Below are 144,179 nucleotides of genomic sequence, written 5' to 3'. Positions count from 1 at the left end.
CAAATACATGTGAGTTAAACAACAAACTTCTAAATACACTATGTGTCAAAATAGCATCATAAGGGAAATTAACAGTTGAAGTGAATGAAAATGAAAACATATCAAAATTTGTGGGATTCAGCTAATGCTATGCTTAGAGGAAATTTTGTAGCACTAAACACCTGAATTAGGAAAAAAAGAAGGGAGTCTTAAAAAAATGTCTAGAATATCTACACTAAAAACTGAGGAAAAGAAAGCAAATGAAACCAAAATAAACAGAAGAAGGGAAATAATAAAGATCAGACCAGAAAAAAATAAACTAGAAAACAGAAAATCAATAAAGAAATTAATGCTGTTTCTTTGAAAAGATTAATAAAATTGATAATCCTCTAACCAGAAATCAAGAAAAAAAGATATTGATATTACCAATATCAAGAATGAGAGAGGTGACATTACTACACATTCCATGAGATTAAAATGCTAAGAAATGCAACAATTTAGAAGAAAAGAACAATTTCTTGAAAGAGATAAACTATCAAAGCCCAATCAAGAAATGAACTAAAGACTTCTCTACCTATTACTTAAGTTAATTTGCAATTTCAAACCTTCTCACAAAGAAAAGTCCAGTCCTAGATAGCTTCACTAATGAATGCCACTAAACATTTAAGTAAATACTAATACAAATTCTACATGAACTCTTACAGAAAAATTTAAAGAGGGAACACTTCCCAGCTCAGTCTATGAAGGCAGCATCACCCTGATTACAAAACCAAATGAAGACATTATAAGAAAAGAAAATTACAGACCAATATCTGATCACAGATGTAAAAGGCCTTAAGGTATTAGCAAAGCAAATGCAAAAATATAAGCATGAATAATATATCATGACTAAGTATTATTTTTTTCAGAAATTCAAGATGGTTTGACTTGAATATGATTTAAATTCAAATTGGTTTAACATTCAAAATCAATCAATGCAATTAATCAAATTAGCAGATTAAAAAAGAAACACCAAATGACCATATCAATAGAAGCAGAAAAAGCATTTGACAAAATCCAACATCCACTCATGATGGAACTCTCAGCAAACTAGGAAAAGAAGGAAATTTCCTCTGCCTGATAAAGGACATATACATTAAAAGCTACAACTAACATCATATATTACAGTGAAACACTGCCTGCTTTCTCCCTAAGATCAGGAATGAGACAGAATGTCTGCTCCAATGATCCTGGAGGTCCTAAGCAGTGCAATGAAATATGAAAATAAATAGATAAATAAAAAAATAAATAAGACATGCAGATATTTATTTGCAGATGACATGATTGTCTACCCAGAAAATCCTAGGAAATCTTCAAAAGAGGCAACTAATAAGTGAGTTTAGAAGGATTCTCAGGATGGAAGGTCAAAAAACAAAAATTAATTGTATTGCTATATACCAGCAACAAACAATTGGAAATTAAAATTAAATCAATCCACAAAATATCCTATATAATGCCACCAAAAAATATAAAACAGAGATATATTTTGACTAAATATGTACAAGACCTATACACTGAAAAGTAGAAAACACTGATGAGAGAAATTAAAGAAGATCTAAATAAATATAGGGAGAGATATTCCGTGTTCTTGGCTCAGAAGACTTATTATTGCTAAGGTGTCACTTCTTCCCAAATTAATCTGCATGTTTAATGCAATCCTAACAAAAACCCCTACAGGCATTTGGGTAAAAATTATCAAACTGATTCTAAGATATATGTGGAAATACAAAGGACTTAGAGTACCCAAAAGAATTCTGATAAAGAAAACACAGCTGTAGAACTTAAATAAAATAAAACCACAGTGAAATACCACTACATATTATAATAGACAAAATTAAAAATAATAAAAACCAAAACCCAAAAATGATCATACTAAGTGTTAGCACGGTGTGGAGCAAGTGGGACTCTCAGAGACTGCTGAAAACAGTTTCACTTTGGAAAACAGCCTGGCAGTGCCTTAAAAAGTTAAACATACACCTATAGTATGACCTATCCATTCCACTCCAACATATTTACCCAAGAAATGAAAACACATGTCCATATAAAACCTTGTACACTAATACTCAGAGCAGCTTTATACAGCTCACCCTCAAAGAAAAAAAAAACCTCTCAAATGTCTATTATCAAATGGTAAACAAACTGTGGTATAGCCATACAATGGATTACTACCCAGCAATAAAAAAATAAACTATTGATACACAAAACATAGATGAATCTTAAAATAATTATGCTGAGTGATATAAATGAGACAATAAGTGAGTACATACTCTTTGATTATCTTTCTATAAAATTCCATAAAATGTTACCTAATTTATAGTGACAGAAAGAGGATCACTAATTGGGAAGACAGGAGAGGAAGAGAGATGGATCAATTACAAAGGGGCACAAAGAAACTCTTGGGGGCAATGAATATGTTCATTATTCTGATATGACAAGGTCTTTAAAGATATGACAGGTATGTTAAAATGCATCAAATTGTATACTTTAAATATGTACAGCTTATTATGCATCAATATGTCTTAATGAAGCTGCAAAAATAAGTATGAAAGTATTCATTTCTGCACATATAAACTCATATTCATCTTCTAGAGATTTTGTCAGTCTTCTGAGTACAAAATGGTACCTCACTTTGAAAAAGTCTTTTATAACAACTGCAGATACGTGTTTTTTATCCATTTAAGAGTTTTTATTATCTCTCATATAAATTAACTATTCTATGGTCACTGAAAAGCATTTAAAAGTTACCTCCTTGAGATAATTTTTTAAATCCTAGGTACATGAAGATTCATAATTTTTTTTCATCTTTAATGAACTTGTGACAGTCTCTTATCCTACAAGTTTAGTCAATTTTCGCAGACCCCATAACTGTGCTTACCGTGTTCTGTGTGTGTGTATGTGTGTGTGTGTGTGTGTGTGCCATTTCCTCAAGAGGTCATACTTAAGATGATTACATAGTGGCCTCTCAGACTCTTAGAAGACCCATGCAGAGAAAAATAATTTTGTCTTACAAAATAATTGAGAATGTCCAAGGGGATTTGGTCCAAGAGGCTCACATATCAAGTTTAATTTCAGTAAATAACTGCCTTGATGATCTATAACCAAGTTTGTGTTTAATACATATCATGATTAAAAGGAAAAATTCTCTCTCCTGTGAAATCTTTTTCCCAGACCTGTTCAATGATTAATTGGAGCAACAGAATCTTGATATTATGTTTTCTGGATAACAATGCAAATAAATAGGGAAATATGCACTAAGTAAGAGAAGCCTAATGGACAAACAGATACAGCTGATAAACAGTGAAAAGTTAGCTGCTGCATACTTTTTTAAAAAAAAGAATAGTGTTAAGTTTAACACTTCTCAGTAAAATGTCAGAAAAGACTAACAGAAGTGAAGGAAAAATTGCTGGAGGTTAGCGTAGTAGAAAATTTGCTTAGACATTTTCACCATTACTGTTATGAGCTGAAGATAGTCTCCCAGGTGTGAATCCCATTTCTCTTTACGTAGAGGCCACCACTTACTGGCCACCAACTAATGTGTCTTTCTCAAGGCGCTCCCTATGCCCATATGCAGTTTGTTAAAGAACCTATATCAAAGAAGAACAGTTAATAATTCTTAAATGAACATCATTGTCATAAAACTACACTTCAACTTTTTGAGATCAGCTGGTTTTTCTAGCAAGTTACATCTATCATAATTATTATTAATGAGAATAATGGCTACCTTTTATTGACTATATACTATATACTAGGCACTATGCTAGCCACTCAATCCTCCCTCATTTCTCACAGTGGCTAGTATTGTCTGCATTTTATAGGTGAAGAAAGTGAGGGTTTCCCTGCTCAGAGCATCACATTTCCATTGCTTGGGGCTTAGAGCACTGCTTGCAGTGCCATGTTTCTGCTAAGAAACTGGTCTGGATATCTCTTAATCTCAATGCATTATTGTTTTCTTTTTCCTGGGAGATAGTGGTGACAGAAGGTTGCCTCTGTAAATAAGGAAATAAGTAGGTGCCATTAGGCCACCAAAACAAGCACACTTCACTAAAAGGAGCACTTGACAGTTTCTTGTCAACAGAAAATGTTAATAACCTTATGACTTTTTGACTACACTTATACCATTTTATGTCTTATAAACTTTCCAGAATGAACTTGCCCTGAATTGGTTATCAATTAATACTTATTAAAAAGACCAAAAAAAAAAAAAAAAGACCATAGTCTCTGCTCTCTAGCAGAGTATGGTGTGAGGATGGGTTTTTTTCATTGTTGATTCACTAACAGAAGTTAATGCAAGCAGCCAAGCAGAAAGCACATCAAGGCATACCTATAAGAGCAGACAAGTAGTAAGAACAAAACTGACTGTGTGGGTTTGTGTGTTAGTAAGAAAGTCCCACTTACTCACATTGGAGAAGCAGAGACCTAGCCGTCATCATTCTGAGTTCCTTACTCCTAATTTTGCCCAATCTTGACAATAAACATTTATTACCCCCTTAGTACTTTCTAGTTCCATGTGCTTTCTTTTAAATGGTATTTACCAATATCAAAGAAGTTCATAACCTCTCTGCTTACACCCTTCTAACTCCAATAAAAATCTAAGCCAGGGCAAAATTTATCAACTCTGTTCATCACCAAGAGATGGTGTGGGCTACCATTTGTATAGAGCTGTTTTGGACTTATGAACAAAAGGAGTCATGAACAACTTCTTGGAACTGTATCCTTTAGCAAGATTTTTGTTCAAGTAACTGAAAAATCCACCTTTAAAAAATATTCAGATAGCCCAAGAGATAGTCATTCCTTCCAATTGCTTTCTCTGGTTAATTAAATGCTTCAGTAGGTTAGGGTTCCTTTCTTCCTTCATTCTGTCCTTCTTTTCCTTTTTTTCTGGAGTGCCCATCAGACTGATGCCAAAAGGGAACACCCTTCTGTCTTCAATGGGATCGCTGTACAAGACAGTCACTTCTGGCTGCCACGGTGATCAGAGTGTGGTTAGAAAGTGGTGTGGCAATGTTTAAGTTTGACCAGAGACATTAACAAGTTATTGGTACCAAGATTAGAATGAAAAAGAAATTAGTCTGATTGCAAGAAGAGAAATTAAGAAAAAAATATAATGGAAAAAATCTAACCGTAATATTTTTTACCTATAGAAAAATATTTTTAAAAAGTGGCAGAACCATCTTTCCTTGAAAGCTAATCATCACACGGATCTAAAGCCATGTCTCTGGCATAATTCCCAAACCAAGGGCAGCTTCAAACCAATCTTTTTTTTTTTTTTTTTTAACAGAATATTTTCCAAGTGAGATCCTTCTAAATCTACAGGTATAGCTTTCTGGCTTCAGTCCTCTCCAGAAACGGAGAATCCACCTTTTAAAGACAGGTCACCATACTCTGGAGTTACTTGTGATTATTCCAGCTGTTTGGCTCTTAAAAATGTGACTAACAAACAACCTCACCTTACAGCAGACATAATGGAAAAGCTGTGGAGATGCTTTGTTGTACCTGCCACATTGTTAAAGAGGCATGTGAAAGAAACTGGGGGATATGAAAGAAATACTGGGTGAGAAACAGGCAAAAAAGAAAACCTGAAGCCACCTATCACTTGCTCCACTCGCCACCAAAGCTGCCGGTGCTGAGAGCATTATTGTTTAAGCTCTCTGAAGGGTACGTAGGAGCAGAAAGCACAACATCCCCAAGTTGTTACTTTGTCACAACTTTACAGAATACATAAGCACTTCAGTAAATACACAGATTTTTTTGCAAACTGTAAATCATCTGTGAGCCACCACTGTTTGACTAATTACAGCAAGAAGCTGTGCTCATTAGCTGTTCTCATCTGGCTCACTGCACGACCTAAATAGTCCGTAAATGAGCCAGCAATTATTGCTGTATTACCACTACCAGCTATGCTCACATCAAAATATCTCTACCAAATGTTATGCCTGTTGGTATTATCAGGTTAGAAATTTCATAAACATATTGAAGCAGTTAATTGGGAGATTATTAAAAAAAAACGTGAAAATAGAATAATCAGTGAAAGGGTTTTCATCAAATGCCAGATAGGCGGCTCCACCTATAGACAAGAACCTTGGAATGCAAGCATCTGGCAGGATACCATCGCCTGCTTCTAAACAACACTGGAACACGAAGACAGCAACAGAAATGTACTCATATTAAAAGGAAGGAAAGTGAACCATGCATATCCTTATGCCACCTAAAAACGGTCTCTTGACTTGGTCAAAATATAACCAGAGCATATGTTCACAGGCTGAGGGCCTGAAAGAACTTCAGCCAAACAGAAAAGCAAACTTGCAATGTCAGCAAGATTTCATGTTTTCCAGCTCCATCATATGGCACATATAGAAGGACTAGGATTTTTTTTTAAGTTTGGGTCAATTTATTTTTAAACAAATCTTTTACGTACATGGTAATGGTAAAAAGGAGCAATAAAATTACAACTTCAAAGAACAATTTTCTGACACCCTCAAACATTTTAAAAGAATCTACTTAGAATATCAAATGATTAATTGTATTCTTATTTATTCATTAAAAAGTGTTCTTTGAGCTTCATTCTAGTTATTGTGGATATTTTAAAGTAATACATTATTAAAACATGCCATGATTCATATGTTATACTCACCCAATCTCAATTGACCCAATTTAATGAGATCCTATTGTGATCATTTTCATTACAAAAAGGGGGGCCCTTGATAGTGTGGGCACTTTATTTTTCTTGTTTTTGATGGTCATTACATCAGATTCATCATTGACTCATGATCATGAAAAATATAGAAGGAATAAAGAAAATGCTAAAAGCTAATTGGTGTTCTGATTATATTGGCTTCTTCCTACCTACCATCAAAGGGGAGATAAATACTGTTATAAATAAATACTTCATTTGATTCTTGATTCTTGTAGTAGTTGCATGCATACAAGGTAGAAGCTATCTCTAAGGGACTGAATATTGTTATTTATCTGGACAAGGTTGGTGTCACAATGTGGCCTATCTCATACAGACTATATGGTAGACTTTTGACAGGATGCATAACAGAATTGATCATTAATGACGTGCTCCAAATAGATGTTTTCATGATGAAGAAACTGACTACAACAATGACAATGATATCGAGAGGTAGCTCTTCCTATCTGCCAACTAACTGACCTCAATGGGCAAGAAAATATGCATCATATTTGTTCAACTCTTTCCAGCTGCTAAGCTTTACAAAGAATTCTTCAAATCTGGTCAATGATTACCTGTCTTTTTCATGAATTCCATAAAGTTTTCTAGATAGACAAATCATTCCTCATGCTACAGGTGTTAGGCTATAAAACACAACACTGCTCCCCCCTCCCCTGCTGGAACCTTGATCAATTTCAAATTAGTTGCAAGAGTAGTTTTCCCCTTTTTGTTCTTTTTTAAGGTCCTTTTTAGAAAGGATCTGTCTATGGCCTCTGAGACTTGCCTTCCCACTCAAAGTGTCTGCAGACCAATAATATCAGTATCATCTGTGAGCTTGTTAGAAATGCAGTATCTTGGGGCCCAAACCTAACCTACAGAATCAACCTACTGTTAATCAGAATTAACATATCTGAGAAACACTGGTCTAGGGAAAGGCCTGTTATGAGTCATGGGCCTCTCCCCTGCAAGAAAGGAGAGTCAAACCAGTGCCTAGCTATGCAGAATCAAAGACTGAGCAAAATAAACACATGGTTCTCACTGTTTTTTTCACTATCAACATTAACAAAAAAGGTTTATCCAAAGGCTACTCCTTCATATTTAAAAGGTATACTGGATCCTGGGGAAAGCTGGATCCTTCAGCTGTTTGTAATGTGATAATCATATGAAGAGATATTTCAGAGTGCTTCCTTTGTGCCCAGTGCTACACACAGTAGAATGGATGACTCACAAAAAGCACATTCACCAAACACCCATCATCAAGAGCCTTAGTCGCCCATGGCTGTGGTTACACTATCGTTCATATCATACATTCATATCATTCCTATAATCCGTTCAACGTTTCAATCACTTCTACATCTGTGGTATTACTTTAACATCACATATGTGAGTAGGTATCATTATCTTTTTTTTTTTTTAACAAACATATTGAGGAACTGAAACAAAGTTATTTAGTGACTTGGCCAAAGTCACCAGTTGGATAATGGTAAAGGTGAGCACTCCTTAAAAAACTATGCTTTGTGTACCTATGATACTCATAAAATGTATTCACTCAACTGTTAGAGAACATCTCTAAAGCGAATGTTGGCTTATATCCCGATGCCAGTGTATTAATGGGAACTACTGCATTGAACATCTCTGTGCATGTCACTCAGCAGTGGAAATATACAAAGAGGGATTCTCAGATTTTACTAGGCAATAGGGTATAATGAAGAAGCACTGGACGATGAGCCAGAATACCTCTGAAATAAACCCTATAGGGAGGTGCTCCGCCAGTCCTCTAGGAAATGAAAACAATCCCAGAGTGAACAGATCAGATCCAAAGCATTTCCTCCACCTTCTCAACAGCAGAATCTCTGCCATGGAGGACATAACTGGGTGTCTGCTTATTATCCTAAGGGTTTAATTTGGCCTGGTGTTTAGCTTAAATGGGAGTGCCTGTAGAGAGGGAGCCAGGAACAAAAGGCTCAAGGACAGTTTAGATTTGGGTGGTAGGATGGAGTTTTGTATTCCGACCCCCTTTATTCCTTCCTTAAGTGGTAAGAGGATCATTCGGAGTTTGAAGGGTTTCATAAATTGTAACCGTTTTCTCCTGTCCGGAATTCTGAACCACTTCAGAGACAGATGGGGAGTAGGATAGAGAGAACTATTAGCATTACGACGAAACCTCAGAGTAAGAAAGGTGGTGCAAAACGCCGTCAGGCCTTACTTGTGGGAGTCTACCTCTGTCAGACTGAGAGCACAAGGGAAACATACCTAAAGCAAGCCTCTCACAGAGCTTCCGGAGGGTACCTTGCTCAGAAGAAAACGGCAGGAGGAAGGGGCAGAGCTGGGACTGCGCGTTCCTCTGTCAAATCACCAAGCTGTATTCAGAGCACCACCGCCAGCAGGAAGTGAAGTGAGACAAGAGTGTTGCACTAATACGCATCCCTCCACGTTGAGGGAAATATAAGGAAGTAAGGACAAATGTTTCCGCATCCAATTTTGCTCAGCTTTTCAGTCTCTAAACCCATTGGGCTAACTGTTACGCTAGTGATAAACCAGAAATGGAGCTATTTTCCAAGAAAGAAGATTTGTAGCATACCATCACCACAAGACCAACTCTCAATTTCAAGAGACCACACTCCAAGAGCCACCATTGCTCCATTTTGGGTTTTCTTAGGTCAGCATAGTTTTGCCTCCAAAATGCTCTGAAATGGATCAGAACCATGCAGTGCATTAAAATTTCTAAGACCACTCTATTATCCATAGCCTAACGCTCACTCACTATCCTAATTCCAATTTTTTTCCCAGCCACATTAACATAGCTATCAGAGGTTCTACAGTGAGATCAAAGATACTCCAGTAATAAAATGACAGCAATAAGAGTCCTCAAATTTTAACATAAACTCTCTTTCATTATTAATTTCTCAAGAAATGAAGAAATTGAACACTCATGTACCTCACTTTCAAAGTATTCACAAATTAAATCCAATAAAATTGAAGCACAAATGAAAATTATCTTGCCACTGAAAGTTATATTACAAATATTTCAAGTTAAATTGAGGTCAGCCTTCTTATTTTGTTCAGTTTCAGCTGGAGAGATTCTCTATGAGAAGCCTTGGTTGAGGCACACCAGTTTCAATCCTATAATGAATGAAGTACAGTTCCTTCAGAGCTGTGAATCTGACTCTGTTTCAAAATCTCTGATGAGCCTCATTTTTCAAGATTCCAAAAGGTTACTAAGACGTAAAAGACTATAACAGCGCTGGCCCCATCTTCAATGAAATTTGGAATATGAAATAATCCTTGTTTCCTAAGCAGTTCTTCCAGACAAAATTATGTCCACAGACAAAGGTCTTGAGCATTTCCAAAGGCCATGGCAGAGACTCAGTGTATCTGAGGGAAGGCAGATAGATAATGAAAATCTTGGTTTCTACATAACTAGGACGCTAGCCATCTATGGCAAATTTAATTGTCCACAACTTTAAAAATTCAACATAATGGGAGAACTCTCCCACAGAGAGGTTCCTTTGAGCATGACGCATTTACCATATCTGGAGGACACGGTGGGGCTTGAGGGTGACACTTATGCATTCACCTCTCATAGAAAGTTGCATGAGATTATCCTGCCCTCTTACAAAATTTGCAATAATGGTAGCCTTAGACCTCAGGTCTAATCTGAGATGCCTTTCTTCCTGAATCAGCACATTCGGTTCCTTTACTTCCTTTCTGCCTTTGGACTCTGTGTTTCTAACGCACCAGTAATGAACTGAGGGCAAGCTCCACCTTACAACACCCACAACGTCTCGCATACAGACTTTTCCATTCCGTGCCACACTGGCTTCTTCCACACTTCTTCTAACAGGAATTGCTTAGGTCAGTGGTTTTTAACAGGGAATGATTTTGTCCCCAGGGAACATGCAACAACGCTAAATATCTGGAGACATTTTTGATTTTCACAACTAGGGAGGTGGGGAGGAAAGGGTATGCTAATGGCATCTAGGGCACAGAGGCCAGGGATGCTGCTAAACCACTTACAATGCACAAGACAGTCACCACAACAAATATTCCTCCCAGAATGTTAATAGTGATGAGATTGAGAAACTTTGCATCAGGTTAGGAAATCTGTTTCAAAGAGAAATTTTGCCCCTCATCCTCATATCAGTTTCAGTTGGAGAAACACTTCAAAAGATTCTTGAAATGCCGATGCTATTATGGTTTTAAAAGCTTGGACCCCTAATACTCTAGGGCCAACCAATATCCATGTCACAGCCTCCTCATGATGCTATCTTTCCTAAACTTTTGAATGTTCCCTTCTTTCTTCTTCATCTACAGTAGTCAGATATGCCTCTTATGTCTGATCTTACAATTCCCTTTGAGCAACGGTTGTATTTCCAATAGTTTAAAATACTTTGATCCTTTCCTTCCTGAATCCACGAAGACTAGAACTGTTTGCGGGAACTGAGAGTCAAATTTCTTTCCTTTTATTTTTTTTTTTTCCTTGCTTTGTGGCCCCTACATATTTTTATTCTAATATGTTACTCAAATTTTTTTATTGAGGCATCCTCCATAATGAGAAACATGAAATCAGTAGGTTCTGAGTTTTTCAAAATTATCCACTGGTCACACCTCCACCCTTACTTTGTATTTCCAACAATAGTGCACATTTTTGTGGATTTACCCATTAAATTCTGTCTAGATTATTGTAGCATTTAGTATGCTGGCTTACTCTTTTTTTTTTTTTTTTTGCAGTATGCGGGCCTCTCACCGTTGTGGCCTCTCCCGTTGCGGAGCACAGGCTCCGGACACGCAGGCTCAGAGGCCATGGCTCATGGCCCAGCCGCTCCGCGGCATGTGGGATCTTCCTGGACCAGGGCACGAACCTGTGTCCCCTGCATCAGGAAGCGGACTCTCAACCACTGCCTTATATAAATGCCTCTCCCCATAACTCATTATAATTCCACTATTCCTGTTCAGACAGTAAGGGTGAAACACACTTTGGAAACCACTGCAGCTTCTCCTTTATGATCCCTAGACGTCGTGTTTCACGACAAGACTTTTAATTGCCTTTAGGTTTACAATAATTTCAATGAACGATTTGTTTGCTTCCTCCCAAGAAGACAGCTTTTTATTCTTTCTAAAAAAACTCAAATTCTTCTTGTGGTTTATTTTTTATTAATTTCTACCACACTTGTATGGGCCAATCCACAATTTGGCCTCTGAATTCTAATGCCACGGTCAGCCATTCTATCTTTAACAATTCAAAAACAACTTGAGACTTTGTAGTGAGGTGTAGGTCTGGAAACTTTGGACAAGCCATGTGAATTTAAAGTCATCCCTTCTAGTTTCCTCCCTTTGCTCTAAATCCATCATTTAAAAGAATGGGACCCTGAGTAGCCTCTCTATGCTGCCAAGAAGCCTGGTATAAAGAAGTCAAAGCTAGAAGTCCACACACCAGCGCACTCTAGAATAAGTAACTTAGTTGCCGTTGACAGTCCTAGCCCCCAGATTTTGCAGAAAAACACAGTAACATAGCTAAGGATTATTCCACCTCCAAATGTCTAAAAGGTATGTTTACAAACTCTCTGTTTGCTATATATAATCACATTTTTTGCCTCAGTTTTACTTGCTTATACCACAGCTTCCGTGGCCTATAAGCCAAATTAAAAACACAAAATTTAGGATTGTGTTAAAGCCTCTTGATCAGGGTTCTGCCAGAAGTTTTCATCTCAGGGCACTATTTTGCTCCCTAAATTCCAGTCTTTGGCAACCTCTCAATGTTTTCAGCCAATGCACCAGGTCCTAACATTTCACTGAATTGATCCTATCTCCCAGGATCACAGGCCTTCCTTTACAACACGGAGGCTGAGACAAGATGCCCTAAGGGAAGGGCAGGAGACAGGGACTGAGGAGCATGCCCAGTCTGCTCCCTGACACATCGATTAGAATTCATTCTTTTCTCACTAGAGAGGAATGAGTGGAGGGACAGAAAAAGGCCAATATTGTTATACTAGCCTTTCCACAAGAAAACATCATGAATAAGGAATAAGTTTTCCTTCAAACGGCAGAGTTGTTGAGGCTGCATTAGCATGATAACATATTAAAGTAATATTATGAGACATGGCCAGTATTAACAACAAAAAAGGTGTGTTTATTTTATAGCAACTCCACTATTAAGAATCTTAAAAAGCCTAAGTCTATTTCTATGAGGACAGGAGGATATACTTTAAGGATCTATGACACTCTTCCACAGATGTATTGGGTCTTCTCAGGATCTCAGGAGCTAGGATACTAAGAAGGAGGTTAGAGGAGCATAAAAGAACAAGGAAAATATGGGAAGAGGATGAAGACCTAGATAGAAAAGGGATTTCTGGACTCCTAAAACTGACTTATGATCTGAAAAGGAAGCATATGAGAAAGGTAAAGATATGTTATCACCAACTTCTAGAATCTGGGTGCTCATAGATATTTTTTTCTTTTTTAAATTATTTTTTGGGCTGCGTTGGGTCTTCATTGCTGCGCGCGAGCTCTCTCCAGCTGTAGCGAGCAGGGGCTATTCCTCGAAGCGGTGCACGGGCTTCCCACTGCGGTGGCTTCTCTTGTTGTGGAGCACAGGCTCTAGGTGTGCAGGCTTCAGTAGTTGTGGCACGCGGGCTCAGTAGTTGTCATTCACAGGCTCTAGGGTGCAGGCTCAGTAGTTGTGGCACACAGGCTTAGTTGCTCCGCACCATGTGGGATCTTCCCAGACCAGGACTCAAACCTGTGTCCCCTGCATTCGCAGGCGGACTCCCAACCACTGCACCACCAGGGAAGCCCCACTAATTGGTCACTCTTGTGACTTTTGCCTCCTCCTGGAGCTGATCACTCATAAGTCTCTATGTTAGAACTCTATCTGCACCATGAGCTGTAGAACCACACTCACAACTGTCTACAGCAGTGATTGGGTCCTGACATCCATTTAGAAGATCACAACCAGCACGAACTGTAGTAGACCAGATTAGAGTAGAAAGTATCATAGTGTATTGCATATAGTAAGGATAAGGACTGCTTTGCAACACTTTAGTTTCTGTCTGATATTTATATCTGTATGCCCTGTGTCAACATGCAAAATGTAATTTCCTGCTGTGGCCTGTGGTTCAGTATGTCTGAAAAGCACCAGCTTACAAGGCATCTTCCTCTGAATGTCTCTCTGGCTCATCAAATCAAGGAAAAATATTTTATTTTCTTAATTCTACAAAATCCTCCTACTCCTAAAATACAGTAATATAATCATTCACCCACTTCTGGAGAAATGGTGAAGTCATCCTCATTTTCTTACCACATAAATACCTCCTCTCCTGCAAAGCCTTCTATGACTATCAGATGTTCCTTTCTCAGCATCTAAGTTATTAAGTATCTGCTAACGAATTTATGTACACATTCCCTTGCTGTGCCCCTCAGCTACAGCATAAACTCCTGGAACAGCACAGAGTGTTCCTCTTTCACGTACGTTTTTCCAATGCTCTGCAAGTATTATATTAAATTCTAAATAAATATACACTGAATGAATATCTGGAGGACAGAAAACCAACCCATAATCAACTATTACATAAAATGATCCCAGAAAACATTTTTTCCCAGTAAATCCCTATTTATTCAAAACAACTGAAAGTCAGAATACTCAGATAAATTGATTATACTTGACTCTATAATTATATTGAATATAAGTTCTTCTTTCTATGATGGTTAACTAATTAATTCAACTAACCTGTATTGACATTGTTGATCACCTGCTGCATGCAAAGCACTAGGCTAAATGTTACATAGCAAAGAGAGCTAAACGACATCCTCCTCTGAAGGACCTATTGTCCTATTTTTTAAGTAAGATTTCAGTTAAAATTTGTGTCAGTTGTGTATATTCTAGATAATGGGTGTTTGGTGTGCATTTTTGCCTCAAGGAGTACAGGTTTCCCCCGATATCTGAAAGTAGAGTTTTCCTATGAAATCTCTTATAAGCCAAAATGACATACAGTGACGAAGCAATTTCCTTAAGACACATCTTGCTAACGGATGCACGAAATAAATCAAGGTGAAGACAGATGCTCACAGACACAGTTCAAAGGTACGGCAGCCTGATGCTGAGATGCTGCACGTAGTTCCTGGGGAAGGAGCTTGGTGGTGTCACTCTTGCTGCTCTGGGTGTGCACTACCTCTACAAGGGCTCACTGAACACTAATTTCACTTTTCATCTTTTTCATAAAATCAAAATCCTCTTCAGATTTCTTTCCATTAGTGAAAATAGGTACTAAAGTAGGTCTTTCCTAAAAGCAAAGAGGCATAAAGCAAACTTTCAAAAAGTGAGGGATTGGGCTTCCCTGGTGGCGCAGTGGTTGAGAGTCCGCCTGCCGATGCAGGGGACACGGGTTCGTGCCCCAGTCCAGGAAGATGCCGCAGAGCGGCTGGGCCCGTGAGCCATGGCCGCTGAGCCTGTGCATCCGGAGCCTGTGCTCTGCAACGGGAGAGTCCCGTTGAGTCCCGTGAGAGTCCCGCGTACCGCAAAAAAAAAAAAAAAAGTGAGGGATACCTGTAAATGGAATCAGCAGGAAACCCTAAACTCCCCAAATGAGGAATTTTCTTTTTCCATACAGCCCTGATTTACCCTAGTCAGTTTTTCTGAAGAATCAATGCATAGAAAGCTGAACAACCAAATTCAGTGTACTTATTTATAACACTGGAATACTCAATATCCATAGTGCCATGTAAAACATCCCTATAACTTCCAGTCACTGTCTTAATCTCCCAGTTTCCAAAGCCTGCAATACCACGAATGCTGCCAGGTGGACCTTGTGGGAAACACACCTACACCTCCCAGTTCCTCCCTTTCTTTGTCTACCTCATCCCACATCTATGGTTAACATCTATTAACAATAAAATTGCTATGGTCATTTAATTTTTCTGTCAAAAAACTCATCTGAAAGTCTGAGTGGAGTCTGTAGAAGAAATGATGAGACCCAGAGAGAAATAAGCAGTCATCTAAGAAGTGAGGAGTGGTGAGTCCCTGCTCTCTGTCTCAATGTCTGAGGAAATGTCGGTCTTAGTTGTTCTGCATAACACTTCAATAAAGTTTCGATAAGAGAGTATTTAATAAAGACACACACCTCCAGAAGCTGTTAATTAATTCTTTGGGGCCTTTAGGGTGTGCGTCAGCAAGTCAACATGGCTCCTACACAGTATGACACTTGAGAAACAGGAAGAATCATGAAGCTTCCAACAGTGACTAACAAATTTAGAGTCATTTAGAACTCTAACAACGGAACTGACATCTGACCCTAGAATGCTCTGATAATTTCTTTCCTTTTGAATTCAAATAAAGTACTTTAAATGTGACTGATTCCATAGCATTCATACTTAGGGAAAATCTTATATCTACACCTCCAGAGAAAAAAGGGTAGACTAATGTTAGTCATCAACTTTGCATAAGAACCCATTTTTCTGGTAATACCACTACCATGTAATTAGGTCTAACATGCCACATACACACACACACACACACGCACTGAGGAAAGCCTATAACCAAGGGTTTTCCCCCTCCTTTTCCCTGATTGAGAGAAAGGTAGGTTTGTTTAAAAAGGATAAATTCTGGAGAAACACATGGTTATATGGAGCCTTGGAAGTCACCCAGTGTTCAGATTCCAATCCTGCAGCTGATAGTATGGTGGGATATGTTTTGTAGGTACCATTACCGTAGAACCCTTCTCCTTAGCCAACTGAGTCAGGGGCTTTCATTGTCCATTATGGCAGGAATGAAAAGTAAAAGGTCAGATTTTTGAGTTTCTAATTTTTATAAAGTTCAGAGCAGAGACAATCCTTTATATTTCTAATGGTCAGAAGTTTTGAAGAACTTTGAGAAGTGGTTATTTGAAAATCAAAAGTCTAAGAGACCTTAAAGGAGAAGGCTTCAAATTTTGGCCAGAAACAAGGCTTGGAAAGAAAATATATGAAAACACAGACTCTCTTATAAGACAGAGAAAAATTAGAGAGGCCAGGCTGGTGAGGAGATAGAAAAATGGAGTGAGTGTTACCTACAACGATGTGGGAGAACTTAGAAGAGTAGGGCTGTGATGAGGGTCCACACAAGAGGTATCACGTGGAAATGAGCAGGTTCAGTAGCAGGAGACTTCCTAGCCTCCGTCTAAAGAGAGCCCTCTGCTGCCCCTGCAGGGAATGTGAGTTCAAGCAGGTCAGAACTTACACATCACTATTTGTTGGGCTTGGGCTTCTCACAGAATGATTGCATCAAGGTAGTCAGACTTTCTACAAGAAAGTTGAGGATTCCAAAAGACCAAGATGGGGACTGCCAATCCTCTAAAAATCTAGGCCTGGAACTAGCATAGCATCACTACTAATATATAGTCTATTGATCAAGTAGTCACAGCACATCTCAGATTCAAGAAAAGAGGAAATTGATTTTACCTCTTGATGAGAGAAGTACCAAAAATTTCAATCAACTTTACCACACCTCCCTAAGGAGGTGATGATTGAGCTGAGAGATGAATATTAGAAGGGAAACTTGGAAATTTTCTAAGGCATATGTTCCTGAAAAACAGAATATCACAAACCTGTAAAAACTCTTGGATGGGAAGGTGTCATTTTCAAGGAACAGGAAGGTCAGTCTGGCTGGAGCATAGTTAGTGAATGAGAGGAAAATAGTTATTTATGAACTAGGTAAAAAAGAAAAATTAATTTAAATTTTATTTTTTAAAAGTATTATTTGTACATAGTTTTAAAAAAAACTAAGTTGTAATTTGCCCTAACATTCTGAATTCCCAATACTTTATTTTTTTTTCTTTTTGTGGTTCGCGGGCCTCTCACTGTTGTGGCCTCTCCCGTTGCGGAGCACAGGCTCCGGACGCGCAGGCTCAGAGGCCATGGCTCATGGGCCCAGCTGCTCCGCGGCATGTGGGATTTTCCCGGACCGGGGCACGAACCCGTGTCCCCCGCATCGGCAGGCAGACTCTCAACCACTGCGCCACCAGGGAAGCCCCCCCAATTCTTTTAACTCTTTTAACTGGGTATCTTGTTTTCAAAATAATAAGTTTATATTGAAAATACTTGAAGTATCTACTTTGACATTTTCTGACTTCCTATTATGAAAAATAAAGATTTCACTGTCTTAAACTATACACTTACATATATCCCCCACCCTCCCCAAATAATTACATAACAATGACTCAGTTAAATTAGTATTTAGTGTTTTCACTATTATGTAAATACTATTTGGAACTGATTTACATGATATATTATCTTTATGTCTGCTTTCTTTAAAACTTGTTTTTACTCGCGTTATTAATTGCCTTGTTTCATTTGTTTATTTTTCAAAGTATTTATCCTAATTTAGGTCTAAAATTTTTGACAGAAGTGTAAAATTCTTCTCATTAAAACAGAAAGCATTACGTTTTCTTTCCTCCCTTTAAAAAATTTTTTTTCTTTGCGATATTACCACTGAAACTCTCAGTCCTTCTATTCCATTGAGACTGGTTGTAATTTGGATATGCTTCAGAGCAGTCAGCGTGGAACTTCCCTTCACAATTTATTTGAAACTTCCCTTTAGCACACTCTCTTATTGAATTGTTTCTTCCTTCCTTAGTTCACTGCCACATTTTCATAGCCTTAATTTGCTTTCTGAGAGACGATGCACAGAAGATAAAAATGGTTTTCAACTCTTCCTCTTAATTAATTTATTCAGGATCAAAATTCAAGAATGGATTTCTTTTCTCTCAGAATTTGGAAAGTATTATTTTTCTTTGAGTTTTCAATATTGTTTTAGAGAATGTCAATATCATTAGAGAAGGCCAGTTTGTACATGACTTTATCATTCTCTGGAAACTTTTACATCTTTTTTTACCCCTAGTATTTTGAAATGTGTGGTATTTTATGATATGATCCTTTCCCAAACATTCTGTTGGACTCTGGGTGGACTCCTTCTATCTGGAAATTCAATACTTTGGGGAAATTTTCTTGTATTATTCCTCTGATAATTTCCTCCTATAAATTTTTCCTGTACTCTCTTTCTGGAATTTCTGTTAATCTGGAATTCAAGTCTTTTTGTTCTGTGAGATTTTCTTATATTATTTTTGTTTGTTTTAAAGTAATTTCATCCTCTTTTTCCTGTATTTTCTCTCTGGAATTTCGATTAATTGGACTTGGTTCTCAAATGTCTTGACGTTTTTTCTCCCCTATTTCCTATCTCTTTGTCTTTTTGTTTTACTGACTGGCCTATTTCTACAATTTTATCTTCAGTCTTTCAATTAGATTATCTTTTGCTATCTATGGTACATAGACTAATGCCCCCACCCCAAAGATATCCACAGCCTAATCCCTGAACCTGTGAATATGTTATGTTACACAGCAAGGAATTAAATTTGCAGATGGAATTAAGGTGGTTAATTAGCTGACTTTAAGATTGGCAGATTATCCCAGATAATCTGGATGAGCCCAGTGTAACTACAAGGGGTCATTAAATGTGAAAGAGGGAGGCAGAGGAGTTAGAGTGATGCAATGTAATGAAGACTCAACCAGCTGGACTTGAAGATGTAAGGAAACCACAAGCAATGAATGCAGTCAGCATCTAGAAGCTGGAAAAGGCGAGAAGACAAATTCTCCCCCAGAGCCTCCAGAAATGAATTCTGCCTTGATGATACCTTGATTTTAGTCCAGTGAGACCCACTTTAGACTTTAGACTTTCAGAACTGTAAGATAATACATTTGTGCTATTTTCAGCCACTAAATTTTTGGTAATTTATTACAGTAGCAATAGAAAACTAATACACTATGATATTTTCAATTTCTAAGACTTTTGCCTCATTCCTGAATATTACCTTTTATAGCATCCTATTCTCTTTGAGGATATTAAATACGAAGTGTGATGTTTTCTTCTGCTATGTCTATTTTCTCTGAAAATCCTTTCTTTCATTCTTTTTTCTTCTTGTCTTTTATATTAGAGTCTTTCCTCAAAAGTCCTTGACTGTGAATTTATATTTAAGAGTGAAGCACTAAAATGATGACTGAAAACAATTCTTGCCTAAACAGGCTTACTGACCACTGGGCATTACCATAGATGAACATCCAGGAATCTGGCCATCTCACTGGAGGACTCCAAAATGCCAATACATGTGGTGTTTTTTCCTTTGGTCTGTTCCCCAGAGAGGTTTGACTCATCTTCTGTTTGAAGTACATCATGCCAGTGGCCAATATTCTGGCAGTCAAGTGGAGAAAGGGGATTGTGAATCTTTTTGTTTAAGATGCAAACTGTATGATATTTAGGAAATCAATTAATAACATGTCTGTTGCCTTAAAGCTCTGCCAAAGTTTTAAACCACCTGAGAGACTAAAGTCTAAATATCGTCTTTCTCACTGATTGGTTAGAAGAATATGGTTTAGATGTGAGGGCAGAATGAGCTTGCTCAAATTCTCTGACCCTATCTAGACCTTGGTCAGCATTCCTGAGGGAAGTTTCAGGGCTGCAGAGTAGGCTCACTTATCCATAATCACTGCCTCACACTGAGAGAGAAGAAAACAGACTGATGAATTCGCCCTTCCAGTCACAAAACAGGGATCAACAATCAGGTAATTCTCTCCTCCTCCATGGGAAAACGGAAGACAGAAACAGGGCAAGATGCCAAGAATGTGAGTCTAGGAAAGTCCCTCCACATACAACCTAAAAAGTAGGAATATACATTCTTCAGTACGGATTTTCACTTCACCTAACTCATGCCTCAGCCGTACGTTGGATCCGTAGTCTCTTTGGTTCAACCTTTCCATCAAAGGTGCCTTCTGCTGGGATGAGGAAATCTAAGGACCAACATATTCATAATATACATTTTAAAGCAATCTTCCCATTTTCATTCCTACCCTGCCCAAGACTACTGAACATTTTATTTGCTTATAATCCTGAATTTGGAGGCTCAAAACTATTAGGTGTTTTAAAAATTCTCCCCTTATTCCCCCTTGCATGTGACTATATTTCTACTTTCTCACTCTCCTAAATGATTTAACACCAATCCATCTGTGTCCCATCATTCAGAATTTTATTGACATCTCTGTCTGCTGTCATATCCTCTCTCTTTGGTGTGTCCTTGAGGTTTTATGCCTTTTAAAATGTGTTTACTGACATGCTGGGCAATTTCTTTTCAAGAAAAAGGGTATCTTCAATCTATCATGTATAACTGTAATTCCTTTTGTTCTCTTCTACATTTTCCAATCTTTATACAATGAATATTCTTTTTGTAATCACAATAAAAGCACAATAAATATTTTTAAGGAACTCAGAAAACTGTAGTATAGTGAAATTTTCATCTCCACTCATCTAAATGATTTATTTATTTACAATCTTCTTTTTCTAAAACTAATTTTAGGCATCTCTCATCTATATAAATGACCCAATTATTCCATTTGCTAATATTTTTAATTGTATTTTATTAAAAGGCAAACACTGTTTGCATAGGAGTTAATTATTAGCACTTCTTACAAACACATGTTGTACAACTAGTTTTCAAATTTAGAAAATGTAACAACTGAGCAAAATACATAGTGAAAAGACCAAGTTCAATACAAATGTATACACACCATTGCTAGCACTTTATAGATGAGAAAACGGAAGATCAACAAGCTTAGGTAACTCACCCAAGGTCTGTTATTCTAAAATCCATATACTTTTCATTAATGCCACTTATTTCTGTGGACCAGTGTCTTACTTTTTTCCCATAGATTATCTGGATATTCAACCAGAATTAACTATAGAAAAGTGTTACAACCATTTCATGTCTTAGTTTTCTATCAATAAAATGGGAAACTAAAACACCTGAGTCCTTTCTTTTTTACTTGGCTCTCAAGAGTTGATATGAGAATGGAGGCACTATTAAGAAAACATTAAAAAAAATCAAACGGTGTTCTAGAATAACAAGTTAGCATGATTTAACATAAGAATTGTTCCCAAACTAGGATTGCACTGTGATTTGGGTCCAGTCTAGCACTGGGAAGCCAACAGACCTACTTTACTGATAAAAGAGCCCCATCCCGCATTTTACTGATGTGCTTTAGGATTCAGCAGCTTCACTGTTCTCTCAGCCTCTGTTATTATTAATGCTTAATTTTAATGGATGAAAGGAGGATTTTGGTGTGGGTGGCTTGCTTCTTCTTTTTGTTGTTGTTAAACGTAGCAACAAACAATCAAATCAAAGGAAGAAAAATACAAAGAAAATGGGTCGTGAATAAACAAAAAGGTCAGGACTCTAGTATTTAGTGCAATTTCTGGGGAACTATTAATTACACCGTGATTGGCAGATTTAACAGTACCTTCTGCTCTCTTGTGCCAGCAACTATGCAATTATTCCAGGTGTTGTAGTGGAATGACTCTATCAAATTTTATAGGATTAATCAGCATGTAAATGTTGGCAGGCTTCAGCCTCAGATCCGGACTTCAGGTGCAGCACTTAGAACAGATAGAAACACTTCTTCATTTATTTTTAAAAAGAGATTTATATATTGGCCATATCTTTGCCCTGAGATAGAGTTCATTTCATGACATTTACCCAGAATAATCTCTCTTTAAAGCGTACAAAAATATCACCTGTGTATTAAGAGGTAACAATGACCCTAGAATTTATGATGTGCATGAATATCACAATTCCATATTTCCTCTTTGAAATATGGGAAAATGCTTTAAACATTACTTCTGTTGGTTATAACTTTATAATATGTCATAAATAGTAGGTTAAAAAGACAAATACAGGCTCTATTACCTTCACCTGTCATATATTTCTTTAGTGGTGTCAAGGAGAGGCTCAAGAGGGATTTGGGACACTGGGTGAAGGTCATTGTCTGATTATATAATGATTTGGCATAAACTCTTTTGCTCATAAACTTCCAGTAGCTCCAAAGTTCCTACAGCAGTGGCTTACAAATATTTGTTCTTGCCAAAAACAATTTAAGCACTATGTCAGTAACAGGGGCTCACTACAGTGGGACTACTCAGTGCAGCTTAGTGATGAGACACTGAGAGGGCAATAAAGCTTTAAGAAGCTCTCCTGGAAGTTTCGCTACCTCCTCGCACCCCTGGCCCCAGTTTAGAAGTACTGGCCCTGAGTATAAAGGTCAAACTTCTCAGTTTGCTATACAAGCTTCTTAGATTCTAGCTTAGTCTATCTACTCAATCTTAACCTAAATCCCCTTCTTTAACATGAATTCCAATCAGACAGGTTTCTCAATTATTTATTCCTGCCCCTAGTACTTTTCTGTTTGTTTCCTTGCAAACCTTTCCCAATTTTCAAGGGCTGGCTCAATCCCACCTTCTCTAAGATACGTTCCCTAGATTCTCCCAAATAACCGTGTTTCCTTTTACAGTCCTGTTTGAACCCCTCGTTTGATCAGCAAGATGAGCAGATCTAGGGCTCACTTAAAATGGACATTGTATGTTCTGTAAATACAGGGTTTTTAGTCTTCCCTGACCAACTGATTTAGTAGCACCAGCACCTATACATGAAATGCCTTTCCACTGGACTTCACTATCTTGGAAGAAGTTGTTGCTACACATGACATTTTGGTCTAACCGTCTATTAAATTTATCCATGAGATTCAGTGCTGAAATGACTAGCTTAGCCTAAGTCTGGGGCCACTGTTCTTTTTCAACTGAAGATATTCATTATATTTTATTAAAAGTTCAATAAATTTCAGCAAATTTATCAAATAATCCCAGGCTCTCATATACCCAATATCAGTCATTAAGATAAATAATTCATTCAGAAAATCAATTCTAAAAACATTTATTTTGAATATGTGCTATAATATATGAAATAGGCAAGGGAATCATAAGAGTTTCTACCTTAAAGGACAAACTAGTAGGTGAAGTTAGAAGTAAGCTTAGATATCCCTGAATTCCTTTATTCGGTGGGAATAAGGAATCCAATAAGGTTTTCTGAGAAAAAGATAAATATAATCTGAGCTGAATTTCAGGCTAGGGTTTTTGTTTTATTGTTAGTGTGCTACTAGTATATCTCTCAAATAGTACGATGTCATAAATGTCTTCCCACATAAATTAAATTTTTAACTAAACTTATCTATGTGACGGGAACAAGAAGTTGAAATACTACTGCCAATAGATAAGGGGAGAATGAGCCCAGAAAGTAGAAATACTAAAAGAGACATAAAAATTCATCAAAATATGGTTTCACATTTTTAGCTAAAAATCCAAATCTGCTTTAGAAAAGAAACAATAGCAACATAGAGAATACGTTCTCTGGAATCTGAGAAATTGGAATCAGAAAGACACAGTAACACAGAAAGTGATGAAAAGAACATGAGCTAGGCCTTGGCAATGCAGTGGGAAGAAAGCGATGGATAACAGAGGAACTCTGGAGCAGGACACAGCAGGCCTTGGCAATTGCTTGGGCTTTGAGGAATGACAGAGAGAACAGAGGCGGGCTGACTGGGAAGGCACAGCTGTCATGAACCAAGATAGGAAAAGCGAATTGTGTTTTTCACCTGCCTAAACAGTAAATACACTAACACAAATTGGTTATTGGATGATTTTTAACTATAATTTAAGAGGTGATCTTAGGTTTGTTGAAATGTGTTTGGAATTATAATCATTTTGTTCTAGGACAAAAATCATATGGACGTGAATTATTATTACTTAAATGCTTCTTGTGGATCTGGCTCATTTACATTTTGTCTGGAGGAAATGTCTATCCCTTTTTTAGGAACAACTCACTGCGCCAGAACTCAGCTTTTTGGCAGTCAGTTATCAGGATGCGAGTCCAAAAAAGGCCTTTGGACCACCATAATACACGCCAAGCACAAAAAGCACTAGAAGGACAAAAATTGCCAGAAGAGCCAATACAATATTGAAGGAAAAGAACCAAGTCAGAGGACTGACACTACTCAACTTAAAGACTTACCATAAATCTACAGTAATCATGACAGTGTGTATTGGTGAAAGAACAGACAAATAGGTCAGTAGCACAGAATAGAGAGCCCAGAAATATACCCACATCAATATAGTCAACTAATCTTTGACAAAGGAGTGAAGGCAATACAATGGAGCAAAGACAGTCTTTTCAACAAATGGTGCTGGGACAAATGAACATCCACATGCCAATAAATTAATCTAGAAACAAATGTTACACCCTTCACAAGAAATAACTGTAAAAGAAATATAGACCTAAATTTAAAACACAGGGACTTCCCTGGTGGCCCAATGGTAAAGAATCCACCTTCTAATGCAGGGGACAGGGGTTCAACCCCTGGTGGGGGAACAAGATCCCACATGCCAGGGGGCAACTAAGTCCATACGCCACAACTGCTGAGTCCGTGCACCTCAACTAGAGAGCCCGTGTGCCTCCGACTACAAAGCCCACGTGCTCTGGAGCCCACGCACCACAACTAGAGAGAGAAAACCTGCACACCACAACTAGAGAGAAGCCTGCACGCCACAATGAAAGAACCCACATGCCGCAACTAAGATCCGACACAGCCAAAAAAAAAAAAATATATATATATATATTTATTTTTAAAGCACAAAATTTAAAAACTCTTTGAAGATAACATAGGAGAAAACCTAGATAACCTTGGGTAGGGCATTAACTTTTTAGATACAATGCCAAAGCCAGAATCCATGAAAAAAAAATCACTAAAATTAAAAATTTCTTTTCTGCAAAAGATACTGTCAAGAGAATGAAAAGACATGCCACCAACTGGGAGAAAGTATTTACAAAAGACACATCTGATAAAGGACTGTTATCCAGAATATCAAAGAAATCTCAAAAATAAGAAAAAACATGATTAAAAAATGGGCCAAAAATCTTAACAGACACCTCAACAAAGAAGATATACAGATGGCAAATAAGCATATGAAAAGGTGTTCTACATCACATGTCATCAGGGAAATGCAAATTAAAAGGAGATACCACTATACACATATAAGAATGGCCAAAATCCAGAACACTGAGAACATCAAATGCTGGCAATGACATGGAGCAACAGGAACTCTCATTCATTGCTGGTGGAAACACGAAGTGGTACAGTCACTTTGGGAGACAGTTTTGCTCCTTCTTACAAAGCTAAACACAATCTCACCATGTGATCCAGCAATTGTGCTCCTTGGTATTTACCCAAAGGAGCTGAAACCTTACTTATTTCCACACACAAACCTGCACACATATGTTTATAGCAGCTGTATTCATAATTGCAAAACTTGGAAGCAACGAAGATGTCCTGTAGTAAGTGAATGGATGAATAAATGGTGGTACATCCAGACAATGGAATATTATCCTACACTAAAGAAAAAAAGGGCTATAAAGCCATGAAAAGACATAGAGGGAACTTAATTGCATATTACTAAGTGAAAAAAGCCAATTTGAAAAGGCTACATGTTGTATGATTCCAACTACATGACCTTCTGGAAAAGGCAAAACAATGGATACAGTAAAAAGATCAGTAACTGTCAGGGGTTGTGGGGAGGAAGGGATAAACAGGCAGAGCACAGCAGATTTTTAGGGCAATGAAAATACTCTGTGTGATACTACAATGGTGGACACATGTCACTATACATTTGTCCAGACCCACAGAATGTACAACACCAAGAGTGAAACCCAATGTAAACTATGCACTTTGGGTAATTATGATGTGTCAAGGTAGGTTCATCAGTTATAACAAATGTACCACTTTAGTGAGGTAAGTTGGTAATGGTGAAGGCTATGCATATGTGAGCACAGGAAACATATGGGAAATTTCTGTGCCTTAAGATAAATTTTGCTGTGAACCTAAAACTACTCTAAAAAAAGAAGTCTATTTTTTAAAAAAAGCATTAGAAGCTCTGCATGTTCTGCATTAATTTCCTTTAGCAGGTACCATGAGAGTTCATAAGAACAATGAACAGTGCTTATATCTACCAAGGAAGATGAGATTACACTGTTAAGAAAAGACCTCAGTAGCTAAAGACAAAAATGTATTTCTCACCCGATATGTCCATTACGGGTTGACAGGGTGACTCTGCTTCTCTAGTCACTCAAAACCCAGTAGAGAAGCGTCTCATCTGGACACAGGCTTCCTAGATCACCACAGTATGGAAAAAGAGAGGGTGAACTGTATACAAGCTTTTAAAATGTCCACCAAGAAGTGACACATCACTTTTGCTCACATTTCTGCGGTCAAGGCAAGTCTGATGACCACACTTAGTTCAATGGATTAGGGAAGTATAATCCTACCATGTGTCTAGAAAAGAGAAGATCAGGAAATATTCAAGTTGATAACGTTCAGCTGGTATGATATTATGCTATAGATGAATTATTCAACGGGATGCACTATACACACATAAAGTTGTAATATTATTGTACTATGATCCTATCATCTATGAACACTTTCAGTAACTGGCATTTACTTGTTCTGTACTTAGATAATAACTTCCCTGTTATACATTTCTACTTCATGTAATGATAAGCACTCCGTGTGCTGACCCCCCACCTCCCAAGCCTGAGCTAGATGCTCAAGGAGCCATTATAGTGCCCTGTGCTTACTTCTATATAGCACTGCTCACATTGCTGTGTAATTGGCAGCTCAAGGCAAGGACTGAGCCCAGGGCTTATTTAGCCAATTGCTGACCAATTCCCAAAGTCCTCACAGTCCGACCACACTTTAAAGGCTGTTTGGTAGCCTACTGGCTCCAAGGACTATACCCCAGCCTTTGTGGCCCTCGGATTGTGTACTCTACTCTTGGAGAGTGAAATAACTGGTTATTTGGGCTAATTTTTTAATAATCCCTATCACTGAGACTGACTACATGTGAATACATGACGCCATACTTGTTGATACATTTTAGGTCTTAAAATGAGTCTTAGCTGCTGTAATATAAAGAGTAAAGCAGTTAAATGATTCTAGTTGAAAAAGCTAAACTGTTCATACTCATAGTAGACCTCTTACTGTGTTGTATGAGTTTTAGATATCTTGGTAAAGGTGACAACATAGTATTTCAATGCTTGTGTTGTATTTTTGAAGGGTATTTTTTCAGGTTTGTGTTTTAAATGTACCTATACACCAATTTAAAATTCCCTTAGAATAATTACACTGTCATACATCTCCTATCGGCTACATTTTAAAGAACTGGTTCTATACTTTTAAGAAGAGAGATGATAGTTTTAACATTAAACAAAACCTCTTGCCTCATTTAAGCAGCACTTACATTGCTATATTAGACTGATCTAAGCATGGCAGCAAATCCAGAATTTGGTGGTGCTTAAAAAGACACATCAGAATCCCAGAAAACAGAAAAATTTCCAAAGCCCTCTTCATTTCAATAGAACTTAAATTATTCAATTTTTCTTCTTGGGGATTTTCTATCTTTGGACTGCAAAGCCCTAGTTAATTCTTGGAGAGTAATTTCTAGTTAATTGGTTAGCTAACTATAGCCCACAGGTAAAGTCCCTTATAACAAGCACTTGAAAAAACAAAGGTTGTACATAGCAGAGAGTCAGTGAGTAGTGTCTTGTTAATCTCTCACCAGAAATAATATTCCCTAATGTGTACTTTTTCTGATCTTTCCAGTCTAATAGCCACTATAAAATAGCTGATTGTCTCCCTTTTGCATCTCAGGAAAGGAAGATGAGAAGTGATCCGGGCTAGCAACTTAAATTGCCATCAAGCAAACAGCCATGAACCAATCTGACCCTTCCTTACCTTTTCCTCCAGTTCTGCGTTCCCTTCTACCTTTTCCCAAACCAGTTAAATCTCCCAAAAGGGAGACTTGTTTATTTATTTAGAAAAGTGGAAGATCTGCCTCTTCCTCCTTGCCTTTCCAAGGTGGGGAAAACATCATCAACTTTCCAGCAGAAACCTGGAAGCTAGGTTTCTAGCCATGGTCCAATTTATTTTCCTTCCTTCACTAGATGTAAGTAAGAGTCCCTTTTAGATTCCCAAAATACCACTTGAAAAAGAGTTTTCATTAACCTAACCATGACCACAGGGGAACATGCTCCTCTAGATCATCCTGCATAAAGTTGCCATCACATTCATCAGAAGGATAGCCTTCAAATGTCTTGCAGACTTTTCCCCTATGTCAATCCAGTTTCATAAATAATTGTATCCTCACAGACCTCAAAAAAACTCTTGAACTTTTCTAAACTGGGACAAAGATAGAGTATATCCATATAAAAACAACAAAGGGGATCCGGCTACCAATAGAGGTCATGCCCCTCTGAGTGAGCAGCCATCCAGCTAAGACTTAATAACCACTTGATTCAAGGCAACCTGCATTATTTCTGCTTCCTGGTGCTAGCTGACTAAGGGATGAGACCAGGTTTCATTCTGCTTTCATTGTTTGTTCAGCTGAACCTCCCACCCAGAATGCACCTCCCCTCTTTGTTCTGTGTAGCCAAAGCTACCCAGTCAGTGGAAAAATCCAACCTGAAGTCTTTTCTAATCGGCTACTCAAGGGTAGGGATCATGCCTTCTATTTCTTCTTATCCCCCCAGTGGTACTTAACATACAACGGTGTACACAGAAGGTGATTTAGAATTGCTTTTAAAAGATGCAAAAGGGCAGGAGGGCGCAGAGAGAGGTAGAGGGGAGAGAAACTCAAACATTACTATTTTAAACTTTGGAAAACAATATATATATATTAAATATAATAGTTTTTAATTATAAATTTTGGGACTATCTTCCCCTAAAATTGAACTCCCACCAACATTCAGCCAGTCCCTTTACTTTCCAGCAACATTGCCCGTGTATAATAGTATCTGTAAACATTAACTTATATCTCAAGAACAAATTTTGATAATTTTAGAAGAAATTAGAATGACAACTCTACCAGAAAAGCCTAAACCAAATTTGAGACTCAATTATATATTTCTTATACTCACTGCTACATCCTCCTTATCTCCTCGGTCTTCACACATCTTCTAAGATTTTAGAATTTTGGCAATATCAGTGCATATAATAAATCTTACCAACCATAACCTGTACCTCAGGAGATAATTTTAGAACTCTTCCTTGCAAAGCTTTTTAAACAAAAAATAGCATTCTTTCTGTGGAATCCCAGGATGTTAATAAATGTTGCATATAAAAAGGGTACCATGATCATGTAAGTTTGGGAAAATTTGGTTAAATAAAATTACTTTATTAATAAAAGTACTTTATTGCTGAACTTCTTAGAACTTTTAGTATGTTAAAGTGAAGTGAGAAGCACAAAGAGGAGAACATAAAATACAGTATTTGCCAACATCTCACAGCACTATTCAAGGAGCATCTTTGAGGGTCAGGAAAAGGCACCCGTAGGGACTAGAGTGTCTCTCTGCCCAGTGTCTTTTCTAGAAGAGCCAAGGCAGTCGAATTCAAACTTTGTTCCACACCAAAACAGTTACTGCAAAAATTGTAATTGCCTGGAGGAATTTTCCAGTCTCCCCGGATAACGTGACCGCTTTAACCTTAGAAAGCTATTGCGAATTAACGATCAACTCTAATTACTTGAATAACATGAAGGTTCAGACACTGAAAAAAATTTCTGGTGAACAGAGCATTCAATTCTCTCTTTCTTACCATCTCCCTCGTCTGCCTATTCTTTAATTATCTTCAAATTACAGATGGAGGGAAGAATAAGCCATGCAAATGTGCCTTGTGTAGTCCTGACAAAGATAAATATAGACAAAGAATGTAGAGGCTTGTTCGTTTGAAGTTCAAAGCAGAGGTTCATGGACCCAAAGGTGTCAGATTTTGTGTGAGAATTGAAATTTTTGCATCTTTTAAGTTCTACCATATTCAGATTTTAACTCCTATTTTCCCAAAGCAAATTAGACTTTTTAATACATACATGGAAAGTCATAAGATGAACCTTTTATATTCCTCCCAACAAGACTACAGTATCTCATAACTTTCAATATTTTCAAGAATTAAAAAAAAGAATAAAAGAAACTCATTCTCCTTGGATTTAATCTCAGAGAGATGTGAAATATACTTAATGTGAGTATTGGTAAGGATTTTTCATCACCAGATCAGTAAAAATATTTATAACAATAACCTTAGAGAAATACTCTTTAAACTTTCAAGCCACAATATCCTGGGATGATGCCTCAAAAGTCTGTTGGAAACAAAAGTTTGAATTTGTAGTGGCATGTGGATACCTGTTTTTCTCAGCAAAACAATTCAGCCATTGTAATTATTTTGAACAGAATTGGGCTTCATACTGCAGGATAATGAGCTGGAAAATGTATTTGTTTTAAATAAAGGCATTTTCACACTATAAGAACACACAAACATCTACAAAACCCAAATGCGCCCAACCAGCGTGCCTGGTAAAAGAGCCAATTTGATGTTATTTCCAACTGTGTAGAAATAATTTGCTACAAATTCAGGCTACAATGCAAACAGGTGCTTCTTGAAAGAAACCCCATGAGTCTGGAATTGCCAAGGGCTGGGACAGCTGGGAAACATGAAGATGCTCTCTTTTAAATGGAACCCAAGCCTCTGGGGCCTATTTAGGTCCTGACTCTAAGCATTACCTTTCGGTTGGTCATCCATGATCACAAGATCAGCTGGCTCCTCAAATTATCCTTCAGATTTCACCAGAGCTGTGGATTTGTACTAGCAACAATCACATGTCACACTGAGAAAGTGTGGGAAGGTAACTCCCAAACAAGCCCCAGGAGGGCAGATAAGGGATGTCAGATGCAATAACCCTCACTTTAAACTCCAACAACTTCCCCATTTGAATCAAATAAAGAGACAAAGATAAGATCAAGGAAGAGAAGGGTGGAATGCACAGCTAGAAAAATATAGAGGAAACAATTGTAAAGAGAAGGGAAGGGGGTTAAGTGGGAATCAACTGTGAATCAGTGAGTTGAATTATGCAGCAGGAACAAATGATAAAAAGAATGGAGTTCAAAGAAAGGAATTAGAAATTACCTTAGGTTTCAAAGGGAAATTTTCAGGAGTGCAAAACCTCTCTAAGTGTACAACATTTAGACTGGTATATTATGTACGAATGGGTGTTTAATAAATCCTGCTCAGTACTGATTCTTGCTTAGATCTTAATGCACTTTCAGTACTTATCCATAGCTCTGCCTAGAGTTTCCTGCTGGATCTTACTGAAGTGTCAATGAGTTTGAGGATTCCAGACCTTCTTTCTTAGAGATTTGGTTTTAAGGTTCTCCTCCAACAATCCCAAAGTGTGGGGGAGTATTCTCCTGCACCACCAAGCAATTCTCAGGCACCATCTGGATGTCCTACAATTTAACTTAATTCTGACACTATCTACTTGGAGATCGCATCAGATTCCACAGATTAAGGGCTCAGTCCTACAAGACTGCCCCCCCACCACCACTTCAGATGCCAATCATGAGCCCAGGATGTCACCTGTGTTTCTGACCAACTGCCCATACATGGATCAGGAGTTCCACATGACCCCTTCCTTGGATTTGATTAATTTGCTAGAAAAGCTCACAGAACATAGAGAAACATTTTCCTCACTAGATTACCAGTTCATCATAAAAGGATATAACTCAAAAATAGCCAGATGGGAGAGGTGCACAAAGCCAAGTCTGTGCGAAAGAACGTGGGGCCTCCATACCCTCTCCAGGTGTGTCCCTCTCCCCACACCTCCACATGCTCACCACTGGGATGCCCTCAGAACCCTGTCGCTCCCCTCCCCAGAGGTTGGGAAGTGGTGGTGGGGACTGAAAGTTCCAACCCTCTAATCACCCGGTTGGTTGCCCTGGCAACCAGACTCAATCCTTAGAAGAGCTAGAGGCAATCCAAAAGCCACCTCAATAACATAACAACAGACTCTTTTATCTCTCTCACCACTTAGGAAATTCCAAGGAGCTCTGTACTAGGAATGCCATCAAAGACCAAATACAGGGCTTCCCTGGTGGCACAGTGGTTGAGTGTCCGCCTGCCACCTGCTGCCTGCTGATGCAGGGGACACGGGTTCGTGCCCCGGTTCGGGAAGATCCCACATGCCGCGGAGCGGCTGGGCCCCGTGAGCCACGGCCACTGAGCCTGAGTGTCTGGAGCCTGTGCTCCACAACGGGAGAGGCCACAACAGTGAGAGGCCGTGTACCGCAAAAAAAAAAAAAGAACAAATACATATTTCTTATTATAAATCACAATATCACAGGCTTCCTTCTTCTAGTCCTCTAAAACAACCCTTTGCCACCAAAAATGGGTACCTCAACAGAGGAATCTATTCTGAAGCTCAAAAGGAATTCATCAGTACAAACAGAACTTCTCCAGAATGTACCAATGTGTCCTGACTAGATTCTCAGCAAGGAGTTTCCAGGTAATAAACGAAGAAACCCAAGAATGCACTTGAAAATATCCCAGACTTCCACAAAAATCCACTTCCCAAAATCCATTTACCACTGAAAGGCAAAACTGTTTTTAAGGCAGCTGTTAGCAGATGCTGAGAGTCATATTTTCAGCTTGGCGTTCACATGACTAATTTTTATACCACGCAAGGGCTGAAACAAATGTAATGAAGTAAACTTTAAGTGCCATATACAGGGAGACCTTTCCCCTTTATCTTACATTGTGCCAAACATATAAAAATGACTTGGATGTACAAAAATGGCTTTTAATAAATTTAGTTTAATTTAAAATTCTGATAGCTGAACTCACACATATGCAGCAAACATATTCCTTCTAGAATTTATGTTGTCATTCTCTCTGGGGCTTCTTTTTTTTTTTAGATTTGTTTTCTTGTAAAGCAAGTTGAGAGATGAGAATTTTTAAGTCTTTATTGAATTTTGTTACAATATTGCTTATGCCTTACGTTTTGGTTTTTTGGCCATGAGGCATGTGGGATCTTTGACCCACGAGGCATCCTGAGCCCCTGACCAGGGATAGAACCTGCACCCCCTTGCACTGGAAGGCGAAGTCTTAACCACAGGACTGCCAGGGAAGTCCCTCTCTAGGGTTTCTTGATCGTCTTGGAGAACAAAGCCATGTTTCTATGATGCACACAGCACAGAGGTATTTGGAAATGTAAAATATTGTATTTGAATTTTATTGCCACTTAAATAAAAAGAGTTCTCAGGATAGGATCTTCCTCATACTTAACTTGTCCTTGAGAAAAGTGCACTACCTTTTGCAGGCCACAGAAAACAAGCTGTCAACTAGACAACCTAGTTATTTATAATCCCAACTCTTTCTAAGGAGGGTGGGTCCCATTACACGCAGGCCCTGTTGTGTTACTGAGCCCCCTGTTGAGTGTGGGTGTGAAAATTTGGGGCTGGCAGATTGATTAGAGTTCTGTAGAGTAGAATGGAGAGGAACTTAAGGTTCCTGGTGGAAAATCAAGGAGACAGGAGTCAGGGTTCTGAATACTACAGGAAGTCTCAATGCAGAAAGAGGGGAACTAGAGAAAAATACTGAAAAGTAACTATTAGTTTTTTGCAATGTGTTGAGGAGTTTGAACTCTGAACTCATTTCCTAAGTCATGTGATTTCATTTTGAATAAAAAAAAAAGATGCTTTCATTATTTTGTATATTCTGTTAAAGAAAAACATTATATATGTTCTTTAATACTTAAGATGTTTATTTTTAAAAGATTTTTTTAATCAAAATAGGGATCATAAACTTTCCCAAATCAGAAATGTCTTGTTCCTTCCAAGGATGAAAGGCCTGGTACCTTGTAATAAGAATCATCATTTCCTTGTATTTACCTCTCACAGAAAAAGGCATACAGTGAACTCTACTGCCTCGATCAACAGCTAGAATTTATCCTTGGCAAGCATAACATCTTTAAAAAATGATTTCTGCTCACAACATTAGAGTGGATTACATTTTAAATAAGAAAATTTTCAAATATAGCATTCTGTCTTTACAGCATGGTTCTGACTTGTTTGCATAAACAAACGGATATTCTTGTTTTTATGTATTTCTAGAAAATAGGAATCTAGAGGAAAGGTAGACTCATCCTGTAAGCCCCCCAAAAGGGTAAAATAATGCAATTTATCTGCTTAGCCTTCTAACCTGCTTTGTTAAAACCTCAGTTTCTCATTGCATCAAATTGGAATAATGCCTACCTCCACAACATTCACAGGAATATTATGAAGACAGAAGATAAGGAGAACTTTCGAGGTTCTATGCATTCATTGAAGGAATAACTTGCTAATTGCTTTTTCTTTTTTAACTACAGAGGTAAGATTACGAAAGTCTTAGTACAAATTTTACTGTAAATTTGTATAAATTTTATGAAAAATGAAAATCCCATTTTACCTCCCCCTTACCCACCAAATTCTGCTCCCTTCTTCAAAAGTAATTATTTTCAATTATTAGAGACTATTTTCTCTATTCTTTTGTTGTTAATTTCTGATTTTATTGCATTATGATCTGAGCACATGGTCTAAACTATTTCTGGTTTTTGGAAACTATTTCTGGTTCTGAAATTGGAGGGGAGGGGAGCTCTATTTGTGTGTGTGTGTGTGTGTGTGCAGTACGCGGGCCTCTCACTGTTGTGGCCTCTCCCGTTGCGGAGCACAGGCTCCGGACGCGCAGGCTCAGAGGCCATGGCTCACGGGCCCAGCCGCTCCGCGGCATGTGGGATCTTCCCGGATCGGGGCACGAACGCGTGTCCCCTGCATCGGCAGGCGGACTCTCAACCACTGCGCCACCAGGGAAGCCCGGGGAGCTCTATTAATGTTTACTTTTTCTTTTCACATATTTTTCATGAAGGTTTGAAAAGGATGTGGATTTCCCATATGTGGGTTATAAAGATAGCGGCAGCTATAAAGGTACCTTAGATCAAGCTTGTTGCTTGTTACTGAAATTTTACTTATTTTGACTTTTTTTTTTTCCAGCTGATCTTTCAAATTCTGAAAGAAGTATACTGTTTCCAACTTTGATTTCAGGTAAGTTACTGTCTCTCTGTACTCTTTTAGCAGCTTTTTCTTCACGGCTATTGTATCTTCTCTGTGAGCTGTTCATATAAAATATCCCTTTTGTTTATCAAATATTTTTGGATTTAAATCTACTTTTTGATGTCTTGCTATACATGCTTTAGTTTTGTTAGATTGTTTCGCATATGCTTTTCTTTTCAACCTTTCTGTACCATTTTGTTTAGTGTTGCCTCTAAACCTTATCTAAATATTGTTGTTTACCCAATCTGAAAATCTCCATCCTTTAATAGAGAAATTATACCCATCAACAAACACCTTATTAATAAATATAATTAAATAATATTAAAATTATTACCCATTTAAACATCATAACCAATATCATAACTAATGACATATTTGTCCTTATTCCTACTACCTAGTTTATGTTTTCTATGACAGCTTTCTTGTTCTCTCTTTTGCCCCCCTTTGCCCTGTTGAACTTTTTGAGCTACGGATGTTCTTTTTTATTCCTTTTCTTCTATTTGGAAGTTATAGAGCCTATTTATATTATTCAGTGATTACTTACACTTTTGTCACACATATTTATACTTAAATTTTTCAAACACATTTAAAATTAGTTAGTATCTACATTCTCTTGCTGTACAAGGGGAACCTGCAACATGATGAGCCTCGAGAACATATTAAATGAAATAATCCTGTCACCGAAAGCAAAATACTGCATAATTTCACCTATATGAAGTATCTAAAGTAGTTTAAATCATAGAAATAGAAAGTAAAAAAGTGATTGCTGACAGCTGGAGGAAGTGGGGAGGAAGGACTTGTATTTAATGGGTGTAGAGTTTCAGGTTTGCAGGATAAAAAGTTCTCTTGATCCTTTGCATTTCAATGTGAATATACTTAACAGTACTGAACTGTACACACAGAAAAATGGTTAAGATGGTAAATTTAATCTTATGTGCTTTTTACCACAATAAAAAAAGTATTTTCACTCACTAGTTTGAAGATACTGCTCAGTTTTCTTCTTATATTCCAGGTGGTTGATTAGAAAAAAGCCTGATGTAAACCTGTTTCTCGTTCATTAGTAATGAACAATCTATTCCTTTCTGGAAGCTATTAGAATTTTTACCTTATCCTTGGTATTCTAATCTTAATGTGCTCTGTCTAGGTAGGTGTCTTTTTTCATGTACCATGTTCAACATTTGCTGGCTCTTTCAGTATGAGGAATAAGATCGTTCTTCCACTCTGGGAGATTCTTTTCTATTAATGATTTGAGTATTCCATTCCCTCTTTCTGGAACTTCTTTGGACCCTCAACTGATTCCTTCATGTCTCTTAACTCTTCTCTTTTAGATATCATGTCTTTATAATTTTGGTCTCTATCATGGGCAATATTCTTATCTTTACTTTTCAGACCATTAAGTTGTTCTTTACATATGCCCATTTTATGGTTATGCCTATCTACTGGATTTTATTTTGCAATTATACTTTTAATTTCTACACATTATTTTTTATTTTTAAATTGTTCTCTTTCCATAACAACCTATTCTTGATTTATGAATGCCTCTTTTCTATAAAGTTATTTATTTAGTTTTGGCTGTGTTGGGTCTTTCTCTAGTTGCGGCGAGCAGGAGCTACTCTTTATTGCAGTGCGTGGGCTTCTCGTTGCAGTGGCTTCTTTTGTTGCGGAACACGGGCTCTAGGCATGCAGGCTTCAGTAGTTGTGGCACATGGGCTTAGTAGTTGTGGCTCACGGGTTTAGTTGCTCTGCGGCATGTGGGATCTTCCCGGACCAGGGCTTGAACCTGTGTCCCCTCCATTGGCAGGCGGATTCTTAACCACCGTACCACCAGGGAAACCCTACGAATGCCTTTTGAATATCTCTAAGGATACTAAGAACACTTTCTAAAAATATTTTTCCATTTTATTTATTTATTTTTGGCCGCTCTGCCTGGCATGTGGGATCTTAGTTTCCCAACCAGGGATTGAACCCATGCCCCCTGCACTGGAAGGGCAGTGTCTCAACCACTGGACCACCAGGGAACTCCCTAAATTATTTTTTATGTTCTTCAACTTATTTCTTTTACATCTTATGTCATTGGATTTTATTACCCACTAATCCTTTATTATTGTTGTCATTATTGTCCTCCAGATCACCCACTCTCATCTGAAAAGTCAAACATCTGGTTCATTGTCACTCTATCCAACAGTCTTGTTTCCATGTCTACAACAGTTTCCATACCTACAAGGATGAACTTCTCAAAGCCTTACACTCCACCTTACCTTAGCCATTAACACTAATAGTCATGCCTTAGATATTGCTAACAATTTCCACCCCTCCATGATCTTGATTTAACATATTCTGTTCTCAAACTACCATGTTGGGGTACTCTCTCTACCTCCCCAACTTAAACAATACCTTCATTCAATATGGATCTCCATTCCATTAATCCTACCATATTTTTGCTTTCCGTCACTCCCGTGTAAGTTTTCCTGCCTCCTAAATCACCTTAAATTTCATAATCAATCATTACATTAACTCCCTTGCATATGCTTTCAATTCCTTTGCTTCACTGTTACTTAATTATAGTCATTTAACCAAATGTTAAAATGTAAAAATCCAATTTTCTGCCTACTTCAAACCTACACCTAGGCAACTGAACATGGCTGAATGATCTCACTATAAATCTAAATGAGTCCTTAATGGTGCCCAGCAATCACACTATAGTTCCCTAGTCCATTTGTTCTCCTACTCACAGATAACTCTCTCATTCCTTTCAAATGTTTCAGCACACCCACCCACATCCTCACTCCCAGCCGATGACTTTGTTTCTTATCTCACTGAGAAAACTGAAGTAATCATAAGAGAACTTCCACTTCCACCAGTGGACCTCCCTAATTACCAATACCTATACCATATGCTGTGCTTTCCTACCTTTTACTATAAATAAATGACTCACATTCTTATTTAAAGCCATGACTCCTCTAGGACAAGTCCAATCTTTCAAGGACAAGATTCAGAACTCTTTCTTCTCTCTTCTATATCATCAAATTTTTATTCTCTGTGCCCTTATCATCAGCAGACAAACATATATTTATGTCTCCCATCTTTCAAAACAAACATACTTTTCTTCATGAATTTGTTATGTGGCACTAGATAACTAATATAGTGACAATGTGTTCTACATAAATGAATCCTCCAAACTTATTGCAGTAAATATTGTTTCGTCATTTTAACAATTCTAATGGGTTACTTGGGAATTGGGGCAAAATGGAAGGAGATTTCGAACATAAAGTGTTTGCTTTCAAAAAACTTAAAAGTGGGAATAACATGAACACCAAAACAGGGCTTTGAACTCACTGTTCTTTGAACAGTCAGAGCAGCCAACCTGGTGGATAAGAACTAAGGCAGTAAACGGGTTCAGGGCATCTTGTGAAGAACCTGAGGTTACAATCCCAGACTTCATCCACAGTGAGACAGAAGCCATCCTGAACTTTTCCAACTGGAAACTGGTGTGATCAAAATGCTTGACGGAAGGTAACCTCAAGTTCAAGTGGAGATAGACTGCTGATTACAGAGCTAAGAGGGTATCAGTGAAGCAAAGGAGTAACTAAGGATACCGTTACTGGGCAAGAGTAGCAGAAAGAAAGGAAAAGTCTTAATCTGTGCTGGAAGAGGGTAGAAAGAACAGTCAATAAATTCTATTGTAAGCTTTTGAGACATATTTCATGCCATTTCTTTGTAATGATTGTTACTTTGTGGCTTAAGAACTGGATATGATTGGCTCAATTTGCCTTTTTGCTTCCTGAGGAATTTCCAAACTGTTCCTCCAGAATTTGTGCATTTTGGGAAGACTCCAGTTCTCACAGCCACCTATGGCTTTCAACTCCTTTCTCTGCTTGGTTCATTCTACTTATCGTCTCATTCTTCCACTCATATCAACACAGACAAGGAACTTAGCCCCTTTCCTTGGTTTCCTCTTCCCCTACAATACATTAAACATTTTATTCCCTTATATCAGGCTTTCGAGTGTTATATAGTAGGCTTTACTAAAGTTTTGGAAGAGGTGACAATAGTTTATACCATAAGCAATGTAACATTAAACATTAGATATGCCTGTTCTTTAAAAAGTCAGTCAGCTAATTTTATCCATTGGTCTCCAGGTTCTTGCCATAGTACCTTGCTTCTTTTTTTCTCTTTCACCTCCTCTCTCTCTTGTTCCCTCCCAAGCAACTTATCAAAGTATTTTCCTAAGCATAGATTGATCTCTCCCTCAGAGGAATTTTGGTGCCAGGTGTTAAGATAATTGGGCTTGGGGTTTCCCTGGTGGCGCAGTGGTTGGGAGTCCACCTGCCGATGCAGGGGACACGGGTTCGTGTCCCGGTCCGGGAGGATCCCACATGCTGCGGAGCGGCTGGGCCCATGAGTCATGGTCACTGAGCCTGCGGGTCCGGATCCTGTGCTCCGCAATGGGAGAGGCCACAACAGTGAGAGGCCCGCGTACCGCAAAAAAAAAAAAAAAGATAATTGGGTTTTACTTTGCTGTACTTGATTGGCTGATTGGTACAAGAAATCAGTTACAGGTTTGTGTTGAAGATCATTACACAATTCCTAGATACTAAAAGGGTGACATAAATCAAAGGATGAGAATTTTTATGGTCAGAATGGAAGATGTGACATTATATTATATACTAAGGACACTGCATAGTTCTAAATAAGAGGAATAAATTCAAAAGTAAATATGTACCCTGGACACCATTGAAAGTAACTAGTATATCAATTCCTTGTCCTAAAATTTGCCAATAAATAATTAAGCATTATTGTGCCTTTCCTGTATGAACTGTATTTCAGATAACCAAATTGCCATATTTGATGAGCAAAAGTTTGTTTTTAAAAGAATTCCAGGGCTTCCCTGGTGGCGCAGTGGTTGAGAGTCCGCCTGCCGATGCAGGGGACATGGGTTCGTGCTCCGGTCCAGGAGGATCCCACATGCCGCAGAGCGGCTGGACCCGTGAGCCATGGCCGCTGAGCCTGCGCGTCCGGAGCCTGTGCTCCGCAACAGGAGAGGCCACAGCAGTGAGAGGCCCGTGTACGGGGAAAAAAAAAAAAAAAAAAAATTCCAACTAATAAATGTGTAATGAACAACAGAATTTAAAAAATCATTCTGTAAGTGGTAATGAAATAACTGAATCAGGCAACAATAACCAATATATAAAACCATGAGAAGAAAGGTTGGTGGGGACCTTTAAATGGGAAGTTCAGGTTATCACTATCTGAATCTTCTGATCAATCTTAGTATCACTCAAACTGGGGCAAACAGCCATTACATGCCTTCTGAGTTGATATATATAGGACACTATATACATGACAGGTATTTTCATGATTTTTGGGGGGAGGCATGAATTATTTCAAAGTCTGAACTTGTTATTACAAAATCATAAACACGCTGAGTTAGGTTTACTTTCTAGGTGAATTCAAAATTATCATTTCCATTCAAAAAAGTACTTAATGAGTACCTTTTATGTTATAGGCACTTTGCTAGATTTTGTAGATTCAAAGGTTAAAGGCTTTAAACCCCATTTTCAAGGAGTCTCATGAATGACCAAACTCTCCCAATCAACATCATAAGATGTAAATGCAACAGTGGAGGCTATGTAAATTGCCACCCGCTCTCCTGAGGCTAACAGAGCAGACTTCAGAGAGGAGTGGATGCCAAAGACCAGATATAAATGGTGAGCATCTCACCAAGCTGACAACGGAGAGAATGCAGTTACATAAGGAATAACAAGCACCAAAAATAAGAGTAATGAGAAAATATAGCATATTCATGAAATGTCCAGTGGTTTGGTTTGGCTAAAATAAAAGGGATTCTTGATGTGGTGAGAAGGTGGTAAGTTTTCAGGAGATGACTTGAAAATTATGCACAGGTGGGTTAGATTATGAAGTAATTTGTAGGTTATATTAAAGATTTTAAATTTTATATGATAGATGTTGGGTTGCCACTGCCTTTTTTTTAAGAAGAGGGGCATATTTTATTTGCTTATGACTGAAATCACTTGGAAGTCTTATGGAAGATGAGTTGAAGATGGTAAGAGAGCAAGGCAACAAGAAGGGGAGGATGGGAGATTTAGAAGAGAGAAAAGCTGACGTCCAAATTTTAAACACAGATGATAGATTGTATCATCTAAAAAAAGTGTGTAGAGAAAACATCTCTCCCAGAGCTTCCTCATCTATTTGGCATGTCCTAATTAAGCAATAAGGATTCCTAGAACATTATTGAAATGTCATAGCCTAGAAATGTCATTATTTCACAACAAAAAGAACTGGAGTCTAGTAGGTTCTTCTCTGGTATGAGAACTAAACTTAGTTTCAGAATTTATTTACATAAGGAATAAAATTGGGTTATTTACACTCATCCAGCATGAGGAAAGAAAAGGACACGAGATGTGGTGATATATGTTGGGATGAGCTCTGCATTCTAATGACATTTTAACAGTGCTCTTTTATAGCAGCACACTTGTACCAGCTGTTGAGTGGTTTTACTTATATCCATTTTAGCCTGTGCATTTAAATGACACATACCACCATGTTTCCTATTTTTAGAATATTATTTGGACCTGTAAGTTATACAATATTCTGAAGTACATATCTTCAACATCAAGCGCAAAGACCAAATGGATGGAAACGATTTCTTGCACCCAGTGATTTATTTAAGTCTCCACCTGGCTCTTGAATGTCTATGCAATATTTAAATCTGTATAATATGAAAAAACCATGCCTGATTCTAAAACATGTCCATGGGCTTAGGAAACATGCAATTTAATAGAAAGACAATACACACACCTGTATTTCCTATAGGTAGCTTGGCAATAAACATGGATATATTTTCCCAGCAATGCTTTACCTATCCCTATCCAAAAAATACATTTTAAAATGTTTTTTCTCATTTCTTCTTAGCACATTTCTTTGTGGTCCAGTAGAACTAAGGGGTAGAGATGAAAAGTAAGTGAGGAGAATGAAAGTAAGGCAGGAAAGGCTAGCAGTAAAAGCACAAAGGGAGGTGGAGAAATAAAGAGAAAGGACTATGTGTCTCCCTTTGAATACAATGAGGGTTCTTGGAGGTCAATGCCCATAATTTCGACATCTATGAAGAAAAAATTCCAAAGGAGAGACTTATCAATGAGTCACTAAACTGGAAAATAATTGCGGAAGGTTAGCCAGAGTAAATAAAATGGCCATTACCTTAAAAGGAGACAAATGAAATGAAATGAATTTCAAAGTATTTACTCTGTGCGGTAAAACTCCAGTACAGCATGAAGTACAAAGGCTGTGGGGCAGTAGAGGCCTGGATTTCAAACTTCCAACTCCTCCACTTACCAGCAGCCTAACTTTAAGCAAAACATTTAATCTTCTAAGGTCTGAGTGTTCATCTTTTACATGGAAATAAGAATACCTAACTCAGGGCTGTGCTGAGAATTATTGGGCAGCATTTTGTGTGCCATTAGTGCACTACTAAATGGTAGCTATTAAGCAATAGGCACTAGCAGTGACTTAGTGGCCCTGGTATACTCAATAAGACATAGCAAGTTGTCTTTGCAGGAGTTATTCTAGGGCAGGTAGGGTAAATGGAGAAAACTAAATGGAGAAGGGCATTAATGTTTATGATTGGGTTAAAACATGAAAACAAAGATTATGCTTTGGATGAAAAAAAGGAAGTATGACATCTGGTTAGTAAAAGCAAAGTCAGTCTTGTTTTGTGGGGATAAATAATCATTATTCCTCGAAGGCTGCATGAAAAAGGCTTTTTGCCCAGTTGTTCTGGACAATGTCTGATGTTGGTATACATGGTTTCTCAATCATGACCTGCTGGACATTTCTGGAGAAGTTAAACTACCCAAACCATTTTCACTCATCTTTTTCCCTTATTCAATAAATGTGTTAGATGTATGAATGAATCAATCAACCAACCGATCAATGGATCAATCAGTTAATCAACCAATTCCTAGATTAGAAACCCAAGGTACCATCCACCTTATGTATAGAATAAAGTATAGCATTACTCTATCAATAAAATCACTGGACAAATAAAGTCATAGCTATTAGACATGGCATTCTTCAACAAGCTACTCTGAATTAAATGAATTCTATTTTTCTTTGGCCTATTTTTTAAATATGCCACAAGCACAAGCTGCTGCAGAAGTGTCCAAAAGACAAGTAACTTTCACTCGTGTCTAATGGTTGCCATTCATTATCTAAAGCTATTCCAACAGCAGAGATCAACGCCCAGCTCTTGGTGACCTGGAAGCCCTCCAGGAATCAATCTGCATTAGTAAAGCTTTGCCTGCCTCACAGGACTTGCTTCTTCTCAAACCTCCCCTACCCTGCCCTGATTAGCAATCTGTTCCTTCTGGTATGAATCTGATCCCATCCTTCAGGTTTCCTCCACTCCTTCCCTGCAAAACACATCAAATGACTCCATCTGAAATACAGCAAAATGTCATTAGAAGGTGTTTCACGATGCCAAATTTGGTTACACTGAACGTCAAATCACAGTATGTCAGGATAGGAAAAGCATAGGCATGCCATCCTGTTCCCTCTCATCCATGTTTTAAAGGGGGCCACTATTGAATGTGCTAATGATCCCAATGGTCTTAAGATAGCTCCCTGTCATCCGGAATTAATCAAGCCACGGTGTCATTTCATGAGCAGGTGGCCTCCATGTTTGATATCACGAAAGGCATTCCTCAGCTTAGGTCCCTACTCCCTAATACTAATCCACGATGGGAGTCCTAGAACCAACTCTGCCACTGACTAGTTGAGTCAATGTAGTGGAAGTGACTTGGGCTTTTGTGCCTCAGTGTCTTCATTTATAAAATAGAGATAATAATGGCACCTCCCTCTAAAGGTTGTGTTGAAGATTAAATGAGTCAATACATATAAAACCTTAGAACAGGGCTTGGCACATAAGTAAGGATTCTAGAGGAAAACAGCTGTGAGGAATTTTGAGTTCTATCTAATTGGAGAGCCACATTTGGATGTAGGGTTACTGCCACTCATGATTAATGAATTCTTTGGCTCTGAAGTGCAGCTTACTTAGAAAGTTGTATAAATGAATCCATGTCAACCATAGCTTAAAAAGAATGTGGTAGGGTGGGGAAAGACAGGTATTCCAGCAGAATCTATAAATATTTATTATCTGCAGGAAAGTTATATGCCACCAGAGAGCACTGACATTCTTTTTCTTCATTCACATTGATGGAGCTTGAACTTCCAAACCACAGGCCATCTTGTCCCTTGGTTTTGTTGTCACAGTCCAGAGTTGTGATACTGTTTATTCCTAAGGTGGGCTTTGCATGAAACTCAGATGTCAGCTCCCAGAGCTTCCCATCTGGCTACATGAGAGTCTTTTGCAGTGCTTGCTAAACTTATAGATCCTGAGGCCCATTTCTGAAGATTTTGATTCAGGAAGTCTTGGGATAGCGCTAGGGGATCTGGTAATTCTGAGATACAATCCAGGTTTAAGAATTACCCCCTGCCAAACAGTATAACATTTTTTTTTTTTCATTGAAGAAGAAATAGCCACTTTCTCTGAGACTATTTCATTTATTTTCCTCATCCAATTACACTAATGAGTCTTGGAGTTACCTAGTTTGTTGTGTTTCTTCATCATGTTCCAAAGAGACCACTCCAAACTCTCGACCACATGATGCATTTAACAACAAGAAGTCTAGCTATCTTATAGACCATAGTGGATATCCACAGTTTCCATGTTCTCCTTCCTTCTAACCTCATAGTCACGATTTTGGCAGAATTGACCTATCTCCAGCTCCAGTGTCACTGTAGGGAAGGTTCTGAATGGGTCCAGTCAATCTGTGCCTCTTATCTTCTTGGCCACAAGAATGGATACAAACTTAATTTGGACAAATGTCATGAGATATTTTTGGAGACTTTTTAGAAACGAGCATCCTCTCTCTCTCTGTGTCTCTCTGTCTCTCTCTCTGTCTCTCTGTCTGTCTCTCTCTCTCGATAGCTGCCAGAAAAGAATTCTCTCTGTCACACCAAAAATGAAGAATTCAACCACTTCCACTGCCACCACCCTGGAATGAGCCAATGGCGAAACCTCTAGATAGAGTTGATAGTCAGAGGAGTCCTATATCCTCCAGAAACAGGCCTATCAGGAATAGACTTATTTTAGTAATGCTGCAGTATCCTTTTATTGTCTGGAAGCAGGCTGTCCAAAAGGGCGCTTTGGGGTGAATGGAGTGACAAATTTTAAAATACAGCAGTTGAGCCCAACAATTATGATCCGTGCAGCCAGAGATTGGCGAAGTTCATTGTTTATGGCCACTACACCATTTTAGTTTTTTGTTTTGTGGGTTTTTCTTTTCTGTTTCTTCATTTGTCCTAGCATTATAGACAATACTGTCATCTATATTCCTTACTTGGTTTATTGCTTTGATCATACATTAGCCTCAGGGGCCTACTGACCTGGATGAGAACGTCCTTATCTAATCCCCAGACCAGCCAAACCTCACTCCATGACAGTAAAGCAAGAGGGTGAAGCTGAAGGCAATAAGACTTAACTCTCTTCTATATATGAGAAAACAGGGGCACAGTATAGACGGCAGAACACTGAATTAGATGCTAGGAAACCTGCCCAAACTCTTACCTAACTAGCATAGTCCAGATAAATAGTTTAGACAATATAAACCCCAGTATTTCCACCTGTAAAATGAGGATAATAATATTTTTATAAAATGAGAATAGTTACATTTACATAAACAAATGGATTGCTACCAAGATCAACACAGCTACTATAAAAAACAAGACCATCTTACACAAATACAAGGAAAACCCTATTCAAAAATGGGTATAAATAGAACAAAGGACTCGTGCCCTGATGATAGGGTTAAAATAATTTAGGGGGGTTCACACCTCCATTCTTTTTTTTTTAAATTTTTTTATTGATTTAGTTTTTTAACATCTCTATTGGAGTATAATTGCTTTACAATGGTGTGTTAGTTTCTAATTTATATCAAATTGAATCAGCTATACATATACATATATCCCCATAGTTCCTCCCTCTTGCATCTCCCTCCCACTCTCCTTATCCCACCCTTCTAGGTGGTCACAAAGCACTGAGCTGATCTCCCTGTGCTATGTGGCTGCTTCCCACTAGCTATCTGTCTTACGTTTGGTAGTGTATATATGTCCATGCCACTCTCTCACTGTGTCCCAGCTTACCCTTCCCCCTCCCCGTGTCCTCATGTCCATATTCTATGGCTGCGTCTTTATTCTTGTCCTGTCCCTAGGTTCTTAAAAACCTTTTTTTTTTTTTTTAGATTCCATACACATGTGTTAGCATATGGTATTTGTTTTTCTCTTCCTGACTTACTTCACTCTGTATGACAAACTCTAGATCCAGCCACCTCACTACAAATAACTCAATTTCGTTTCTCTTTATGGCTGAGTAATATTCCATTGTATATATGTGCCCCATCTTCTTTATACATTCATCTGTCAATGGACACATAGGTTGCTTCCATGTCCTGGCTATTGTGAAGAGAGCTGCAATGAATATTGTGGTACATGACTCTTTTTGAAGTAGGGTTTTCTCAGGGTATATGCCCAGTAGTGTGATTGCTGGGTCGTATGGTAGTTCTATTTTTAGTCTTTTAAGGAACCTCCACACTGCTCTCCATAGTGGCTGTATTAACTTACATTCCCACCAACGGTGCAAGAGGGTTCCCTTTTCTCCACACCCTCTCCAGCATTTATTGTTTCTAGATTTTCTGATGATGGCCATTCTGATTGGTGTGAGGTGATACCTCATTGTAGTTTTGATTTGCATTTCTCTAATGATTAGTGAAGTTGAGCATCCTTTCATGTGTTTGTTGGCAATCTGCATATCTTCTTTGGAAAAATGTTTATTTAGGTCTTCTGTCCAGTTTTGGATTGGGTTGTTTGCTTTTTTTTTTTTGCACTACGCGGGCCTCTCACTGTTGTGGCCTCTCCCGTTGCGGAGCACAGGCTCCAGACGCGCAGGCTCAGTGGCCATGGCTCACAGGCCCACCTGCCCCGTGGCATGTGGGATCCTCCCAGACCAGGGCACGAACCCGTGTCCCCTACATCGGCAGGCAGACTCTCAACCACTGCGCCACCAGGGAAGCCCCGTTTGCTTTTTTGAGACTGAGCTGCATGAGCTGCTTGTAAATTTTGGAGATTAATCCTTTGTCAGTTGCTTCATTTGCAAATATTTTCTCCCATTCTGAGGGTTGTCTTTTCATCCTGCTTATGTTTTCCTTTCCTGTGCAAAAGCATTTAAGTTTCATTAGGTCCCATTTGTTTACTTTTGTTTTTATTTCCATTTATCTAGGAGGTGGGTCAAAACGGATCTTGCTGTGATTTATCTCATAGAGTGTTCTGCCTATGTTTTCCTCTAAGAGTTTTATACTGTCTGGCCTTACACTTAAGTCTTTAATCCATTTTGAGTTTATTTTTGTGTATGGTGTTAGGGAGTTTTCTAATTTCTTTCTTTTACATGTAGCTGTCCAATTTTCCCAGCACCACTTATTGAAGAGGCTGTTTTTCTCCATTGTATATTCTTGCCTCCTTTATCAAAAATAAGGTGACCAGGGCTTCCTTGGTGGCGCAGTGGTTGAGGGTCCGCCTGCCGATGCAGGGGACACGGGTTCGTGTCCCAGTCCGGGAGGATCCCACATGCCGCGGAGCGGCTGGGCCTGTGGGCCATGGCCGCTGAGCCTGCGCGTCCGGAGCCTGTGTCCGCGGCGGGAGAGGCCGCAACAGTGAGAGGCCCACGTACTGCCAAAAAAATAAAATAAAATAAATAAGGTGACCAGATGTGTGTGGGTTTATATCTGGGCTTCCTATCCTGTTCCATTGATCTATATTTCTGTTTTTGTGCCAGTACCATACTGTCTTGATTACTGTAGCTTTGTAGTATAGTCTGAAGTAAGGGAGCCTGATTCCTCCAGCTCCGTTATTCTTTCTTAAGATTGCTTTGGCTATTTGGGGTCTTTTGTGTTTCCATAGAAATTGTGAAATTTTTGGTTCTAGTTTGTGAAAAATGCCATTGGCAGTTTGATAGGGATTGCATTGAATCTGTAGATTGCTTTGGGTACTATAGTCATTTTCACAATATTGATTCTTCCAATCCAAGAACATTGTATATCTCTCCATCTGTTTGTATCATCTTTAATTTCTTTCATCAGTGTCTTATAGTTTTCTGCATACAGGTCTTTTGTCTCCTTAGGTAGGTTTATTCCTAGGTATTTTATTCTTTTTGTTGCAGTGGTAAATGGGAGTGTTTCCTTAATTTCTCTTTCAGATTTTTCATCATTAGTGTATAGGAATGAAAGAGACTTCTGTGCATTAATTTTGTATCCTGCTACTTTACCAAATTCATTGATTAGCTCTAGTAGTTTTCTGGTAGCATCTTTAGGATACTCTATATATAGTATCATGTCATCTGCAAACAGTGACAGCTTTACTTCTTCTTTTCCAATTTGGATTCCTTTTATTTTTTTTCTTCTCTGACTGCTGTAGCTGAACCTTCCAAAACTATGTTGAATAATAGTGGTGAGAGTGGACAACTTTGTCTTCTTCCTGATCTTAGAGGAAATGGTTTCAGTTTTTCACCACTGAGACGATGTTTGCTGTGGGTTTGTCATATATGGTCTTTATTAATGTTGAGGTAAGTTCCCTCTATGCCTATTTTCTGGAGGGTTTTTATCATAAATGGGTGTTGAATTTGGTCAAAAGATTTTTCTGCATCTACTGAGATGATCACATGGATTTTCTCCTTCAATTTGTTAATATGGTGTATCACGTTGATTGATTTGCGTATATTGAAGAATCCTTGCATTCCTGGGATAAACCCCACTTGAACATGGTGTATGATCCTTTTAATGTGCTTTTGGATTCTGTTTGCTAGTATTTTGTTCAGGATTTTTGCATCTATGTTCAGCAGTGATATTGGCCTGTAGTCTTCTTTCTTTGTCTGGTTTTGGTCAGGGTGATGGTGGCCTCGTCGAGTGAGCTTGGGAGTGTTCCTCCCTCTGCTATATTTTGGAAGAGTTTGAGAAGGATCCGTGTTAGCTCGTCTCTAAATGTTTGATAGAATTCACCTGTGAAGCCATCTGGTCCTGGGCTTTTGTTTGTTGGAAGATTTTTAAACACAGTCTCAACTTCAGTGCTTGTGATTGGTCTGTTTATACTTTCTATTACTTCCTGGTTCAGTCTTGGAAGGTTGTGCTTTTCTGAGAATTTGTCCATTTCTGCCAGGTGGTCCATTTTATTGGCATATAGTTGCTTGTAGTAATCTCTCATGATCGTTTGTATTGCTGCAGTATCAGTTGTTACTTCTCCTTTTTCATTTCTAATTCTATTGATTTGAGTCTTCTTCCTTTTTTTCTTGATGAATCTGGCTAATGGTTTATCAATTTTGTTTATCTTCTCAAAGAACTAGCTTTTACTTTTATTGATCTTTGTTATTGTGTCCTTCAGTTCTTTTTCATTTAATTCTGATCTGATCTTTATGATTTCTTTCCTTCTGCTAACTTTTGTGTTTTTCTGTTCTTCTTTCTCTAATTGCTCTATGTGTAAGGTTAGGTTGTTTATTTGAGATGTTTCTTGTTTCTTGAGGTAGGATCGTATTGCTTTAAACTTCCCTCTAAGAACTGCTTTTGCTGCATCCCATAGGTTTTGGGTCATCGTTTTTTCATTGTCATTTATTTCCAGGTATTTTTTGATTTCCTATTTGATTTCTTCAGTGAGCTCTTGGTTATTTAGTAGTGTATTGTTTAGCCTCCATGTGTTTGTATTTTTTACAGATTTTTTTCCTGTAATTGATATCTAGTCTCATAGCATTGTGGTTGGAAAAGATACTTCATACGATTCAATTTTCTTAAATTTACCAAGGCTTGATTTGTGACCTAAGATATGACCTATCCTGGAGAGTGTTCCATGAGCACTTGAGAAGAAAGTGTATTCTGGATGGAATGTCCTATAAATATCAATGAAGTCTATCTTGTTTAATGTATCATTTAAAGCTTGTGTTTCCTTATTTATTTTCATTTTGGATGATCTGTCCATTGGTGAAAGTGGGGTGTTAAAAGTCCTCTACTACGATTGTGTTACTGTCGATTTCCCCTTTTATGGCTATTAGCATATGCCTTATGTATTGAGGTGCTGCTATGATGGGTGCATAAATATTTACAATTGTTTTATCTTTTTCTTGGATTGATCCCTTGATCATTATGTAGTGTCCTTCTTAGTCTCTTCTAACAGTCTTTATTTTAAAGTCTATTTTGTCTGATATGAGAATTGCTACTCCAGCTTCTTTTGATTTCCATTTGCATGGAATATCATTTTCCATCCCCTCACTTTCAGTCTGTATGTGTCCCTAGGTCTGAAGTGGGTCTCTTTTAGACAGCATATATACAGGCCTTGTTTGTGTATCCATTCAGCCAGTCTATGTCTTTTGCTGGGAGCATTTAATCCATTTACATTAAGATAGTTATCGATATGTATGTTCCTATTACCATTTTCTTAATTGTTTTGGGTTTGTTATTGTGGGTCTTTTCCTTCTCTTGTGTTTCCTGCATAGAGAAGTTCCTTTAGCATTTTTTGGAAAGCTGGTTTGGTGGTACTGAAATCTCTTAGCTTTTGCTTCTCTGTAAAGGTTTTAATTTCTCCGTCGAATCTGAATGAGATCCTTGCCGGGTAGAGTAATCTTGGTGGTAGGTTTTTCCCTTTCATCATTTTAAATATGTCCTGCTACTCCTTTCTGGCTTGCAGAGTTTCTGTTGAAAGATCAGCTCTTAACCTTATGGGGATTCCCTTGTATGTTATTTGTTGTTTTTCCCTTGCTGGTTTTAATATTTTTTCTTTTTATTTAATTTTTGACAGTTTGACTAATATGTGTCTTGGCGTGTTTCTCCTTGGATTTATCATGTGTGGGACTCTCTGTGCTTCTTGGACTTGATTGACTATTTCCTTTCCCATATTAGGGACGTTTTCAATTATAATCTCTTCAAATATTTTCTCAGTACCTTTCTTTCTCTCTTCTTCTTCTAGGACCCCTATAATTCGAATATTGGTGTGTTTAATGTTGTCCCAGAGGTCTCTGTGACTGTCCTCTATTCTTTTCATTCTTTTTTCTTTATTCTGCCCTGCGGTAGTTATTTCCAGTATTTTATCTTCCAGGTCACTTATCCGTTCTTCTGCTTCAGCTATTCTGCTATTGATTCCTTCTAGAGAATTTTTAATTTCATTTATTGTGTTATTCATCATTGTTTGTTTGCTCTTTAGTTCTTCTAGGTCCTTGTTAAACGTTTCTTGAATATTCTCCATTCTATTTCCAAGATTATGGATCATCTTTACTATCATTACTCTGAACTCTTTTTCAGGTAGACTGCCTAGTTTGTCTTCATTTGTTTGGTCTGGTGGGTTCTTATTTTGCTCCTTTATCTGTTGCTGTGTATATCTCTGTCTTCTCATTTTGCTTCACTTACTCTGTTTGGGGTCTCCTTTTCGCAGGCTGCAGGTTCGTAGTTCCTCTTGTTTTTCGTGTCTGCCCCCAGTGGCTAAGTTTGGTTCAGTGGGTTGTGTAGGCTTCCTGGTGGAGGGGACTGGTGCCTGTGTTCTTGTGGATGAGGCTGGATCTTGTCTTTCTGGTGGGAAGGACCACATCCGGTGGTATGTTTTGGGGTGTCTGTGACCTTATTATGATTTTAGGCAGCCTCTCTGTAATGGGCGGGGTTGTGTCCTATCTTGCTAGTTGTTTGGTGTAGGGTGTCCAGCACTGTAGCTTGCTTGTTGTTCAGTGGATTTGGGTCTCAGTATTGATATGGAGATCTCTGGGAAAGCTTTTTCCGTTTGATGTCTTGTGGAGACAGGAGGTCTCTGGTGGACCAATGACCTGAACTTGGCTCTCCCACTTCAGAGGAACAGGACTGACACCCAGCCAGAGCACCAAGACCCTGTCAGCCACATGGCGCAGAAGAAAAGGGAGAAAAAAGGAAAGAAAGAAAGAGAATAAAGAAAGTAAAATAAAGTTATTAATATTAAAAATTATTAAAAATAAAAAAATTGAAAAGTAATAAAAAAAGAAAGAAAGAATAGAGAAGCCAAGCCAAAAAACAAATCCACCTATGGTAACAAGCACTAAAAAACTATACTAAGAAAACAAACAAAAGAAAACACAGACAGACAGAACCCTAGGACGAATGGTAAAAGCAAAGCTATATAGACAAAATCACACAAAGTCCATCATCTCAATTTTGGGATGATTTGTTGTCTATTCAGGTATTCCACAAATGCAGCGTACATCAAGTTGATTGTGGGGATTTAATCCGCTGCTCCCGAGGCTACTGGGAGAGACTTCCCTTTCTCTTCTTTGTTCGCACAGCTCCTGGGGTTCAGCTTTGGATTTGGCCCCGCCTGAGGGCGTCTGTTCCCACACAGACAGGACAGGGTTAAAGAAGCAGCTGATTAGTGGGCTCTGGCTCACTCAGGCTGGGGGAAGGGAGGGGTACGGAATGCGGGGCGAGCCTGCGGCAGCAGAGACTGGCATGACACTGCACCAGCCTGAGGCACGCCGTGTGTTCTCCCGGGGAAGTTGTCCCTGGATCACGGGACCCTGGCAGTGGCGGCTGTGCAGGCTCCCAGGAGGGGAGGTGTGGATAGTGACCTGTGCTTGCACACAAGCTTCTTGGTGGTTGCAGCAGCAGCCTTAGTGTTTCATGCCTATCTCCAGTGTCCGCACTGATAGCCATGGCTCGCACCCGTCTCTGGAGCTTGTTTAGGCGGTGCTCTGAATCCCCCTCTCCTCGCACACCCCGAAAAAATGCTCTCTTGCCTCTTAGGCAGTTCCAGACTTTTTCCTGGACTCACTGCTGGTTAGCTGTGGCGCACTAGCCCCCTTCAGGCTGTGTTCACACACCCAACCCCAGTCCTCTCCCTGGGATCTAACCTCTGAAGCCCGAGCCTCGGTCCCCAGCCCCCACTGGCCCTGGCAGGTGAGCAGACAAGCCACTCGGGCTGGTGAGTGCTGTTTGGCACCGATCCTCTGTGCAGGAATCTCTCTGCTTTGCCCTCCGCACCCCTGTTGCTGTGCTCTCCTCCATGGCTCTGAAGCTTCCCCCCAGCCACCCCCTGTCTCTGCCAGTGAAGGGGCTTCCTGGTGTGTGGAAACTTATCCTCCTTCACAGCTCCCTCTCAGAGGTGCAGGTCCCGTCCCTATTCTTTTGTCTCTGTTTTTTCTTTTTTTTCTTTTGCCCTACCCAGGTACGTGGGGAGTTTCTTGCCTTTTGGAAAGTCTTAGATCTTCTGCCAGCATTCAGTAGGTGTTCTGTAGGAGTTGTTCCACATGTAGATGTATTTCTGATGTATCTGTGGGGAGGACGGTGATCTCCACGTCTTACTCCTCTGCCATCTTGAAGGTCTCTCCCTACTGATTTATTTTTATTTCTGTCTGCATTGGGTCTTCGTTGTGGTGTGCGGGCTTCTCATTGCAGTGTCTTCTCTTGTTGCAGAGCACAGGCTCTAGGCACATGGGCTTCAGTAGTTGTGGCTCGTGGGCTCTAGAATGCAGGCTTGGTAGTTGTGGCGCATGGGCTTAGTTGCTCCACGGCATGTGGGATCTTCCCGGACCAGGGCTTGAACTCATGTCCCCTGCATTAGCAGGCAGATGCTTAACCACTGTGCCACCAGGGAAGTCCCCACATCTTCCTTCTTAATGTCATTCCCCAAATTATTTAGTATCTTGTATTTTTATTGAAGCATATCTGAGAAAAATGTTAAAGTCACATACTCATGTTTATCTGTTTCACTCTGGAGAGAATTCCATGTTCCTCCACATTGCCTATGTCAATGTATGTATGTGCCACACGCTTATCTAAACTAAATTTAAACTGAAGAACTCTGCCTACAATTAAATTTTGCCAAGAATAAAGAAATGTTCACTATTGTTATTTCTGAATTATCGCCAAAGCCCATCGATTATTCTTAACTGTAGTGGGCACATGTGCAAGAAGGCATGTGCATGTGAATTTCAGTTTGTCTAGGAGAACAGAGCATCTGCTATTTATAAAGCGAAAATCAGCCAGAACCCTGACTTCTGACACCAGTCATACAGTCCTTACCTTTTATGGATTTTAATTCTTTAGCACAAATTACAACTGTTCATATTCAGTGCCTTATTTTAAGATATGTATTTATGTAACCAAATATGATAGTTGAGACATTTTTGAACCTTGATAAGGCACTGAGTGGACTCCCAGGATTTTATTAACATATATGGGAAACACAATCCTAAATGACTAGCAAATGGTCATACAACTCTCTCTCCAGTTAGGTTTATCTTATAGAAGTTACAAGATAAACTTGGTAGAATTAAATCAACCATTAGAAAATATGGGAAGCATATTTTCTAGAAAATCAAAAGATACCTTATTTGTTAATTATTTATTTGTAACTTACCTTGTTCCAAAAAGTAATATGTGATGAACCTAAGAGATTAGATCTCTGTGCCCTTAGATTAGTATGTTTGGCATTTACACTAGATAATATTACAGCCTATGTGGAAATTATTTCTAAAGGAGAGGTGAAATAATTTATGTTCTAAAAGAACTTGTTACAAAATAATTCATCACAAATTGAAATTTTGACTATTTACACAAAAAAAATTCCTGTATAAGTAATTATTCAGAAATTGGTCAGATGCAGAATTAGAACTCTACTTTGGGAAATTATATCTAGAGATCAGGGTTTAATTAGGAAAAGTGAAGCCACCCTAGGCATTTTGATTAGACAGAAATTCAAAACAGAGAATTATACACCTATACAACAACTATAAAGAGGGCTAGAGGAATGAAGGTGAAAAGGTTATTTTCAAAAGTTCTAGAAGTGAGGTGATGGAAGGGAAGCTGCAGCCATAACCTAAGCTGTCTGCAGCACCGTAATAAGAAGCTCCAGGTCCAAAAAAATTATCATTGATTATCTTCGTTAACTACTCACAGCTCTGCACTGAGTTGAGTACAAACCAAAACAGAAAGGAACTGCAAGGTGGTGCTGGGTGCACTTTTTAGCCATTATGCTTAGGAAATCAAATGGTAATGCTAATAGAGTCCTTTCAAGTAAAGGAAATTATTCATTTTGTAGGATTATGGCTGCACTTTCCGTGGATGCTTTTGGAAGTTCTACATCCTGTGGAAAACCGTACAACCTGATGTGACCTTGGCAGTAAATGAGCCTGCATTGCATTAAGTGGAAAATCCCAAGTCTTAATCAGATCAGAGCCAGATGATCTTGTTGTCTCATCAGGATCATTTGGATTCAATTTATTCGCCTCCTGTCAACATGTGCTCGGATATTTCCAAAGTTAGCTTTTGTCCACTTCAGGATCCTTTCTCAATCTGTTTTCCCTACATCTCACGATCACTTTAATATCTCTAATACCTGGACCTTTTTGCCCTACTGCCAGTTTGGCTTTGCTGTCTGTTGCAACGCGCATAGGGATAAAAAAAATGCTGATGGCTCAATATTTTGTGTATGCCATGCAAATTTATGTGTGACAAATCCATCAGGGACTGCAGACAGGATATGTGATAAAAATTCTCATTTCTTGAATGTACTAAAGCGGAAAAAGTACCAGAATGTGGCAAACAAGAGAAACCGCAATAGTTAATTATCATGACACACAGCTCATCTGTAATTAATCCTTTTTTTCAGCAGGATTCTGCAACTGTAGCATAAAAAAAAAAAGCAGGTCAGATGATGCTTTAATTAAGGCTGCACAGTGTTGCTGCTTCTACAGCAACAAGAACTGTTTTTTGTCTATAGGTGTGTGTGAAGCACCACAAATATTTTCTTAACATCTTTACAGAGTGCTGTTTAAGCATCTTTGCTAGCATTATGTCTGGAGACAGACTGATTACAATTCAAAGGAGTTTTTCTGTTCTCCTCACACCCATCTCAGGAGCCACTAAAACAATCTAAATGTCATGCCAGTGGGAGGAGACACTCTCACCAAGGAGCTAGAAATGAAACATGAGGTGCCATTGCAATTGGGAATGGCACTGTCTTGAAATTTACAACCCTCTTAAGCAGCTACCCAGGCTCAGATTAAGTGCCTGCGGTGTATGCTCACTTGACAAGATCTGACTGGTCGTGAATCCACCACTGTCGCCCTGAAATATTGATCCCTAGCTATGATATTCAGTGGTGGGATGTATATAGTGAGAAGGTAACACAAAAGGAAAATTTTACAGTCACCCTGTTGTGTCTGCAATTCTCTTACAAATCATGACATGGAATAAGCCTGGCAGTATGCCCCAGCTAAATCCTATAACAACGATGACAAAAAAAGGCTTGTCCTCTGTTTACAAAGATACTGCTATTGCCAGAGTAGAGAGTTGCACTGTGATAGACACACACCCTGATCTGTGTCCTTTTCTTTGGTGAATGGTTGGCCCCATGTCCCAGACCCACTGCAATTAGACAGTTCTCACAATAACACCTGAGAAGAAGCAATATGTCACCTCCGTGTCAAGGCAGGTTAGAATGGCTGTTACCTTCTCCATGCTCTTTCTTCTATGTTAGCTGATTTCAGAGAATAAAATGGAGCCCTTCAAGGTCCTAGAATATGGAAGAACCTTGCATGGAAGACCCGCATTCACTCCACCGACCTGCATTAAACTGTGACTTGAGCCAGTAGTCAATCTTCGCTGTGCTGAGCCCCTGAGATTCGGGAGTTTTTGCTATGGCACTTCACCTATGCTGACTCATACGTGCGCTGTATTATTACATGCAGTCAGCCTCCCAAATCTGTTGGTTCCACATCCACCAATTCAATCACCCACGGGTCGAAAATATTCAAAAAAAAATTCCAGAAAATTCCAAAAAGCAAAACTTGAATTTGCCACATGCCAGCAACTATTTATATACCATTTACATTGTACTTACAACTATTTACAGAGCATTTACATTGTGTTAGGTATTATAAGTAATCTAGAGATGATTTGAAGTTTATAGGAGGATGTGCATAGGTTGTATGCAAATACTATGCCATTTTATATAAGGGACTTGAGTATCTGTGGATTTTGGTATCTGTCGGGGGTGGGGGAGCTCTGGAATCAATGCCCCGCAGGTGCCAAGGGACGACTGTATTTGTAATATTCCCCTAGTTCCTCCTGTGATTAGTAATATGTATTTGCAAGACAACTGGCTAAGGACCAGGATCTGGTGAGACTTTTGTGTCATAGTTTGTGTGAATAGCATTTTTCCCTACACTATAGCAAAATAATTACATTGGTCTTAAAAACCTTAGTTTTCCCTTGACCAAAGTAATCATCTTGAACAACCTAACCGAGAAGTGACCAACACCTGACATTAAGCAGTCTATTTCTAAATCCTAGGAAAAATACCTAGCCCAGTCCTGCAGACTTCAATACATTTACAGGGGAAGTACGCTGCTCCATCCAGGGTTACAGAGTAACCAGAGAAAGTCCTCCCTTGTTTGGAGGGAACACTCTGGAGACAGTCATTACAGGCCTGTCACCCTACATTGCATACAGAGTGGCTGATCATTCTTCCATTATAAGCTGTATGAATTTTAAAAGGCATATTAACTTCCACCTGCTTTATTTGGTGGAATGATGTGTCTACAAACTGTAAAGCATCTGATAGGCAATGGGAGAGGGATTTTGCTTAGTGTAGTTTATATGCAAAGGAATTTGCCTACTGCTTGCCCCAAGAATATTATACTGTTCTCCTTAGTGGAGATGCCTGAGGTTCTGAGGAATGACTCTCTGAGATCATATCTTTGAGGCTCTCAAACAGGTCTGGCTGTTTCTGTACACATAAATACATTGTAAACCACAGCTTTCTAGAGCGATAGGGATGGGAAGAGTAAGGAACAGATATTAAAGCCTTGATCCTTTCCATTTCGTCTCCCAAAAAACTACATTAAGCCCAGGTAACTCTTGACAGATTATTTCCACTTTTGTACTCATTTATTGGGCATGGTGATAATCACCTCAATGCCATTACTTTCCTTCAAAAGCAACTGGCACTCTGGGACATAAAACTCTAAGCCAGCCGCTTTCAATTCTTTGCCTCAGATCTCGTAATAACAGGGGGGCTGCAGTGGCTTTGCAAATAATCAGAGAAGCAGACAGCCAGAAGCAGTCCTTCTCTTCTATACCCACTCTGCCCTCTAGGCCCAGCACTGGGCTCCAGTGGAAGTTGGCACAGGCAAGTGGCAACGGCCTTCACCGCTGAAAGTAAATGAAGTTACGTTTCTTTAAAGACTTACTGCCTCTATTTAGAAATCAGAGCCATTTTACCGTTCATCCCATGGCAGGAATGCGGTCTACTTAGCATGCACAGAACAGCAAGGGTCCTGTGACGTTGCCTCTTAGCCTTAGAGCCCCATCTTAATGGACTCTGAAAGAGTGATACAAATAGGAGGTAAAAACTAGAAGGGAAAGCCCTGTTATTAGTGTTAAACTGTTTCAGGCCCTGGAAATTGACTTTACTGTATTTGACTTTTTGCAAATGTATGTAAGGTCACCAATGTCTTGGCAAAGCCCACATTTCTACCATGCTGTGCCACATGGGAAATATGCCCACAGTGCTCAGGCTGTCTGCTGTTGGTAAATAGCAGCTACATTTCAGCACTTTCTATAGTGTGTGGACTTGGCCCGTGGTACTCCAGTGTTAGGATAGTGTGATGTTGGTAGCTGCTGAAATGGAGACGTGGGAGCTGTTAGGAATATTTCTCAGTTGTCATCATGACAGAGACCAGCAGAATAGAACTGGCCCACTTGTGATATACACAGCTCTTCCCAACTCCTCCTCCTATTTCCCTCCACCCATTACCTTTAGAAGTATAGAAAGAGAAAGAGAGGGAGGTGGAGGGAAGGAGAGAGGGAGGAAGTCAGCATTTAACTGGTTCCACCAAGTATACAGCCTTGATTTTCTTCCCTTCTCCTCTTTCTCATTATTAACAATAATAAAACAAGTTCCTAAACTTGGAGTTAGTTATGCAAATATTCTGTGCTTTCTTTGTTTAAAAATTCTTAGCAGCTGCTACTAGGACATCAGAATATAAGTAGCATCAGGTGTGTATTATTATACCCAGCTGAACAGCTGCAGCACTTACATTTCATTCCATATATTACACTTAACCCTTACTTCCCTGCAATAATAGTGGTTCTTCGTAAAGTTTTCGTGAGGTTCTCTCCAGGAGGCCTTGCCAGTAGTAATAGAGAATGCATGAATAACTGAAAAACCACAGAGAACTAAAACATCTCACTCTAGGCAAGGGTTTCTCAAATTCTATTTCATCAAAGAGTGGACCAAGAGACCAGATTACCTTTCCTCTGTCCTGTCCATTGTCTGGTGGAAAAGCTTGGAACTGTAAAATAGGTAAAACTGTAGAGGAGGAAGAAGCAGCAGCAGCAAGAGATCCAAATGCAGTCGTCCGCATTTTAGATAATTACTCCCTAGATAATGTCATCCACCAATCAATAAACATACCACAGAGAAAAATATGATATGGACCCTATACACTTACAGCTGAATATCTGGTTGGAGAGATGTTATTAATATGGAAGAGATCATCTCAGAACATGTAACCTGTAATGGCCGTCAGAGTTCCCAAAGGCAAGGTATGGTTATGGACCAGCATGGAAATGAGAGATGGTTATGGACCTGCACAGAAAATCTGAGTCAGGCCTTTGAGGGATAATTTTTCTTTGTGTGAAGAAAATAGTGACTTAGAGTTCCTACAATCTTGCTCTAAGTCATGTGATTACTCAATGAAACCATAAGCCTGGAGCCCAGAATTTAAAGTCCCCACAGTAGACATAAGAAAATATGTCCTCACATCAGAAGTATGTGCTATTTAGGGCCATCTTGTTACTATGTCTTAGCTTTATATGGAAAATGAAGTGAATTTTCTGGGAGGACAGGAAAAAGAGGATTATATTATGGTTTCTAAAGTGAGAAGGACAAAAGGAAAGGGCTAAGCCATTGTTTCTGCTCAATATGCCAGGTAGGAGGAGAAAGTCTGTTTGGTGGACACAGGCTCAATGATAGGCCACATGCTGAGCACTTTTCTCGAGATGCTTAGTTTTTTCCCTCATAACAACCATCTGGGGTGGTTATACAGCTAGGATGTGTCTAGGCCAGCACACCAGCCCCCGAGGTCTAAGTTCCTTCTAGAACCCCATGCTGTCTTGTCTGGACTGCATATTGGTCTATCAACATTTGAGCTACCTGGCAGAATTAACAGCAGAGTATATTAACTGAAGGTACAGTTTAGTCCCGCTTTCATTTGACCCAGCTGCAGATACTTGGAAATGCCAATAATATAAGTGAACAATTTGCCTAAATCCATATAATAATATTATTCCCATTAACTCCATTAAGCTATGGAAGATAAGATTCACCATCCACGCACACACACACGCACACACACATGCACACACATTCATATACTCCACACCGCACACACCACCACACCACACGACACCATACAAACACACACAATCCTGTGATTCTCACGCTTCTCCCTAAAACAGTTCAGCTCCCGGCACAACAGCAAAGGCAAAGCTGGTCTTCTGGCAGTTGAGGTAGTTTAGCCTGAGTCACTGTAAAGGATCTGGTGCCTTAAAGATTCACTATTTAATTGGTCGCACAGACCTCTTAATTCTGTAGATGTGTCGCTTACAAAGAAATGATCAGGTTTTCCGTGGCTGTTTTTAAAAACATAAAATAGTACAGTACAGGCAAACATCACAAAGACTGAAAGAACCTGGTACATTGGACCCAGGTTGCAGGCCTTCCCCTCACTCCCGCTCTGGTTGCTGTGTCCTCTCCTGGGCACAGTTCCCATGGAAACATGTATTTCCCTGGACCTCTGGCTAGGCCAGGTGCAAGACAGTTACAGAAGGATTTGGAGGGCTTTGATAGGAGGGCCATCAACCAGTAAATTAGTATGTGCTGTTTAGACCTGAGATGGAGCACACCTGTACCTGAAACCTCAGACCAACCTGGCAGGACACCGAGAATATAGAATTGGGATCTTGCCCCTCCTCCCTTCCCCAACATCCCACAAAATAAAAACTAATAGACTCTGGTTCCTTCAGACTTTTTTTTTTTGCTGTACGCTGGCCTCTCACTGCTGTGGCCTCTCCCGTTGCGGAGCACAGGCTCCGGACGCGCAGGCTCAGCGGCCATGGCTCACGGGCCCAGCCGCTCTGCGGCATGTGGGATCTTCCCGGACCGGGGCACGAACCCGTGTCCCCTGCATCGGCAGGCGGACTCTCAACCACTGCGCCACCAGGGAAGCCCCCTTCAGACTTTTGATCCTCTCACTTCTGGTCTCAAAAAGTTTTCTTTGTTTATAAAAGCAGGTACTAAATCTAAGTGTGAGCTTCAGGACCAATCTTTTTGCAGCCTAATTATTTGCACTGTCAGGTTTAATCCCACCTATTCTGTGGGAAACTCCCTTTGCCCCTCTCCTGAGGGCAGGTACATACTCTCTCTCTTCCACCTGCAAGGACTCATTTGCTGAGACACTTCTGTCATCTGTTGCAAGTTGAGACTTAAAAGGATCCCTGAGATTTAAGGACAGTTAGAGGCAGAAAACAGAGAACTTGCTCACCCCTTGCTGGGTACGGGCTATGGGGATTCTATATCCCTGAGCTGGGAACACCAACCCTTGGCCTGGATTTCTGTGTCTCTTCTCACTGACTTGGATCTCTGTCTGATCACTGTAGAAAGTGAAAGTATTTCCACCTTCTTGTGGCCATCCATAAAGCCTTAGGAGGAATTCATTACCTGTTGAGGAATTCATTACCTGTTGAGGAATTCATTACCTGTTGAGAATTCTAACACTAACACAGGAGGGGGGAAATTAACATTTAAAGTATTCTCACACGAAGATCAGAATTTTCCTTTCAGTGTTTCCAAATTTCTATTGACTCTAATTAATTATAAGCTGAACAAAGATTGTTTTAGAATTTTTTACCCCTGAGTGATGAGTTTTTTCCTTTCTGCCCTCCTACTTATTCTACTGGGGGAAGGTGGCGGGGGGAGTGGAAGGTTGGGGGAGTAGTGATGCAGATGCTGAGAGAAAATTAAATGACCTAAAGAATTACTCTTTGCTAGTAATTTCTAAGTTCTCTGCCAGGTCATATCCATTTTCATAGAAATTTTCTAGAGGTGATGCTTTATCCAAAATAAATGATACCAAAGATTATACTATAGTAGGTCAGCAGGGGAAAATCTGTGGACTTCAAATTCCACCATATAGATGGCAACATATTGCCTACATATAAGCCAATCTGGGCTTATGCATACAGAAAGCAAGGGAGGGAAAAAACTTCATTAACCTCTATGTTGAAAGCTTGTTTAAAAAAAATCATTGAGCATTTAAATGATTCATTCCACTGAATGCTAAGTAGGAGGAAATCAACCTACTTTTTTATGGTCTTTGCTTCTGACTTACATCACAAGCTGTAAGTTTCAAGCCCTCCAGACTCTATCCAAGGCTATACCTGGCATTTGCTCATCTCCTGGGTAATGTGATCCAGTTTGGTCTGTGGTTGTTTACAACTGGCCCTTTGTGACTAGCTAAAAAAGAGATGATGGACCTAGATCACTAAAATGGGCAATCAGTAGGCTCCAGGAATAAAGCAACACGGCCTCTTTGTTGGTTTAAATGCCCACATTGAAAGAGGATGATTTCACCTGGTGCAGTGCCCCCACACAAAAGATAGCATCTCTACCTGCCCACTCATGCTCAAGTGCCTGTAGATGGGATTAGACTGGAATGTGCCACCACAGAAAGGCATGACCACACAGAATTTACAGATTTAAATAGGCAAAATGTGAGAAGCAAGTAAACTGATATGTGATGACAAGCACTGCCCTCCTAGACCTGATACTCTGGTTGGGGAAACATGACTCACCCACATGAAACAACTGGAGAACAATGCAAGAAAACCTAAAAAGAAGTGCTAAATTATGTGGCAATGGCCTGTATGCTACTAAAGAAACTTACAGACAGCTTTGATTAGTAGATAAGATTTGAGGTAAGTTTTGACCTTAAAATGGAGAGATCCTCTGGAAAGAGGCAGAAGGCCGGCTTGGGCTGGACCAAATGAGGCCAATAGATGGAGCTTCCATTTTCATTCACTCCATTCATTCAACAAATAAACGAGAAACCACTAAATGCCAAGCGGTCCGCGAAGTGCTGAGTATACACTACAGAGCAAAACACAGCAACCCTGGGGAAACAATGAGGGAAGTGAGAGAAATTTAGGTATAAGAAGTAAAGAAATGATATCTGGAAAATATCCTTTCCTACAGCAGAAGAAGTCTGTATGCTCACTCAATAGAAAGAGGATCGCTATTGAAAAGAGCATTTGTCCTAGCTGTAAATAAGCAATCAAATAACCTCAAACTAAGGGTGAAATGGTCTTCCTTAGCACCCTACTTTTGTTTTTATTCTACCTTTAGTAGAACATGCCTTTATTCCTAAACATCATTTACTATACAAATAATCATATAGCACTTGAATTCAAATCTTTGATCTGAATTTCACACATTTCTGAGATAAAAATGTTTTCAAGAGGAGAAGAGCTTGAAATGGCACAAAATCTGACAAGCATTTTCTTTATAGTTGTGTGGCATAGTGGAAAGACGTTAGGAATTAGAGTCAAAAGACTAGCCTCAAATTCCACTGGTTCTAGTTATTGGCTATGATCTTAGGCAAATTACTCATTCTGAACTTCAGTTTTGTCACCTTTAAAAATATCTAAACTACAGGGTTATTGTGAGACCCAAAAAAGATATTGTGGATCTATGTGTCATGAACTATAAGCCATTATGCCAGTAGTAACTATTACTATTATTGTCTTTGTAATAAATAAGTTGTACATTATGTTATATACTGTTTTGGGTTTTCAGGGGTTTTTGTTTATGTTTTGTTTTTAGATCTGTTTCACTGCCCAGCACAATGCTTGGCACATCGTAGATAATAAATGGTTTGTTGAATTAAAAAAAAGAATAAAATGACAATGTTTCTGACCAGCTTGATTGGATTTATGCTCCGAATTATTTTTCTAGGTGTGGTAAAGACTCTATTACTGCTGGTTGAGTGAGGTTCACCATATACGGCCTGGAATAGTTTTTGCTTTCCTTCTCTGCAGCATGCCAGCTGGCCCTTCCTGGTATCAAATCCATGTCTTTGGCATCTCAGACTGTACCTTGTTCTGACCAAGAAAATGAATCGGCCTAGATGACAGTGTGTACAGAGCCCAGTCCGATATGCTAGGATGTGGGCAGGCATAAAGGGTCCATTTTTGAAATGATGGAAAGGCATTATTTGTGTCCCCCTTTACAAAAAACATATAATGAACTCACACTTTCAGCTTCCACCCATCCAAACACTCAGTTAGGGAACCACAGAACAGTGCTTCCTTCTAGAATCCCTTGTAACTAGACTTTTAGACATGTCACACCCCTCACCTTCCTAGATTTTCACCTCTGTGTGTTGTCTATAGGCATATGGGCAAATCATCAACAAACCTCAAGGAAGCTATAAACACCTAGCACGTACATGTTGCAACTCCTTCAACTTGCTTCCCATCCTGCCCATCCCCTGCACAAATCAGGTTTGAATGCCCAAGCTTGTCGTCACCTGGTATACAAAAATGCAGTCTAACACTGTATTTATTAACAACCCCTTTCCCTTATGTTTAATTTATTGTTACATTTTTTAAATGTACAAACAGTTATATCAGTTTTATACACAAAACCACAGGTACCGTTTTGTATCTGTCAAAATTCCAGCAGCCTGTGGTGAGAGACAGTTGAATAGATGTCCTATGCTGCCATCTAGTGCTCTCACTAAGACATGGGTTTGTTCATTTTTCTGGAAATGAGGAAACAAAGGCAGTGCAAGACACCCAAATTCTGGAACAGCTACTGATATGCATTATTAAACAGATGCATTTATGACACTTGAACCGTATTCCCTGGAACCGAGCAACTTGTTTCACACAGCAGCAGCTTACATCCTTGTTCTTGACTGGCAAAGCTCTGGCCTTTTACCCTGGAGGTACCTGATTTAAATCCAAACTGACTGGGCAACAAAATGCCCCTCCGAGGATTTTTCTACAGCTCCCATCTGGCCAAGGTTCTGTTGGCATGTCTCATCCTCCAGGAGGAACGGTTTGATCCGAATGCCTTGCCTATTACTTCAGTTTTGGGAGAAGATACAAAGGAGTCAGACAGCTTTTTTTTTTTTTTTTAATCATTATCTTTAAAATTGTCTAAAACAGCAGCCATTTTCTTTTTAGTGGCCAATAGTGATGCTTCTGAATTTTCTTTTAGTCCTCAGCTCACACAATTTGTATCACTAGTTAGATCCCAGATCTGATTTTGAATTCCTCCGTTTTTCTTTTCCTGGATCTCAAAAATGTTTTTCTTCTCATTTAATCAATCAGCACATCTCTCTACCGCACGCATGCTATGCTAAAAGCACTGCATTAGGCACTGGTTAGTGGGTAGATAAATAAAAAGAAAATAACCATTCCATCTGTGTCTCTGATCACTTCCTGCCTCTGGCTTCTAAGAGGCTTTATCATCCTTCTCTCTCTAGACTCTCTAATGCTTCTTTTTCATGTCCTTTAAATATGTACAAGCTCTCTTCTAGTTGAAATAAATATAGGGATTTAATCCCTCTATAGTTTCCTGCTACCGGCAAATTTCTACTTTTGTGCTTGTATCTTTCCATATTTTATCTCAAGGAAATGAGCAATTCATTGACCCAGTATCCTATTGTTCAAATACAGAATCGACTGCCAGACAAATTAGGAAGCGCCCTTCCAACATGGGGAAGTGACATCTGCTAGGGCTGCCGATCTCAAAAGTGATTCCTGAAATGGAGAAGCTGTCACAATAGATGACCTCTAAGTTCCTTCCAACTTTGATTCTGTCCTTTTAAACTTAGTTCTATTTCAATCTCCACTTCTTCTCCAGCCATTACCCTACTTAACCCTGTCTGTAAACTCGCTACTTTCCAAAAAGGAAGTTAGCCATTCTAGGGCAAATAGTTCACTTCTTTTCCCTCTTCTTGAAATCACTGCTTCATCGTGGCATCCTGACTGCACCCCTTTCTTGAAGCATTCTCCTCTCTTCTCTACTTTGTTTATTCTGTTTTTCAAATAACTCAGTGTCTTACATTTTTCACTGATTTCTTGTCTTCCTTTTTGGGGACTTTATCGAACTTGGATTTTGTTCATAGATATGCTTGTGAATTTACAAATATATTTACTCACTCCCACTGTATCCTTATACAATGCTTCATGATGATAGCAATGGTGGTGGTGATAGTGACGATTATGATTTGCTCACATGATTTTAGCTACCATTCTACCAAGATAGTTCCCCAATCCTCCATTTCTACCATGATTTTTCAACCTCTTTTCAGACCCATATCACCATTTACCTTCACATCAGAATAGTTCTTCTTGGCTGTCCCATCAACACTATGGTAAGTAAGTAAATTCTGGGCTCTGACTCTCACCCCCAAACAGACATGTTTCCCAATTCTGTCCATTACTATCAATGGCAACAATATTCCCAATCTTCAACTCAGTTCAGTACCTTAGGTCCATTTTAGATTTACCCTTATTTTACCCCCAATATTTAACTTGCCCCAGGACTTGGAAATTCCTTCTTGATCCCTTTCAAATACACATCTTCATTTCCACTTCTGCAGCCATTGCACAATGAGTTTAAATTCTCACTGCCTTATACGTGGGCTGTGGAGTAATTTTAGGGCAGTTGTTTGGGCTTCTAATTCCACTCCTGTACCAGTTCATCTCACAAAAAAGCTTGGATAGTCTTTTAACTATTGCTACTAGGCCGTCACGTAGCTCACCTGTTAAAATGCCATAATAGCTCCTTATTGCCTCTCAGCACCACCAAGTTTCTTAGCCTCACACACGTGAGCCCTTTCCCAACTCTAACCCACTTTCACAGAACACATGCTCCCTGACACATGTCCCAAGTTCCAGTCAAGCTCATCTCTTTGGCATTCCTGGTACAGGAATGTTTTGTGTACAACAGTCTCCCCCTGGAATGCCTCATTCACTCCTCTCAAAATGTGTTTGTCCCTGATTGCAGTCTAAGATGAATCACACCTGTCTCTGATCCAACCTCTTCTCTGAGATCCTCCCTCAGTGGGCCCACTTTCAGGGAACTACAGATACTCATAAAAATGTTGCTGACAGGCCATGGCCTGACAGCCTCATCACCCACCCAGCCCCACCCCAGAGCTGCTCCCTGCTCTCTGACACTGGTGCATGATGTTATGGCAGGAGAGCCTCATGATGTCTGACCTGTGTGATTTGTTGCTGAGGTTGGATGCTCATATCATGTTCAGACTAAGGAGTTTCCTGGAATAGGCCTCCTCCATCATGCCCTAGATGAGTGGTGAAGACAGGAAGAGGACGATCCAAGAACTTCTGACGTGACTTGATGCGTTCACTTTGACATATTCATTCTGCTGTAGCTGTTTTGACATCGAATGGCACTTTCAATGTACAAAATCACTGTTTTCTTTGTTGTGTCATTACTAATTAACATGTGAAGCCAACGCCCTCGATTCTTACTACACCTTTAACTCTCACCATGATGCGTATTTTAAAACGCTGAAAGTCAGAAGTTAAAATATTATGTCAAAGCCACGTTTCCATGTTGAAAAGTTCCTGGCATCAAAATGGCTGTTACAAAGCAGCTGGGTCTCAATATCATGACACAACTGGCGACCTTGATGTGAGCTGGTGATCAGACGACAGAGTGACAACAGAGCTCTGAGGGGAAGGCTCTAGCATATTCATGGGCCTCAAACTGCTGGAACAGATACCCAAGAGGAATCAGGGCCACTAGGCATGGTTCCCAATGAAAAAGTCGTTAGGGGCAGACTTAGAAGTCCACGGTCCCTCTAGCAGGGAGTGTTTGTCATGAGCAAAAAATCGACAGGTAATTGGGCCTGCAAGCAAATGCTGAAGTTGCCTAATCTTCCTGCATCTATCACAGGCCAAACCTGGGGACAGGTGGTTATTACTTCCGCTTTCCTGCAGAGCTAGAAGTGAAGGTGCAGTGCGAGAGAGCGTGGCCTAGAGGGTCCTGACAGATGATCTTCAGTTTTGTCAAAACTGTGGTTTATATTTTTTCAAAGGAAAGTGCTTTGCAGGGAGCGAGTTTATTTTTCACCTTTGGTATTCCATAATTTTCTGAATCTAGTGTGGTATTCTGCTCCCCATAGTTGCTTAGTGTTAACTGTTCACATGTGTATGATTTCACCCTGGCAATTCAAAAATGGTTACTGTAGTTTGAAGACACAGATCTCCTTTCTCTCTGACAGAAAAAAAATAGTGTATGTGGGTAGGGAGGGAACCTTGTGTATAAAAAGTATTTTCTTGATCATTTATTTGTCTACTTGTTTGTTGCCTACCTCCCTGCAGCCCACCACTCACTAGAATGTAGGCTCCATGAGAGCCGGAATATTGCCTATATTCATTGCTGTTGCCCCCTGCTTTGCACAGTGATTGGCACATAGTAGATACTCAGTAAATATTTATCAAAGAAATAATTACTTATTTCAATTGGACAACAAGGTCCCCAAAAGGAGTGGTTTGGTCCGTTCCAAAACAGCTTTGTGATTAGCTATGTTTTTCTCTGGGCCTTTTACTGCTCAGAATCCCTGCCAGGAAAGAAATGCTAAAGCTCCCATCTTTTAAATATGTAGATCCCTGACATTTGGTTGCTTCATGAATTTTGCATTGCATAATGACAAGTGTTTTAATTTTATAAACTCCTCCTGTAATAGATCATTTTCAAGGAGAGGCATAATCTGGAAATGCAGTGTAAAGTGCTGTTCCGAATTAGACAAATGTCTTCCCCGAGCCAGCGATCCTTTCCGTAGTAAATGTTTTCAAGCATTGACGGATTGGAAGCCATGCAAATAGTCTCAACACCCAGCTGGCTGACTGAGTCAGAAATGAGATGGTCCATGGATCCTTCCTTCCTCCAGGCTGGTGTGTACCAACCCTCAGAATATCTCTGGAGTGAAGGAAACACAAACAATTGACTTGTTTTCTGAGGCCCAAATGGCCTCGCTAGGTCTAATTTCTAACTCTTTTTCCTTTGCCACAAAAATGGAAGGGAGAGAGGTAGGGAAAAGAAAACTTATTTCTGGGTTCTGGAAAAGGGAGTTTAATGCTTTATGGTCTACCTTAAGCATCTATGCAATGTCCCAAGGCCTCTAGATCAGCTCATGTTGGCTTGAGGTTATCACTGGAAGAGAAGCCACACCACTGGGTAAGTTGTGGATAATCCATGCTTCATGCCCCACACTTCGTCACTGTTTGGCCTCAGGAAACTCACTGATCCTCTCTGTTCCTTGTTCTCCTTGGCAAAAAATATGCTCAATAGTGTTCCCTTTTGAACAGAATCTGATGAAGAAAACTGAGATTAGTCTTCAAGTGAGTTGTTGTAAAAGCTATATGGTCAAAAGAAATGGGACTGGCTTCATAAATTACATACAAAGATTATTCATTACATGTATTTCAAGCGAGATCATCCTTATTGTGAAGCCACTGTGTCAGTTCAGCAGGAACATTGAAAAAAATTTTGGTGTGTCAAAGGTTAAGAATGCAAATTCATATGAAACACGGGCCCAATATATTTAATATGGTTTGTAAAGAAAAGGGTTGTTCCAAAAGAGACTGACAGTCAGTTACCCAGTCAATCCTCAAGGGGGTCTGTTAGTCAACAAGGCAGCCCCATGTAGCAGAAAGAATAGTGGACAAGAATCAGGAGCCCTGAGTCTAGAAAACGTTTATGGAGTGACTACTACATTGCAGGTGCTGGATAAGCTTTATATAGTTAAGAAACTTGCCCCAGGTCACACAACTGGGATTCAAACCCCAGAAGTCAGATCCTGGTGGCATTCTCTTAACCATTATAACATACTGCCTCCTACTAAAACAATTTCTGGCAAGTCACACTCAGTTCTCACATCTAAGTTTCAGCTGAACTACATAAACTCTAAAAGTCTTTTCCAGGTATAATATAATACTAGATTGAGCAAGCTATTCTGCTTCTTTGACAGAACGTAAATGTGTGTGTGTGTATGTATGTATACACACACAGCTTTCCAGCTCTGTCGTCCTCTTCTTCTATTGAGAGCCCATCTTGCCCAGCACTGACAGTGTTCCACAAATGGAACTGACCAGTAACACTTTGGACACACACTTTTTTTTTTTTTTTTTCGGTACGCGGGCCTCTCAGTGCCGTGTCCTCTCCTGTTGCGGAGCACAGGCTCCGGACGCACAGGCTCAGCGGCCATGGCTCACGGGCCCAGCCGCGCCGTGGCATGTGGGATCTTCCCGGACTGGGGCATGAACCCATGTCCCCCGCATCAGCAGGCGGACTCTCAACCACCGCACCGCCAGGGAAGCCCTGGACACACACTTTTTGATGCCTTGCTAATTTTTTCAACAGCAAACTCATGCCATCCAGGCTTTACAGACCTTCCTTACTTCTAAGCAATCCTTCTCTTGTTTTGTTAATTCCCTGCCCCAATACCCATAGCAGTTGTTCCAAATATTATTTATTCCCTTCCAGTACCCAACACCATTTACGACCCCTCCCCCACCTTACCTCCAGAAGATAATCTTTCTTCCAACATTTCCGAGATTGGTGATCCTAAAACCCCTATTCTTCACTTGACAGAATTTCTTTAAATGTTCACTATTCCTTTTCTCCTTTCTGCCTGTTTAAAGGTAATTATTGTCAGTCTTTTGTTTCAAAAACACTTCCTCTGTTGCTCCAACTTATGGAAACTTGTTCTATAATTTCTCCTTTCTCTTATGTTTTCCATCTCACAATCTTCTTCCCATTTGTCTAGAGATGTACTCAAGGCCTGTACATGAATGAATACCATTGAAGATCTCCTATGTGACAGACACTGTGTTAGACAATTTGCACAAAATGTTTCCTTTAGTCCTTACAGGAGCCTCAAAAGGTTGATTTGATTATTGGCATGTTATATGACAGAAAAGACCTAAATAGACATTTCTCCAAAGAAGATATACAGATTGCCAACAAACACATGAAATGTTGCTCAACATCACTAACCATTAGAGAAATGCAAATCAAAACTACAATGAGGTATCACCTCACACCAGTCAGAATGGCCATCATCAAAAACCCTACAAACAATAAATGCTGGAGAGGGTGTGCAGAAAAGGGAACACTCTTGCACTGTTGGTGGGAATGTAAATTGATACAGCCACTACGGAGAACAGTATGGAGGTTCCTTAAAAAACTACAAATAGAACTACCATACGACCCAGCAATCCCACTACTGGGCATATACCCTGAGAAAACTATGATTCAAAAAGAGTCATGTACCACAATGTTCATTGCAGCACTACTTACAATAGAAGTAACCTAAGTGTCCATTGACAGATGGACTTACAATAGAAGCAACCTAAGTGTCCATTGACAGATGAATGGATAAAGAAGATGTGGCACATATATACAATGGAATATTACTCAGCCATAAAAAGAAACGAAATTGAGTTATTTGTAGTGAGGTGGATAGACATAGAGTCTGTCATACAGAGTGAAGTCAGAAAGAGAAAAACAAATACCGTATGCTAACACATATATATGGAATCTAAAAAAAAAATGGTTCTGAAGAACCTAGGGACAGGATAGGAATAAAGACGCAGCTGTAGAGAATGGACTTGAGGACACGGGGCCGGGGTGGGGGAAGGTAAGCTGGGACGAAGTGAGAGAGTGGCATAGACATATATACACTACCAAATGTAAAATAGACAGCTGGTAGGTAGCAGCCATATAGCACAGGGAGATCAGCTCTATGCTTTGTGACCACCTAGAGGGGTGGGATAGGGAGGGTGGGAGGGAGACGCAAGAGGGAGGGGATATGGGGATATATGTATACATAGAGCTGATTCATTTTGTTATACAGCAGAAACTAACACAACATTGTAAAGCAATTATACTCCACTAAAGATGTTAAAAAAATAAATAAATAAAATAAAATATATGCATACTAATAAAAAAGTAAGAAAGTAAATAAATAGAGAAATAAGAAAAAAAATAATGCTAACAAACATTGAGTGACTGGGTCAAGGTCACACAGAAAAATAAATTGGTAGTGCCAGGATTTAAGCCAAGTTTGACTCCAACTTGGAGGTTCTTTCTACTATATCTCACTTATTTCTTAATATAAATAAATAAACCCTTTCCTGCAACACTGCTGTTTTCTGTTTGTTTGTTTGTTTGACTGCGTTGGGTCTTCGTTGCTGCGCATGGGCTTTCTCTAGTTGCCGTGAGCGGGGGCTACTCTTCGTTGCGGTGCGCGGGCTTCTCATTGGGGTGGCTTCTCTTGTTGTGGAGCACAGTCTCTAGAGCGCAAGCTCAGCAGTTGTGGCGCACAGGCTTAGTTGCTCTGTGGTATGTGGGATCTTCCTGGACCAGGGCTTGAACCCGTGTCCCCTGCATTGGCAGGCGATTCTTAACCACTGGCCACCAGGGAAGTCCCAAACCCTGCTGTTTTAAGCTTTCCTTTTGTCTCTCACTGCCAAACTTCAGTTAAATACAGCAAGTGTTTATAAAATACTAGTTATGTGCAAATGACCAAGCTACATGCTTCTTCCCAAAGGAAGACCAAGATGAACAGCATAATTCTTCTCTGCCAGAAACTTCCAACCTAATAAGAGTAACAGATATGTAAATAACAAGGAAACAAGGCAGAAAAAAGTGCTAAATAAAGCTATCAGAATCTTCTGAGAGCACAAAGAACAATTAACTCTAAGGAAGGATCAGAGCAGAGAATTTCACAAAATGTTACTTTCTGAGTCCTCCTTGAAGCATTCAAGGCACTTCTAATTGCCCTGCAATTCTCCCTTGGGAATGTGTCTTCTGCCCATCTCTTCATGTTCTCTCACTCCCAACCTACACTACCACAGAAGCCTCAGAACCGGTCTACCCAACTCCAGACTTTCCCACTACAATCCAGCACACAAAAGATCCTTTCTGCTGGGTTGTCCTTCATTATGCCCAACTCAGATTCAGCACTACCTGAAGAAATACCTTCTGTGGCACCCCACTGCCCGATGAGTAGGAATAAATTCATTAACTTGGTCCTCAACAATCATAGGCCCACCTACAGGGCTGTTATAAGGATCAAATGTGATAACATATAGGAGAAAGATGTGAAAAACATACTCTCTAAAGATAAGCTGCTATTTATATTATGATACACTTTACACTTGGGTCAGTGTCTGTTCCCTGAACTCACCTTTGGCTCATGTCATCCCTGTTCCTATAACGCCTCCCTTCCTCATTTCTAACTCTGAAACTCTATACTATATCTCTCAAGGTCCAACCATATAAGGTACAGTCTTAAGAAAACGTTTTCTGACGCCTCAACGAGGGCTTCCCAGGTGGCACAGTGGTTGAGAGTCCGCCTGCCGATGCAGGGGACGCGGGTTTGTGCCCTGGTCCGGGAAGATCCCACGTGCCGCGGAGGGGCTGGGCCCGTGAGCCATGGCCGCTGAGCCTGCGTGTCCGGAGCCTGTGCTCCGCAACGGGAGAGGCCACAACAGTGAGAGGCCTGCGTACCGCAAAAAAAAAAAAAAAGTAAATACTTAAATATCTGGAGAAATGAGTTATCTAGAAATCCTTCAGGCCATTCTGTGTGACTACTGTTTCTTTCAGCTGAGAATTTGCAAAGAGTTGGACAACAGAAAGCTAGAGATTATACTTTCAGCAAGAACCTGAAAAGCCAATAGCTGCTGACTAACAGCGGCGCCATAAACTCTATGGCTATCAACTAAGCAGGGGGAAGCATCAGGTCACTTTATTAAAGAAGGAGGGTAAGGAGGAGGAGGAAGAGAGGGAAACGGAGAGGGGAGCGACTCTTTTCTAGGATACGTGGTAGACTAGATGACCATAAGGAGTTGAGCCAAGCAAGAGCAGGGATGGAACCAAAATAATCGTGAATTTGATCTCTATGTCTTTAAACAAGCTCCTTAAATCCAAAAATCCTTGATTAATTCCAACTCCAACCAAGGAGATAATACTTTTCATTTTCTATGGCTATGTTTTAAGAATGACTGTATTTTAATTACAGGCAAGATGATATTTTAGGACATTTAAGGAAAGATATCTATAGCTTTTCCATCTATTCAAGGGAATTTCAAAGTATTCTAGGTTCCTTTAGTATGAGAGTATTGAAGGTGCTATGTAAATGTAGGTCATTATTACAATTTGATGACATTCCCCTTCAAGCAAAAACTGCTAAAATCCACAAAGTACAGAATGAAGCAACACATGTCTTATTATTTGAGGGTAATTAATTAGCAAGCATATAAACAATTTACTCAGTCACAGGAAGATCGAGTAATACTATTAAACATGTGGGCCTGGAAATCTAATGCTGGTAGCTATCTTATCTGCCCCAGTGCAGAGGAAAAAATACAGAACTGACCCCATTTCCCCCCATCTCCTCCCTCCATACCCACACCCACACCCACACCCACATCACACACACACACACACACACACACACACACACACACACACACACACCTCTAAGACGAGAGTGCAGACTCTTTAGGGACTGACGTTTTCCTCAGAATGACACCAAATAAAGTCCACATTAAATTATGTATTCAATCCTTCCAGAAACATCCTTTGTCTGCGAAAGTACTGAAACAAAATCGTACATGCTGCACACTAGCCACTACTCACCATCCGTACTAATGGTGCAAGAGGAGGACAGGTCATAAATATAAAACAACAAAAATATTTTTTAATGTATCAACTTGTATTAGACTTTGGAATGCAGGAGCTTTATAGTTTAGTTTAGAAGTGTTTTATCCTAGACACAGTATGTAACTGGAAAGACAAACTGGAATTACAGTAAACAGAGTGAAATAACCAGCCTTAGATGAACATTTGCCACAGTCAATCTATGTAGTAGATAATCAACCTTCGTAGAAAATGGAGAGCCACCTCAGTTTAAGAACCTATGCAAGGGCTTCCCTGGTGGCGCAGTGGTTGGGAGTCCGCCTGCCAATGCAGGGGACGCAGGTTCGTGCCCCGGTCCAGGAGGATCCCGTGTGCCGCGGAGCGGCTGGGCCCGTGGGCCATGGCCGCTGGGCCTGCACGTCCGGAGCCTGTGCTCCACGACGGGAGAGGCCACGGCAGTGAGAGGCCCGCGTACCGCAAAAAAATAAAGAACCTATGCAAAGTTACACAAAGACATGTAATCATGTAGGTATAAATGGAAGTCACTTACTCCATTAGAGTTTGTCTCTAAAATTGTAATGTCTTTCTCCAAATCTAGTTTTCCAAATGTGCTCATCACTGGTAACTTTTTCTCCCTCTATTTTGAATGTGTCTATAATAACTGAAACTGGTTTAATGGTCATCACATTAATCCAAGAGTAAGAAATGAAAAGAATGATTCATTTCCTATTCTAGAATTTTAAATACAAATTAACAAAAAAAAAAAAAAGCTCCTCTAAATCTTCCTTAAGGATTTTGATGGTTGAGAAATATGCAGAGCACTTGAAAGCAATAAAAGAAATAACCTAAGAAAATTAAGCAAAATGAATTTGCAATTAGTTTGTGAAATTGCGATAAATGCATTTTGAAAGCAAAGAGTAAAATGTAACTTTGTTCAGTATAATTTGAAATTGCCTTTTGTGCTTAATATAGTTCACTTATAATTAGATGAAGATTTTGTTCTGGTTTGAAACATTCAAAGTTCCATCTTGAGATTGCTATGTACTATGTACACAGAACTTTTCAGCAAGAAAGTCTGCTGCTGCTGCTGCTGCGATTGCTTTGACAGCCTTTATCCTAGTTTTATAGAAACGAAAGAGTGAAAGAACACAGCTGGTTTGAACAATGGAGCATGTTCAACATTAGGCCAAACACTTTAGATATTGCAAAATATTGCAGGCTATATTTATAGCTCTTAGCAGGTTTTTGAAATTCATGCTGATACTGCCTAACTCCTGCTTATTGGACCAAACTGCCATTTAATGATTAAATTATCTTTTGGTTTAAAAGTTTGCTTTCAAAGGCAATGACACTCAGAATAACCTCTTGGCAATATCAAAACAGTGATGACTTAAAACCCTTCCTAAAGTATTTCAAGATGTCTTAAAAACTCAAGATCATTCTAGTTACCGAGAGAGAGTTTAAAAGACTTTTGTTGATTTGCCTTATTTTTTCCCTATAGAAAAGGAATATCCTGCCTCTGATAACCTCTTCCAGTCATGTCTGTGTATGACTTTTTTTTTTTTAAGATGTTGGGGGTAGGAGTTTATTAATTTATTTATTTATTTTTGCTGTGTTGGGTCTTTGTTTCTGTGCAAGGGCTTTCTCTAGTTGTGGCAAGCGGGGGCCACTCTTCATCGCGGTGCGCGGGCCTCTCACTATCGCGGCCTCTCTTGTTGCGGAGCACAGACTCCAGATGCGCAGGCTCAGTAGTTGTGGCTCACGGGCCTAGTTGCTCCGCGGCACGTGGGATCCTCCCAGACCAGGGCTCGAACCTGTGTCCCCTGCATTAGCAGGCAGATTCTCAACCACTGCGCCACCAGGGAAGCCCTGTGTATGACTTTTAGTCCTAATGCACAGCACCATGAAATACGTGTTAAAGCCTCAATTTTATAGATCTGAGGCCCAGGAGGGGTCTATCCTGCTGAAGTCAATTTTTGAGAAGTCACACAAGGTAAGTAGTGAAGTCATCACTCAAACAAAGGGTTTTCTGATTCTGAAGCCAGTGTTCTTTCTACCACACCATGGAGCTTCTTGTTAGCAGAAGAGTCTATCTCATGGTTGTATCCCATTGACTTTGGACAGCAGCTGCCATATACCTACCCAAGAAATATTTGTCATTTGAAGGATCAAGGGAAGCTGACAAGTTGCTACTGACTTGTGAATAAAATATTTACATAATATTTTTAAATTGATCCCAAATATTCTAACTGATTCTCCCTAGAACAGTAGGGCTTGGTGAAGTCCTAGTCTTCATACCCTAGAAGAGTAGTCAAGCTCTTTCAGAACCAGGGAAGAAGGGCTCCCAGAACACAGAGGCTTCCACAGAGAGCACTTTGTGGTTCTCAAACTTGCCTACATATAAGAATCGCCTGGGAACATTTAAAACTCACAGCAGAAATTAACACTGCATTGTAAATCAGTCATAAATAAATAAATCAATATCTTGCCCAGGCCAATTGAATAAGATTCTCTCTGAGGGTGGGGCCAAGATTCCTAGACCTGTAAACTTCCTTGAGGAGCCCCTGAGGCTGACCTGCAATGTCCAGCTGGATCCCTAGAACTTCTGAAACAGCTTGGAGGCCGGCCCTATGAAGAGACAGTGATTCAAACTGGCAGCTTAATCGTCTACCCAAAGCATGTGAGTCGTGGTCTTACTATGTGAACCACACAGAGCTGCTCCCCCGCATTTATTCCCAGGAGTCATAGCGGGGAGACAAACAGGAACTGGGCACCACCCATACACTTGGTGGTAGATGGGGCAGGTGCTACAAATGAACTAACTGGTTGCAGTGCACTAATAAAAGCTGTCACTGACCTCAAAAGAGGAGAGGACCATCGAGCTATCTGCTCTCAGAGAAACACCTGAGTCTCAGACGAGAGAGACAATTGCTCTGAGTTCTGAGCTCAGGCAGTGGGTAGGAAAGGCTTATCAAACATGATACTGTCACTGGGCCTTTCAAGGCATAAGATGATGCTTTATACAAGTAGATTAAAGGTTTACATGATCCACTCAAATAAAAAATACCTAGGGTTCTCATTTTTATTGTTTTATTTCTATGAAGACTTTGAGACCCATGTCCTCTGCCTTTTCATTTCCCGTAGTAACCGATACATTGAAGGTTCTCAGTATGATTTTTCTGTTTTGAGAGACTATTGCTTTCACCCATAGCATTTTTATTTCCTTCCTCGGTGATTCTTTTTTTTTTTTTCAGGTTGACCAAGAATCTCTTTTTTTTTAACATCTTTATTGGAGTATAATTGCTTTACAATGGTGTGTTAGTTTCTGCTTTATAACAAAGTGAATCAGTTATACACATACATATGTTCCCATATCTCTTCCCTCTTGCATCTCCCTCCCTTCCAGCCTCCCTATCCCACTCCTCTAGGTGGTCACAAAGTACTGAGCTGATCTCCCTGTGCTATGCGGCTGCTTCCCACTAGCTACCTATTTTACGTTTGGTAGTGTATATATGTCCATGCCATTCTCTCACTTTGTCACAGCTTACCCTTCCCCCTCCCCATATGCTCAAGTCCATTCTCTAGCAGGTCTGCCTAGAGCAGAGTCATTTGAATACTTATCTAAACTCCCAGCCTACTTCCACTCTTTTCATTCCCAAATAAAACACCTGGAGGGCAGGGGCTATGTCTTTTTCATCTCAGAATTCTCCAACATAAACTAGCAAGGTGACAAGTATACAGAAAGTACTTAATAAATGTTTGTTTTCGTCTGCCTCCTGAAAGTGTTCATGAAAGCAACTGCTGGAAAAAAAACATCAGAAGGTAAGTAGTGATCCAGGAGCAGCAGGTGAATAAAATATAAATTTCTCAGCTGTATATACTAGGCTATTGGGTGCAATGAGGTGCCTGTTACCAACATACAACAGGCAAGTAGCTCAAAGGAAAACTTATTTCTTTGCGAATTCTACTGAACTTTAATAATCAGAATCACAAATTTTATTTGTTGGTTGCTTCTGTTTTTCACTTGGGTAAGTTCTGTATCTTTCTGATCTGCAAGTTCCTGGGAAGCCAGCATATTCCTCATGATACATAATATTACACTTGACACATAGAACATATTAAACAATATTTGATTAAAGAAGAGAACATATGTGATAAATAGTCTAGGAAGTCTTGTTTCTCTTGTCTTGTATAAGTAAATTACAACAAGATATCAGAATGTTGATACTGTAGGATAGTTTTCTAGACTACAATATGTGAAGGCTGAGAGGAGGAAGGCTGAAAACATGCATATTTATGGCTCTTCAGCTCTATAGTTTATCGAAAAAAATTAATAGTAGTTTTTAAAGCCTAATTTAGTCCACACTTATTCGTTCCAAACTAAAGTCTTCAAATATCATCAGGGTTTACTCATCAGTATTGATGCTATTGTTCACGTAAGAGTATCAATACGTCATTCACTCACTGATTGAAGGAATAACTTAGTTGAATTATTTCCCGTTTCATTTAAGTGGGGAAAATTATGCACACCATTTCTATTTACTTTATGCTAAAAGCATAACAATATAGCAATCCTACAAACCATGAAGTAGAAGCATATTTTCAAGTGTGCATGTTTTCTTAAGAAAAAAAAATGATCGTCATGTGATAATCCATACTAAAATAGAGCTCAAAACCACTGTCTTAAAAAGACATCCTTCTTCAAGAGTTTAAAACAAAAGATAGACGCACTTCAATACCAACATGCCTTTACAAATGCATTCCCATTACCTCAATTGTTTCTCAGCCACTCTCTGCCTTCAAGACCCAGATTAAGTGCCACATTCTCTGTTAAATATTATCTGACTTTTACTCTCCACTCAAAAATAGTTCATTGTTTTCTCAATGGCCCTACATCATGTTTTATACGATTTTATGATAGAACTTCATTAATGAACTTATCCATTTATTCAATAAGCATAAGTGGCTCACCATTTGTCAGGCAGCATGCTTGGCATCGGGAATATGGAGAGAGGCACAACACTAGCTCATCCAAAGTTCTCTCCCATACCGTAAGCTCCCTGAGGTGTGATGTGTTTGTTGAATCAGCTGAGCAAGCCAAGGGCAGCAGATGACAAGAGCCCCCAGAATTACTGTGAAGCCCACAGCCCTGCCATTTAGGCCTCCACCTTCTCTTGTTTGGTTCCTTTTTCTTCCTCTGCTCTAAAGTCAACATTTCCCCTCCTCCCTCTACTCCTCTCCTTTGACCGTTCCTGCTATACTTTCATCTGTCATCCATAAAATTGAACCCATTATTTTCTCTACCCAAACATCGACCATCTCCCCAGTTTCCCAAGATACAAACCTGAGGGTCATCTTCAATGTCCCTCTTTCCTTGACCTTCCACATGCATGAAACAACTAAAAATTGGGGGTTCTGTGCCCTAAATTACTATTGCACTCATCACCCTCTCTCTCTCTCTCAGTCTTCACTGGTCTCACTTTATTTTCCTTTGCATCTTCTGCCTGGACTATTTCCATAGCATCTTAGCTGGTCGCTGCTTATTGTAGGCTATCTCTACACCAATTTGTTCTGTACTTTATGCCAGAGTTTTCTCTCTAAAATACAAATCAGATCATTTCTTTCTCACCACCTCTCCTCTCACTAAAAGGTACTGATGGCTTTTCATCACCTTCCTAATAAGGTGCTGAGAGGTCCAAGTCTCTCTCTTGCGGCACACAGACTCTTTGTGAGCTGCCTTGCTTTAGGCAGAGCTCTCTGAACTCTCTGGGGCTCACTCCTTCGGCTCAGGAACGCACACTAAGGTGACCAGGGTTACCCTTAGAAAAACATCAATGTGAAATGTGGAAAGCTAAAGTCTCTCACACATCGTGTACTGTGTTGCTCAGGGAACTAACATAGAGGATAAGAATTTCATCAAGCGCTGTCCAAAGGACAGTGATTCTGTTCCTCATAGATGTGAATAATCCAATCACTATACCAGAACAAGATTAATAATGAACATCACAAAGTAAGTTGGGGCATCTTCTGAGAACTGTGCTTCCTTCCAGGGCACTCAGCTCTTATGTAGAATGTTTCTCTCCTTTCTATGACTGAATCATGGAATTTTAAAACTAGAGGAGAACTACAATAATCTAATCCAATCTCATTTCACAGATGAGAAAACTCAAGCTGAGAACACTGAGACATTTGTCCAACTAATAAAGATCCATCCCCTTACCTCCTCCCAACAACAAAAAATAAGACTATCATATTAAACAATAGGTTCATTTATGAATTTTTCTGAGGAGCAAACTCATTCATATGCCAGAGTCTTCATTCCACTGTGGTTTCATCTTTAAAACTCACTTCTTATTTTGCATTTTCAATTAGACACAAGGTGAAATGTCTCTTTATGGAAATCTTGACTCACTTTTACCTGTCGCTGTGGGTGTATTAAAGTATATGAAGTTATAAAAAGATACGAAATATGAATATAATCTAGTTTAATTATTTCCATCCTCCAAAGGCTATGATTGCACTTAGCTATCAGTGAAATCTCCAGTGGCTGAACTTCATGCTTAGAAAAATAGTGAGTAGAAAGAAAGGCTAGGAGCTGAGTGAAAAGCACCAAAAAAGAGCATTTATCTTCACCAAAAGAACATGTCCCCATGATGGAAAAACTGTAGCTTCCTATAGCACCAGTGAGTCAAAGATGATGACAATATTTGGCAAAGTTAAACCCAGCCAAGTTCAGTCCATTTATAGATCACTGAGCTACTTTTTAAGTGAAAAACACTGGAGGCATTTTTATTTGATAAATTACTTGTACTTCCTTGTCTGTTCCTTTCCATTAGCCAAGGGCTAAATCTCTTGGCAAATGAATCACAATCGCACTTGAGACCAACCAGCCACTGAGGTACGCAATTCGTTGCATAGACTGATGTCAGCAGCACTCTCTAATTTTCAGGATGGTTAATCTGCATCAATATAATAATTTGTACCTGAGTTTTAAACATCCATGTTTGCATACATCATTTTTTTATCATGCTGATATATTTTGATCCCTGGCTTTTCCATGCTAGGCAACTGGAAGCCAAGATTTTGCAAAACTCTGAACGAGCATACTGAGGGTAGTATCTTATGCACCTCTCAGACTGCTAGGGAGTTGAATTTGATCTGGAAAGGAAAAGAAGACTTTTTGTCTATTTCACTTGGCCAAACAATTCTCTTGACCAAATATTTCTTAGGAATCAAACTCAGTGTCATAAGGGTCTTGCCTAGTTTATATTTCCTGTGATATTTCCCTTTCCTAGGCTGCATGCCAATTCTTTCTTCAGTTGCATCTCTGGACTTGAGAATTTTTCCACACAGGCACACACACTTACCACCATCCTCATGCCCCTGTCCAGAGCACATACCGTCTCATATAAGCCTTACATGCTAAGACAAGTCTCTGCTCACAGCATTGTCCCCATGTCCTGACCAAGAAAGAGACTTGGCATGTAGATCTATCTATGTCCAAAGTATACAACTGGGAAAAGAGAGAGAGGTGCTCAGCTATTATCTGAGCTCCAAACTTTGGAGGGAGCCTCAACTGTCAGAACTTATTACTTGCTCAAGGAGGCAACTGGTTGGGGTAAATGAGGGAGTTTCTCTACAGATGTTAAGATGATTTGAGACTCAAATGCACACCCACTTGACATACTACCTCCTCTATCATCACGAAGGCAAAGTGATAGTACTTTCATATCTCCTTTCCATGCTCTTCTTAAATTACTTATTGATTGACAACTTTTGACTTGTTTCCCTGCAAGCCTTCCCTCCTTGTTTACTTTAGTCATTTCATGTGTATAAAAAAATGTTAAAGCGTTGGCAATAAGTACCTTTTTACGGATGATTTTGGCAAGACTGTCCCTCTCTGTATTCTTCCGTGGCACCAATATGACACAGCTCCTCTAAGTGGGAGCTGGATGAATGCAAACAGGTTCTAAATCTGTCACTGTGGCTTCAAACCATATGGGGTGTAAATAAATGGAAGACTCAAGATAAGGAGTCCTAATCCCACCAAGGTCTCAATTCTCCTGAATGACCTTGGCATTCCAGATCTCCAGGCTGCTTTTATAAATTCACTCTTTACTGTGAAGAATTTTAGACACCAAACCAATGGCAGTAAGTGCTAAGACCCTATTAGTTGATCAGTCTTCTAATAGAAACTCCTTAGGCTTACAATTAACCACAGTATAAAAGAATTTTTTATTAAATATATAATACATATTTTAAATAAAAAAGATAAATGTGCTTCTCATTCCTCATTTCTGAAACAAAGAAAATGGTATTTGCCTCATAGCATTGTGAAGTTTAAATAAGATAATATATTTAAAGTGCTAGTTCTTAGCACTGAGCCCAGTATTTAAAAGGTACTCATTAAATATAATGTATTATTATTGGATCAGAGATCTTGATGATATCTGTTGTCTATACATAACACAAATCAGCGATTTCCGTGGTTTATGCTTAACACTCACAATGGACACACTGATGACTTTTCATTGGGCATCAAAATAGCTAGGTGATTGACCTAATTTTTCATCTTTCAGTGAGCTGATGTAGCATTATGCAGACCCAGCCTAAGTGGACCATTAATTCCAAAATAACTGAAGGATGAGCCCACACACTTGACCTGTTTTCAGCCTCTCTGTTGAGAGTGACAGCAGAAAGTTTAAAGTTGAGTCCATTTGGCATTCAGGCATTCACAGATATTAAAGAACTGCAACCTAATCACACCATCACTTCTCAGCTTATAAGTGAGTCTGTGGGATTATTAGCTCTGCTCTCAGTGACACAGAGGTTGTTTGGAAACTAAACGTCTGCAAAAACCCTCATTCTGATGGGGTTCAGATCCTTTATATTGTACAATTATGCAACTTATCTCACAAGATTGTTTCCAAGGAGAATTTATTCTACGATACAAGCTTCTGTGAAGCAAAAACTATTAACATTAAATAATGAAAATGTTAAAGGCTGGCGTAACACAAATTGTACCCTCAGTGATACCGAAAAAGCTTATATGACTTTGGCAAGGCACTTATTCTTCTTTCCTTCCTTCCTTCCTTCCTCCCTCCCTCCCTTCCCTTCCTCTCTCTCAGTCTCTCTCATATAGAAAGGAGATCAGCCTAGCTCTGGATGGCAAATAGGCTTCAACTTATTTATCAACTCTGATCAATTGGGAGTGTCTTTCTGGAGTGTTACATCGGGAAGGATTTCAGGGTTGAATAGGGGTTCATCAGGAAAGAGCTCTATGATTGATTAGTAATGTAGGACATGGGGGAGGAAATGAGCATCACTCTGAAGTCTATTTCCTAGCCCTAGATTGGAAAATCTTCAAATCTCTCCCAACTGATAAAACGCTATCACCATTCTTATAAAGAGCCACTAAAATTGAGAAGCCCTGGCTCACAGAAGCACTTCAAATTTGATGTCTATTCAAGTGCCACCAGAGGGATTTCAAGGTTGTACTAACAGAATCACCCATGGAGGTCCCTAAAGTAGAAGGACAGTCCACTGGAATTTGTACTTTTAACCTAAGCTGTAGTGAGAAGAGATGCTGAAAAGACTCTTTTTATGAGGAAAATTCACCTCTGAGCCACAAAATTTAGCTCCACCCACCCCCCACCTTCAGAAATGATGAAAGCGGGTAGGACTGGAACCCCTCCTGGGAAACTGGATGGTTAGCTGTATCATAAAAGAAAGGGAGGTAAGGAGACTTTTGGGGTTTCAAGAATTGAGAAGGAAGAATTTACCCAACAACTGGAGGACAGATCCACATAATGGACAGACAGGTATATCAGGCCCTTGGCAGGAGGGGTTGACTAGACCGTCTCTGATGCAGTGTGCCTGGGGTTGTGGGTGCCTTGGGGGACATCTGTGTATGTGACTGAAAGAGCTAAGCTCTAAGAGCAATGACTCTGGGATGATCCAGGATAATCCTGGGCATTCTAAGCTTAGCCATTTTCCCTCCATCTTCCCTCCATCCTCTCTTCAAGATGACCATCCTGCCCTTAAGGACCATGGGGGCTGATGAAAAGACTTGGCCAATAGGTATCAGTACTACTATAGTCTGTGTGGGACTTGTTAATAACCACACTATGTATGTAGCATTACAGGAACCAATCCCCAGATCTATCCTCATTGGATACAGAATTCAGACCTACAACTCAATTAGGCTGTGTAAATTTCCAGGAGTAGGCACAAAAGAGAAATGCAGGTCTTACTGAAGAAAAATAAAAGACTTTTGTCCCCAGAGTTTTTGAAACAGTTCCTATGGACTATACTAGAACCACAAATTAAGAGATAGTTCCTGGTATATCTCACAATACTGTTTCAATAGTTACTATGGAAAAGCAAACCTGAAAGCCAAAAGGGACATGGCTTCATGTGACACAGCAGGATATACAGAGGGTCCTTTTCAAGCCCTCAGTTACCCCATATCTATGGATAAATTCATTCCTTCCCTTTCCTTCCTTCTGCTCCTCTCCTCCCCTTTTCACAGGTGCTTGCTCTCTCACTCTCTCACACTCTGTGCTCTTTCTCCTAAAATCCTTAAGTCCTCCTAGCCTTTACTAAGTGCTTTCAGCAAATCCAGCCTCCCTTCTTTCTTCCGTCTCTCCTGTTGTTGGCACCTCCACCTGCCCTTACTCCATCCGTGCTTCTCAGCATTTTCCCCAGCTTCTTTCAAAGCCTGTAATTAGAAGGAATCTGGTCAGCTCTCTCATTCAAAGGTTTACTTCATTCATAAGACTTGATATGCTGACTCTCCCAAGGGTAGTTACATTTTTACAGGAGACAAAATCTTACATAAAAAGGAATAAAGCTGTAATGCTAAATTTTCAATCATTGTAAAACTAATGGAGGGAGCTATTGAGATATCAGAGGAGTCTTCCCAAAGCCCCTAAAAAAAGCTATATCTTCAATTCCATAATACAGAGCACTTCTCAGTTTTCTAAGCGGTACCTGCTGGGATTTCTTGGCCCTGATTTGGATCCTACCCTGTAGTTTTTCTGGGTTGGTGTTCTCTCATCAGAACCGGAACTGCTGGTGCCCAGGACTCCGTAGCAATAATTCTCCTGGAACATTCAAAGACTTTAGAGCCTGGAAAGGCTTGGGAAGGAAGGAGTTAATTCTCTGAAGTGCCCATCAAGGTTGAGTTAATGGGTCTTAACAGAAACCTGAGCAGGAGACCAATCACCTGCATTCAGACTGACCACTTTTCTGTTGGAATCCTAGGTGGTCTGCCTAAGCAGGTTTCCCCATGCCCTGGGGGGCCAGAGGCTCTGAGAAGAATCCAGTTCAATGAAGAGCAAAAGAATGATTAATAGTGCTTCCTGCCCTCGGGTTAGAGATGGGTGGGCCGCAGAGTGCTGGAAGACAAGCAAACAGCTGAATATTGGATTGCATGTGGACGGAAACCACTTACAATTTAGATTCAATATCATTCTGGTGATTGAGGGATACAATTGAAGCCCACTCTTAGCATGGCAAAGAGTAAGCTGCTGTGTCCTTTTTATTTAATTTTTATTAATTTGTTCATTTATCATTAAAGATCTTTTAAAAACTCAGTAGCATGGTCTTTATTATCTCAAAAGGTATAGTAACTATTTAGTACCACATTTATATTTTAAGGAAGAAGGAGATTGCACATGTGGGCCTTCTTACTGGATGTATATATTATATATGCACATACAGAATATACGTACGTATGTGCATATACATTTACAATATACAGATTACAAAACACCAATGAATTCATACTATCAGGTGAATCTGCACAGCCCTGTTTCTCAACATAGGGGTTTGGAATGGTGCAGAGTGTAACAGCAATATGGGCTCTGTGGGAGGGGCTGAGAGGCTGGGGAGAGAGAGAGGCTTGATGAGTGAGACTGAAAGTCATTTCTCTAGTTCCGCCTCCAGTGCCCTCCTGTGAATCCAGGTTGCTTGTGACATTCCTGGTGGCAGTTTAAGTAAAACAGATGAAAAACAAGGTTGTTATTCCAGAAGTAAAATTTAGACTGGAAATTAAATTTAAGCACACTGAGAACTCTCAATATACAAAGAACATATATCCTGTGTGAGCGTTTGTACTGGTTATCTGCATATTTGTGCACACACATACACGCAACAGACACGTGTGGGAGACAGAATTCCTGAATTCAGACCAGGCTCTGCTGCTAACTAGCTAGTGAGGTAATCAGGCAATTCAAGTCAACGCAAAATCTCCATTTGCTTATCAATAAAATGAAGGAGTTAGATATCCTCATGGTCCTTTACAACTTCAAGATTTCTCAACATTTGTGTATAGAAGGTCATTATCAAGCAATTAGGAGAAACTCTTGTTCTTTGATCTGACCCCTGGAATGCAGTGTGTAGAAAGGAGCCACTCTCGGGAAGGTAGGAGAAGCTCTAGCACCGCTATGACAAAGTGCAGGCCATGTCCCTCAATCTCTCTCCCTGACTCAAAACTGATGGTTACACACATAGACTTCAAAGTCTGACAGGTTCATGTCCAAGCCCAGCAATACCAGTCACTAGCTATGTACCTTTGACCTGTTACTATATGGTCAACCCTCCATATCCAAGGGTTCTACATCTGCCGCCGTTGGTTGAAGCCCACAGTCCTACATATTTTATATAAGGGGCTTGAGCATCCATGGATTTGGGTATCTGTGGGGAGTTCTGGAACCTGAGGGACAACAGTACTATCCTAATCCTCAGTTTTTCTCCCCTGGAAATTGAAGATCACAATGTCCACCTCAACAAGCTCTTTTAAGGCTTAAGTGTGAGAATGTGGATGACATTTTTGGCATGACGCTGAGCACACATTAAGTGTTCAAAATAACTCTGTGTATTGATATAGATGCATGCCAATATATATTGAACATATTATATATTTATTTTTAAATCTCTGGTAAGCTTGATTTATACAGATTTATAGAAAAAAAGACTATTGTTATTTGGCAGTGGGAGAATAGAAATTATTCATGAAGAATAAGGTTTTCATTTTCTATGGAAAAGAGCATTTGCAAATCAGGAAACATAAGTATGATGAGATGAAATGTACAGACAACTGAATACTATATTTTAGATACCCAGTCAACCACTGAGAATTATTCCAAGAAACTTCCTTATTTATGTCCTATTTACTGCCTATAACATGGCTGGAGAGGCCCCTTGATGATCCCAGGGCTAAAGCCTCAAAGATTAAGCACCCTATCTATGCATTCATGTATTTACTAAATACTTCCTTTGGATTCCTCCGCAACAAAGGCTCCAGGAGAGCAGGGGCCATGCCTACCTTGCCCAGTGCTGGATCTCAAAGGCTTAGAACAATGCCTGGCACATGACAGGTGCTGAAAAAATACCATATTATAGACATCATATTTATTTGTTCTGTTCATTGTTTCCTGTCTCCTCCTGCTAAAATGTAAGCTCCGCAAGGCAGTGAACATTACTTTGCTCGCTGATGTGTCCTAAGTGCCTAGAACAGTGCCTAGCACATTGTGGGGCCTTCATAAATGTTGTGAGGATGATGACTGAAAGCGGGTAGGGAGAGTGATTTAGAAACAGTAAAGTCTCTATACTCTAGGCTGTTCAAGGAGCTTCTTAACCTTCAGTTTCAAATGGAGGTTTCAAGGAAAATAGCTTCTACTGCCCCTTAAATGCAGAGCATTCAGCTAAATCACCAGACCTTTCAGGAGTTTCTGAGACAATGAAGACAAGGTAAAAAAGTCAGTTCCATATCCAAGGTTGCAAAGGCTGTTCCACATTTATCCAAACTCACGCTCTCCTACACTGGTTTGTCAAATCTTTTATTTAAATATCTCATTATCTAAGACAATTTTGTACTTACTGTCATGAAGGCTTATGAAACCTACAAACCTGTCTTGCTGGAACAGGTACAATTTAAGCCAGTGATTGTTCAAAAGAGAAAGGAAAGGTGAAGAATGGCACCACTGTGAAGATTCAGAGCAGGAAGGTAGACAGCCCTTGGAGCTAACCTCTATTCTCCAGGGTGTCTGTTTAGGCTCCTTAGACAATGCATGTAGCCTAAAGATAGAGGGGGAAAAACTGTAAGTCTTCATGTATAATTTTTGTTGTTATATCTAAACTGATAGTTGAGGGTTAGGAGCTGAAACAATATTTTATAGAAGTATCATGTTGAAGTTTTTGCAGGTTTCAAAATATTTAAATATGTAAATTTCAATGAAGAGATGTTCAGGTTTTTTGATAGTCTAATGATTTTAAGCATCTCATTTCTAGTCACACACTGACAAAAGATGTTCAGATTGCAGTGTGAGATCGTTTCTATGGTTACAGTTGTTTCCTAGCATTTTAGTGACATCTTTTGTGAGCATTGGCTGCTTCACTTATTTGTCACTAATGTATGTGTAGAACTATAGTTAATAGCCTTGGGCGGACAAAAATTTTTTCTTCTGAATGGCTGTATTGTTTTTTAGCAGCATTTTTCAATAAGGTGACAATGCATTAGAATACTAATGGTATGTACGTTATTTTAAGATGTCAAGTTTTCAATAAAATGATAATGAAAATTTTGCATTTCATTTAATAGTTAAATATTCATGAATTTTCACAGCATGATGAACTGAGTGAAAAATAAAGAAACTGTATAATGTATAATACTAAACATCATAAATCAAGTTTCTTTTCATAGAAGCTACTCAAGAGTGTTTAATATATGGTTCTTCGTGGATTTAGACCAATCTGAGCTAAATTAAAGGCACCTAAAAAGGAAACTTGTTTAAACCAATTTAACATATTTTAACACAGCATGTTTACAATGTAACAATATAAAGGAAAATGACACATTACAAACAATATATACATTATAGAAAAATTATGATGACTAAGTGGGGGATATAATCATCCGGCAACAATATTTTAAAGAAAGAAATTGTGAAGTAGGAGGTGGATGCATGCATGGGAGTAGAGCCCTGTGACATAACCACCTATTACTATAGGATGAAAGTATGCATAGAAATTGGGAATCTAAAAGTTCTGTCCAATGATGAGCTGTTTCAGGCATTAGGCTAATTTCTGGAGAACCAGGCATGGACATCATGTCTTCCCTCTGGCCCAGGACTGATCCAGTCCTAATGCAAATGTCACAGTAAGGAAAAAACACTGCCCAATATTAGGGGTTAAAAGACTTCATCCAAATTCACATATCATTTGTTGTCTGGAGCAGGATCCACTCCAGCTGCCTGTTACAAAGGATGCATCTACGATGAGTATCTGGAGATGCTGTGTATGGAGTTGAGCTACCAGTGAGGAAGTGACTAATGGAATTCTAATTACTGATCACACTGATGTGGAAGATTTGACTCCGTATGAGAGAGATATTGTCAATCACTAAATAACCCATGACCTCTTCTGCCAACCTCATGGCTGAGAATTGTTCAGCTACACTCTCCTGACTGGCCAGGCATTCCACTGACCCATCCAATTAGGACTGCAGGATGAGACTGAGAGAACCATAAGACTGAGACACAGAAGGCAGACTTGGCTTCTACTGAGAGCAAATCAAGAGCAGAACCAAAATAAAGTAGACAGAAAATCATGGAGGTTCCTTAAAAAAACTAAAAATACAACTATCATATGATCCAGCAATCCCACTCCTGGGCACATATCCGGAGAAAACCATAATCTGAAAAGATGTATGCACCCCAATGTTCACTGTAGCACTATTCACAATAGCCAAGGCATATAAGCAACCTAAATGTCCATCAACAGAGGAGTGGATAAAGAAGATGTGGTACATATATACAATGGAATATTACTCAGCCATAAAAAAGAATGAAATAATGCCATTTGCAGCAACATGGATGGACTAGAGATTATCATACTAAGTGAAGTAAGTCAGACAAAGACAAATATGATATCTCTTATATGTGGAATCTAAAAAAAAATGGTACAAATGAACTTATTTACAAAACAGAAACAGACTCACAGACTTTGAAAACAAACTTACAGTTACCAAAGGGGAAAGGTGGTGGGGGGAGGGATAAATTAGGAGTTTGGGATTAACATATACACACTACTATATATAAAATAGATAATCCACAAGGACCTACTGTATAGCACAGGGAACTCTATTCAATATTCTGTAATAAACTATATGGGAAAAGAATCTAAAAAGGATGGATACATGTATATGTATAACTGAATCACTTTGCTGTACACCTGAAACTAACACAACATTGTAAATCAACTATACTCCAATATAAAATAAAAATTAAATTAAAAAAATCACAGACTGATAGGTGCTGCAGATTTGTCTAAGAATGTGGATTTAGAATGCAAAACTTTAAATTCTTGTAGTTTAAAAGCATCATCAGAGTAATGCTTTACCCAGATTGGTGATTAACTTGGTGCTATACATCTCTCACAGGTATTATTGTCACTAATTTCTTTAATGCCTAACATACGTGTATAATAATATTTACAGATACATAAATACAGATGGGAATCAAACATAGTTTTTTGTTTTTCTTTTTTAAGGAGGATTCTTTTTTTTTTAACATCTTTATTGGAGTATAATTGCCTTACAATGGTGTGTTAGTTTCTGCTTTATAACAAAGTGAATCAGCTATACATATACATATATTCCCATATCTCCTCCCTCTTGTGTCTCCCTCCCACCCTCCCTATCCCACCCCTCTAGGTGGTCACAAAGCACCAAGCTGACCTTCCTGTGCTATGCGGCTGCTTCCCACTAGCTATCTATTTTACATTTGGTAGTGTATATGTGTCCATGTCACTCTCTCACTTCGTCCCAGCTTACCCTTCCCACTCCCCACAGCTCTATTTACAATAGCCAGGACATGGAAGCAACCTAAGTGTCCATCGACAGATGAATGGATAAAGAAGATGTGGCACATATATACAATGGAATATTACTCAGACATGAAAAGAAATGGAGTTATTTGTAATGAGGTGGATGGACCTACAGTCTGTCATACAGAGTAAAGTAAGTCAGAAAGAGAAAAACAAATATCGTATGCTAACACATATATATGAAATCTAAAAAAAACACAAAAAAACCCAACAATGGTTCTGAAGAACCTAGGGGCAGGACAGGAATAAACATAGTTATTTTAAAGGTATTTTATACATGAGAATGCTACTGCTAACTATCTTATTTAACCTATTTAACATTATCTTTGATTATGCTAAATGGGTAATCATTTTACATATTAAGGAATTGAATTATCAATGAAAATAAAATAACTGACAAAGGTTAAAAAACAGAAATTTCATATAAGGTTTCCTTAAGTTTAACAGACTGTGCAATTCTAGTTCATTTTAACAAAGGATTCTTTTTTTTTTTTTTTTTTTTTTTGCGGTACGTGGGCCTCTCACTGTTGTGGCCTCTCCCGTTGTGGAGCACAGGCTCCGGATGCGCAGGCTCAGTGGCCATGGCTCACGCGCCCAGCCGCTCCGCGGCATGTGGGATCCTCCCGGACCGGGGCACGAACCCGTGTCCCCTGCATCGGCAGGCGGACTCTCAACCACTGCGCCACCAGGGAAGCCCCAAAGGATTCTTATTTATTAAATATCAACCAGGTAAATTTTGTTATTCAGTGTCCTGGCTCTACCACTTACTAGCTATATGGCATAGTGCAGGCAACCTCACCTTTCATGCTTCATTTTTTTCATCTGTAAATGGGGACAGCTGGAGTACCTACCTTATAAAATGTTGTGTAGAGTAAGTGAGATCAATACATATATAAAATTTATCATTATGCTTGTCAAATTGTAAGCACACAATAAATATTAGCTATCTTCAACATCATTATAGTTAATGTTAATTTATTGAGAGAGAGCATAAGATAGAACCTGTAGAGAGATGATGGGCAAAAGAAGTTGAAGACTTTCTCAGCACAAATGTCATGAAAGTGAATATAGGTATAAATAGTGTTTTACTTAAACTGGATAAAATGTTGTGGACTAGAAGTCAGCAGAGCAAATTAGCTAACTTTCTAGTAATCAGCCTCCCTTATCCATGTAAGTAGATTGGCATAACTGCTCTCTTCCTGGTCTAAATGGTGATGACCATATGATTTTATGAAACCAGATGCTTAAAAAGAATTTATAATGCAGAAGAACAAGTATCATATGATTCCACTTATAGGGGGTACCTTAAATAGCCATATTCATAGAGACAGATATTAGAATAGTGGTTTCCAGAGTTGAGGGGGGAGAGAATGGGAAGTTCTTATCTAATGGGCACAGAGTTTCAGTTTGGGATGATGAAAGTGTTCTGGAGATGTACAGTGGTGATGGCTGTACAATAATGTGAGGTACTTAACACCACAGAACTGAACACTTAAAATCGTTAACATGGGGAACTGCCTGGCGTCCAGTGGTTAGGACTCTGCACTCTCACTATTGAGGGCCCAGGTTCAATTGCTGGTCGGGGAACTAAAATCCCACAAGCCAGGCAGCACAGCCAAGTATAAATAAATAAATAAATAAATTTTTAAAGAAAATGGTTAAAGTGGTAAATTTTATGTGAAGTATATTTAACCACAATAAAAAAAAGACAAATGTAAGTGGCCAATAAATGTTTGGGGAAAAAACAAAAACAAAAAGGAATATACAGAGTTAATCCAATTTATTGAGGTTAAAAAAAATGCCCCTTGTCCATAATTTCAGGCACTTAGTCAAATAACATATTATGGTTTTAGTCTCAGTTTGCATGATGCCCAAGACTCTAGGACTTTGATTTTACATATTATCTTATCCCTCATTAATTTTATTTTATTTTTTAAAATTTTATTTATGTTATTTATTTATTTATTTTTGGCTGTGTTGTATCTTCGTTGCTGTGCATGATGGGCTTTCTCTAGTTGTGGCGAGCAGGGGCTACTTTGCATTGCAGTGCGCGCAGGCTTCTCATTGCAGTGGCTTCTCTTGCTGTGGAGCAGGGGCTCCAGGCATGAGGGCTTCAGTAGTTGCAGCCAGCTCAGTAGTTGTGGCTCGCCGGCTCTGGAGCACATGCTCAGTAGTTGTGGCACACGGGCTTACCTGCTCCTCGGCATGTGGGATCTTCCTGGACCAGGGGTCGAACCTGTGTCCCCTGCATTGGCAGGCGGATTCTCAACCAATGAGCCACCAGGGAAGCCCCAAAAAGTATCTCATTAATTTTAGATAAACTCCTTTAGCTTCAGACTTGAGAATAAAACAATTATATCACATCACTATCAAAAGTGTCCACTTCAGTGCCTCAGGTAGTCTAATGAAACCATTATGATCAGCACTCCTAGCAAGGTGATATTCTTCTTCAGAATACATCAGTCTCTTGAACAGAACGAGTGAAGAGAGCATTAAGACAAATTGTGGGGCTTCCCTGGTGGCACAGTTGTTGAGAGTCCGCCTGCCGATGCAGGGGACACGGGTTCATGCCCCGGTCCGGGAAGATCCCACGTGCCGCGGAGAGGCTGGGCCCGTGAGCCATGGCCGCTGAGCCTGCGTGTCCGGAGCCTGTGCTCCGCAACGGGAGAGGCCACAACAGTGAGAGGCCCACGTACCGCAAAAAAAAAAAAAAAAAAAAAGACAAATTGTGGCTAATGCATTCTCCTGTATGCATTCCTGGGCTCATGCCCAGCCCCATTAAATATCACCTCAAGTGGATTGGGAATGCTACTGAACAGGAAAAAGAAGACATTTTCCTCCTGCATTAAGTATAGCCAACACAAACATCACCTAACACAAGTGCTGCCCTGCCATTTCTTCTTCATTTTGATGTGTTTCTTGTATGTCTCAGGAGATAGGAAACTAATATCCTGTCTGAAGAGATTCCAATCAAGCAAACACTGCTCATTTATTAGCTAGGATTAGACTAACAGCAAATTTGATCTTTGGTTTCAAGACCTTATCCTTTCACCCAAAAGTTACCCTCATTTCAAATAGCCCCATTTCTCTGTTTTATCAAGAAGTAGCAACAATCTACTACCACCACTGTTATTATGGCATTTCAATCAACTCGTTTCATTGCGGTTTGAGAAAACACTTTGTTGAAAACCAAAGGAAAATCTGCCACGTTTCCATTCAGACATATGGCAGGAAAAAAAAAGCTTAATAACCAGTAATCAGAGTCTGCCTTCTTTGGGTGGAATCCACTGTGGATAAAAGCAATTTATGCTGCATTGGACAAAAATAGTTCATCGATGTTATTCTTCAAGAGATAGTAAAATAACTCCTCATCTGATATCCCAAAACCAAGGAGGGAAAGAGTTCAGATAATGTTGGGATCAATAAAGTCACAAAAGCAGAGTCATGGAGGAAATACATCTTGAAATTACTGTCTTGCTCTTTTTGTCACAGAACTAGCCAAAGAATAGTCAGGGCCATAGGGAAGGGCAGTATTACAACAAGTTTTAGTTCAGGGAATCATAGAAATTAAAGACAACAAAGATACAATATGTATCTACCTAGAGTAGTGATTTCAATGATCAACAATCTGCAGTGTTTTTCCCTTTCAGGAAATAGACCTCTGATTATTCCCCAAGGCTTAAATAATTCAGAATAGTGAAACATCAAAACTTACCTTTTAATATATTTTGAACTGACATTTGAATATGGATATATATTTTATAGAAGATTAAGCAAATGAACGAGGCTTCATGAAAGTCCAAACTCGGGAAAGGGAGAAATATCCCTTTTCTTCATTAGGTATCAAGACCCTTTAACTCTTTCCCATAATCTTCCATGCTCAGAATATTCTCCTTTGGTCCATGCCTTATCACACTCTCAGGCAAAAGCGCCCCTCTCTACAAACTACCCTTTCTGCAAAGGGCATGTGTTTTGATATCAAAAGGTTTCTCAGTCTACATAGTGAACAGTGGGAGTTCTCATGTCAACAAAACAAAAAGTAGGCAATACATGTTTTCATTGGCAATGCGGTGATTCCTAAACTTTGCTGCACATTAGAATGGTCCAGAAAGTTTTTTTAAAACCTGATGCTCAGGTCATACCCTGTGCCCATGAAATCAGAATGTCTGGGGGTGGGAGCCAAACACAGTATTTTTTAAAGATCCCCCAGTAATTCCAAGGTGCAGAAAAGTTTGGGAAACCTTCCTATCATGGAGGTCAAAATTTGTTATTAATTATATGCCAACAAACCATCTCTTCATACCAATAATCAAGAATTGATCAATGTTTTGATTTCTTAGCATTATTTAATTATCTAAGACAACCCTAGAAAAGTCAATTCGAAGTGAAGTTGTCAGGATAAATAATAGAAAGCGTTTCTTCTTTTTTCGTTATTACTATTATTACTATGGTGTCACGAAACATTTTCTTATTAAAGATTTTCTTCTTATGGTTTTATTTCTACTATCATTTTCCTGACAGGTCTGGCATAGACTCTACTCATGGGGAAATTTGTGTCCACTCCCTACAAGGGATAGATTTTTCTAGGAAGGTTACACTTTATAAATGTGGTTTGGTTTTCCAGTATGGTATAGGTTTTATGACATAACAGAGGAAGAGTCAAGCCACACCCATTGTAATCTCTTACTTTTTGTCCTCAGGCTCCAAAAAACCTTACTCCCACCTGGAAACAGTGGGCTAAATCCTTATTTTGCACCTTACATTTGTAGATAATGCAAGTATCTTTCCTCTCAAAATTCTTATTCACTATATTTTCATTAATGATTTATATCAGCAGAGAATTTTAAAATCTATTTCCATCACCCAGTAATTTTTCTAAGAAAAGTAATTTCTATATTCTGATTGAAAAACTGAAGAAATTACTAGATAATCCATGCTTATTTTGACCATCTTCCTTAGCATACAGCTTAACCAGCCTCTTGCCTTTGCCTAAATGTCACTATGCCTTTTATATATGTATCCTCAGACATCTGGCTCCTTTTCTTTCAGGTTTTTTGGACTAAGACAAACCTTGGAAACAGTCAACTTCATTAAAAATATTTTTGTCTTGTAGAGTCTAGATGACTTTATTATCTGAATGCTTCCTTCTCTCTTCACTTTTTCTTGTCCAATAACTGATATATTCATACATAAGAATACAAACAGAAAGAAAATTAAATAGCCCCCTTCAAAAATTCCTTTGGTATTATGAGAGCTAATCAACACAGATAATTTTTTAAAAATTAATTCAACCGAGTTAATTCTTGCTCACACTGTGATTTCTGTGAATATTTTATCAGTCTCCTTAAAGATTTTGGAAGTCTCCTTGAAGTTCAGAATATTACAGTTTCTAAGTCCTTATACTATGCCTTATTTATGAACCTACTTACCATGATTCTAACCTAAGTTAACAATAAGTTAACAAGTATTTACTAAAGGTCTACTCTGTGCCTGGCACTGTGCAAAGCATCATAAAGAATGTAGAAGGAAAGAAGCCAAAGATTGTCCCTGAATTTTGCAAACTGGTTGAGGAGGCGAGATGCTATTGGTTATAAAGCACAGCTATTTTTTGAAGAAAAAATACTAAGAAAGGAAAAATAGGCATCTGATTAAATTTTGACTTGTTATCATGTATGTCAAGATGCATTGACATTTTAAGATGCATTCTGATTTTAGAGATGCAAAAATGCAAATAAATAAATAAAAGTGCATCTTAGTATCAAATGCAATAAATAGGGTATATACTGTAACAACCAGGAAATAATACACAAAAATGCTAAATACATAAGAGGTTGCACACACAGTGATGGGCACAGGGTTGCTGCAATAGATACCACTGCAACCACTCGGATGGTTTGCACAATGACTAAAGCTAAATGGAACAAAAAGTCAAAAGCACTAGTAAAGTCCCTGGAGTTCTATATCATGTCAGGGTAGCAAATTCCTACTTACTACTCACTTTAATGAGACAGGCACATTGAATACCACACTCACATCTGATCCACTGTCACGTCCTACTTATCCTACACCCACAATCTTTCACATCCATCCCCTTTTCTCCTTTCACTTGCCATGGTACTATTTCCTCTCACTGTTTTCTCTACCAAATCTCTCTAGGCAGTATCTAACTTAATCTTCCCTAGCCACAGCTCTGAGCACAACAATCCCAACATTGTGGGGATGGCAACAATGGCTAATCAATGAGGACTAAACTACTTAGCTTGGCATTCAAGGCCCTAGAAGATCCGACCCCAGTATACGTTATCTCCTACTTTTCCATCACAACAGTAGTTCTCTTAAAATATTTCTATTTAATTGACTCATCAGATCAATATTCTCCACTCCCTGTGTAGAATATGGCCTCTGTAAAACATGGATGATTAAACGCTTTGAGATAGCAAGTAATACAGTACATCTGTGCCCTTCTCCCACCAATTAGCTACATGCTTGTCCAAACCTATTTATGCCAGTCTTACTTGTTTTTGCAATTATGTGATTTAATTAAACACAAAAACTGATAAAAGTACAGAAAGAAAATAGTTTCTATGAAAACTGAGTTATATGCTTGATTAAAAAAAGAAGCCAACAAAAGAATGATGTCCCATTAAAAACGGGCAATACAGCTATAACAGATTGAGAAAATAAATAATAAAAATGCAGAAAAATATCAGACTCAGACTGCTCTCAGGTGTCTCCTAGTTTTGTTCCACTTTAAATAAGCCAAACTGGTTTATATCAATTCAGGCATAAAATGGTGTGTTTGGGGCAGGGTCTCCAATCAGCAGACTCATACTCCAAGAAAATGATTTGGTTCTTCAGGAAAAGATTGGCAAATAAATGCATGCCTGTACGTTTTATGTTAAAATTAAAAGTCTACATGTGTTGTTTTTTAATGATTCCTCACTTTTACCAAGCTTTCAACTTAGAAACTATCTATGGTCCCAACTCAATACGTACAGAAACTCTGCTCCTACCCTGGGCTCCAAACAAACTTTAACTCCTAGGCCCATACTATTTCTTCTTCAAGAAATAAGCTTTTCTCGGGCTTCCCTGGTGGCGCAGTGGTTGAGAGTCCGCCTGCTGATGCAGGGGACACGGGTTCGTGCCCCGGTCTGGGAAGATCCCACATGCCGTGGAGCGGCTGGGCCCGTGAGCCATGGCCGCTGAGCCTGCGTGTCCAGAGCCTGTGCTCCGCAACGGGAGAGGGGAAAAAAAAGAAATAAGCTTTTCTCACCTCTCCCACTGTTCAAATCTACCAAATCCTCAAGAACCTGTGAATGCCCCCATCTCTGTGACATGTCCCCTAAAGCCTTTCTGTCAGAAATCAGAGTCAGAGGTACCTGAGGATTCTAGTATCAGCTGTATCTATTGTGGGGACCTATCAAATGGATTTTAACCTCTAAGGCTCAATTTCTTCATCTATAAGATGGAGATAATACCTACCACATAGGGTTGTTAAAGTGTTTAATGTGTAAAACACTAAGTAAGAATAATGCCTGTAATGTAGGTGGGTTAAAAAAATGAAACCCCAATCTCCACCCATGTATCCTTCTTTTGGACGCTTACAGACACCTGCTTTTCTTTCATGGTGCCTCTTCTCTATCCTGTACTACAATAGCGTCAGTACTATCTCTTCCCGTCTGCTAGATGATATATTCCTTGACTGCTAAGCTGTGCAGCTAACACTTTTTTGTGATCACTTGCCTTTCTCTTAAATAAATAAACCATTAAATGAAAGGCTGAGTGGTTGATGAACTTCTATTCTGGTCAGATAAATAGAGGCCTGGCAAAAGAATAAGGAAAAGAGAAACAGAGTATTTTACGTGCTTTGTATTTGACTTTCTATAAAACTTTTTTCAACAGGATAGATAAAATGCTTAATTATAGCAAATTATAGCGGCTTACAGATGGGTGCATCTATATCTCTTTTTTGAATGGCTTCATCTTTTGTTTTCTTGTTGATTCTGCCTTTATCCAAAAAATGTTGAAGGGCTAGATTACACCTGACAGCAGTCTTGGCAGTCGCTGGAGAATTCCAGCCTTTGCAATGCAACATTCTTTGGGAGAAGAGAAAATTTTGCCTGCTTTTCCCCCCAAAAAGGATTGAAATTCTGCATTCTTTTTAGTTGACAATTGACTGGAACATTTTGCAAATAAGTGCCAGGCCTCGATGAGGTGCAAAATACTGACTGTATTAGCTAGTTATTTAGAGAGATGTGAAGATGCTCTTGCCAACATACATTCAATTTAGGCTTTGGATGCTTTGCGTGATCTCCCAGGCAGCACTTGTTTGAAAATGTTGGAATTTAATTTTAAAGTTTTCACATTTTTTTTTTGTTCTTATTTTAAAAAGCAGCAATAACTTTAGTTCTTTAGAGCAGACTCTAGGGTTAATCTTTGTATATGTGTGTATGTTTATACACATATATGTAAAATCTAGAAAAGTTTTTTTTGCTCTGCTTTCTTATTCTTTTGCTCTCTTCTAATTTGTGTCTTTGAACTTCAACTTTCTCAGTGTCAGAATACTGAAAATGGAATAGCAGTGCTGTTTTTTGTAGAGATGACCTTTTTAGGTCCACACCCTTCTTGGGTTAACCATGCAGATCAACATATAATTCTATAACCACAGACTACAAGGTCATTAAGGGGCAATGAAAGGTCCTTTACCCACCTACCATGTAAGGCGTGTGACAGAACCCACTTAAGTCACATATGACCAAGAATTTCTCCCCAACCAGGAGAAACTCTGTTCCTTGATAAAGCTCATTCCAAATTGTCACAAATTAATATTTATAATAGTAACAACAACTTACACTTGTATATGCAGAAAACATTCATCACTTCTACTGTCCTAGTGGGAGATTTAGACATGTCTGGGCATGTTTAGCAAACTATTAGGTTAGGCTTAACTAGGGCTTTGTCATACATGAACGGGTTATGCACTTTACAGCTCTAGGGGAACCATTCACACAGGCTATTTTACTATGACAAGCCTTGACCTAGGGTGGAACATGAGCTCTGGGTGGTGAAAAATACCAGCAACAGGGACAGAAGCTTAGAGAAGAGCAACAGTAGCATCAGAGATCCAGCTTTAGGATTCACCACAAGAGCAGAAAAAGTAAACTGTGGTCCAGGATGATTCACAAGCAAGTAAGATTTCCCCTGGGGAGTCCCAGAAATGCCTGAAAGAGAAGAAATTTTTGAAGGGCTGTAGTTCCTCCATGAGAAGGAAATGAGGTTCAAAAATATAAGTGACTTTCCCAAGGTCGTGCAGGTAGACAAACCAGGATCAGAAGTCACTGGGAGTTTCATAGTCATGTATGACCACGAACAGTCTATAAACCAGGACTCTGTGAATGACATACTTTGCATCTGGTAGAAGACTGAAAGACAGGGACATCTCTGAGAGTGTGCCATAGTGTTATCAATATTATCCTTATAGGACTGGTCTGAGAATTACTTAATAGCCATGTGCTTTGAGATATCAATAAACAAGAAAAAAAAATTCAAACTTGCATCCAGTCCTGATACAATTATTTCATTAAAAGATCCTTTTGTTACGACAATGACCAAACAATGCCAGATGTAGTCTACCACCCATCCATCTTACCCCGAAGTTGTAGGTCTTTTTAGAGAACAGCATTGAAAGAGAAGTTTCAGAACTATTTTTTATATTCTCCAGTGCAACCTGCTGCAATGAATAATAGCTGTACTTAGGCCCCATGTTTGAAAGTTTTAAAATCTAATATTGCTGCATATGTCTTCTACTGTTTACTTACAATTGCATGCGCTTTGATACCAACAGACTTGGATGGGAATTCCAACTTGATACTTTTAAACTGTGTAGCCCTGGATCGGTCACTGAGCCTTTCTGAAGCCTTTTCCTCATGTGTAAAAAAAGATTATAACATTCACCTTGCAAACCATACTATAGAGATGTTATCTGATACAGTTTTTCACAGATGGTACTGGTATCCACTTTTATAGTCCTTAAGAACTAAAGGTTAAGTATACTGCGGGATTTCCCTGGTGGTCCTGTGGTTAAGACTCCGCTCCCAATGCAGGGGGCCTGGGTTAGATCCCTGGTCAGGGAACTAGAGCCCGCATGCCACAACAAAGATCCCACAGAGCCAAAAGAATCTAAAAAATGTATACTGCAACAAGGGAACTCCCTGGCGGTCCAGTGGTTAGGATTCCGCACTTTCACTGCCAAGGGTGTGGGTTCAATCCCTGGTCAGGAAACTAAGATCCCGCAAGCCGCGTGGCCAAAAATAAAGAAATAAATAAGGTCATAAGAAGATAAGATGATCTAAATCTGTTCAAATACTTACATATATACAAATCTATTAGTATATCACAGTATAGGGACCCAATGTAGCCTTTTTTATATTTATAAAATAATTTTATTGGGTCTTTTAAAATTTTACCAATGTAATACTTATATAAAATAATTCAACCAATGGAGGAGCATATAAACAAAAACCTTCATAGTCTTCCCCTTTCCGCCATTCAATCCCATTCCCCTGATAGCACTCCATTTGATAAATGTCCTTCCCCACATCATCCTGAGATTATACTACCATACACCAATACCTAAACTTGTCAATCTCACCACCATCACTCCAGCAACAAAGCACCTTGGAAATGTCAGCTTCTGTTGTTCTCTTGTGTGTGGGCACTCTCTCCAACCACACCTAAACTATGATATGCCATGGGTGGGGTAGAGGACCTCCTACTAAGAAATTATCTTAAATGTTAACAGGAGCCTGTTGGAGTCCTTGTGAATGGGGGCTCTAATCACCAAAAAAATGGCTGACATCGCTCACTAATTAGGGTGATCTTTACTGTCCAGATCAGGACACCTGTGAGAGTGAAGGGGCACACTATTAATAGTTACAGCTGGATAACCAGGACTGTTGGACACTAACTGGTATATGCTGTCTCCCTACATTTAATTCATACTGAGTCCTCTGCCTCCTTCTCATTCTCCCTCAAAACATGCCTTTAATGATATTATGTCCATTTCAGAATTCTTCAATGACTCCCCACTCTCTAGAACAGTATTTCTAAAACCCTTTGTCTCAGGATATTAATGCCCCTAGTGGCTTTTTTTTTTTTTAACCAGAAGTGCAAATTGGAGCCCTACAGGTGCCACCTTGCCCTATTGTCTTCACACTACACTACATTCATATGACCTGCCTGGTCTCTGAAGGTATTTGAGTTTACGATCCCTGCTAACTTAACATTCCCAAACTTATTTAACAACAAAGTCCTTCTCTCCCTATCCCAGTGTGTAAGACTTGTCTTCCAACTAGGTTGTTAGCTCCCTTTCATTTTCATACTTTGCTATATTCAGAACAGATGTTCAGTAAATATGTCCTGAGAGGAGGGAGGGAAGGAAAACAGGAACAAAGGGAGGGAGGGAGATTTATTTGATTAAGTCAATGGATACTTCCCATGTATTCCTGCCTAATCTGTTTTTTTTTCCCCAGTGTTATTGAGTGTTATATATAATTCACATACAACATTGTATAAATCTGAGGTATACAACATTGATTTGATGGGTGTATATTTTGTGAAACAGTTACCACAATAAGTTTAATAAACATCCATCAACTCACACAGTTACAAATATTTTTTCCTCGAGAACTTTTAAGATCTACTCTCTTAGCAACTTTCAAATATGCCATACATCCCCAGAACTTATTTATCTTATAACTGGAAGTTTGTACCTTTTGACCATCTTTACCCAATCCCCTCCTCCCCAATTTAATCTATTGTCTGATTCAGCCTGTCTTTTGGCCGATCAGTGGATACTGGTGATATGAAGAGTACACAAGTTTCTGTCTACCCCTATGTATTTCCCCGTCACTGGAGTCACTAATGGGGAAAATGATAAAAGCATGAGTACTAATTAGTTAGTTGTAAAAGGAGAAACAGAGAGCCCAAAGGTATGCCACAAAGAGTGGGCAAGCTCAGTGGTTGGGAAGCTGCACAGAAGTGTAGAGGGACTAGGAGATATAGGATCAAGGACTGAGGGATGGGACTCCTTGAAGAAACACCAAAGGCAGCACTAGAGTTGCTTAAGACCAATTATTTTGAGTTGCTAATTTTGCCATCAACATTTTCACTGTGGTACTTGCGATCAAAAAATGTCAGCAATTTCTTCAGATGTTTTAGGAAGTATGGTTTGGGGACACACTAAATGTCAATCCTACTGTTAACTGCTATTGAGGAGTTAATGGTAGGATGGGGTCCCTAAAACATAGTTAGGTGTGGTCATCTTCCCTACAACCTCCTAGGCAACCAAGAGGCAAGTTTGGGGCAATGGTACTGTAAGAGAGATGCTATTATATATCGAGATCTGCTGATCTTAGAAAAGTTACTATCGTCGGAGAAAGAAATGTGATGATGATGGTGTTGATGCTGGTGGTGGTGGCAATGATGATGGTCGTAATGATGACAATGATTTCATAGGGTAAAAGGAGTACACAACCAAAAATGAGAAAGCCTGGGTACTAGCTCAGCTCTGCTATAGACCAGCTCCATGACTGTGAACAAATCAATTATTCTAAGATGTTGCTTTCTCATCTCTATGATGGGAAGATTAATACTTTCCTGTGTGCCTCTTAAGGCCGTTACATGGGCAAAGCAAGAAATAGATGGGATCACTCTGCAATAAGCGATGTGCTTAATTAAGTAAGTAATGACACAGATTTGCTCGATTGCCTTTGCCAACCAAGTTATCATGAAGAGTTGCCAGCCAGGTTGCTAGCTTTCACATGGGATCATGTGAGGTGAAAAAAAACCCCATGTACAGAGGCTGTTGGATTTTGGGAGCTTTGTGTGAAAAATGTAACGAAATATGTGAGGTTTTAATAAGTGTAAGGTTTGCAGTCCTAATTCAATGTAACTTATACAAATTTTTTTTAAATAACACATTTTTATGGCATTTATATTTTCAAAATGTTTTCTAAAATAGCTGACCCATAATAGAAAAGAAGTATTCGTAAGGATGAAAGGGAAAACGGTACAGCTGAGAAGGAAGTGTTGGCCTAGCATTTAAAACTCTAGTCCATTATTATTGCAGGGCTCTGAGCAAGGACCTCAGTTTCCCCATCTGCCAATTGAAGATGAGGAACCGGATGATTTTCAATGTCCTTACTAACTCCAGCATTTGATAATTCTATGAAATTACCTATGTTTTCCCATGTTTCCAGATGGAGATGACTTTGAAAGGCATTCTCATTTGAGCCAGCCCTACTGTCATCTCTGGTAGTACTGGTTCTCCTGTTATCGATGGAATGTGACAAGTAAAGAAGAGATGAAGAAATGTGCTTTGAAAACCAAACATGATATACATTTATATCTCAAAATATCTGCTTACAGTTTGCATGTAATTTGTAGGACGTAAATGTCAAAGTAAAAACTTGATAAAGTTAGCACACAGTAGTTGAGTTTAACAGAGAACCAGACATGAACCTGGACACCACTAATGAATGGGCTACCATACACAGGCTGGACCAGAGCCCTCCAGATCACAAGTGGCAGAAGACAATCTATAAGAGGGGGGAGTACTGGAAATCAAGACACATTGCTGAAGACCAACCAAATGTCTGCAATGATCTGGGCTTTCTTCAGTGCAATTTCCTGAACCTAGTGCATCCTGTTTCTAAAAGTTGGCAAGGATAGCATGTTAGAATTTACTGTAAGTAGTTTAGATGCTTTAGGGTTATTAAATAATCTTAGTCCATTATGCCACAATCATCATCTTGATATTGAAGCACCCCTATATAAGATCCCACAGTGTTTGCACCATTTTGCAGTTGCATTCCATGCAGTGTCCTTCCCCTTCATTAATCTTTCCCAACTCCTTTTAGTCAGTTTTGGGAACAAAGAGAAATCCCAGAGATGAAAGAACTCTTTATTAGTTTCCTTACTTTCTACACCACATCTTTCAGAGAAGGAAATCTCTTAATCTTCTCCTACAACTTCCTCTAAGTTCTAATCAGTTTTGTATCAGGAAACACTTGATATATAAGCTGATACTGTCTTGCCATGAAAGAAAACCTTTACAAAGACCCCAAAAAGGTGCTACTGAATAAGGCATTTGGCAGTTCTTGACTTCCATGTCTCCACCATATCTCCCAGCACAATGTACACCATGTACTCCATAAATGTCCCTTTTATGAATCTGAGCTTTTGTATATATCCTTACCTCCAACAGGAATGCTCACCTATCCACCCACTCACCCATTCCTCTGACACATCCTTACTTACCCTATAATACCTAATTCAAATATCCCCTTCTCCTGGAAACTTTCTTTGACCAATACCACCCTTCATACATGCATATACACACATGCACACACATGCATACAGAGTTAGATGCTCTTTAACTCAGCTCCCATAGCAAACTTTACTTCATTCCTACTTATTGCCACAGCACACTGTAATTGTTGGCTTATTTCCCCCTCTTTAGATAATAACTCTCTTGTGGTCAGGGACTGTCTTATTCATGTCCATATCTCTGCCACCTAGCACAGTATTTGGACTACAGAAAGTAGTCAAGAAATATTCAGTAAATGAATAAATGCATCCATCTCAAGTACTGGTCCCTCCCACTACTTCTCTAAAGCAATCTTTTTTGCTTCCACATTAAAATTATGAAAATTTAACAAGTTCTTGACGACAATTTGGAAGCATCACTAGGACCTCTCAGACGGTATTTCTCTTGTGCTTCAAAATGTATCTGCTTTGCATGACAGTCCAGATGTCAGCCTTTCCACATTTTCCCAGAATTACCTTGAGCTGAATATGTACCTCCCGTGTACTTCCAAACCTTCTATCTGGGCAGGCAGCTCTGTTGTTAGCTAACTGTCGGCGTTACACTGCTGTATTCATAAAGGATTGTCAGCACGGTGCAGTATTACTATGCGAGATCATTTGCTCATGTAAAAGACACATTAAACCTAGCAGTTGCTTTGTCTCTTGTCAAGGGAATTGTGTGCTGTTACATTAGAGATGAGAGTTTGCAGTGTCAACATGCTACTGCTGTTTTTGCTACCCACTTTGGAAGAAACAACAATTCGTGCGTTTCCTTGTTCTTCTTCTCTGTTAACAACTTAGCCACTATCCAAACAGGAATCTTATCAGTGCCAGGAAAATAAAATCCCTTGGGGCAAGGGTCATTTCATGCAAGTTTCTCTACCATGGGCTTGAGTCATGTTCTTTATCCTCAGGCCAGTGTCTGGGGCACTGCCACTCCCTACTAAGAGGCTTCCCACCATCTACCATATGAGTTTCCAAACTGGCATTCAGGATTTCCCATTGTCTCATTTTTACCAGGCTTCCAACAGGCTTCATACTGAATGCCCCCTCCAACACCAACTTCTTACTGGAATTACTACCTATTTGTTGCCTAAACTTTTGGAAACCTGCTCCACTGGCCAGGCTAACTCGTTACCTACACATGCAGCAGAGCTCTCCTCCAGAACCGCACGTCCCCAATGGGCAGTCTAATTCCAAAGTCCTTTTCCTCCTAGTCTGCCCCATTCTACAGACATTAACTGTGCCATATCTGCCCTATCCTGAAACACGACACATGATAGGATATGATATACAGGATATTTCCAGTTTAAAGAAGAAGGAGAAATGATTACTGAAAGAAAAAAATCCAACTTCCTGCCTCTGTTTCCCGCAAGATTTTCTTCCCTCCTTCATCCTTGTTTCCAAAATCCCTAGCAGAAAACGAAATATCCAAACCAAGCAAAAAAAAAAAAAACAAGAAGAAAAAGTTTAAAGAACCAGAGGCTCTTGGGGAAAATTGGAGTCTTTGCAAGTAGGAAAAGGTGTTAATGTTAGCTTAATCACTGGCCAGGACTACTTTTTTTAAGGCTCACTTTGGTAACCTCTATTACTACTAAGAAACAGCACATTTTCAACACTACATCTTGCCTCAGCAGGCCCCTTTCAACACTATTATGGCTCTGTTATAGACTCACCAAATTGCATTAATCACTTTCTTCAAGATGCAGGTTGTACTGGATAATACATTTTTAAGTTTCCTTTGCTGCAAGAGCTTTCTAGCAATGGAGTAGCCTGTAAAAAGCCAGCCCTTTCCATTCTGAGCCCAACAATGCAGTATATTCTCTTTTCCTTTAACCGTCTCCTGCTCTCTGGTGTATACCTCCCTAGCTTTCTGGTCATGTTCTTAATCTCAGGTTCCTTAAGGATTCAGCCAGTATAATAATCTGTCTGACTAGCCATCTTTCTGGCTCTCCATATTTTTTTTTTTTTTTTTGCGGTATGGGGGACTCTCACTGTTGTGGCTTCTCCCGTTGCGGAGCACAGGCTCCGGATGCGCAAGCTCAGTGGCCATGCCTCAAGGGCCAGCCGCTCCGCGGCATGTGGGATCTTCCCGGACCGGGGCACGAACCCGTGTCCCCTGCATCGGCAGGCGGACTCTCAACCACTGTGCCACCAGAGAAGCCCTGGCTATCCATATTTTTAATGAATCAAATAAACAATGTGATATAATTATTTTATTCCTTTTTGGTTAAACTCATGGAAAGCCTGAATTTTACAAATAAGAAACTTTTGCCTACCCAAGGATATGGCTGACAGCAGGTGGCTTTCAAAAGCAAGATATGAAGTAGGAGCCTGTTTTTCTTAATGAAGTAAAATGGATCCTAACTTTGTCATTCCTCAAGAGTATGGTTCAACTAGAAAAATCTTAGGTAATATGTGTTCATTTCTAGAAATTAAAGTGTATATAAGTGATTCTATGCATCTCAATCTAACACTGAAGCACAAATTCACTTCAAATACCTATAGTCTATTAGTGTTGAGGTTTTAATGAAATTCTAGGTACAAGTTTATATTTTCTGAAGAATTTTTTAACTGTTTACATAACAAAATAAACAAATATTTTGAACATCTATTCTTTTAAAGCTATTTTTCTTAGTTTTTCCCTTGAGCCCTCTGCTCTCTTTTAAAGATACCATGTTCTTTTTTAAAAAGTAATTTCTTCACTTCCCAGAACTACCATGATTTTTATAAAAAAGTCAACTTTAAATGATCTATTCTCATTTTTCTCTTGTCATTTTCATTGCCAAGCCCTGTGACCTTAATTGATTATCAAATTGAATAACTGGAGCTTGCAGGTAGCAGCCTGCAAAAGAATTCCGGGGGGAAACCTTCAAGATGGCAGAGGAATAAGACGTGAAGATCACATTTCTCCCCACAAATACATCAAAAATACATCTACATGTGGAACAACTGCTACAGAACACCTACTGAATGCTGGCAGAAGACCTCAGACTTCCCAAAAGGCAAGAAAATCCCCGTGTACCTGGGTAGGGCAAAAGAAAAAAGAAAAAACAGAAAAAAAAGAATAGGGACAGGACCTACATCTCTGGGAGGGAGCTGTGAAGGAGGAAAAGTCTCCACACACTAGGAAGCCCCTTCACTGGCAGAGACGGCGGGCAAGCTTCGGAGCCACGGAGGAGAGTTCAGCAACAGGGGTGCAGAGGGCAAAGCGCAGAGATTTCCGGACAGAGGATCGGTGACAACCAGTACTCACCAGCCTGAGAGGCTTGTCTGCTCACCCACTGGGGTGGGTGGGGGCTGAGAGCTGAGGCTTGGGCTTCGGAAGTCAGATCCCAGGGAGGGGACTGGGGTTGGGTGTGTGAACACAGCCTGAAGGGGGCTAGTGCGCCACAGCTAGCCGGGAGGGAGTCCCGGGAAAAGTCTGTGCCTGCCTAACAGCCAAGAGACCATTGTTTCGGGGTGCTCGAGGAGAAGGGATTCCATCCCTGCCTGCCCACAGAAGGCAGAACACCACCTAAACAGGTCCCAGAGATAGGTGCGAGCCACAGCTACCAGCACAGACCCCAGAGATGGGCATGAAACGCTAAGGTTGCTGCTGAAGACACCAAGAGTCCTGTGTGCAAGCACAGGTCATTATCCACAACCCCCCAGAAGCCTGTGCAGCCCTCCACTGCCAGGGTCCCGTGATCCAGGGACAAGTTTCCCAGGAGAACACGTGGCGCGCCTCAGGCTGTTGTAATGTCACCCCAGCCTCTGCAGCCACAGGCTCACCCCACATTCCAATTATAACTACTGTATCCCCTCCGTCCCCAAGCCTGAATGAGCAAGAGCCCACTAACCAGCCGCTGCTTTAACCCCCTCCCATCTGGGTGGGAACAGATGTCTGAGGGCTACCTACACGAAAAGGCGGGGCCAAAAGCAAAGCTGAACTCCAGGAGCTGTGTGAACAAACAAGAGAAAGGGAAATTTCTCCGTGCAGCCTCAGGAGCAGCGGATTAAATCCCCACCATCAACTTGATGTACCCTGCATCTGTGGAATACCTGAATAGACAACGAATCATCCCAAAATTGAGGTGGTAGACTTTGGGAGCAACTGTAGTCTTGGAGTTTGCTGTCTGAGACTGATTTGTTTCTGATTTTTATATTTATCTTAGTTTAGTTTTTAGCACTTGGTATCATTGGTGGATTTGTTTATTGCTTTGGTTGCTCTCTCTTCTTTCCTTTCTTTTAGTTTTTTACTTTAATAATTTATTTATTATTATTTTTTCTTTCTTTTTTTCTCCCTTTTCTTCTGAGCTGTGTGGCTGACAGGGTCTTGGTGCTCTAGGTGGGTGTTGGGCCTGAGCCTCTAAGGTGGGAGGGTCGAGTTCAGGACATTGGACCACCAGAGACCTCCTGGCCCCACGTAATATCAATCAGAGAAAGCTCTCCCAGAGATCTCCACCTCAACGCTAAGACCCAGATCCACCCAACGGCCAGCAAGCTCCAGTGCTGGATGCCCCATGCCAAACAACTAGCAAGACAGGAACACAACCAAATCCATTAGCAGAGAGGCTGCCTAAAATCATACTAAGTTCACAGACACCCCAAAACACACCACTGGATGCGGCTCTGCCCACCAGAAAGACAAGATACAGTCCCACCCACCAGAACAGAGGAACCAGTCCCCTCCAGCAGTAAGCCTACACAAGCCAATGAACAAACCTCACCCACTGGGGGCAGACACCAAAAACAATGGGAACTACGAACCTGCAGCCTGCAAAAAGGAGACCCCAAACACAGTAAGGCAAACAAAATGAGAGGATAGAGAAGGATGCAGCAGATGAAGGAGCAAGGTAATAACCCACCAGACCAAAAAAATGAAGAGGAAATAGGCAGTCTATCTGAAAAAGAATTCAGAGTAATGATAGTAAAGATGATCCAAAATCTTGGAAACAGAATGCAGAAAATACAAGAAACGTTTAACAAGGACCTAGAAGAACTAAAGAGCAAACAAACAATGATGAACAGCACAATAAATGAAATTTAAAATTCTCTAGAAGGAATCAAAGGCAGATTAACTGAGGCAGAGGAACAGATAAGTGACCTGGAAAATAAAATAGTGAAAATAACTACTGCAGAACAGAATAGAGAAAAAAGAATGAAAAGAACTGAGGACAGTCTCAGAGACCTCTGGGACATTAAATGCAACAACATTCGAATTATAGGGGTCCCAGAAGAAGAACAGAAAAAGAAAGAGTCTGAGAAGATATTTGAAGAGATTACAGTTGAAAACTTCCCCAACATGGGAAATGATATAGTCAAGCAAGTCCAGGAAGCACAAAGAGTCCCATACAGGATAAATCCAAGAAGAAACACACCAAGACACATATTAACCAAACTATCAAAAATTAACCACAGAAAAAAATTATTAAGAGCAACAAGGGAAAAACAACAAATAACATACAAGGGAATCCCCATAAGGTTAACAGCTGATCTTTCAGCAGAAACTCTGCAAGCCAGAAGGGAGTGGCAAGACATATTTAAAATGATGAAAGGGAAAAACCTACCACCAAGATTACTCTACCCAGCAAGGATCTCATTCAGATTCGATAGAGAAATTAAAACCTTTACAGACAAGCAAAAGCTAAGAGAATTCAGCACCACCAAACCAGCTTTACAACAAATGCTAAAGGAACTTCTCTAGGCAGGAAACACAAGAGGAGGAAAAGACCCACAATAACAAACCCAAAACAATTAAGAAAATGGCAATAGGAACATACATATCCATAATTACCTTAAATGTAAATGGATTAAATGCTCCCACCAAAAGACATAGACTGGCTGAATAGATACAGAAAACAAGACCCATATATATGCTGTCTACAAGAGACCCACTTCAGACCTAGGGACACATACAGACTGAAAGTGAGGGGATGGAAAAAGATATTCCATGAAAATGAAAATCAAAAGAAAGTTGGAGTAGCAATCCTCATATCAGACAAAATAGACTTTAAAATAAAGACTATTACAAGAGACAAAGAAGGACACTATGTAATGATCAAGGGATGAATCCAAGAAGAAGATATAACAATTGGAAATATTTATGCACCCAACATAGGAGCACCTCAACACATAAGGCAAATGCTAATATCCATAAAAGGGGAAATCGACAGTAACACAGTAATAGTAGAGGAATTTAACACTCCACTTTCACCAATGGACAGATCATCCAAAATGAAAATAAATAAGGAAACACAAGCTTTAAATGACACATTAAACAAGATGGACTTCATTGATATTTATAGGACATTCAATCCAAAAACAACAGAATACACTTTCTTCTCAAGTGCACATGGAACATTCTCCAGGATAGATCATATCTTGGGTCACAAATCAAGCCTGGTAACAAAATTGAAATAGTATCAAGTATCTTTTCCAACCACAACTCTATGAGACTAGATATCAATTACAGGGAAAAAACTGTAAAAAATACAAATACATGGAGGCTAAACAATTGCTACTAAATAACCAAGAGATCACTGAAGAAATCAAAGAGGAAATCAAAAAATAGCTAGAAACAAATGATAGTGAAAACATGACAACCCAAAACCTATGCAATGCAGCAAAAGCAGTTCTAAGAGGGAAGTTTATAGCATACAATCCTACCTCAAGAAACAAGAAAAATCTCAAATATGCAATCTAACCTTACACCAAAAGCAATTAGAGAAAGAAGAAAAACAACAACAAAAAAAACCCCCAAAGTTAGCAGAAGGAAAGAAATCAGAAAGATCAGATCAGAAATAAATGAAAAAGAAATGAAGGAAATGATAGCAAAGATCAATAAAACTAAAAGCTGGTTCTTTGAGAAGATAAACAAAATTAATAAACCATTAGCCAGATTCATCAAGAAAAAAAGGGAGAAGACTTAAATCAACAGAATTAGAAATGTAAAAGGCGAAGTAACAACTGACACTGCAGAAATACAAAGGATCATGAGAGATTACTACAAGCAACTATATGCCAATAAAATGGACAACCTGGAAGAAATGGACAAATTCTTAGAAAAGCACAACCTTCCAAGACTGAACCAGGAAGAAACAGAAAATATAAACAGACCAGTCAGAAGCACTGAAATTGAAACTGTGATTAAAAATCTTCCAGCAAACAAAATCCCAGTACCAGATGGCTTCACAGGTGAATTCTATCAAACATTTAGGGACAAGCTAACACCTATCCTTCTCAAACTCTTCCAAAATATAGCAGAGGGAAGAACATTCCCAAACTCATTCCACGAGGCCACCATCACCCTGATACCAAAACCAGACAAAGATGTCACAAAAAGAGAAAACTACAATCCAATATCACTGATGAACATAGATGCAAAAATCCTCAACAAAATACTAGCAAACAGAATCCAACAGCAGATTGAAAAGATCATACACCATGATCAAGTGGGGTTTATCCCAGGAATGCATGGATCCTTCAACATATGCAAATCAATCAATGTGATAAACCATATTAAAAACTTGAAGGAGAAAAACCATATGATAATCTCAATAGATGCAGAGAGAGCTTTTGACAAAATTCAACACCCATTTCTGATAAAAACTCTCCAGAAAGTAGGCAAAGAGGGAACCTACCTCAACATAATACAGGTCATATATGACAAACCCACAGCAAACATCATTCTCAATGGTGAAAAACTGAAACCATTTCCTCTAAGATCATGAACAAAATAAGGTTGCCCACTCTCACCACTATTATTCAACATAGTTTTGGAAGTTCTAGCCACAGCAATCAGATTAGAAAAAGAAATAAAAGGAACCCAAATCGGAAAAGAAGAAGTAAACCTGTCACTGTGTGCAGATGACATGATACTATACAGACAGAATTCTGAAGATGCTACCAGAAAACTACTAGAGCTAATCAACAAATTTGGTAAACTAGCAGGATACAAAATTAATGCACAGAAATCTCTGGCATTCCTATACACTAATGATGAAAAATCTGATGAGAAATTAAGGAAACACTCCCATTTACCATTGCAACAAAAAGAATAAAATACCTAGGAATAAACCTACCTAAGGGGACAAACGACCTGTATGCAAAAAATTATAAGACACTGATGAAAGAAATTATAGATGATGCAAACAGATAGAGAGATATACCATGTTCTTGGATTGGAGGAATCCGTATTGTGAAAATGACTATACTACCCAAAGCAGCCTACAGATTCAATGCAATCCCTATCAAACTACCAATGGCATTTTTCACAGAACAAGAACAAAAAGTTTCACAATTTGTATGGAAACACAAAAGACCCCAAACAGCCAAAGCAATCTTGAGAAAGAAAAACGGAGCTGGAGGAATCAGGCTCCTGGACTTCAGACTATACTACAAACCTATACTGGACTTCAGACTATACTACAAAACCAGACAGTATGCTACTGGCACAAAAACAGAAATATAGATCAAAAGAACACGATAGAAAGCCCAGAGATAAACCCTCGCACATATGGTCACCCTATCTTTGATAAAGGAGGCAAGAATATACAGTGGAGAAAAGATAGCCTCATCAAAAGTGGTGCTGGGAAAACTGGACAGCTACATGCAAAAGAATGAAATTAGAACACTTCCTAACACCATGCACAAAAAGAAACTCAAGGTGGATTAAAGACTTAAATGTAAGGCCAGACACTATAAAACTCTTAGAGGAAAACATAGGCAAAATTCTCTATGACATAAATCACAGCAAGATCCTTTTTGACCCACCTCCTAGAGGAAAGGAAATTAAAGCAAAAATAAACAAATGGGACCTAATGAAACTTAAAAGCTTTTGCAGAGCAAAGGAAACCATAAACGAGATGAAAAGACAACCGTCAGAATGGGAGAAAATATTTGCTATTGACGCAACCGACAAAGGATTAATCTAAAAAATATACATGCAGCTCAATATCGAACACAAACAACCCAATCCAAAATGGGATTACTAATAGACATTTCTCCAAAGAGGATGTACAGATTTCCAACGGACATATGAAAGGATGCTCAACATCACTAATCATTAGAGAAATGCAAATGAAAACTACAATGAGGTACCACCTCACACTGGTCAGAATGGCCATCATCAAAAAATCTAGAAACAATAAATGCTGGAGAGGGTGTGGAGAAAAGGGGACCTTCTTGCACTCTTGGTGGGAATGTCAACTGATACCACTATGGAGAACAGTATGGAGGTTCCTTAAAAAACTAAAAATAGAACTGCCATACGACCCAGAAATCCCACTACTGGGCATATATCCTGAGAAAACCATAATTCAAAAAGAGTCAATGACCACAATGTTCATTGCAGCACTATTTACAATAGCCAGGACATGGAAGCAACCTAAGTATCCTTCGACAGATGAATGGATAAAGAAGATGTGGCACATATATACAATAGAATATTACTCAGCCATAAAAGGATATGAAATTGAGTTATTTGTAGTGAGGTGGATGGACCTAGAGTCTGTCATACAGAGTGAAGTAAGTCAGAAAGAGAAAAATAGATACCGTATGCTAACATATATATATGGAATGTAAAAAAAAAAAAAGGTTCTGATGAACCTAGGGGCAGGACAGGAATAAAGTCACAGACATAGAGAATGGACTTGAGGACACAGGGAGGGGGAAGAGTAAGCTGGGACGAAGTGAGAGAGTGGCATGGACATATATACACTACCAAATGTAAAATAGTTAGTGGGAAGCAGCCACATAGCACAGGGAGATCAGCTCAGTGCTTTGTGACCACCTAGAGGGGTGGGATAGGGAGGGTGGGAATATGGGGATATATGTATACATATAGCTGATTCACTTTGTGATACAGGAGAAACTAACACAACATTGTAAAGCAATTATACTCCAATAAAGATGTTAAGAAAAAGAATGACAGTCCTCCAAATAAGGAAGGATTTTTCTGCTTGATTTCCTTCAAACTGGTACATCTGCATCTTGAGCCTTTCAGCCTTCAAGCAGCAACCGCATCTTTAGGTCATCTGGTTCTCAGTCCTTTAGACTTCAGACCAATATATCTTATTGGTTCTATTTCTCTGGAGCAAACTGACAAGTACATCACACACTTTGAATCATACAACAAGTAACTTTTGGTGAATGGCTTCCTTAACTCAGCATAATGCCTTTGAGATTCAACCAAGTCATTGCATTATACCAATAGTCCATTCCTTTTTTTTCTAAGTGGTATCCCATTGTACAGAAGGACACTTGGGTTGTTTCAAGTTTTGGGCAAATACAAATAAAGCTGCTGTAATCATTCAGCTTTTTTGTGTGTGAACTTATGCTTCTTGAAGCATAAGTCCAAGGTAGAGACTAATTACTGTGAATGTTTAGCTTATAAGAAACTGCCAAACTATTTTACAGAGGGGCTTTACCATTTTGCATTCCCACCAATAATGAATGAGAGTTCTAGTTACTCTGCATCCTTAGAGGCAAATGATATTAACAGTTTCCTTTTAACCATTTTAATAAATGTGTAGTGGTATCTGATCATGGTTTTAATCAATGGCTAATAATATTGAACATCTTTTCATGTGTTTGTTTGCCATCCTTATATCCTCTTTGGTGAAGAGTTTGTTCAATTATTTTGTCCATTTTTAATTGGATTCTTTTTGTTGTTGTTGAATTTTGACAGTTCTTTATATTTTATGTATAGATTTTCTTTGTTGGATATATATTTTGTAAAATTTTCTCCTATGCCAGCAATTTGTCTTTTCCTTTTTACTGTGTATTTTGCAGAGCAAAATTCGTAAGTTTTTTGAAATCCACATTATCAGTTTTTTCTTCCAGAGGTTGTGATTTTTGTGTCACAAAATTTTTCTCCTATGTTTTATTCTAAACGTTTTTAAATTTTATATATTACATTTAGATCTACAGTCCATTTTGAATTAATTTTTATATAAAGTATGGAGTTTAGATTAACATTCTCTGTTTTCAGCATTTGTTTAAAAGATCATACTTTCCCCATTGAATTTCTTTTGCAGCAATGTTAAAAAAAATCATGTAATTTGAAGCTTTATTGTTAGATGAGTACATATGTAGGGTTGTTATATCTTCTTGTAGACTTGACTCCTCATTTTGTAATGTCCCTCATTATTCCTCGTAATTTTCTATACTTTAAAATTTACTTTTTCTGTTATTAATATAACCACCTCACCTTTTTTTTGATGAATGTGTGTACAGTGTATCTTTTCCTACCCTTTTAATTTTAATCTTTCTGTATTATATTTCAAGTGCATTTATTGTGGAGAGCATATAGTTGGGTCATATTTATTCATCCATCTGGTAATCTTGGTAATTTCATTGATTTGTTTAGATGATTTTAACTTAATGTAACTTTATATGTTTAGATTTAGTTTTACCATTTTATTGTTTTCTCTTTGTTCCCCCCTTCCCTCTTTTCTTCCTCCTACTGGTTTATTTGAATACTTTCTTTAGTATTGAATTTTTACTTATCTGTGGTGTTTTCATCTAATCTCTTTGTATAGATTTTTAGTGGCTGTTTAAGTATTAAATACATATATATTATATATATAAAAAAAAAGAATTCCAAAGGTACCAGGGATACATATACCTATAAGAAGTTTGGATATATATGATGATAGAAAAAATAAATGATGTATTAAAATTTTAAAATGGAGAATTTTATGTAATTTTTCTAAAACTGAGAGATTATAGGCACATAAGCCATATTTCAACAGCTGATGACAAAAATGAGATTTAAATACATGGCTGTCCCTTGGTATCCACAAAGGATTGGTTTCAGGACACGCCATGGATACCAAAATCTGTGTAAGCTCAAGTCCCATAGTTGGCTCTCCATGTCCATGGCATCTGAATCCAAAGATTCAACCAACTGCAGATAATGTATTAGGTCTGTGATAAGATTAAGGCTCCCAGATACAGAGGGCTGCCTCTATTTACTGAAAAAATTTCCATATAAGTGGACCCTCACAGTTCAAATCCACGTTGTTCAAAGATCAACTGTATACATTTTATTAATAAAGGAATGTAAATTGTTAAAGAAATGCAAATTTAAACAACACTAAAATATAATTTTTTGACAGTAAAATTGGGGGAAAAAAGATGATACTACATAATGTTGGCAAAAGTATAGAGGAAATACTGCTCCTGTTTTCTGCAACTGGGAGTGCTAATTGACAAAACATTTTACAGGGCAATTTGAAAATACATGTATAATTCAAATATCATATATCCTGTGACTCAGAAATTTTATCTTTTTATTGAAGTATAATTGACATACAATGTTATATTAGTTTCAGGTGTACAACACAGTGATTTCACATTTTTATATGAGATGATCACCATGATAAATCTAGTTACCATCTATCACAATTTAAATTTATTACAATATTATTGACTATATCCTCTATTCTGTGTATTACATCCCTGTGACTTATTTATAACTGGAAGTTTGTGCCTCTTAATTGCCTTCATCTATTTTTCCCAACAGCATCCTCCTACTCTCTGGAAACTACCAGTTTTTTCTCTGTATCTATGAGTCTCTGTTTTGTTTGCTTGTTTTGTTCATTAGATTCCACATGTAAGCAAAATCATACAGTTTGTTTTTCTGTCTGCTTATTTCACTTATCATAATGCTCCATAAGTCCATCCAGGTTGTCACAAATGGCAAGATTTCATTCTTTTTTATGACTATTTCATTATTTATATATATATACGTATATTATAGATAGATTCTTGAGGTAGGCCTGTGTCACTATAAACTTGCCTCTTATAACTATTTTTGTTACATCCTATAGATTTCGGAAGGTTTTGTTTCCATTTCCATTTCTCTCAAGGTATTTTTTGATTTCCTCTCTGATTTCTTCATTGACCCACTGTTTGTTCAGTAGCATAGTGTTTAGTCTCCAAGTGTTTGTTGTTTTTTCATTTTCTTCTAATAGTTGATTTGTAGTTTCGTATCATCATGGTTGGTAAAGATGTTTGGTATAATTTCAGTATTCTTAAATTTATTGAGACTTGTTTTGTGACCTAACGTGATCTATTCTGGAGAATGTTCCATATGCACTTGAATGTGTATTCTGCTGGTTTTGGATGGAATATTCTGTATACGTCTAGTAAGTCCATTTGCCTGTGTTGTTTTAGGTCAGTGTTTCCTTATTGATTTCCTCTCTGGATGATCTATCCATTGCTATAAGAGGGATATTAAAGTCCCCTACTATTATGATATTACTGTCAATTTCTGTTTTTAATGTCTGTTAATATTTGCTTTATATTTTAGGTGCTCCCATATTGGGTGCATAAAGATTTACAAGTGTTACATCCTCTTGTTGGATTGATCCCTTTATCATTATGTAATGCCCTTCTTTGTGTCTTGTTACAGGCTTTAAGTCTATTTTGTCTGATGTAAGTATTGCTACCCCAGCTTTTTTTTTCATTTAGATTTGAATGAAATATCTTGTCATTCCTTCACTTTCAGTCTCTGTCCTGAGATCTGAAGTGAATTTCTTGTAGGCAGCATATAGACAGGTTTTGTTTTTTTATATCCATTCAGCCATCCTATGTCATTTGATTGAAGCACTCATGTTTAATTATTGATAGGTGTGTGCTTATTGCCATTTTATTCATTGTTTTTGTAGTTCTTTTCTGTTTCCTTCTCTTGCTCTCTTCCTTTGTGCTTTGATGACTTTCTTTAGTGTTAGGTTTGGATTCCTTTCTCTTTGTTTTTTGTGTATCCTTTATAGGTTTTTGGTTTCTGGTTACCATGAGGTTCCTGTATAACAACCTATGTATATAGATGTCTATTTTAAGTTGATTGTCACCTAAGTTCAAATGCATTCTAAAAATACATTTTTACTCCCTCCACCCCAGTGTTTTACTTTATTGACATCATATTTTACATCTTTTAATTTTGTGTATCCCTCCACTAATTATTGTAATTATAGTTTATCTTATTACTTTTGTCTTTTAACCTTCATACTAGCTTTGTAAGTGGTTGATCCATTACTTTTACTATATGTTTGCTTTTACCAGTGTGATTTTTTTCTTTCATATATTTTCTTATTTCTAGTTATGGCCTTTTCTTTTCCCTTAAGGAAGTCCCTTTAACATTTCTTGTATAGCCAGTTTAGTGGTGAAGAACTCCTCTAGCTTTTGCTTATCTGGAAAACTCTTTCTCTCTCCTTCAATTTTAAATGATAATCTTGCTGAGTATTCTTGTAAGTGTTTTTTCTCCTTTCAGCACTCTTGCTGAGTAGAGTATTCTTGGAAGTTTTTTTTTTTTTTTTCCTTTCAGCACTTTGACTATATTATGCCACTCTCGTCTGGCCTGTAAAGCTTCTGCTGAAAAATCAGCTGATAGCATTATGGGGATTCCCTTGTACATAACTAGTTGTTTTTTTCTTGCTGCCTTTAAGATTCTCTCTTTATCTTTAATTTTTGACATTTTAATTATAATGTGCTTTGTTGTGGGTCTCCTTGGGTTTATCTTGTTAGGATTCTCTGTGCTTCCTTGAGTTGAATGGCTGTTTCCTTTGCCAGATTAGGGAAGTTTTCAGCCACTATTTCTTCAAATAAGTTTTCTGTCCCTTTCTCTCTCTCTTCTCCTTCTGGGACTCCTATAATGCAAATGTTAGTACACTTGAAGTTGTCCCAGAGATCCCTTAAACTACCCTCATTTTTAAATTTTTTTTTACTTTCTGCTGTTCCTATTGGGTGATTTCTACTACCTCATCTTTGAGATCACCGATCCATTCTTCTGCATCATCTAATCTGCTGTTGATTCCATCTTATGTATTTTTCATTTCTGTTATTGTATTCTTCAGCTCCGATTTGTTCTTTTTTACATTTTCCATCTTTTTGTTAAAGTTCTCCCTGTGTTCATCCATTTTTCTCCAAACTTCAGGGAGCATCTTTAGGACATTATTTTGAACTCTGTATCAGGTAAATTACCTAGCTCTGTTTTGTTTAGTTCTTTTTCTGAGGTTTTGTCTTGTTTTGTTTGGAACATATTCCTCTGTCTCATTTTGTCTAAATCTCTGTGTTTGTTTCTATGTATTAGGTGAATCAGCTATGTTTCCTGGTCTTAAAAGAGTGGCCTTATGTGGAAGGCTTCCTGATGGGCCCAAAAGAGCAATCCCCTCTGGTTACCAGAGCCAGGCACTTCAGAGGTATCCCATGTTGGGCTGTGTGCACCCTCCTGTTGTGGCAGTACCATGGTTGCTGTGGGTGTGTTGGTGGGCTGGGCTGGCCCCCTGTGGTGGGAGCCACTTGGGAGTGGGTTACCAGCTGGTGCAGGGTGAGTGGTGCTAGCAAGGTAGATGGCAAATGTCAGAAATGGTGCCCTCCAGCACTGGGCCAGCTAAGTAGAGGGAGAATTTTTAAAATAGTGCCTACCAGTGCTTTGTTTCCCAGAGAAAGTTCCATCAGATCCCTGCCCCTTCAGCACTCACCCTAAAAGTAGGCAATGAATCTCCTTCATATATGATCCAGATGCTTTTCAAATTGCTGCCTCCATACTGGGACTCAGAGCAAGTGGGTTTGTGCACAAACCCTTTAAGAGCAGAGTCTCCTTTTCCTATAGCTCTCTGGCTCTTCCAGATGTAAACCCCACTGGTTTTCAAAGCCAACTCTTATAGGGGCTTTTCTTCCTGGTGCAGGTCCCCAAGGCTAGGCTGCCCAATATGGATCTCAGACCCCCCACTTCTTAGGGAGGACCTCCACTGTTCTGATAACACCTCCCACTTGTGGGTTGCCATGCCAGTGGTATAGGTCCTGACTAGACTGCATCTCTGCCCCTCCTACCCATCTTGATGTGTTTTTTATTTTATATTCTTAGTGGTAAAAGAGCTGTTCTACTAGTCTTCAAGTCATTCTCAGAGAGTTATCCTATATGTAGTTGTAGTTCTTGTGTGTCCATGGGAGGAGGTGAGTTCAAGATCTTCCTACTCCACCATCTTGATCCCCAGCAACTTTATCCTTATAAATGCATATGCACATATACTAACACAAATATACGTACAAAAATATTTTCTGACTGAGTGTTGAGCACTAGCCCTGGAATAAGACAGACCTGAGTTTTGGAATTGCAACTCCATTATTTCCTAGACATGTGACCTTGGACAAATTACTAAAGACATCTAGATTTCACTGTCCTCATCTGCAAGGTTATTTTGAGAATTAAATGAAATGAGGCCTATTGAGCATGTAACAAACTGTCTGGCATAAGTACTTATGAAGTGTTTATTACTCTTCATAGTGATGATAATATTATTATAAATACTATGCAGCATCATTTATAGTAGCAAAACACCCAACTATCTGTCAATTGTGGAATCAGTTAAATAAACTTAGGTCCATTCAACAGAATAAAACATAGTTATTTAAAAATGAGATCATTATACATAGAAATAGAGCCAAGATATACTACGAAAAAAATCAAGTTTCAGTATTAAAAGTATTATTCTATATATGTGAAAAGACATAATAATACATTTTTACTAGGATATATAGAGAGAGAAGGAGAGAAAGACGGAGCAAATGTGAGTAACAGATACAAGAATATGAACCAAAATATCAATAGTGATTATCTCTGGAAAATGGATTAATGGGGCATTTTAATTTTCTTCTCCATTATAAATCTCTATATTTTATTTTTTTAAATGAGAACATATTATTACTTCTGTAATAAAAAGATTATTTTGAAAGAGTAAAAATGAATTCAATACATAATTCTTCACATTGAAACTTCAAATCAGAGAAAATAAGATGTGTATTCTTATCAACTCTTAGCAAATAGAGCTGTTTCAAGATGAAATGCTCAAGTATAAAGGGAGCTTTATTCTTTTCCCCTACCTTAGCTTAGGCCTGTTTGTTTGTTTCAGTGTATTGAATATGTAGGGCATTGAAAGAAAAACTCAAGGATGATAGATACATATAAAACACACAGGAATATTTTTAAATGAGTCAACATGAACAGAGAGATATAATTTATTAAACTAGCTGTTTTCTATTTTTCAATTATGTATATGAAGGATTATCTGGATCATTTTCATCCTCAGATTCCCAGAATCTACTTTATAGAAAGTGTTCAAATCTAACCCAATCTAACTCTTACTTCTATGAGGAAACTGAGTCTCAGAGAAGGTGAGTTGCCCCCCGTGGTCAGATTGCTGGTTAGTGGCAGAGTCAGGTCTTAACCCAGGTCTTCCACTTGCAATTCAATTTCCCTTCCTACTCAAGTTGTTCCTTCCCCAAACAGTGTTACTAAGTAGATAAATTGGCCTAGATTCTTCCCTCCTTAAGGGCAGTGGTGATAAGAGGGAAAACTCTAATAAAGCTATACAACTTTATAATTTTATTTCATCCTAAATTGTTTCCCCAGTGAGTATTTTAAATGTAAAATACTAGGCAACTGGAGTGTCTACTATTATTGTGTCCCTTTAAATATTCTTCTGCCTTACTAACTTTCTTCTGGTCACTTGATAAATCAAGGATGTCTGATATCTTTGTGTTAACTTTACCTAGGAAAAACTAAAAAAGGACAGAAGAAAACTTTCTCAAAATATAAACTAGATTGGAATACCATTATGAATTTGGAAGTGTGATCCCCTTCTTTGAATGGCTTTTTCCGTTTCTTCTGCCCATTCAAACAAATTTCTTCTTAGTCATGATTTAATGCACTTCCTCTGCCTTAGCTATGGCAGCACTCATCACAAAGGAGATAAAAATGTCAAAGCTAAAGAAAGGTAAATGAAAGGGAATGAAGGATCCAAGCACAAGGGATAAACAGGCAATGCCAACCAAGGAGAAAGTGAACTCTGAGCAGTGGTAGGAATTTTACTTAGCTGAATTTACTTAACATGGTGGCAAATGTAAGCGTGGCATAACACATAAGGTTTTTATGAGACCTGATATTTTTCCCCTAGATTCGAGTCCATCTGAATTTAAGCAGGCAGAAGAATGATTGATTCAACAGTATATCTTTTACTTAATTCAGCCCCAGTTAAGTTTTTCCCCCTATTACCATGTTACACAAGGGCAACCCCACACTGGCATTTGGTTGTTAATTACATTTGATGTGCAGTAACACAAGAGAGCTAATTAACTTGCGTCAAAAAAGCTTTATTTACTGTGACAAATTAAATAAACTCATAAAGTGTTCAGCCACAATGGCGCTCAGTTATTATGCAGTCCAAGTAATGTAGTGCAAACATATTCCCAGGCCTCTCTCAGGTATCACTTCAGTCTCGCAGCCCTTCTGCACATGCAGATTATAAATGGATCTTTTTAATGAATAGAACTGAAAGTCAACTGCTCTTTGTTTTGCTTTGTTTTATGTATGTGTGTGCATGCGTGTGTTGAGTGTGTATGTGTTCTCTAAGGTACAGCTGGATACATTGGTCATATTCAATTTCCTTAATCCTTGCTTACTTCACAGTTCAACAGATTTTTCCTGGACTTTAATCAGAGAACTGTCATAAAGCAAAAAGGGAAAAAATGTTTAATGTTCCAAAGCCCATACTCTCTGTTAAGCATGACTGCCTAAAACTGGTCACCCTCAGACTCTTCTTCTAGATAGTGTTGACTCTTTAACAGAACATCACTACTCTATGATGACTCAAAAACAGTGCCTTTATCTTTTCGTAGAGTAAAAGGATAAGATTAGCTTCCTCAGCCAACAGAAAACAACAGAAGAACTGAGTGTCTTTGGAGCAAGTTTTCTTGCTTTGGAAAAACTAGTTATAATTTCCACCATTCTTTGCAAAATAGGGTTTAAAATTCATTACCTGTGGTACTTATTTAAGAAAATACATTCTCCTTCTATTTAGTTAATTGGTAAGGTAATTATTTGAGGTTGGTAGCACAGCAAAGTGGAAAAAACCACTGAACTTGAAACCAGAGGATAATAGTAACTAGTTCATGCAGCTAAATAAGTGGCAGAACCAGGACTAACTCAGAAGCTTGCCATCAACTATTATCAGCAAAGCAACTTTGGGCAAGTTATTGAACTCGCATTTCCTTTTCTGCAAAATGTAGACAACATTTAAGAATGCTTATAAATGGGAATTACAATAAATGAAACTGTAAATTGTTGATGTCATTATGAACATTTGTTGATTGGCTTCACCAAAAAAATTCATAATGAAAGTCTCTTAATTGCCATCTTTCAATAGTAGAGTTCTATATCTATAGGCCAAGAAATGACTAGGGAAAAGGACTTTCTGGAAGAACAAAATGTTTCCTTATCTACACGACAACTCAGAATAGCAGTATCTCTTGAAGAGACTACTGTTCTGTGTACTTTGAGTAAAGAGGAGAAGAACTGAGAAACCGAAGCAAGGTCTAGGGAAACTGCTGGCTCTCTGATAACCTCCCCAGGCATTTCTGAAAGTGAGCCATCCTTGAGTCCCTCGTAGAACCCTCCAAGAGAAATAAAGGCAAAAGATTGCCTTGGAATTGATCTTCCTTTAAAACTGAACTGAATGGCCTCTAAAAATTTAGCCCAGGAGTCATGTTTGGTGATTTCCCATTAAACCTCAATCCAAAAGGAAGTCATGCTTCCCAGAGATGGATGGGAAGACACCCTCAGTGCAGGATGTCTTTCTGGAATAAGCTGTAGTTTGTAGCTGAGGTCCAGAGTCACTCCGTTCCTGAAGGACTTCTATCCTCCTTCTACCTAATCAGTGTTTTTGTCTTTTGGACAGTCATCAAGTTCAGGTAAAAAAGGCTCACCAATAATGCACTGTATCTGGCAATAGGTCACAGCAGGTTCTGGTAAAGAAGTCACAGTAGGAAATGCAGCTGAGTGTGGGCATAACAAAATGTCCTTTATTTACAGGAGCATAACCTGTAATACGCAGTTTCAACACTGGGGTACACCATAGTGAGTCTAAAAGACTGCTGATTCTCTAATGAAAACTTTGAGTGATTCCAAAGGTCTAGGGTCTTGTACGCTGGGTGATTATTATACACTAACAAGGCAAGGTGATTATTTTACCTCAGAATATTCATAAAAACAATGGCACACTTCTACGCCTGCCAACATTTCCTTTCCAGGGCACTACAGTTCACAACTGTCACATAGGTCTTCTAATTGAAAAGATGACAAAAGACTGAACAATTTTGTTTTTCACTAACTGCCTTCTTCATAAACTACATCTCACTTAAGTGGCTCCCAAAGACCTATACTTCATAAGCAGAACCATTTGCCTCCCCCTCCCTCAGGAAAATTATGAGATAAAATGAAAACAAAGACTCAAAACAGAAATAAAGCCTGAAATAGATCATCTGTGCAAATGGAGAGATACAACTAGTAATACTGAAAATCTTATAGCCTAGTCTACAAGGAACAATCTTATAGTTCTCTATCCCATCAGGAAAGATAGGCACATAAGAGGCTGACCAATTTACTATAAACAGCCCTTTTTATGCTAGACTGATTGCAGAGATGTTACTATAATGGAGAATTCTGAAGAGGACATTAAAATACAACTACAATGCCAAATGGAGTAGTTGACTTTTAGAGCTTTATTCAGACTGAACGTGACACTACCTTCTGCGTATGGAAGTGTCCATGGGTGGCCATTAAATCAAACTGAGCATCTTACAAGCCTATTCATATTTACCAGAGTATGGTGGCTCTTTTAACCAATTCTGCAAGTGCATATTGCAGGGACCTAGAGGGGATGTAAAGACCCTTCTAACACTGTTCAGAGCTCTCTTTGATTACAATGCTCCCTGTGGGACTACAGGAGTTACTCACCACTCCCCACTCCCCATTTTGAATGTTAAGAAATTGTGAACCAAGCAAGTGACAGTGCATTCCTTTCAGCTTGAATCATTTCAGTGAGATTCAAAGAAGTCAGTCAAATCAATGCCAGTTTGTAATTCCCCCCTTGTATTTTAGGGGAGAAAATTGGAAGGAGACCCACAAATCTCTCTGATTCTGCCCTGCTTCTGGGCACAAAACTTGCTGTGACTCTATTGTGAAGATATGCCTTGAGCTGCAGTGGATATCCCAACTTCTCAGGGTCAGGGACTTGAAAAGAACGACATGACTTTGGCTTTTTTTGACCATAGGAGTCTGTGAGACTTTACACTGTTGAAGCAGGAGATGTCAATATTCTTTCCCTTTCAAAATACCAAATTAGGGTGATTCTCCTAATCTGAAACATCCTTGAGGATCAGAATAGGGCTCTTACCTCTCTCATTTTCTCATCTTAATGGGTCATGTTGTATCAGTCGACAATTACAATTGTAATTGTATTTCAGGTAAAGTTTATGGAGTAGAAAAGAAAAGGAATAGCTTGTTTACCTTTAGGACATCCTAGAACTTAGAGGTTTAATGGAGTATTGGAATACAGTCTCCATCGAAGAACCACAGTGAGAGAATACAAGCTCACTCCATGCCGCTGTCACTATTGAATTCATTTTGCGAAATGCCTTTGAATATTTTCAGTGATAGCCAAGTTTTCCTACTTAGAGGATGGACTTTTAAAAACAGTTTAAATACACTGATTATCAATTTCAATGAATTAGGTAATGAATTAACTGTCCTAGAGAATATTATTTTTATTTGGAAAAAAAGAAATGGGACTGTAATAATCTAATGCTAATCTTCTTATGAGGTTCTAGAATTGATTCTGAAAGCAGTATGAAAACTTGCTTGCGAAAAAATGTTATGCTCCACGTAAAATGTCTGCTTCTTTGAAAAATACTCAGAGTCCTACATACCTATTAAAAACTGGCCAAGGACCAGATTGCAAAATATTTTACAACAAACAGCCACTTGTTCATGCAAGAGATACTGACCGAGCACCTACTACATAGGAGCCAGGCACTGTGTTAGGCTGGGGATCCAAAGATGATCAATAAATATCCTCAAGAGGATTATAATATAGTGAGGAAAAAGCCATGGAAACAAACAATATTATAATGTGGTTGTTATGAGAGACAGTTGTACGAAGTGTAGGGGCAGCATAGGAAAGGGAGTGCTTAATAATAATAGCTAACACACAGTGCCTTTTATGTGCCAGGTTCATACTAAATAAATTAACTCATTTACTCCTCATATCAACCTTATTATAAGGTTAGCACTATGTATCTGAAAGAGGCAAAGGTTATCTGAGGAGTAACATTCAAGCTGAGGCATGGTAACCTGAGATAGTGGGACGTAATTGAGATTACAAGTAGTGCATCATGAATGGTGAGTGAAGTCCTGGGTAGAGATGGAAAGGGAGCCAGAATGAGACTGTACATAAATATACACACATATGAAAGGCCCAATTCATTGAGGGCCTTAGGTGACAACCAAAGGAGGTTAGGATTATCCTGTAGATGATGGGGAACTCTTAGAGAATTCTGAACACCTGTTTGCACTAAATCCCACCCCATATAGCCAGTCAACTATAGGGGAGGCTTACAAAGACAAAGGTCAGAATTAAGTGCTGAAAACGTCCTTCACGGCATCAGCAAAATGGAGTAAGCTGCAAGATCTCTGAACGCAAGGCATCTGCTTAGCAAGGCATGATGAATATCCAAAGCCTTGGCTCTCTTGATAACCTGAGATAGTCGTCTAATGCTCCTAAGAGGGCCAGGCAAAGTGTCCTTTGACTCGGCCTTAGCGCTCCACTGAGGACCCTTGGCCTAACCACGGGAACGAATTCCAGTCAGAACCAAAGCTCGTTTGTACAGTTAAACGAATAAACATGTTTAAACCTAGGCTCTGACTTCTTACCAGTCTGTGTGGCTAAAATACCAAAGAGTAATTATAACAGGAGTTCTAGTTACCGTTTTTCTGTCCGCTATAGCATTTAAATGAGACCAAATTCAGCTGTTTGAGTGCCCTCTGACAATATTTTTTCTCTTAGCTCCATGACTGTTTTATCACTACACACACACTTGACCTAATCGGCACCATTCTGCACTCTAAAATGTTTATACTGTTAAATGAATTTTTAATCTAACTTTTACAGCATTCAATTTCAGTTGCATCAGCCATCCACAGTGTAATACCTAATGTTTTAAAATAATCTAGACAGCTTAAAAAAAAAAGCAGGGGGAGGGGGAAGAATCACCATGTTATGAAGCAAATGATTAATTAAAGCAAATTAGATTCTGGCAGCTCTTGCTATCGTTAGCATGTGTTCCCTGACTAGACTAATAAATCTTGGTTGAGAATGTATGCTTTCACAAGGTTCAAGAGTCACCTGGGAAAGGACATTATTGACTAATATTTTTGTGTTGCTGTTAGTTTTATATTCTATTACCCTATGGAATAACAACTAATATTTTTCAAACATTTAAGAGTGCATTCAGGAGTCTGACTTTGCTCACTGTTTAGAGATAGACTTGGGGGCGGTGGAACCCAGCAATTTCTCTGTATGCTTGAATAAATTACAATTAGCCGATACAGCTAATATGTCGGCAAATGCTAGAAAATCTAAAATACGCAACACTGTGAGCGCCTGTCGCATAATAACGTCCTTGCTGTGGCACAGCCCCGGGATCTCAGCAGCTGCAAACGTTCTCTACACCACACCACACAGCACAGCGACAACAGCATGGCTCTCCTCTCTTCCAGAGGTTTGCCTTCTTTCCTTTCCTAGTATCTGGCACTTCCACATTGAGTAAAGTAACAATGCTGGGGCAAACAGCTCTCTGAATCCAACCAAACGCTGCTGCCATGCAAACTAAACAGTCTTTGCATTGTTCCTGAGGGCACAGAAGGGAGATGTTGACAACTATTTCAAGAAAGGGGCCACATATTTGCGTTTATTTAGACTCTTCCAAGTGTTATTACCCCAATCAACCTTTAATCATTTTTTTCTAAACTAAATAGTTGCATTTTTCAAACTCATACTGTTTATTGCCTAATTCTTAGGTTTGAAAGTATATTTCCTACAACATCCCCATTTGCTTTACCTTAGGCTCAGCCAGCTGTGTCCTTTTTGCCCAAATCCAGGCAAATGCCAGTGTAAACTGCAAGCTCGGTTGCCTGCAGTCTCTAGTCATCATATGTCACATTGTCTTAAAACTCATCAGGAGAAAGCATACATTTATTTGAAGTCTGTGACACTGTGACAGGAAAAAAAAAAGGAACATAATCCGCAAAAGTGAAATTTTGATTATAATAAATAATTACATGCTATTAAATATTTGTACTGGTTTTGAAATAGTATGGCCCATAAAACGCTGAGACATGGTCAGATGAATTAATGTTCCTCCTCACAATTCTATATGTGTTTAACCTCTACCCCCTGCCAGAGCTGTGTTCATTTTCATTTCTAAGTGAGCTGGGTAGGACTACCAAAAACTAACCCTACATTTAAATATGTACATTATAGATATTCCCTTTTTGTTCCTTTCAGCTGAAGACTCTGAAGTGAGCTGTGATTGCCCACCAAAGTAATTTCCTCTACCCACTCCCTCTACCATCCTTCCACCCTCCACATTTGACCACGTTTCTCTTTTCCTTGGGGCTCCTTTGCATCCTTGGGCAGCACAGCTTCCTGGTGCCTCAGCAGACAGGACGACAGCCTACGGTGCTGCTCAGTATGGCAGCACAGCCCCACGGCCTGGGTGTTTATTCAGACAGTTTTAAAATGATCCGGTATTGCATGAGTTAAAAAAAAATTCCCCCTGGAAAAGCTAATTATTGCATGCAGATACTTCTTTGTGTGATCAAGGAGGGGACAATTTAATAGGCTCTGTAATACAACCAAGAACAAAATTGCTTTAAAGGAAGTCTCTTGTTGAGTGACAACTCTGTTGCCTGAGCCAATTAGGTCCCAATAAAGAGTGTTGAATTGGCTCCTGCTTTCTCATTAATTATGTTCTGTCACAGACATGGGGCTTGATTTAGCAATTTTGTATTACATTAAGATACTGAAAGGCCGGGAACAAATGGCTCACTCTGATAATAGCCATTCTCTACACGGTGTGACATTTACTATCCAGCTGTCCGTAAGGCAGCCTAGCACTTCAGTTCAGGGGTTTATTTGTCATTGCTTCAAAGGGACACTCAGCTTTTCACAAAAAAAGAAACAGAGAGGCTAATAGATAGGACAAAATGTACTGCTGATATGCTTTATTAGAGATAGGATGCTAGGGTTTTGCTAACAAGCTCATCCGTTGGGACTCTGCCGAGTTTGCTGCCAATCATCCTACACACAAAGGCACACTAGTTAACAAGGAGAAATGAATTACAGACACTTATTCTGCCGGTGGGATCACAAATACACCAATCTGTGAAAGAGGCACAAACTCCAGAGACAAACTACATATTTGTCAATAACCTCCTAGAAAGAACCCTAGTGATTCTTTGAAGACCTTTGATTTAGCTTCCCTCTAAAATACATGTATAGGAAATGTTTTCGTTACCATGACATTCCTTCTTTGTTATTTGTACAAATTTTCATCACATTAAAAACAGAAAACTGAGGAGGTCTGCAAATGTTTTAGTAGGTATCTACACACTACTTTTCATATCCCGCCACAGGGAGCTGCCACTTTGGTTATTTCATTAAGAACAACAGAAAATTAAATCTTTAAACTTTCAGGTTTGAGCTATAATCTACCAATGCAATAGGAAATAATCTATAACTCAGAATCTATCATGTATACCAGTTAAATGAATAGGTTAGGGACCAAATGAAAACCAAATCCCTCTAGTTAAAGAATTGGATGACTTTTTAGCATAAATAGGTATACATGTACCACTACAAATGTACACACAGACATATTTATAAAATCTTTACATACATATTTATACATACATGTGTGATTTTATAACATATAAACATGAACCTAAATCAATGTTTCTCTGTATTAAGTAGAAACATTTTACACATTCTATTTATGAAACTGAGACAAATCTCTGGGCATGGCATCGATCAACATTTTTGCCACTTCTATTATTTAAACATTCTCCTGCAAACACATCATAGAGAAGGGCTTATTGTTGATTATAACAAATGATAACCTTCAACTCAAGCTTACCTACTGACCACATGAGATTAATCAAATCTGAATATGTCATTTGCAGGTTAATTACAAAACGGCTCTCCAAAATACTGTCCTAGAGACAGTACACTGTTCCTCTGATTGCGGTCTGCATCAATTGGTTTAATTATCCTTCCCACCATCTTGGATTATGGGATAAAAAAGATAAAAGGAAATTTACCAGATCCCCTTTTCTCAGGCAGAAGCTCAAAGAATATAAAGATCTGTTGGGTTCAGTTTCAACCTCAGGGAGAACAGTCCAGCCCCCCATCTCTGCTGCTTTTACCCTTTCATGAGACTCAAAGCATTCTCTACCAAACCGTAAAGGCGTCAAGGGAGTGGTTTTTTAGGAAAAGCTTCCTTCATCTTTTCCTAAACAATTCCCCACCTAGATACCCTGGCCTCCTCTAGTCACCCCTACTCTAATTCCTCTGGATCTGAGATCCTAAATAATTCTTTATCTTTGTTGACCTACTAATAATTCTATGGAAAGGAGGCCATGAAGCAGAGATGTAGGATGGCTATATGCTTCAGTTGTATGTGTGATACATCCCTTTCTTCCTTTAGCCCTCATCAGCAGCAAGGGATGGGTGAAAATAATTTGTTTGGAGAAACAGGCCTTACCGAATGTAACACCTAACCATTTTTTTTTTCCAATTTCTAAGTATTAAAAAATCATTCTTGAGAAGGCACACTCCAAATCATCTCCTTCATTTTAAAATAATGCCTTAAAAATGGTAGAGGAGGCAAAAAAAGAAAATTATACAGTGTCAATTTTTCTTCCTTCTCCCCACTTCCCCAAGAAAACATCATATGCAAGAAAGCACTTGCACATTATGTCTTAACACCAATAATACCCATGAATTATATATATTTTTAAAAGCACGTATTGAACACAGACCTGGTTGAAAGAGCTTACAAACTAAAGAGAACCATGAAATACTTTTCTTCCTCTCTAAAATTTGCCATGTTTCTATTTTAGAAATGCCTTTGCAATAAATAATATATATAATAGAGGCAAGAATCACTTTATTCTCACTAAGCAGGAGCTTCATCTTTGTTATTCAGGTACTCCATAAGGCTGAAATCTTTCAAAAAGCCTGATCCCCCCTCAGGCTGTAGCAAAGGTATTTATATAGACATTAAGTATTTATGCAGCAATTTATATTTTCAAAATCCTTTGTAACCATTCGTTAGTTCATCCAAATAACTTCCTTCTGAAGTATCTGAGCGCTTTGTTTCCCAAGCACAGAGAGTCGGGTTCAGGGAGGTGACTGACACATGGCACGAAGGACTTGGATCACACATAAAGAACAACTGTATCTCAGAAGGGATTTCCTAAGGGTTTTGTGGAAGCTTCTCTTCTTCAAGTCTTTAAATATAGGTTGGATCCCTATTGAAAAGCTTTATTTATGACTTTGTTGTGGTTTATCTGCAGGCAGAGGAACTGAGTAAGTGATTCTGGTGCTTGCAGTCCTAGCTTTATGTGCCCTTGGGATATTTATGTCCACAGGACAGCTCAGGAGCAGGCTGCAAATCAGAGGACACAACTACTATCTCCACTTAAGGGATCGTGGCTTGCCAATATGAAATATTATGAAAGGATAGTTGGGAGAGCTGTGTCTTCAAAAAGGTTCTCTTGAAAATCTACTCCCACTGCTACGCCAAGGCAGATGTAGAGAACAGACCCCATATGCAAGACTGTGTTCAGCTTGAAAGACCCTACTTTGTCACACCCATTAGTTTCCTACTAATATGCTGATTCTACCTCTCTTCCTACCTTAACACTGTGGTATCTTTGGAATCACAAAGATGGCCCCCATAATTCCTTTCTTCCACCTACACTCAGGTGGTCTGTAGAATTTGAGATGCTATGACTGCTTTGACCACTAGATATGGAATAAGTGATACCGTGCCAGTTGTAAACCTACCCTGTAGAAGAACTGGCAACTTCTCCTCTCTCTTGGAATGTTCACTCTTAGAGCACTCCGTCTTGGAGCCCTGAGCCTCTATGTAAGAAGTCCAGGCTCCTCTGCTAGAGAGAAAGACCACATGCAAAAGCACAGAGGCTCCAGATACATGAGTAAAGAAACCACTTTGGATGTTCAGCTCTGTCAAAGCCTTCAAATGACTCCATCCCCAGCCACCATCTTAGGGTAATCACACGAGAGAGACACCCAAGTTAGATCCCAGCTGAGCCTCATCAATTCCAGAATGATGAGACCATAATAAATTGTAATTGTAAGCCACTAAGTTTTGGAGTGATTGGAAACAGATAAGAAGAATAACCACTATTAACATTGCTTTCCCCATTTCCCTGTGTCCTCACAGAGCTATGAGAGAAAGCTAGAGGCAGGGCTGAGCTAGACTAAGCTAGAAGGATAGGGCTCTTGAGAATTGGCAGCATGGTATAGAGGACTAGACTCAGTCTTGTGAAACCTTGGGCAAGTTATTTAACTTCTCTGAGTATCAATCTCCTCATCTATAAAATGGGACTAATGACATGACCTCAAAGCATTAGGACGATTTAATGAGCTAAAGGATGTTAAGCACCTAGCAGAGACAGGCAGGTCCTCAATAACTCGAACTATTATCATTATTGTTATCATTAGTAACATTGCCTAAGCATACTAGACTTCCTTTCCAATATCTGCTAAATCCACAAGCCATTGCCTTTTCCCAAACTGCCCTCAGTCTCATTAAAGGGGGCATCCAGAAGACATTTACGTATGATCTCACCCCAAGATCATAGCTAATTGGATTTAAAGAAGACAGCTGACCTGAGATAGACCAGTCAGATTCCTGATCATTTCAAATTGGAAATGAGACTGAGAGAAGCCAGTTCATTTCTGTGTATAACTGCAATGAGAACGGGTAAGGAAGCTTAAAGATGCCCAAATTCTACCCTGTGGACTGAGAACAGAGAATATCATTCCAGAGAGAAAGAGAAATAGACAGAGCGAGAGCAAGAGAGGGAGAGAAAGAAGAAAGGGCATTTCCTAGAACCCTGATGGCTATCCGAGTTCTGTTTCTTGGCTTTTTCTGAGACTCAATTCTAATCCTTCTCTAGAATACTATAAGCGGCACCTATATCCTTATAACAGTGCCCTCTTTTCTCTTGATTAAGCTGGTTTCTATCAGGCATTCAAAGAATTCAAAAAATCCAAACAAAAGACAAGGAACTAAGAGAGGAAGCTTCAGATAGGACAGTCAGTGGCCTCCCTATGCCAAAAAGCAGTTAGGATCCGTAATGGAGCCACTGAAGCAGTGTTTAAGCCTTGCATATCTCCTTTTCTATATCACTAAGGTTCGGTTTATCATTGCTAGAATGGTCCAATGTCCTCTTTTTTTTTAGTAACAGCTTTATTATGATATAACTTACAAAACATACAGTTTAAAGTGTACATTGCAGTGCTTTTAATACATTACCCCTAGAAAAGAACCCATACCCATTAGCAGTCATTTTCCATTTTTCTCCCACCACTAATCTCAGTCTTATGCAACCACTAATTTACTTTCTATTGATTTGCCTATCCTGGATATTTCATATAAATGGAATTATACAATATGTGGCCTTTTGTGACTGGTTTCTTTCACTTAGCATAATGTTTTCGAGGTTCATCTATTCTATTCTACATATCAGTACCTCATTCATTTTTATTGATGAATAATATTCCATTGTATAAATACACCTCATTTTATTTATCCATTCATCAGCTGATGAACATTTGGTTTATTTCTACTTTTGGGCTATTCTGAAAAACAATGCTGTGAACATTCATGTACAAGTTTTTGTGTGGATATATGTCTTCATTTCTCTCCAGTATATATCTAGGGATAGAATTGCTGGGTCATATGGTAACTCTATGTTTAACAGCCAGACTGTTTTCCAAAGTAAAGGCACCATTTTATATTCCCTCCAGCAGCATATTGAAAGCGTTCCAATTTCTCCACATCCTTATCAACATTTGCTATCCTTTGTTTGTTTAATTATAACAATCCCAGTGTATGTGAAGTGGTATCTCACTGAGTTTTATTTGCATTTCCCTGATGATTAGTGATGTTGAAAATCTTCTCATGTGCTTATTAGTCATATGTATATCTTGTTTGGAGAAATATCTATTCAGATCCTTTGCCTGTTTTTTAATTGGGATGTTTGTCTTTTTGTTGTTGAGTTGTAAGACTTCCTTACATATTGTACCTACAAATCCCTTATCAGATATATGATTTGTAAATACTTTCTCCCGATCCCTGGGTTGTCTTTTCACTTTCTTGATAATGACCTTTGAAGCAAAAAAGTTTTTAACTTTGATGAAGTCCAACTTATCTTTTTTTTGGTTGCTTGTGCTTTTTATGTCATATCTAAGAAACCATTGCCAAAACCGAAGTCACAAGGATTTACCCCTGTTTTCTTTTAACATTTTATAGTTTTAGTTATAAAACTTTAGGTCTTTGATCCATTTTGAATTAACTATTTTATATGGAGGTAGGGATCCTACTTCATTCTTTTTGCATGTGAACATCCACTTGCCCCAACACCACTTGTTGAAAAGACTATTCTTTTTTATGTTCAACTGAATTGGCACCCTTGTCAAAACTCAACGGACCATAAATGTGTGTTTATTTCTGGTTTCTTTTTCTTTTCTTTTTTTTTTTTTTTGGCCGCACCATGCAGCTTGCAGAATCTCACTTCCCAGACCAGGGATTGAACCAGGGCCATGGCAGTGAAAGCCCAGAATCCTAACCACTAGGCCACCAGAGAACTCCCTATTTCTGTATTCTTAATTCTCTTCCATTGATTTATAGGTCTATCCCATGCTAGTATCACACTATCTTGCTTACTGTAGCTTTGTATTATAGTAAGTTTTTTTTGTTTTGTTTTGTTTTGTTTTGTTGCGGTATGCAGGCCTCTCACTGCTATGGTCTCTCCCGTTGCGGAGCACAGGCTCCGGGCACAGGCTCAGCGGCCATGGCTCACTGGCCCAGCCGCTCCGCGGCACGTGGGATCCTCCCGGACCGGGGCACGAACCCGTGTCCCCTGCATACGCAGGCGGACTCTCAACCACTGCGCCCCCAGGGAAGCCCCCAATATAGTAAGTTTTGAAATCAAAAAGTGTGAATAGTGCAACATTAATCTTTTTCAAGAGTGTGTGGCTCTTCCAGGTTTGCTGAATTTTCACAGGAATTTTAAGATCGGTTTGTCAATTCCTGCAAGGAAGTTAACTGGAATTTTTATAGGCACTGTGCTGAATCTGTAAATCAATTGACAGAGTATTGGCATCTTAACAATATTAGATCTTCCAATCTGTGAACATGGAACGTCTTACCATTTATTCAGGTCTTCTTTAATTTCTGTCAGCAATGTTTTCTGGATTTCAGAATTTAGTTTTGCATTTGTTTTGTTAAATTTATTTCTAAGTATTTAGTTTTTATTCTTTTCTGATGCTGTTGTAAATGGAATTAGTTTCTTAATTTCATTTTCAGATTATTTATTACAAGCGTACAGAAATATTAATACAATTGATTTTTGCGTATTGATCTTGTATATTGCAACCTTATTTGCCAGTTCTAATAGTTTTCAGTGAATTCCTCAGGATTTGGATTTTCCATATACAAGATCATATCCTCTATAAATAGAGGTAGTTTTACATTTTCCTTTCCAATCTGTATGCCTTTTATTTCATTTTCCCTCCTAAGCGCCCTGGCTAGAACCTCCAGTACAATGTAGAATGGAAGTAGTAAGAGCAGTAGTCTTTGCCTTGTTCTTGATCTTAGGGGAAAGCATTCAGCCTTTCACAGCCAAATATGCTGTTAGCTGTTAGTTTCCAAGGTCTTCTTGGTCACTAAATATTTTGTTCACATTTCTGAGATATTTATATCAAATCTTCATGTTTTTGTATGACCAGACATTGTTCACTTTTTACAGAGTCTTAAAGTTAACATCCCATATTCCACCATACTCATACAGATATAACAGCATCAGTTTACACTGGGTTGTGCGAACAAGTATACTGGGTGAATCTCATAATAGAGTCCTGGACGTGCCCTTAACTCTTGCGCCTATTCTGAACCTCACCCTTCTGCCAATTGACGAAAGCAGCCCTGGCTCCTACCACCTCTCTTTGAGAATCACGTGAGCGAAGTATGAGAAGTACTTTAGAAAATGCAACACTTCATGCAAAGAGATAATTCTTTATTCCTCCTAAAATATATAAAGATTTTTCTCATGTATATGTACCAAATGTTGTTGAAGACATCAACTCCTTTCCTCCCTTATTTGTATAATTGATGATTCTGTTGCAGCAGGCAGGTAGCTAGATAAGAGCAGAGAAAGGGGGCAGGGGCCAGGGGGCAGGAAATCACACATCTTGTGAACAGGGGGGTTCCATGGGCAGACAAGGAAAAGCAGAAACCTCCAGACTGACAGGAAACTACACATTTGGGGTGATAAGTGTCCTGGAGGCACACAAAGAAAGGTGGGGAAAGGCGGGAATCTCCTGCGTCCAAATTTAACCTGTTGCTCATTATGCCATCATTACAATAAAAGTAGTCGCGCAGATAAGAAGTACCTATCATGCCCTGATGCCATGACACTTCCGATCAAAGATAAAAAAGGACAAAAATCTCTCCTTCCCTCGGGAAGGTGGGGCTGGAATGAAAATCAAGGAATACACCCCCCCAAACCTCTCCTTCCCCAGTGAATATCCCACCCCTTCATTTGGATGCCCCTCATAACCAGCTTGCCAAAGAAACCCAGGGCAGCAGCTACTTACTTGCCTGCCCGCTCTCCCTCTGAGAGTGTATTCTTGCTTAAATAAATCCTCACTTTACTTTCTTGATGCCCCCCTGCCTCGTCTCTGAATTCTTTCTGTGACGAGGCAAGAACCCTAAATTCACCGGGAACAATTCTGCATCATGATTAATGTAGAAAGTTTTTTTAATTTCCAAACTACATAAAACAAATTTTTTAAAAACTAACTCCATTTATTTGTTAGTTTATTTATTTGTTTGTTTAGGTATAGTTGGTTTACAATATTAGTTTCAGATGTACAACATAGTGATTTAAAATTTTTATAGATTATATTCCACTTAAAGTTTTTATAAAGTATTGGCTATATTCTTTGTGCTGTATGATATATCCTGTACCTTATTTATTTTATACATAGTAGTTTATACCTCTTAATCCCCGATTCCTATGTTGCTCCTCCCACTTCCCTCTCCCCACTGGTAACCACTAGTTTGTTCTCTGTATCTGTGAGTCTGTTTCTGTTTTGTTATATTCATTTGTTTATTTTTTTATATCCCACATATAAGTGATAACACATAGTATTTGTCCTTCTCTGTCTAAATTCTTTATTCTTAATGCAGAACCAGAATTCAGACTCAACCTCTAAAGGTTTTTCTGTATATATTAAAAGGTGAAGTTTTTACCTAAATTGGGGATATATTTTTAAATGACTCACCAATTATATTTTCCTGGAATATTTTTAGACTTGTGTTATTGCTAGAAACATGGCAATTAAAATCTTTGCCCCTCAGTTTCATTATTTGTAAATGGAGGGGATTAAAGAACATAATAATAAAATCCCTTCCAATGATAAAATTCATAACTTTCAGATTCCATGAAGAAGTCTACCTAAGGTTGTTAAGATAATGTGAAACTTTTCTAAGGACTAATTCAAGTAGCTGTCTGCTTTATCTTATTGCCTTTTTAGTTCAAATATGTTTTGATTCTTTGTTAAACAGTGTTTTTTAATTTTTTCAGAAATCAGCACAATTTTTTCCTTTGATATTAAACAGATTACTTGCTTTCCAACAATTAATTATTTCTATCATAAAAAAACTTTTCACTTAGTGGAATTATTTAAACACTGTTACATTAATGGAAAACATTATTCTCAGGATTAATTTCTTTGATATATACTTACTTACATTTACCATAATGCACACTACTGTCTTAGAGCACCACGATTTACAGAGCAATTAACAAAATGTGGATTTAAGTTGAACATTTGCATAAATTAAGAAATGACATCACTTTCTCTGAGAGGCCTTCCCTGATTCATCAGCCTAGATCTGATCTCTCTGACACATATTTACACAGCTATATACTTTTCCTTCACAGTATTAAGTATCTAATGTCATATTTCTCTGGGTAGTAATTATTAATATTTGTCTACCCACCAGAGTAAGCTCCTCAATGATAGAGGTTAGATCTTTTTTCTCTTTAGGACAAACATAGTGCCTGGAATTTAAGGATTAACTGAAGAGAATGGAAGGAAGGGAGGAGGGAGACATAGCTTTAGCTGAAAAGTCTGTGTCATTGCCATGGGGCAGGGTCAGCCAGGGAGTCCTGAACCACTGACACAAAAGGGTTCACCTGGCTTCCAGATTCAGCAACAGTTTTCACTTCTAGTTCGGTCCTCCTTCCTTGCTTCTGTCTTGCTTTCTAGGATCCAGCCTACCTTTCCCCAGACTCTGGTTCCTCTCACCTCTCTACTTTTGGCCCTTCAGTGTCACTAATCAGCCACCTTTCCATAGAAGGTTTCCCAAGCCTGGTTACCAGCAGAGAAATCCACCCACTCAAACCTAGCCATTCCGATTTGGTTCAAGACAGAGTCAATGCTTCCAACTTGTTTGCAGGTATGAAAATCATATTTAACTCAAATTCTACATGTTATTTTTAAAGTCAGTTTAAGCCGAATAATAAGGATTAGAAAGAGGTCCATTATAACTTTGAGCCCACTGAATAGTCTAGATTTGCAAGGCAACCACCGAAGATATTATTTCCTCCTGAGACTATTCTTCCAATCCAGGTAATGGCATGCTGGCGATAGTCAAATAAGATAATGTATATCCATTGATGGATTTGTGTGTGTCATCCTAACTAGAGTCATAAAAATTAAAATGCACACTTCAATTGTGAACACATTTTATGTATCTGGGGAAAAAAGTTATTTATAAAATAGCAGAATTCATATTATTGGAACACAAATTGCACATGTTGTACATTATCATTTAAAGTAAATCAAGAAATCACAATTAACAGTAGTTCATCTGGGGAGAAATGATTATGGCTGGGGAAGAGGAAGCAGGGAAAGGCTGTCACTTTTTATTTTGTGCCCTCCTAATCATTCTGAAATTTCTAAAGATAATACAACTTTTATTTTTCTTAAATATCAGCAGGAACTATCTAGGTAGAGAGATTATGGAGAATATTTTCAATATCTTCTTTATATTTTTATATTAAGAAACTATTAAAATTCCTTTTAATAAAGAAGGCACAGATTTTTTTTAATCAAGAAGGTGACATTTAAAGGAACAGTGAAGTAATAAAACTACCTAGGTATAGATCAGGTTATGTCCTGATCAATTTAAAGTGTGTTTATTCACTGCCTAATGATCTAACATTGAAGACCTAGCTCATATGTCTCCCTTCAAAATCCTGCAATGCAGTCCCAGGTTTCAATCAGCACAGAGGTCTCACTGAGAGGGACGTGGCTCCTCTTGCTTCAGGGAAACAGTTGTGTACGCAGAAGTAAGCACTGGGCCAGGGGTTTGTTATGGGCTATGTATACAAATATGACTCGGTTGTAGTTCTTGCCTCCCAGTTACACAGTCTAGTAGAGGAGTAAGATATAGTAAAACAAATAACTAAAACATTCTAGGACAATTCTGTATCTTTCTATACAATTAAAATATTCTAGGTACAACATGCCACGGGTGCACAGAAGAAGGAAGAAGACAGAGACGTTTCATTGAAAAGATGCTCAACATCTTATGATAAGGCTGGAAATCAAACTACTTAATCAGGAAACAGTTCAAAATGTGCTAACATAAGAGCATGACCCTCAAAATCTTCCCCACACTAGCCCCAAGCTCTGTTGCCAACTTCATCTCCTACTGGATGTGCCCATAATTACTATGTTCCTGCCACACATAAAACCAAGGGTCACCCAACATGCCACGCACTTTCAGGGGATTCTTCCGCTGGTGCTCTTTCCTATAGGTTGAATGTCCTTATTTTTCCAGACTGTCAAAATCTTAATTATCCTTTAATTATTTTCATCTAAATGCCAACCTACCTGATGCTGCCAATTAGAGTTTCTCCCTTCTTCCTCTAATATTTATTATATTTACTACATGCTAGGCATTGTTCTAAATCCTTTACATGTATTGATGGATTTAATTCTCAAGACAACAATTTTAGAAAAGCATCGATATTGATCCCATTCACAGACGAAGTAACTTGACTCACAGCAAGTAAAATAACTTGCTCAAGGTCATACAACAATAATGGCTAGTTTGTTGAGAATCAACTGCTCTACAGAGGTGGTTCGTTAATACCCATAACAACTCTGTGAAAGCGTTACTCTACTCAATATTCTGTGATAACCTATATGGGAAGAGAATCTGAAAAAGAACAGATACATGTGTAAGTGAATCACTTTGCTGTATACCTGAAACTAATACAACATTGGAAATGAACTCTACTCCAATAAAAAATGAAAATTTAAGAAAAAATTTTTTAAAAAACAGTTACTGCATTCTCCTATTAGAGGTGAGGAAATGGAGGGTTAAAGAGGTTACTAACAAGCCCCCACTGCAGTAAGTGTGTGCAGCCAGGATTCAAACCCAGTCAGTTTAACCATCTTGACTGCAACACCCACCTCAGTCCCACCACTACCACAACACTCTCGTTTTACTCCACTTCCTAATTTGGTTCAAAGACCTCTTGGAACAGTGACCCCCCCCCTCATCTCATTATATGAATGTGGAAACTGAGGCCCAGAGAATTACTCAGGTCTCAATCACAGACCATGTTTTTGTCATCATATCGCTCTGCCTCCCTCAAAAACCTAGGAGGGAGCTGATAATGAGCCACTCTAATTGCTGACCTCCCGCGGTTACCTTCCTGTCCTGGGTGACTGGGCTCTGGCAAGACAGAGCTACAAGAAGAAGGTAGCAGACTCTGTGGGGGGATGGCAAGAGTCTAAGACCCGTTATTTATACGTGCTTGAACGAGTGCACATACATGTACCAAGTTAATCTGTGGGCTACCAGGATAATTAATTTAATGTATGAATAAAATAACATACAGATGTATAATAGAAATGAGTAAAGATGGCTATTGCTAAGCCAACGCAAAATGGAGAATATGCCCAACACAATGAAAGAGATAAGTTATCATCTGCATGTGCCGCCGTTTCACGTGAGTTAAGGTGCAAATCTTACTGATTCTGTCATCCTGTACAAATCATTTTAACTTTTTACCTCTCCTTCGTCTAACATAATGCCTAATTTTAAAAACGGACAGTCTTTAATGATTTCCAAAAAAAAAAAGGATACTTCATTTAATGTCATTTTTATACAGGTGAACATCTAAAAGGAATACCAGTGTTATTAAACTCTCAGAAGTTCTTTAAATCTCTTTTCATCAGACTTGGCATGGATTTACTGCACCTTATGATGCATAGGAC

The sequence above is a fragment of the Delphinus delphis genome, chromosome 2 (genome assembly GCF_949987515.2).
Source record: "Delphinus delphis chromosome 2, mDelDel1.2, whole genome shotgun sequence".
NCBI lineage: Eukaryota > Metazoa > Chordata > Mammalia > Artiodactyla > Delphinidae > Delphinus > Delphinus delphis.
This window is presented reverse-complemented; position numbering follows the sequence as displayed.